The sequence below is a fragment of the Archocentrus centrarchus genome, chromosome 22, assembly GCF_007364275.1.
Source record: "Archocentrus centrarchus isolate MPI-CPG fArcCen1 chromosome 22, fArcCen1, whole genome shotgun sequence".
In the NCBI taxonomy this organism is placed as follows: domain Eukaryota; kingdom Metazoa; phylum Chordata; class Actinopteri; order Cichliformes; family Cichlidae; genus Archocentrus; species Archocentrus centrarchus.
Window position 1 is genome coordinate 15,514,610 of NC_044367.1, and position 106,373 is coordinate 15,620,982.

The window sequence follows — 106,373 nt, forward strand, 5'->3', positions numbered from 1 at the left end:
GGCAAACTGGTCCTGGGTGAGGGTCCAGACAAAGGGTCCAGACAAAGACCCCTATGTCTGTAACAACAAGGGAACAGTTTACCCTGCCTGGGATAGGGTTACCAGGGCCCCACCCTGGAGCCAGGCCTGAGGAGGGAGCTCGAGAGAGCGTCTGGTGGCCGGGCATCAGCCCGTGGTGCCCGGCCGGGCACAGCCCGAAGAGGTTACATGGGCCCACCCTTCTGTATGCTCACCACCCGCAGGAGGCGTCGTAGGGGTCGGGTGCAGTGTGTGTCGGGCGGTGGCCGAGGGTGGCCCGGGCGGACTGATCCCCGGCTATCGAGACAGTTCATCATTTACTTAAATGTCACAAAGATTGATTAAAATGCAAAATTTGTGACTTTCCACACCGTGCTTGCTGAGGCAAGAATTTGTTTCAGCTTCATCTTTTCTCCACTTGAATCACTTGGTTTTGTTCTCAGTGAAGCCAGTGCACTGGCAGCCATCAGCATTTGCTGCTTTGAGGTGAGATTGATTCTAAGCTCAAAGGACGGCAATCTGTCATTTTGACACAAGCACCACTTTTTTAGATACTGTATCACCTGTATTTTGTTCTCTGTAGTATTCGGCTACTTTAACTCACTTTGTCTTCATACTTGTTTTGCTAAACAAACAGGAAACAGGAACAAACCTTTGACCTGGTCGAGGCGCTAGAGGCACCTTCAGGGTCCCAGGAAGTAATTCCACGGCAATCTATAAGGTTTTATGTATCAGGACACACACACACACACACACACACACACACACACACACACACACACACACACACACACACACACACACACACACACACACAATGTGTTCATTTGGTCCTTACCAGGTTATAGAATTAGGTCAATTTAACCTCAGATGAAAGACAGACACATCAACCCCCCCAGAGGACCTCATGGTTGACTCAGTGACTACAAGTTGCCCAGGTTTTGTGACTGCAAAATAAGTACAAATCATCACCCCTCCACCATTGTGTTTGACAGTTGGTTTGTGCTGATATGCTGTGTTTGGTTTTTGCCAGATGTGGTGCTGCTTATTATGACCAAACATCTCCAGTTTGGTCTCGTCTGTCCAAAGGACACTGTGCCAGAAGTCTCGTGATTTGTTCAAACACAACTTTGCAAACCTAAGCTGTGCTGTTAGGTTCTTTTTAGAGAGAACAGGCTGTCTCTTGGCAAACCTTCTGAAGACGTCATACTTGTTCAGTCTTTTTCCTACTTGTACTGTCCTGAACTTCAACATTTAACATGCTAACTGAGGTCTGTAGAGTCTGAGATATAGAGTGAATTTGCTGGGACGTCCACTTCTGGTAACTGTCTTGAATGTTTTCTACTTGAATAATCTTTCTCACTGCAGACTGATGGACTTCAAATTGTTCGCAAATGGCCTTATATCCCTTTTCAGGTTGATGGGAGCAACAATTGCTTCCCTGCCAGAACCTCTGCTTTTATAGAGGTCATATTCATATTGCTGATACTCAGTTAATCAAATGCAATTGATTAGCAGTACCTGGCTGCTACTTTGCATCTTAATTCCTGGAAGAAGTAAGGGTGTACTTAGTTTCAGACGTCTTCTGCATTTTGGCTTAGTGTTCATTAAATAATGACACAGTGTAATATGTCATATGATGTTGTTCATTTGAGGTTGTATTTTAGAACCTAGTCAGGACCAGAAGATTTTTTTTATTATGTCCTGATGACTGAGAATACCTTATTTCCACAAATTTGAGACAAAATCTCATTCATAAAATCACATTCATAATTCCATGTAACTGCACTGATCAACCTTTATGCTGTCGTGCAAAATGAGTAAGTCCTTTCCAATTGAAAAGACAGCTCGACTTGATAGTACATGGATCAGCTCCTTTCAGATTTGCCATGGGCCTTTCTGATCCCCCTCCAGCAAATGAGATACAGATGGAAGTGAAGCTGAATGCACATGATCTTCGAACAACCTTCACATTCCTTCCACAGCATCATGCCTTATCTGATCAAAAGACTAAGTTGGTAGGAAAAAAAACCCCAAAACCCTAGGGTCTCACAACAGCCGCTGACTCCTAGAGGGAAGTCAGGTCAGTTTTATTTATAAAGCCCCAAATCCCAAATATGCCTCAGAAGACTTTTCACAACATCCAACATCCTCCATTGTTAAAACCATCAAAGAAAATGAAGAACCATTGACCTTGCCTGAGATGATTTATGCTAATATGGGGTAATCATTACACTTTTAGGTGATGGCTTTGTGAAACACACAATAGTTAAGACTTCAGCTCTCATACAGAGAAAGTCAAATGACGCTGACTTTGCCTGTGAAGAATAAATATTTATTTCAACCCAGCTGGAAAGGAAATAGTGTGAAAGAGTGTGTGAGGAGAGGATGTCTTGTTTCTCCCCTGTTGGCCCATAGTCTCACAGGATGTAACACTTCAGCTTGAATCCTATCCAGCTGAGACTGAAAGGCTGGTGACAAGGTGCTGGATATGCTAATATATGCCAAGCTGCTTAGACACATCTTATCAAACTGTTACGTTAGAGACACATGGGGACATACAATACACTGTAGAAAATTTTTAATAAAATAAAAATAAATAAATAAAAATCCAGCAACTTTCTGCCAGTATGTTTTTTTTTTTCTTTTTAAGCAGAAATCTATGTGCATTTCTGTAAATGGTAATATTCAATGCATAGTTAAAAACATCTGTAAAAAATCAAGTAAATTTCATTGCACTACAGTTTTGCTTTTTTTCCCTTGTGTGTATGTCACTTAACATTTCACAGACTTTAACAAAGAGTATACATCATCATCTATGGAATGGGCCTCAGAAAAGCTCATAACAGCAAATGGTTATTTATTAAGCATTGCAACTCCAAGAGAAGAGGTAGGACACGATATCTGGCAGAGCACACTTGTGTCTGTGTGTATGTGGGTGTGTGAAGGCGATCTAAAAACACCAGAATCAGTGAATACCACACAATAACTTCTTTCCCACACTGTTTATGGTTGGTTAGATTTAATTACCATACAAATATACTGTACCTATCAGGTTTGTCACAGGCAAATAAATAAGTCTTAGTGTGCCAGGCAATACAGCTGTGATTAAAGAAGATGCTAAATAAATTAAATATTGCATAGCAATGATATGGATGCTGTGTAACCAAATTAAAGGTTTGACCCGATTTCTGTTCATCTAGGTGAGGTTGTAATTATACTCCGTTCGTATGCTGTTTTTTTTTTTTTTTAAAGAAAAACTACAAATGATTTTGTACTGATTGACTAGTTTATGCCAGGTCTACACTGGTATGTACTGCCAGTATAACAAACTCGCTCAACTACTGTGCGACAAAGTTAGTTAGCTACTGACTGAGTCGTGTTTTTCCCTCAGGGCTTATGTAGTTAAGTGTGCTCACTGCTGAGTCCTGCCAGCAACATTTAGCACTACAAACCTGAACGGTCCAGTCACCAACCCCAGTGTTCTCATACATGCCTAACTGTAACACACACGCTGAAGAATCCTGACGAGAAAACCTGGGAGCTTCAAGGCTCAAAACATTCATTCATCTACAGTCTCAAATAGTAAATGGTGCTTGTTAGCCTGTTAGCATCATGTAGCCTAATACTCTTCATTGTTGCCTGTATTTGGTAAGAAAACCTTGAATGCATTTTCATTTTTTTGGTTTGATTAGTTTTTATTATTTACAGTTATGTTATCAGCACTATGTCTTGAGTATGTGTCATGTCGTATGTAACCTCCTACTCCTGCGACAGCATGGGCTCAGCTGTGCAGCAGGGAGTTCAAGTGAATGAATTTGTTGCAGCACACCACAGTAGAAGGAGCCTAATGGAGACGCATTGGTTTGCTGTAGGTTAATGTTAATGGGTTTTCTGACTGGAGATTAGGCTGTTACTGGAATCGATACTGGGATGTTGCTCACAGGTTTCAGCTTGCACTGACTTTCAAAAAAAAAAAGGGGGAAAAACGTGCTTCTTTTTATCAGATCACCAGTCTGCTTTCACTCCATATCACACTGGATTCGTTTAGCTCCCATGAAAAGAGACACTGATATGGTGCAAGTATTAGAGCATGACATGAGTTGTGCTGTTTTTGCATCGTTTAATTGACTCTAGCATGGGAATGATTTACTACTTGATTAGGACATTTAGGATAAGGTTTTATTCCTTAGTTGAATGACCAAGCAAGTAAATGAATGGCAGCTGTCATCCATTACAGATATTATAGACATCTAATTTACTGGCATTGTGCAATTTCACCATGACATCATACAGAAGGGAAGAAAAGCTGGTAAGAAAAAGACTGAGGTGGGTTGCTGCCATAGCAGTAAGCTGGCTAGATGATATTTATATCACCATACACACACATTCTTGCTAATTAGTGCTTGTCAAGGTTCAGCCGGAGAGAGGACCCAAGTGCAGGAAACGGGCAGGTCAAGCAACAAAAGGTGAGTCTTTTGAGGCTGATTAAAAAGGTCCAAAAAAATAACAAGTCCACAAAATAAAGACCGCTCAAACAACCACAAGAATGAAAACTGCTACGATTACACAGGCAGAACAAACCGGGGAAACACAGGACTATTTATACACACATAACACTAATTAGGGAACAAGATACAGGTGAGGGCAGAACACAGGAAGAAACAATTAACAGCCGATGAAACCAATCAGAGGAAAACAAATGAAGTAAAAGCACAAGAGACACACAAAGAAAAGTAGTTACCAAAATAGCTGAAGGCACAAACACACAGACGAGACAAAGGGAACACAGAGAAGAAAACACTGGGAAAACAAAAATATTAAAAATTGGAAGCCAAAGCTCAAAAGCATAACTAATCTCTGAGACTGTCACATTGCTAAGTACTAGATTATTTTAATACAAGACTTTCAGTCACCAAAACAGGAGCACACAGTGGATGAGTTGAGAGTAAGCCTTCTCATTTCTGAGATGTTTGTTTTGTTTTCAGTGTTCTCCATCTCTGTCGTCATGTTTAGTGTTAGTTTTCATGTCTCAGTGTTAGTTAATTGTCTTTTGATTTGTGAGCTTGGTTCAAAGATGCAAGATGAAGAGGTTGTGAATCCAAAAGGAGTTTTAAAAATGTGAAACATTCATTTTCAACCACACAACACAAGATCAAGTTCTGGCCAAAACCTTCTCATACACAGATTAGGACTGTGCCTTCCTCTATAGATACTCTATGGTCTATACCATTATTGGAATCATTAAGGGTCTCAACACACACAGAAATAAACAATAATCACAAAAGATTTTAACGAGTCACTTTTACTTAACAAATGCTTAGCTAACATTGATACATTGATGTGTTTTGATAATTTACTGGTCAGGTGGAACAACCCTATCTCAAGCCTGTTAACATGTAACTCGCTTAACATGTAACTCGCCCAACAAACAGTTATATATCTTTATCAATGTCTGTGTATTAAAATGATCCTATTTATCAGTAACAATATTTAAGAGATGGTAATGTCAGCTTGTCCTTATATGATTATTTCTGATTTTAATTTTAAGGTTATTTTTCTCTTCTTTCCCACCTGTCCCTAATCACCCCTGTGTGTGTGTGTGTGTGTGTGTGTGTGTGTGTGTGTGTGTGTGTGTGTGTGTGTGTGTGTGTGTGTGTACAAAGCTGATCTAAAGTGAGCCACAAAAACCCCAAGAACAACAAAAACCTACAGAATGGACAGATGTGTGTGTGTGTGTGTCTGTGTGAGTGTCTTATCCAGGTAACTTCAGGGTTAACCCTAGGTTTTCTCTAGTAGGAAGGTGGTTCACTTCTTACTGGGATAAATTGCCATGGTAACATATAGTGTGAATATCATCTGCTCCCATATTAGTATGAACTAACTATTCCTGGAAGCTCCATCAAACCTCTGTGTGCTGATAGTGGGAAGGTCTGAAGTTTTTCAAAGGTGTCAGTAATAAACATAGACTTTATAAATATAAAAATAGACTTTATTCCTTGGCTCTTTCCTGTCGGCTGCAAACAGGTTTACAACAATTAAATTTTTTTAAACAGTAAGCTAAGCTTTAATACATGATCCTAAAACAGGGCACTCAGTTGCACTTCTAGACTTTATAGCAAATTTGCAGGTAGTCTAATCCTACATTTGAATTCTGTTTTTATATTTATTCTTTACTTGCTGTCAGATACATAAGAGCCTGCTCGTGTCATTACTCAACTGGTCAGCCAATATTACTAATAATCTGAACTGTGACACCCCCACATTTAGCCAGGTTAAATGTTTATTTGTGTTGTAATGTGTGTCCTTTTAGCACGGGAATCTGTGGGGATTAACTTTGGAGCCGCCATCAAGTGTCTATTTAAGGAACTGCACTTCCTTGGCTTTATTATTCAGCCCTGAAGGTTGCCACTTGTTTCTCACACACAAATACTCCCACAAACATGCACTCTAATGATGCTGTTCATTACGGATGGTTATCAATCCAGCTAATATCCTCTGATGAGGAGCGCACAGTGCAGCTTGATTAAACAAGATGATAATAAAATTCCTTTTGATAATTTTACGTTCAAATTATAGTCAAAATTGAAAGCTGTCTCACTGATTAATTTAGCCTTCCTGCTGTTTGTTAGAACACAGATGCAGAAAAACAAAAAAATCATTTCTGCATTAAGCTCTCCTTTCCACCTCCAGTCACATGGGATGCTAAATAGTGTTCCAAGTGTGACAGGGAACAGAAAGTCTTAGTGCAATCCTGGGAGCTCCACCACCCCCTGATGCTGCTGCAGCCTCAGTGAAAATGCTTCATTACTGTTACTCCATGATGGAAGCTCAGCAATACCAGTCATCCAAAAGGCATAAGCCCTATTCTTTTGATTTAGCATTGCTGTTGAGTGGATAGCTGGGTCTCTGCCTCTCTCACCCACAGTTCTATGACGCACGAGGGCAAATACAGAGAAATATCTGTCACTGCCTGTCATCTGTCTCATAGAAAACATCCTTCGAAAGAGAAGGGGATTTATGAGAAAGCTGCCCTTTGAGCAAGATGGATGTGGGCCTGCCCACCTGTGCTCTGTGTCAAATCTCTCTGACATATTAAGCTTATTACTGTTAGTAAGTTTTAGCATTACTTTCATTTTTATGAGGGAAGTTGACAGAAAACAGACTCATGCAGTATTAACCCTGCCTACAAAACCCTTTGTAGTTCCTAGTGGTAGAAAATATAGTGAGGCTGTACTGAAATACAGTAGTGTCACAAAGCTAATGTTGCTTACAATAAACCTCCTATAATACAGATCTTGAACAATTATATTGCCCATATTTAAACAAAACTTTGTTACCCAAGATGAAAATGGCATCAAGAAAAAAATGTGCAAGAACAATATGTGGTAAGAATCATTTATAATCATTTTCTCAGAAGAACATATCTTATCCCAAAGTGCAACTGAGTACTAACCTCAGCCATGTTAGAGCTTCCATCATGGAGTAACAGTAATGAAGCATTTTCACTGAGGCTGCAGCAGCATCAGGGGGTGGTGCAGCTCCCAGGATTACACTAAGGAAAAATCATGACGTGCTTTAGGCCGTTGTTGAACAACACAGGTCCCAATAAGGTCACATTAATTCAGTTCAATTCAATTTTATTTATACAGCGCCAAATCACAATGAACAGTCACCTCAAGGCGCTTCATATTGTAAGGTAAAGACCCTACAATAATTACACAGAAAACCCAACAATCAAAACGACTCCCTATGAGCAAGCACTTGACGAAAGTGGGAAGGAAAAACTTCCTTTTACCAGGAAGAAACCTCCGGCAGAACCAGGCTCAGGGAGGGGCAGTCATCTGCCGCGACCGGTTGGAGCTGAGGGGAGAGAGAGAGGACAAAAGACATGCTGTGGAAGAGATCCAGAGATTAATATTAATAACTAATGATTAAATGCAGAGTGGAGTATAAACAGAGTAAAAAGAGGTGAATAAGAAGAAACGGATGTTTCAGGGTCACCTGATCCAGCTATAAGCTTGATCAAAAAGGAAAGTTTTAAGCCTAATCTTAAAAATAGAGACGGTGTCTGTCTCCCAAATCCAAATTGGGAGCTCGTTCCACAGAACAGGGACCTGAAAGCCGAAGGCTCTGCCTCCCATTCTGCTCTTAAGTATCCTTGGAACCACAAGTAAGCCAGCAGTCTAAGAGCAAAGTGCTCTATTGGGGTGATGTGGTACTATGAGGTCTTTAAGATAAGATGGGGCCTGATTATTCAAGACCTTGTATTTGTGAAGAATCTTAAATTCTATTCTAGATTTAACAGGGAGCCAATGAAGAGAAGCCAATATGGGAGAAATATGCTCTGTTATTCTAGTCCCTGTCAGTATTCTAGCTGCAACAAAATGAGCCATTATGCAATCGCCTGTTGCTGCAAGGTGTTGTAAAGCTCCCACTCCATTATGCCTTCTTACCTATGCTTAATAATGGAAACACACATGCAGACACCAAGCATTTCCTTTAGTGTTTCACAAAAACTCTGCTACTTAATCTGAGGTACCATCGATTGCCATTGTCTGAGGCCGATAACTCTAATGAACTTATCCTCCACAGCAGACATAATCCTTGCTGTTCCTTTTCTCCTCCCCATGAGAGCCAGTTTAATCACAGTCTTTGATAGTTTTAGCAGGTGCATGTGAAGTGTCCTGTCCTTTATGTCTTAAAGTAATGAGTGACGCCTATTTTGCGGGAAGCTTAAAGTGGTTTTCACCATGTTATAGATTAGCCAAACGCTCTGTTTGCTGTGTACCAAAATTACCTCAAGACATAACCTATTGTCTCAAATTAAGAAGTTAAGAAAATCTACCCAGAAACATTTGGCAGGGGATTTCTGTGAATTGTAAACCATTCCAGGTTAATCAAATTTCTAAGCTACATACAAGTGGTCAACAATCCATGCCTGTAAAACCAAGCCACTGGTTCCCCTTAATGTATGAGTCAAGCGTTTAGGCTTTTCCTTTCAGGCTTAAAGTGTCGCATACATTATTATATGCTATGAAACTTGCAGTTAATCACATCAAAGTACACCTTGCTAGTACTGGGTTGGACCCCCTTTTGCTTTTTGGGTCCATTTTGACATGATAGCATCACAGAGTTGCTGCAGATTTGTTGGCTGCACATCCATGATGTGAATCCACGTTCCACCACATCCCAAAGGTGCTCTATTGGACTGAGATCTGGTGGAGGAGATTTGAGTACAGTAAATTTATGGTCATGCTGAGATTATTTGAGCTTTGTGACATGGTATGGTTATCCTGCTGGAAGCAGTCATCCGAAAATGGGCACACTGTGGTAAAATGTAGGGTTGGACATGGTCACCAACCTTAGGTATTCATACAAGGCAGGATGGATCCATGCTTTCATGTTGCTCTAGCCATCCACATGTTGCAGTAGAAATTGAGACTAACGGGACCAGGTAATGTTTTCTCAGTCTCCTATTGTCCAAATTGTACCCTCAGGTTCCTGTTCTTAGCTGGCAGAAGTGGTCCCTGGTGCAGTTGTGCGCTGTTGTAGCCCATTTGCTTCTAGGTTTGATGAGTTGTGCATTTAGAGATACTCTTCTGCATACCTTGGTTATATGGAGTGGTTATTTGAGTTACTGTTGCTTTCCTTTCAGCGCAAAGCATTCTGGCCATTCTTCTCTGACCTCTGGCATCAATGAAGTGTTTTTGCCCAGAGAACTGCTGCTCACTGGATATTTTCCCTTTTTCAGACCTTTCTCTGTAAACCCTAGAGATGATTGTGTGGGAAAATCTCAGCAGATCAGCAATTTCTGAAATACTCAGACCAGCCTGTCTGGCACCAACAGCCATGTCAAGTTCAAAGTCATTTAAATCCCCTTTATTCCCCATTCTGATACTCAGTTTGAACTTCGGCAAGTTTTGACCATGTCCACATGTCTAAATGCATTGATGTGTTGCCATATTTTTTGGCTATTTAGATATTTACATTAATGAGAAGCTGAACAGGTATACCTAATCAAGTGTCTGGTGAGTATATACACCCCACGGGCTGACTGCAAAACAAGACACAGGAACAAGGCATATGGAGAGACAATCAAACACAGGTGAGACTTACAAGGATCAGGCAGACACTTACTTTAATGGGGGGAAGAGACAAAAATAATTAATCCTGAAACATGAAAACTGAAACTAAACACAAAGACAGGTGAAAACAAAGCAAATGGACAAACTGGAAACAAAGTGGCACAACAAACGAAAAGAATAGAGAAGAGTCTTATATAGCTTAAATGGGAGTAAATGTAAGTGTCAGATTTCTGTGCTGGCCTGCAGCTGCTCTGTCACTACACCGAATGTGAGTGGATATCAGCATGCAGAACATACAGCCTGTCACCATGGAGACTGACATGTTTCACTCCCATCGTGTGATGCATCCATTGGCAGACACAGTTGAGTCTCACTGACATGGTTGCTGGCCAAAATAAAAGCGGAAACCACTCCAGGGGCTAATGGAGGATCCATTAAAAGGAGAGTAAGATACATAGAGAGACAAATGTGCAGGCTGACCAAAAATGACAAGATGACTGAAATGAAAAAGAAAAAAAAAAAAAAAGCCAGAGAATAGGAAGGAAAAGGATTAACACTGGATGTCCAGCTCTCTGTGCTGTGATGAATTTCTGACAGGTGTTTAGAGATTGATCGATGCTGATCTATGTCATCTCGAGCTCACTCTGAAAGTGACAAGTGTGCCAGGGACACTGTTTTCTCTGAGGAGCAATTCCTGTATTTATCATCACACTTATGATTCATGACATCTGTAAGGTCGTTTCAGTGAATGTGGTTTAATGGTAAGCTCTTTGTAATTCAAACTAGCAATTAGTGGAAAGTGTTTACAAATAAAGTTCCTGCATTTAAAATAAGTGTTATCAGCATTATTGTATATTATACTTTACTCAAGTACACTGAGATATCTGTGCTTGTCCCTCCGTACTTGTACTCATTCACTTTTCTTAATCAAATTTTGTATCTTTCTTTAAATTTAACTTGTTGCTTTCTGTCACATTAATAATTCAAAACACAATAAACAATTAACAAATAGAAAACCAATTAGATAAGATACACAAAATTCAAAAGATAAACAGCAAGTCTCTTTAGAAATTCCCCAATACTTAAGTGATACACTCACTAATTCACTGATGATTGTTATCTAATATACGGTATTGTCATCTTAGTCATCTATTGAACACTTTTATCTTTAACGCTAAGTATAAAAATCTAAGTTTTTTGTGTAAAATGTTTAATGGACAGTCTTTATTTACAAAGTATTTTATTGTTATAATTTTTACTTTTACCTAACAAAAATAAAGTAAGTCTTCTTTCTGTATCTGGTCAGGGAGGAGTAAATGTTACATTCGATGGCAGTCACCGTGTGTAGATAATTTATTTATTTTTCTATTATTTTCATACAAGTGCACCAAATTTGTTTTACTTTAAAGAGTTTATTCATCAATTTTTCCAAGGAACTGTACACTACATACTTTGTCCAGTAGATGGATCCCTATTCATTTTTTTCTAATGGTGTTCCAGGAAAATGAGGGTTTGCTGTACACACATTACGTCCTGTGTATTATAGAATCAGAATAACGAGTGTTTCAAATAAATTTAATTTTGATTTTATGCAATTCAAATATAAATATGATGCAAAGAACAATTTTACAAGTACAATGAGCATAAGAATGACACATAAACAAGATCATAAGAGGGTAAGTAGAATACATGTACATTATAACTATATATTAAGACTTACGTTTGACATGAAATCAATATTATATACATGGAACTGTATACTTTGTAGATTAATATAGGTATATTTAGTATACTAGACATATTACAAAAAATATTTTATTACACAAACTTTGCTCATTAAACATAGAAGTCTGAAATGTTTTGATATTTAGCACCCTGTAGTGCCTGCTAGAATCAGCAGCTGGATCAGTGGGGTACAAGGATTTTTTCCTGTGTGTCTTAGTCTATAGAGAACAATACAGATTAGGAATATTTTGCAAAAATATGTAATTCTAATCCTTTATTTTAATGTTTATCCATTGTTTAATTGAAAATAAGCAATGTGTTGTGATTAATTATACCATTAATCTCTTCCTCTCTTCCAGGGCATGTCTTTTGTCTTGTCTCCCTCCCCTCACACCCAGCTGGTCGCAGCAGATGACTGCCCCTCCTGGTGAGCCTGGTTCTGCTGGAGGTTTCTTCCTGTTAAAAGGGAATTTTCCTCCCCACTGTCACCAAGTGCTTGCTCATAGGGACTGTCTGATTGTTGGGTTTTCTCTGTATTATTGCAGGGTCTTTAGCTTACAATATAAAGCACCTTGAGGCGACTGTTTGTTGTGATTTGGTGCTATGTATCTAAAATTGAATTGAACTGAAGTGAATTTGTTTTTTTTAGTTAAAAAATAAACTAAATTGCTTAAGGCCAAGCTCAGATTTGCTGTGATAAATTGGAAAGTATGTTTTATCTATATAAAGTATATAATTTTTTGCTTAAACTGAGAATACCCCTGTTTACAGTCTGTATCATTTGTTGTGAGGGCCACACTGCAGAAACCAGGGTCACACCCATATAACAGAGGAAGACTGGGGAGCAGCCAAGAGAGGATTACATCACAGAGCCCTCTCATACTTGAAGAATCTTTTCCTTTGGAATGATAATGACTAACAAACTGCCTTTTTTTTCTTAAAACATAATTTCATTGCTGAAGTCTCGCTGAAAGTTCTTTTTTGTTTCCAGTCATGCATTTAGAGGAAAAGACACACGTTAGTGATAAGTAGCTGCAGTTTCCTTTAAAAATATCACTGTGATTTTGTTGGCCTAAGGTTAATATTGGCCTTGAAGTCCTTTCAGACTGTGCAGAAATAACAAACACTCCCATATCCTGTGCTACAAGGACCTTGTTATGACTAACATTTCAGCTAATGTGCCAAAAAAACACGTTTTTAATTTAAGTGAGTCCTGTTGCAGTTGTGCAACAGGTGACATCCAAGAGGCGCAAAGGAAGCAAGAGTGGAGAGCCTGCAGGGTCGAGCTGACAGAACAGAATTTTAACAAGTGAGACCAGTGTTTGTTTGTTTGTTTGTTTGTTTTTATTTCAAAATATGGCTAAATGTATGTGTCTTTTAATGTTTGAGCTGACATGACAAGACAACCCTGTTTGTGTTATTGCATTTTAGTTTTCAGACTTTTTTTTTACAGGTAAATTGAAGAAAATTAAAAAGAAAAAAAAAAGCAGACTGTGTGTCTGTATAATGTGTATATAGAAAACTTGTTTTTTCTCTCACATTTTCTTCTGTGGTCTTTAAAAAAAAAAAAAAAAAAAAAAGTCAAAAATAACGGTTCCAAAGTGTGAGACTAAATAATCTGGGTCAGACAAAGTGGTCAGACAAAAACATAACCAGTGTTAAGTATAGCACAGATTAGAGCACCAAAATTCTCTGTTTGCTCAACAGTGCTTGTATTACATTGATGAAAGATTGGTCTTTGAAATTATTTATTTCAATGATATCTTAACCAGGAGTCACAATTACAATTACGTGCTCTGCGAGTCACAGAAAGATCAAATATTATTCCCTAATAAAGTGAGTTTTCTACCGCAGTTTACTTTTCGCTCTGTTTTTCTCTAAACTATAAACGCCCACAGCCAAATATGCAAACTTCAGCTTAGTCAGTTGGCATAAACACATTTGGAGGCCCATAAATGGCAGATTTCCTGATGTACTTTTCTACTGGCTTTAAATGTTTTATTTTATTTTTTTCTAACATCCAAACCATGGCGTGAAAACAAAAGTAAAATTCAGACGCCAGACATTTGGACTGTGGCTGCCTGCTTACTGCTGACTCAAAGTCTTTCATAATAATTGTGATGGGTGGTTTGTCCCTGATTGTCTGTCTGTTGATTTCAACATTTTCCAATGCCTTTTATTAAATTAAATGATATAAAATGTAATAGAGGGCATCTATGAGCAACTTGTTTCACAATTTGTGGATTTCCAACAGTATAAACAGCAGTGTTGTGGTCTGTGTATTATCTGCCAGGAACATTTGAGCAGCACTGGTCAAATCTTTGATACTGGAAGAAATGACTTTGTTTTCCAAGGTTTAGTGCTCATCAAAGTTGCATTAGTGGTTTCAGACAGCGCAGGCCCACGGCCACTCCTTTCACTTCTTAGAAGTGCTTACTCACTCTGCTTGTACACTATCCCTGAGTGTACAAGGCAGCTGTGAAAATTATACATACCAGGAGCTGCGCCCTCTTGTCTCAAATCTGCCAGGAGTTGTGGGAGAGGGGGGTGGGATTGACACTGAGTAATGGAGCCTGGAAAAAACGTTTTCAGACAGGCGCAAGGAGACAGGAAATGAGCTGGGTATTTCTGAAAAGTAACACAAGCCTTACCTCCTCGTCACCCACACATTTGTTATGTAGCTCATTGCACACTACGGAGACATAACTAACAGCAGCATACAGATATGTAGTCTGTTGTCATGACTACTCAAGGACATTTAAGTTTGCAAGTCTATAGCATTTCAGGTAATAAACTGTGGGACCGAATTCATTAGGTTTGTCTCTACATAGGGTTGGGCCAGAAGTTTTTCTGAAAGGTCAAGCTAAGGTTGAGTTTTTGTCATATATAAAACATATGTATATATTTTTTTCTACATGTTTATATAATTAATAAAACTGCTTGTAACAGTTCTTGTATGACACATTTTTGACTGCAGTGTTTATTTCAATCCCAGTATAGTGCCTCTAGTGGACCACACTATGTTATGCTGTGTGAAACACATCTTAAACTAGTTACCTTTGAAAAAACAAAGTTTAATCAAAGAGCAGGGATTAGGGTTACATCTCACTATTGGTCAAGTTGTTTCTTGTGCTCTTGTCATTGGAAATTATATGTGGAAAACCACACACCAGCTTCTACTTATACAGCTTCTATTGTTTTTATAGTGGTTTAAAATCTAAGGAATCTGAAAGACATGAGATGCAAACTCAGCAAATTTCCTTTAAGTTTAGCCTGCCACCATCCAATAATTTACTGTGGCAAGAAACCACAACACCATTCTTTATTTAAGATAATAAGCATTCTTATCAGTGTTTTCACTGGCAGCAATTTACTATTGTTATGGAGTTGTTGGGATAACCACTGAAAGCATGGCGCTAGCTATTTCTGGACTGAAACAGAAGCAGTGCATTTCATCCTCTTAAAAACAACTCTATAAATAACTCTTTAGACAGTTTTCAGGAAGCAAGATAACATTTATAACTGGAGAGTATGTGCAGATGATTTTACCCCACTAAAAATAATGGGAAGTCTTTCTAACTTTACAGTAAGTGGCACAAAAGTTGTAGCAGTATTTTCAACCTCTTAATTTTTGTTCTACTTTTTATGTTAAAGCTGTCACATACAGCAGGAGACGTCACTCTACTCATGTTTGTTTCAATAATAATAATAATAATAATAATAATAATAACAATAAATCATACCCTCTTCTTTCAGAGGCATGGAGCAAATTTTAGATATACATCAAATGCCAAAGAGGCTGTTTTCCATGTTCATTTTAGGGATGTGAAGTGTGTCAACATTTTAGAATTTGAGATTTAAGAAAAACTTTGTTTACTGTATTCAAACATGGGGAAAACATGCAAAGTCTGCTCATAAGGGCCCAGACTCTAACCCATGATCCGGCCATGGACATGGCCAGTTGATGCAGATTCCAGCTTCCTTGTATTATTCAAGATGAGGAAACTAGACTTTGGAGCTATTGTTCTTCTAGTAGGAAATGATGTGCTCAATTTTCCCATCTTAAAGCAATGCATTACAGTGGATTTAAAGAGATGTAAAGAGGCAAACTTTTGAATTTTGATATTAATTTAAGAAATGGGAAAGTGGTGATTGAGGAAAGGAGGAAGCAACCTATTTGTTGCAAAAAGAATTTTCCTGGAGGAAAGCTAGAGGCACCAGCCAGGCATCTGCCTACAAATGAATGCTAACTGCATTACTCTGCCTGCAGGGATTCCACCTGCTGGGGATCAATCCGAGGTCACTCTTCACGAAGCCGATTATACGCTAACAGTTATATTTTCTCAAAACAAAATCAACTAGTGCGACAGTTTGCCAGTATCTGAGCTATGGCGATCACAAAGTATGGAAGGGAAATGCATCATTGCAGTATTATTTTCCAGAAGATTCAAATATTATTGTAGTATAGTGTGTCAGTCTGTTCACCAACTTCCTTGTGGTCATGCGTCTATTGCACAATCAGAATATGACTGTGACACATCAGCTCAGTTTCCACACAGCTCTTAAACCCTTCGTCTCTTCAAATCAGTGATAACTTGGAAATGGTCGTTTGCTCTATTATTCTCCATGTGTAGCTGAAATCTTATTATATGTCTCTAATTGTCCTGTAGTGCATCCACATATTGCCTGCAAGTCTAATGAAAATCTCAGTTCTCAGATAAGTGCTGGCTTAATGATAGAGCCATTTAGTCCATTTTGGTGCCTTTTAGTGATTTGTCACACAGACACAAGCCTTTTTGTTTACAGAAAATCTGATTAGCGGGAAAGATAAGCAAGACTGTTTAGAGATTAGAAGATAAGTATGGACTTCACCCTGAGGGGAAGCATCTGGTATCTGGTAGTAACACATCATGATGACTGTGTTAGATTTGTTGTTTTGGATTGGATTGGCTTCACTGCTGTTTGTTTAAAACACACGGAACAGAAGCCCAAAGAATCCTACATAGTGTTGAACAGTTGATAAAAAGATCAGTCTAGTAATTTTATGTTGGTCAAATCCGAGAAAGAAATTGAAACAGTGAATATTTAACATGCAGAAGGATCTCCATTCAATCAAAAGTGTTTTCAAATGGTTTGAAGCCTGGTATTTTATACTGAAGGAGCTTGAAACAGCTAAGATGTAGACATGTAAAAGATCCTACACCAGGAAGACCAGCTCGCATCAGTAACAACAGTGAGAACTGTAACAGAGATTTAAGGCTTATTTGATAGAAAAATACAGTGAGACAGAAAATAACAAATCTGAAATTTTTAGAATATTCATTAATTTGTCAGATTTGACCTGTTTCATTAACAAAACAACATTTTTAATTGTGACCTATGCATGACAGTATGCAAGTCTTGTAGGAGTATTAAGTAATATGACATTCAATTTGCCATTCCCATGCAAAATTGCTTTTATCCCCCAGCTGGAAGTAGGCAACACAAATAAAATTACAATTGGCATTGCACATATCTGTTCAGACAATGGCAATCAGCCTAATGATATATTGTCATAATCTCCCTATGAAAATGCACTTTTGAAGACTCAGTGTTTGAAGACAGTGTTATTAAGGGTAATAATCTTATCGCTTATTACAAAGTGCTGTAAATGGATTCATTTGTCTCTGCACTCCAGCGGTGTGTGGAAATCTCTTCTCAATAATGGGTATTGCGTCCATCTTCAATTCCTCAGAGATTTTGGTCCACATAGATATGATAGCATTACACAGATTTGTCAGTTGGACACATCACACACCACATCGATGCTCTATTGGATTGAGATCTGGTGATTGTGATGGTAATTTGAGGACAGTGAACTCATTGTCATGTCCTACAGTAAGTGTGTAGATTTCTAGACCCAAATGCAGACTAGTCAGATGGAGTAGGTAAACAAAAAACAAACATTTAGGTGATGTTGAAGACCAACAGGCAGAAAAACAAAAATCCCCAAAACAGTTGCGCAATGAAGGAAAACTCACAGGCAGCTGAACACCACAGTCTGTATGACATGACAACAAAATGAAGGGAGACAAAGGCCATAAATATGAGGGTGGGCTGAAAAGTTCATAGGCTGACCACAATGCAATGGTCGAACTTGACCAAATGTGTTTTATTTTTTAACATAGTCTCACCTGCAGTCCACATGCTTCTTCCATTAGTGTTGCAGCGCTTCGATTCCTGTGGTATAGACGCTCTCAAAAAAAATCCTCAACAGCAGTGACCTCATCATTGGTCCAATACTGCTTCCCAGCCAAGTGTTTTTTCATGTTGGGGAAAAGAAATTGTCAGATGGTGCCAAATCAGGAGAATATGGAGGGTGATCAACCAGCTCAAAGCCACAGTCGTGCACAGCAGCCATTGGAACCACAGACTTGTGAGGAGCATTGTCCTGGTAAAACAAAACCCCCGTCATCAGTTTTCTAGGCTGTTTTGACTTGATTGCCTTTCACAGCTGCCTCAGCAAGTTAGCATAGTGTTTTTCATTGATAGTATGGCCTTTTTTAAGGTAGTCAATGAACACAATGCCCTTTGCATCCCACAAAGCGGAGATCATCACCTTCCCTGCCGATAACGCCACCTTAACCTTCTTTGGTGAGGTGAGAAGACAGGTGTTTCCACTCCACGGACTGCCATTTGGTCTCTGGATCAAAGTGGTGAACCCAACATTCATCTGGGGTGAGGAAATGCTCAAGAAAACTGGCTGGATTTGCTTCAAAGTTCACCTGTGACATGACCAGCCTGGTACCCTTTTGATCAGGTGTCAAAAGTCGTGGCACTGGGGTGCCATTGTGGCTCAAAGGCTGAGCAGGCGACCACATACATATGCCACGTAGCGGTGCGGGCGGCGCAGTTTTGAGTCCCAAAACTGTAACTTTATTCTGGTTGTTATGAATTATCAGAGCTTCTGTTTCTATAAGTTGATCATTTGTTTTCTGTGTTACATTGTTGTCCCTTTTATCTTGATGAGGACACACACACACATACATAATTTCATCATGTGAAGTGAGTGAGGTTGCTACCTGAGCTTTGTGTAAACATACATGATTTAATCATGTGAGCGAGTGAAATAAAACAGCTGCGAAGGAGGCCGTCCTTCGGAGATCTTGTCCTCTCTGTTCCGAGTGAACTTAGAGGACAGTCCCCCTTGCTGCAAGTAAAATTAAGAGTTGTGTGCTTTGTTCCATGTTTTATAAAATGATCTGAACCTATCAAATTCAGCTGCCCACTTCTGCACAGTTGATAAAGCTGGAGCATCATCCCCTAATGTAGTCCTCAGTTCTGTATACAATGGAGTTAGCATCACTAAAGGCTGAATTTTAATTACTGTATGATAACTCCTTCTTGGTCAGCCTATGAACTTTTCAGCCCACCCTTGTAAATACAAGGTAAATAGGGAAATGGGAAACACAAGGTGAGCTGAAACTAATCATGAAAGACAAGACAAGCGAAGCAAAACTAAACACAGCGCACATGAGACTATCAAAATAAAACAGGAAGTACCAAAACACAGGAAGATCTAACACAGAAGCTCAGGAAAAATGAAACTCAGGGAATTAACTATAAACAATAACTATAATACAAATGAAAGAAAACGCAACCTAAACTCAGAATAAAATCATGGAAAAAAAAAAAAAACCCAGGAAATAAAGCTAGAATATGAAACTCGAAATGACAAGATCAAAGTACAAACTAAGCAGAAAACATAATAATAAACAAAACTAAAATATTGAACTCAAAATGCAGAGTCAAAGATTCAGGATCATGGCAGTGACAAGTTATCCTGCTGGAAGCAGCCATCAGAAGATGGGTACACTATCATAAATGGATGGATGTGATCAACGATAATACTTAGGTAGGTTGTGGTGGTTAACAGTGCCAAGAAACACCATTACACCATTACTTCGACAACAGCATGATAGAGTCATGCTTTCATGTTGTTTATGACAAATTCTGACCCTACCATCTGAATGTTGTAGCAGAAATCAAGACTCATCAGACCAGGCAATGTTTTTCCAATCCAAGTTTTGAAGGCTGTGCTTTCAGAGATGCTCTTCTGCTGTTACTTGAGTTTTTGTTGCCCTCCTATCAGTTCAAAGCAGTCTATCCATTCATATCCTTTGCCATCTGGCATCAACAAAGCATTTTTGCCCAGAGAACTGCCACTCACTGGATATTTTCTCTTTTACTGATCATTCTCTGGAAACCGTAGAGATGCCTGTGTGGGGAAAATCCCAGCAGCAAATCAGCAGTTTCTGAAATATTCAAACCAGCCTGTCTGGCACAACAACCATGCCACATTTAAAGTTACTTAAATCATGTTTTTCCCTCCAGTTCAATGCTCAGTTTGAACTTCAGCAGGTCGTCTTGACCATGTCCACATGCCTAAATGCACTGAGCTGCTGAGAAGTGGTTGGCTGATTAGATATTTGCATTGAGAACCAGTTGAACAGGTGTACCTAATCAAGTGGCTGGTGAACATATACAGTGTATCACAAAAGTGAGTACATCCCTCACATTTCTGCAGATATTTAAGTATATCTTTTCATGGGACAACACTGACTAAATGACACTTTGACACAATGAAAAGTAGTCTGTGTGCAGCTTATATAACAGTGTAAATTTATTCTTCCCTCAAAATAACTCAATATACAGCCATTAATGTCTAAACCAGCAGCAACAAAAGTGAGTACGCCCCTAAGAGACTACACCCGTAAATGTCCAAATTGAGCACTGCTTGTCATTTCCCCTCCAAAATGTCATGTGACTCGTTAATGTTACTAGGTCTCAGGTGTGCACAGGGAGCAGGTGTGTTCAATTTTGTAGTACAGCTCTCACACTCTCTCATACTGGTCACTGAAAGTTCCAACATGGCAAAGAACTCTGTGAGGATCTTAAAAGACGAATTGTTACGCTACATGAAGACTGTTTTAAAAGCTGCACACAGACTACTTTTCACTGTGTCAAAGTGTCATTTTGTCAGTGTTGTCCCATGAAAAGTTATACTTAAATATATGCAGACATGTGAGGGGGTGTACTCACTTTTGTGATGCACTGTACATCCAGTCATATAAACATTAACTATGTAAGGAGTTACACCTTGTATCAAATTATTAGACCACAACTAGAAATAATGCCTTCTTTATTAGGCCCTCCAAAAACACAGTTATACCCAAGCTAGAGAACACCACCTTTTGCTGCAGTTAGAAACTGTAACTTGGATGCAATAAATTCTATTTTGGATCTTAATTTTCTAAGTGCTGCATGATTTAAGTGTGTGGTGTCTCACACTCTTAAGCATCCATATTATGCCTCAGTTTGTTTACTGTCTTATAAAGGAGACGTCACATGTAGTTTTAGTCAAATTTTGATTTAAGCATGGCTTGTTATGTGTTATTAGTGTAACTTTAAATAATGTGCGATACAGACATGAGACAGAGAGCAGACAGACTGACTGTGAAATTAGAGAAGTGAGGTTGTGTGCCTTGCCTTTTTTTTTTGTTTTGGTGACATCACTTTAATTACAGTTTCCTTTAGGAGCGCGAGGCACAGACAGGCAGAGTAGAGTGAGGGAGTTAACTGTTAACAGTGCAGCAGGACATCTGAACATACTTTTGAAAAATGACTTTTAGATCTACAAGGTATGTATAAATGAAATATACTTTATATATTGTAAAATATTGCATGTGCTCTGTGGCAAGTACATTCTGTTAAGAATGTACTTGCCACAGAGCACGGCTTTTGCTGTGAATGTAAAATCAGTGAGATGAAAAAAAAACATGTCTTTTTGCATGTTATATAAATAGTGTTACATATCAATGACTAGAAGAAGCATGTTTTCTCCTTTTTTTGTGTTTTGTTCTTTTTTGTTGTACATTAAAAATTACTTGACTTGTAGAGTATCACATTTTCCAAAGTGTGTTCTCCTAAAGACAAACTGAATCCATGACAAATATTTGGTTGTTATAAACAGAAGCTTCTGCCTTCCGTTGTGCCTTCTGCTAACTGCTCCTTACAGCAACAGAAACAAACTTTGGAGCCACTTTGAATGTTCTGATGTAGTTTGAATGGGAAGTGAGTTCTTCAGCATTCAATCACATGCATGAAAGTGCAGGATACAGAGTTCGCATTGATGCTAAGATAATGCAAAACAGATTTCCAAATAGGTAATAGGATCTGGAATCAAGTAAAAATACCCCAAAAGCCATTAAGCTTTGCCATTAAGCTATTGGTGGAATATGGCAGTTGCTGCAAGGCTTGGACACGCATACATCTTTTTGAGTGACGTTGACAGTTGCATTGGATTGATCATTTCGTGATCATGTGTGGAGATGGACACATTTCTTTGTTGTATTTTAATTCTTATTGGGGGTTGTCATTAGTACCTAAAAACTCTGCAGCTGCAGAGGTGCAATTACTTTTGTTGTTCAACTATGTCTTTACATTTTACAGTTATCTTTCGGTTCAGTACAAAGGTCGTTGATTCAACGTACCTTGCTCCACAAGCATAAATATCTTCAACACATTTGTTACTGGCTTATAGATTTAGCTCTGCAATTGTTGAAACATTTCTGCAGTTGACAAAGGCACTGGAAAACTGAACCTGGTAGACACAGAAAGAATGACAAACAGTGCACACTGGGTATACATTTAGAACATCTGTTCACTGATATGAGAATAAGATAAGTAGACTGATATCTGTCTCATATCTGTATAGTAAATATTGTATGTAGCAGGGTAACCATTGGATGTGCAGAGACAATTGCCAGCTAAGTGCTGGCTAAAGCTACATATTTATCACAGATATGAGAATGGGCATCATCTGGTATTTTACAAAAACTTAAGGTAAGAACATAATTTATTGTTGATGTTTGACCGTGTCTTTATTTAATGTTTCCTGTGTCTTTATAGCATCCCAGACTACAGCACCACAATATCATATGGAGACAAAAACGACACCAATGACACTCAATGTCCAGATCATGAAGTCTGGGAGTGGCTCACCTCCAGCCAACCTGTGTATATTCTGCTCATCGCTGTGCTGGGAATTCTGCTTAACATGTTCGTCCTGATTGTTTTCTGCCTCCACAAGAAGGCCTGCACCATAGCTGAGATCTACTTGAGCAACCTGGCTGCTGCTGACCTCGTCCTGGTGTCCTGTTTGCCCTTCTGGGCCGTTAACATCATCAGTGATTTTCAGTGGCCTTTTGGTCATTTCATGTGCAAAGCCATCAATGTGGGGATTAAGATCAATGTCTACTGCAGCATATACTTCCTTGTTCTGGTTAGCATCGATCGCTATGTGGCACTGGTTCATGCAATGTCTCACGGAAGAATGCGTAGTCCAAAATATGCTAAACTAGGGTGTCTGCTGACGTGGGGTTTTGGCCTACTCCTGAGTATACCTACGTTCATCTTCAGGGAAGTGAGATATTTCCCTGATTATGGTACCGTGTGCTATCTGAACTACCCAGACCACAAAGTGGAAGTGCTCTGTGATGGGATGTTGATCATTTTTAGCTTCATTATTCCCATTTCAATTATCACATTTTGCACTTTTAATATTATTCAGTCTTTGAAATTGCAGGCAATTGAGAGGTTCAATGCTGAAAACACAGAACGAAAAGCCACCATTTTGGTACTGGCAGTCCTCCTGGCCTTTCTAATATGCTGGGTGCCATTCCATGTAGTTACCATAGTGGATGTGCTTTTACGAGCAGAGGTACTGGAAGGCTGTCACCTTGAAAATGCTCTTGACATCAGCATGCAGATCTGCACCTACTTAGCCTTCTTCAACAGCGTTCTTAACCCTATCCTGTACGTTATTGTAGGAAAGAACTTCAGGAAAAAAGTTCAGGAACTCTTCCAGCAGTGGGGGATTAGAAAGAAATTAACATCTGAGTCCACACGTTCAAATCTGTCCTCTACATTGAAAACTTCTGTATAAAATGCTGCACTCTTTGTGTGCAAAAGTACAGAAGAATGAGAGTAGTGTGGAGTCATTTAATAATATTATCTTAATATGATATGGTTAAAATGATATGCTAGATTCATAATTGAAAGCTATGTAATAATCTGGCCAAATCACACATTGTTGAGAGATTGCTTAACATACTCTTTCTTTACAATGTTAACGGATGCACAAGGTTTTAATGCTATCTTCAGAAAAAGTGACTGTGTTTCAGATTACTAACAAATGCAAAACACTTATGTCTTTTAGCCTGAACTGGGAAAAAACAAAAAAACAAAAACTGAAGACACATTTTGGATTTTCTGTGTGTGATATGGTTGGGTTCATATGTTATAAACATTACTAGGCATTAGAATTTAGGAAGTACAGGCAGTGTGATGTAAATCTGTGTGCAGAAAAAAATAACATAAATAAATGTTTTCTATTCTGTAGTTTATTGCTGAAGATGCAACCAGAACCACTATTTGTTTTACTCAGAACATAATATTAAATAAAACCAACAATGTGGTCTTTTGCTTTCTGAATCTTTATGATGCATTCAACTGTTGAGCATCAGAAGCTGGATGTTGGACCAAATGCTCCAAGGGTTTTCTGGTGTTTCTGACTCACAGTTTCCAGAGTTAAACAGGATTCTCCCAACGAGTTTCCAGTCGTGACGCACAGACATGCTTCTTTTGTTGGCTGCACAGACATAACTTTCTTTTATTGTATATTTGTCCCCACACCACCATTTAATGGCCAAGTGTTTACTCAAAATGGGCTGTGGGCAAGGGTACACCCAAAGGTGTCCTCAGAATGAAGGCATAGCTTGCCAAGCAGGATATCAGGTTATACCACAATTGCTAGTGCTGAAAATTGTTGTGGAATAAAAAGCATGCAGGCAGAAAACGTTACCTCAAACTGTAAAATGTCTGCCAGGAAATACACAGTTTAACCTCATTTCATGTGTTTTTGTGTGCTTTTCAAAATGTGATTTTTAGTCTCTTCTTTCAAATCTGGGATGTTTGTTATTCCCACATTCATACTCAAAGATCATTTTAATTAGTTTTTTATGGTACCATAAAAGTGAAGCTTTTATTCAAAGTTTTATGACTATTCTGTAATTGGTTGACAGTCATTTAATGGAGATGCCTAAAATTTTGTTTCATGAATGAGTCCAAATCACAAACTGTTTATAAAACATGGATGTATGGCTTCATCCTGTTAGTGAAGTCCTCTTATGATGCCTGAAAATGAGCCCCTTCAGCACAGTTTCCTTGGTGAAGTGAAACCAGACGTGATGAACACAGGCTAAAGGCTCGTGCCAGTGAGCAAAGTCTGGATCATCCTTGTTTATGACTCTACTGAGGACTTTATAAAATAAACTGCATTTTTTAAAATTCAGTTTGGACCCAAACTGAGGGGAAATATGTTTACTGAGGTCACAGAGTAATGGCACTAACTGGAAGTGTTAATCCAACTAGGGAAGTTGCCCCCTGCTGGCCATTAAAAAAAGACTTCACGTGTGTTTGGTGTAACTTTCCAAACCAGAAAGCCAGTATATTCAACTTTCATACAGACTTTGGTCCCAATGCAGTTTTATCTCTTCTGAAAAAAATAAATAAATAAATAAACAAATAAGCTGAATATTGATAAATCTTCAATTTTCATTTGACTTCAACATATATTTTATTTTGTGGCTTTCCTTTTCCAACACCAGATATGCCTTGCTGAATTGGTTGCTAAGACTGACTTCTTTGAAGCTGGCATGTGTGTGGTGTGTGTGTTCTGGCTGATAAACAACCATTAGCCACACTCCATTAAATCAATTATCCCTTCTCTCTCAGAACTGAAATCCTGATAGAAAGATAATGACACATGCATTAAACCTGTGCTGATACAGTTAAAAGGTCAGTCTACAGCATATATTTGTTGTGAACATGCCTCTTTTTTTTCTTTTTTTCCTTTGAATCACTGTTACTGTCCAGCAGCTTGAACATTCGGTTCAAACACGCCAGCTAAGCTACTTATGGAGAATAACACAACGGCTGAGCTTGTCTGCAACCACACAGATGCATGGGACTGGGTTTACGCCATGCAGCCTGCCTATATGTCAATCATCTGCCTTCTGGGAGTGATCGGCAACTCCGTTGTGCTTTGTGTCCTCTGCCTCCAGAAGCGGCGAAGCTCTGTTGCTGACATTTACCTGAGCAATCTGGCAGCGGCTGATCTCCTCATGGTTTCCTGTCTACCATTCTGGGTATCTACTATAATCAACAAGTTCCACTGGAGATTTGGGGTGTTCATGTGCCAACTTATCAACATTGTCATTGGGATGAATTATTATTGTAGTGTGTTGTTCCTTACAGTTGTGAGTGTGGACAGATACCTGGTTCTCACAAAACCGTTGTCTCAGGGAAGGCAGAGACAGGCCTTCTGGGCACATGGAATTTGCACAACCATTTGGATTGCTGGTACCTTGCTCAGTTTCCCTGCTGTTCTTTTCCGCTCCGTGCAGTTCTTCCCCCATCTGGGTATTGATGCATGCTACCTAGCGTACCCCCATGAAGGGTGGCGATTGCGGTACAACATGACTGTGAACATAGTCTGCTTCCTCATCCCTGTTCCAGTTGTATCGTTCTGTAGTTACCACATCACTAAAGTCATTCGAAAGAGACAGAATATAAGAAGAAGCAACAGCGGGAGTGTGGAGAGGAAGGCAGCGTACCTTGTGCTTATTGTTTTGGCTGTTTTCATTCTTTGCTGGATGCCTTACCAGATTCTAATCTTCTTGGACACCTTGGATTACTATGAGGTCATCTCTGGATGCACGTGGGCATATGTGCTGGACATTGGCAACCAGTTAGCTACTTACCTTGGCTATAGCAACAGCGCATTGAATCCTTTCTTGTATGTGATTGTTGGGAAGAACTTTAAAGAGAGGGCAAGGGAAGTGTTTCAACCCCTGCTATGCAGGAGGAAAAACCAGTGCGAGGCATCTGGTTATGGTGATTCCAACCTCATCTCAAGTAAACAAACAGAAAGCACAAAATTCTAAATTTATTTACACATAAAGAGTATTCAGAAAAAATGTTTGTGAAGGAATTGAACTTCATGTTATCATAATTGTTAGTAGTGTTTGACGAGATTTAGATAATAGAGACTGCCGTGGCCATTTAAGCTTAGCTTTACTTTTTTATATTTTTTTTCAAATTAGTGTTTCAGTGTCCTTAGAATAAGAGTCTTTTTTGTGTGTCTCACACCCACACAACAGACAGCAAACTTACAGTAATCATTTGCAGGGGAAAGCCAATGAGAAACCTTTATCACACCAGCTGTGAAACAGGTCTAAACATGCAGAAGAGTGATCCTTTAACATCCTTGGTATGTTTGTGCACAACCATATCACACTTCTTTCTTTGGTATGAATGTTTTTTTTGGCATGTAGCCTAACTGCACGCTTAGATTGGCAAAGCCAGAACCAAACACTTTAGAAAACTTAGCTGCAGGCAAAACTGTGTTCCCTTATGTTAGAAATGTTTATGTTAGAAATGCATTACCATATATATATATTTGTTTGTTTGTTTTGTTTGTTTTTTATATTTGTTTTCCTTTTCCTTACATATACGTTTTCATCAAGAAATGTAAATATATAGTGTTTTGCTTTTTCCTTATACATGTGTTTTCATCAAGAAATGTATATATTGTTTTGCCTTTTCCTTATACAAGCCTTTGTTCTTTTTACATTTCCTCGTCTCCTCTTTTACTTTACCGTATGCATTTCTGCCTCATTATGCAAATGAGGAGGGCTGCCTTCTTGCTCCAGCTCCTCTACTATTGGTCAATAAACAGGAAGGAGCAGGATCCATGTACAGGTCGATTGTGCATGCCTGCGCCTTTGACTTCAGTTTAGCAGGCTCAAAAAGTTTGGCAATATCCGTAACTGACACACCCGCAAGCAAAAATGATTCCAAGGCATCAGCGGGCAGAAAATATCCAGGTCTCCCAACAGTTCTTGTGTGGTACACAGACTTGTGCAAGCAACATGCCACCTCCTCCAAAATCTTTAGAACTTATGGATCAGCTTCATTATCTGTGTCTGCAGCAGAGATGTATAGTAACGAAGTAGAACTACTTAAGTACTGTACTTAAGTACTAAAATGCAGTATCTGTACTTTATTGGAGTACATATTTTTTCCCCTACTTTCACTTTTACTCCACTATATATTTTTGATTAATTTAATACTTTTACTCCGATACATTTTTCACGTGCTGAATCGTTACTCGTTACTATTATGAAAACGTTATTAATCATCCCCAAGTCATAGTATCAATGCCAGAGCGGTAGATGGCGCTGTCACGGTTTATGAAGCTGGCTCATCATTGGGCGATTTGAGCGATCAAGCCTATAAAAAAAACGCAGGCTTCGTCTCCGCCTTTTGCGCTGTTGCTTGCAAGTATTGAGGACAGAACGCGTCAGCTTACTGTCCGATATCGAGATGGATGACGTCCCAGGAACACCTTGTCCAGGTTTGTCTTTTAGCTGCTCTGTGGACTGCCCCTCTGGCCTTTTGAGATGTTTTATTTGTGTTTGTTTTTTTGTAAACACTTGTATGGCCTTTTATCATTGTACTCCAGCTTCAGCCAAATACATTGTGCCTTTCAAATGTTTGAAATAATATAAACAATGATAATCAAACTTTTGACTGCCTTTCTTTAATATACACAGTACTTGTACTTTTACTTGTACTTGTTCTTTCGGTACTTGAGTAGCAATTTTTGAAATACTTCTACTTGCAATACTTAAGTACCAAAAAAATTGAGTACTTCTGTACTTCCACTTGAGTATGGTGTTGAAAGAACACTTCAACTTTTACTCAAGTCAGTTTTTTTATATAGTACTTGTACTTCTACTCCACTCCTCTACTCCAGTACTTTATACATCTCTGGTCTGCAGCTAAATGGAGTAGCTTCTCATTCAAAATATCTACACAAAACAATAAATAGTCATCACTGACAGTTTCAGCTAAGCTAGCAAGGTGACTTAATTCTTCTGCAATTGTCTGAGACAAGACCTGGAATTGTCAGCGACCTGCCTGGAAAATTCATGGATGCTCATCATCTTTATGATATAGCCAAAGGTAAGGTTAACAATAACATTTACGTGTTAGTTAGCCGTGGTAACGTTATCCATCATTGTCATTTTACCGTTCTGTATCTGTGTATAAAAGAAACAGTCTCCGATTGGAAAGTAAGCTAACTAGCAGCAACTTTAGCCACAGGTAGCTAAAATATATACTGCTGCCTGTCAGTGCTATAACATTAAAAGGTTTACTTTTTATATTAATGTCAAATCACTAACATCTTCCAACACTGTTGTTTAGAATAGTGTTTTAAATACTGACTTAAAAGCTATATGCCAAACCATTTCCACGTTCTGATGTGATTCATAATTTTCTTTTTGCTTTCTTCTTGTGTCCATCTTTCTCAGCAGCAGCCCACCTAACAAGCATGGCACAGTCATCAAGATGTTGCTGCAGTGTGCCACGCTGTTCCAATAATAAACAAGAAACTCTGCATTTGAGTTTCCATGATTTTGCAGTGGATGCAGAAATACGTGTCTGTTGAGGGAGAGCAATCAGGAGAGATGAGGGGCCAAGTTTTTAAATCTTTTGTGGAGGAGGACAGTGTGTGACAGTGTCTAAAAGGAGACAAACCAGTTCAGAGCCTCCCTGCCCCTTCAACTCACACCTCTTGGATGAACATTCATTACTGCAAGCAGCTGTACATCTAACCTCTTTTTTTTAATAGCTATTAATGAATGAATTGATGCTGTGATGAATTCTGTAAAATGTTTTGTAAATAGCTTGTCTTGAGTCATATGCATATGTACATCTTTTACATTTAAATTGCATATTTTTGTACACTCTACACATCTGGCAATGGAGCACGTGAAGGAGAAAAAATGCTCAAATTAAAGCTTCCCTTGTGTAACAAAGAAACAAGGTTTTTGGCAGTTTCTTGCAAACATTTAATAATTATATTAAACATTGTACATGGAGCAGTGATGGTAAAAAAAATATATATTTATTTATATTCAACTTAAGAAAGAATAGAAATGATCAATGATAGAAATGATCAAGTCTCTGTCTCATTGAGAGGATAAGGTCCTCATCCTCCTTAAGTCAATGCAGCAACTTGCATATCTCTGGTTGTGGCTGTGTGTCTTTCAGTTTCTCCCTGCTGGCCATGATGTGAGGATCTGGAAGAGGACCTGCAAAGTGAGATATGACAATTTTAACATAGATTTCATTATGTCACGTGACCTTGAAAACTATGACAGTCACACTAATCACCTCCCTGTACATGTTTGTAATACAAAAATAACTCCTTTAATAGTTTAAGTTGCTGCAAATTTTAATAGTAAAATTTTGTTATAAAGATAATAGAGAGGGCATATATGAAAAGCAAAGCAATACGTTCTATTCACTTCTATGGTAAATGGACTAGTTCTTATATAGAGCTTTTCTACTCAGTCTGAGCACTCAAAGCGCTTATACAACACATTTACCCATTTATACAAGCACTTCCAATGATTAACTAAGCTAAGTGCTTTAATTAGCTAACATTCACACTACAACGGTTGCGTCGGAGAGAAACTTGGGGTTAAGTATCTTGCCCAAGAATACATTGGCATGTAGCCTGGAGTAGCCAAGAATCGAACTGCTGACTTTCCGATCAGTAGGTGACCTGAGCTACAGCCACCCTTATGTTTATGTTAGAAATGTTTATGTTAGAAATGCATTTATATATATATATATATATATATATATATATATATATATATATATATATAGTTGTTTTGGCAAAATTTATTGATTTACTGTTAATTTATTCAAATAGCCATTTAGATGAATGGGGGATGAAGAAATGTGACTGATGCCTGGGTCTTCTAGGTTCTTATTTGTCTGCGGTGTTTATCTCCTGACATCATTCGGCTCACCGTGCGCCTTTCATCCTCACTGAAGCTCTTCAGCCTGGGATGAGCGTCTTCAAGGATACACATCTGTATCTTTGCAAGAGTTTAATTTCTTAGCACATGGTGCAGCGGGTGGACAGTAAAAAAGGCGCAGATTGTGGTGTCTGTCGGCAACCGAAACTGCAGGACACACAGACAGCACCGGGAAACCACATTTAACTTCCAAATAACAAACGACTGTATTTTTTGTGACGGGTGGCAACCCTAGTCTATACAATAAGGACCTAATCAAGATTAGAGCCTAAAGACATTCTATTTACAAAACAGAAAGATCACATAATGTTAACCAGCAAACAAATTGACTAATGCTATCCTAGTCTAGTAATTAGAAAAGCTAGAAAAGACAAAAACACGTACCTCCATAACGTTCAATGAAGAGTTTGTAGCCTTTGTCCAGTTGTGAACATGTTGTTAGTGAAAACTTGTCTGCATGTCACAGTATATCCTAAAACCGTATTAGACTATGTAAACTCCATGGCCAAAGGTGCGGGCATGCACAATCCACCTGCACATGGATCCTGCTGTTTATTGCCCAATAGTAGAGGAGCTGGAGCAAGAGGGCAGCCCTCCTCATTTGCATAATAAGGCAGAAATGCATACGGTAAAGTAAAAGAGGAGACGAGGAAATGTAAAAAGAACAAAGGCTTGTATAAGGAAAAGGCAAAACAATATATATATATTTCTTGATGAAAATGCATGTACTGTATAAGGAAAAGGAAAAACACTATTTTTAACGCTGGGCCACCGGCCCAGGACCATGACATATATATTTACATTTCTTGACAAACATGCTTGTGTAAGGAAAACGAAAAGAAAATTTATACATTTCTTGATGAAAACGCATGTATAAGGAAAAGGAAAACAAAATATATACAATATATATATTTTTCTGCTTTTATTTTTTAATTATGTCAGTTTTGGTCCTCCACATGGTTGAGCCATCACTCTCAGAAACTAAAAGTGACCAAAGGTTACTCTAAAGAGAAAGAGGGGAATACAGGAAAGTCTGTAAGATGGTAAGGGCATAGCTGCACTTGCGTGTATATTGTTTACAATGTGTACACCCACCTTCTGACAACTCCTCCACCAAAACCACAATATTTTACCTTTACATATGTTTTGACTTTTTGAACTGAACAAACAAGTAAAAACATGTTTAATGGAGGATCTCAGAGGCGGTGAGGAGTTTTTGTAATTGTTTCTGCAGAGGTAGACTAATTCTTTCCCAGTGTTTCTAAATAGTGGGAAAGCAAATAGAAAGGATTTCAAAAATGCTGAACTTGAGGGCTGCTCTTGACAAATGCTTCCCATTACTCCATATTGTCTAAAGAGAGACAGGCTGGCTACCTAAAAAAAAAAAAAAAAAAAGCCTAATTCTTGAAGGAGGCTGGCGTTTATCCATTTTGTCTATAAAAACACCAGGGTTTGGTTTCTTGAATGAGCCCATGTGTTGAAGTTGGCACTCACACGTACTCAAAGTCACAGATGTAAGATAAATATATAAAACTGACTTCATCGTGCTTGGGCTTTACTAAGAATATAGTATAGTTTTAAACATGTACTACAACACAGCATTTGAACAAAATGAACTTTATCCTCCCCGAAGGTTAAAGAAATAATCTTAATATTATTTTAGTTTGAACTTTGAGCATTGAAGCATGAGTTGTCATACATTCTGTGACATATCAGCCACAACATATCTGAGGCTATTAAGAGTTGGAGTATTTTTGCTTTGTTAGGAAATGAATATTTAGGATGTTTTGGTAATGAACTAGTTTGTTTTTAAAAAAAAAAAAAAAAAAGGCCTCAGTGAGTATGATGGTGATTCCAGTATGCTGTTGTCATTTTGACCATAAAAGGAAGATACAGCCTCAGTCATACTAATTTTTCGATCATCGTTTACATTCCTTTCCTACAAATAAAAAAATTTATATTATCTCCAGTGTGATTGTAATTTGGCTTAACATTTGCCATTGTTGCCAATATCGTGAGTTTGAATAAAACGCATTATCAGAACTGGATGAAATACAAGCTGAAGATAAATTGGAATAATGATAAATTATATAAATCATGCTAGAGTTTTTTTTTTTTAGTTAAACATTTGAAAGACATTAATTGTATAAACTGTGAAATGTTTATAGATGAAAAATTAAAGGCTTTGTTAATGACATCACAACAGCATAGCAGACAGAAAGAGGTCATAGACATGGATAAATGCTCTAATTTGCTAAATCAGATGGCTGATTCATACAGTACTGTGCAAAAGTCTAGAGCTGCCCCTCATTTCCTCATATTTTGCTTCCAATGAGCCAGACAAAATTTTTTTTAATTCTTTCCACCATAAAGACGGCATTTGTCCTCCCCCTGTACCTTTAATGCAAGTTTTGACACCTCCGTATTTATCAGTAAAAACTTGGTTTGATGAACATTAGAAACAGTTCCGACTTTTTTTTAAAGTGTAGTCCTAGTAAGCCCCCAATAACTTCTGATACATTGATTTTGATCACCATTCGATAACATCTGGAGAATCTGTTTGGCTGCTGCTTCATCTTTCAGCATGAGAATGATCCCTAATACACTGTCAATGCAGTAAATGCACACCTGGATAGAAAAATACAAATTCGGGTCATGGACTTGCCTCCCCAGCAACATTATTGATGCACTGTGGGATCATTTTGACAGAGATTAAACAAAAGGCAGCCAACATCCAAAGAAGAGCTTTAAATCTTCTTCAAGAAGCCTGGAGAACTTTTCCCGAACACTACTTAAAGAAATTACAAGAAAGTTCAGGATGTGTTAAAGAATAAAGGTGGTCACACCAAATAAAACACGTTCCCATTAGAAGTTGCTCAAGACTTTTGAACACTATTGTACATGAAATGTACTTACACATTGAGTACATTTTTTCACAGACAATACATTTTTCCTTTGAGAAAAAATCTTATAGGTGCATAAAGGTACTGTGTATCGTGACAGTTTCAGTAACATAACACTTTAGAACTTGTCATTAGTTTTTCAAAATCTGTGATGATAATGAAAATAGTAGTAATATTTTCCTAACAGCCTCTGTACTGGAATGCTCACAGTCTGCACTTTGTCTCCAACACGTACTCCACTGCATTTTCAGCTGCTCTTATCAATGTACGCTGTCCAAATTTTGACTCCTTCATAAACAACTTGATAAATTCAACTCCTTGACTGTTGGTGTGGAAGAATGCACCTCTATATACAAAACGCCCATAGAAGCCTCACTGTGTACTCTGACCAGGAGCTCGCTGTGCACAGTTAAGCCCCGTTTCAGACACGTTTTCTTTCATTTCCACTTAGACCACAGGAGGAACATTATCATGAAGCATATGGTAAGAAGTTCTCTTGTCTTTTCAAAATACTCATCCAGTTATTAAATTGCAAGAAAGGAGACGATAGACAACAAAGAAGGTGTAACTGATATTTTTAGGCTACAGAGTGTTTTCTTTTAACGGGAAAATAATCATCTTGTTAATGTGGAGGTGTCTGCTTCCTCCCCGGACCTGAGCTTTCCTAAGTGGATAAAAGAAAGTCATAAAATTAGCAACCTGTCCATTATTTATATTACCTGCTTTGTGTTCAGTTACAGACGTTTAGTTAAAAATTTGAATTCCTACTTAATTTAAAATGTTCAGCTTTAATCTAACAAACTAACATTGTACTGAAGTGTTATGAATAATTATTTTATTTCCTAGTCAGTGGAGTCAATGGAGCTCACAACTGTGGCAACGGCATGGATTGAAAATAGCAGCTTGTCTCTGCCATCAGAGTCTCCACTCACTGCAGAATGGAACTTTATCCACACCATCATCCCCCCATACATCTTCACCTTATCCCTCACAGGTCTTCTCTTTAACGGCTTTGTACTGGGGGTGTTTGTTGCCCACAAAGATCGACTGACTGTAGCGGAGATCTATCTGAGCAACATGGCACTGGCTGACTTTATTCTTCTGTGTAGCCTTCCTTTCTGGGCAATGTCCATTCTCGACGAGTTTAATTGGCCATACGGAGATGCCTTATGCAAAATCATCAGCGCCATGATCATCATTAATTTTTACACCAGCATCTTCACTCTGGTTATGATAAGCGTTGATCGCTACTTAGCATTTGTGAAGCCCATGAAGGCCAGGTGGCTGAGACGGACGCTCTACGCCAAGGTGATCTGCGTCATCCTGTGGATATTAGGGCTCTTACTGAGCACGCCAACAATGGCTCACAGAAAGGTCAAGTTCTTTAAGGAGTATGAGACTACAGCCTGTATTCTGGATTACACCCATGACAGCTCTTGGAACCTGGCCCGTCAGATTGTGATGAATGTGGTGGGCTTTGCTCTTCCTGTTCTGGTCATTGTTTTTAGCAGTGGAAATATAATCAAGGTTTTATCTCAGAGGAGGGAAAGTGTTGGCTTTCATCATACCAGTGATAAAAAGGCTATGGTGCTGGTGTATGCTGTTACACTGGTATTTTTGCTATGTTGGAGTCCTTTCCAGTTATTCACCTTTCTTGATATACTTTGTGATGTCAAAGTGCTGGATGAGAAGTTGTGGTCTGGCACTCTGGATATAGGAAGACAGCTCTCAGTATATCTTGCCTTTCTCAACAGTGCCTTAAACCCCTTGTTGTATGTCTTCACAGGGCAGTCCTTTAGAAAGAAGGTTAGCGCCATCTACAGAAGGACTAGATATCTACGTAGAGGATCAGACATGACCACATATCAACGCTCTGCTGTGTCCACTTACATCAACAAAATAGAGCAAATTAAAGCTGTGGTCATTTTTAATGGCAAAGAATGACTCATGCATTTCTTTTGCTGTTTATGTGTAAAATGACACAATAAGAAGAACATGACTCCAAAACTATTATTTCATTAGACTTAGCATGATATAATGCTGTCATATGGTTAATCAGAAGTATCAGAGGATATTTAACTTTGTGCTTTCAGGAAATAATGTGCGCAAATATAAATAACGGACAGAAGCTGGAAAATGGAATTAAATGTATTAATGTGTCTAATGACACTTTCGTCTTGTGTTGTGGACACAATAAGAAGAACATGACTCCAAAACTATTATTTCATTAGACTTAACATGATATAATGCTGTCATATGGTTAATCAGAACTATCAGAGGATATTTAATGGACAGAAGCTGGAAAATGGAATTAAATGTATTAATGTGTCTAATGACACTTTCGTCTTGTGTTGTGGACACAAAACATTTATTTCTTTGACCTGTTTTATTGCTTTGTAGTGACAGATTTATGTTTGACATGGGCTGTCTTTTTTTCTTTGTTCGGTCTCAGATTACAGGCTGCTGTGGCACTCATGTTTGTACAATTTTAAATACATAATTCTACCTGTGTATTTTTGACATTTTAGCCGAGGTTTTTCTGTTATCAACATTTGATCATTTCCATGTCCACTTTATCTAAATCAAATAACAATCTGTGTAATGATTGCACATCTTTATTTAGACAATGCATTGCTACAGTCATCCAGTTTCCATTTCCTGCTACGCCTTCCTGGAATATTCTTGGAAAAAACTCAAGTGTACTGAGTGGAGGAAAGATCTAAGCTTTGTTCTCCATTCATGTTCTTGAACAATATGACGATAATGCTGATATAATTTGTATAAATGTGTCGCCGTAAGAACTGAATTTTAGCAGACTCCAAACAACCTACCTCACTGTTTCCATTTCACATGTGCATAATGCTATTTGCTTCTGGATGTTAATTCTGTCAGCTCATTAAACCTTTGTACTGAGAGGAAATGCTGTGGGTGGGAGTACATGTTGCTGTAGCTGTCTTTCCTCCACCTAATATTAGACCATCCCAAATTAACATCCACCACCGTGCAAAACTGCCCCATGGCTTTTTTTCAGTGCAGTTAATACTCAGGTCACCTCATTTTTGTCTTTTAAAACTGTACTATTTGAAAATAATGTATGGTATTGTAAATAATTTGTTATGTAATGTAATGTGCAGTATGTAATCTCACAGAATTGAACATAACCAAGCCAGAAACCTAATACCTAACAATGGATTATGAAAGGCAATTCATGGATGCAATGTATGCATGTATTTTGGGTGCATAGCCATTTTCACGCTCCGTCATCTAGAACTGATATTAAATAAGCTCTTATCAGCATAATCATGTTTACTTCAGTCACATAATTATGTTATGAACATCAAATTTTCATAATATCAAAATATGCACACATCTTTTTCTGTCATGAAACAGCTGTGTGGCGGGCAGGATTAGGACCCAGATGCAGGACTCGGAAGACAGGGAATGAACTTAAACTCAGCTTTACTACTGGAACTCACAAAATAAAACAAAATTAATGCAGAGCAGGAGCCAGGAATATACAACCTGAATCAACAGGGAAACACACAGCAGAGAGGGAGAACACCACAAGGGACACGCGAAGATGAACACATTAAATATGCACCAAGTAATGAGGGAAGAAAACAAGTGGGAGTACAGCTGACACTAATTACATAGGATGAGACAAGGGAAGTGCAAAGCATGAAAGACAAGAGACTGTCGGAACAAAATTAGAAATAACTAACACTGTGAATAAATCCCTGTTTTCTTTTCTGTCTTCTAAAATATTCTTCAAGCATACAGTGAAACAAAAAGGGCATCAGTCAGTGCTTACTAATACAAAAATGTGAATCCCACACTCTTAAAAAGTCTTGACATTTCTGAGATTTTATATTAGCCAGAATTAACACAGCAACACCTATGAGCTGGTATCTGCTCAGTACATGTTTTTCCAGGATAACCTGTAATAACTGATTTTTAAGATAACAGGACTCAACCTGTATTTATCGACTGTTTGCTCCTGTGTTTGTGAAGTGTCTATCACTAAAAAATGTTGCTTTGCTAGAAACCACTAAAACAATGATGAAGTGCAATCAAAACATGCCTGAACTCCTCATTTTAAAAAAGAAAGAAAACAATACCTGGTACTTTACATCATCACATGCTCTTTCTTTCTGATGTTACTGTCAGCTGTAACTGCCCCATCTGTCAAACCGCCCTCTTCTGTTCATTGTCAGGACCTGTATTTGTGCAGCATGATCAGAGTCTCTGTGCTCTTATTCAGTTCATAGAGAGAGAGAGAGAGAGAGAGAGAGAAAACACACAGGGTGGCCCCACAAAACAATATTTAGTGAACTGTAAATAGCACGTGACATGATGGTATGATGTTTACAACTGTATTTAGAAATGTCCATACAAATTCAAGTAAATTTACATAGTGATCTCTGAGAAAATACCATAAGAAATTAACAGTGCAAAGCTACTTAATGAGGAAAAGTGGAGGATGGACTGAGTGAAAAGAGGAGGGGGTAGTAACTGAACGAGTCATCTGATATCTTCAAAGACATCTGACACCACTTTAATATTAGTTTGCATTCTCCTTTAAGCAAACAAGTCAGAGAGAGACAGAAGACAGTAAAAGGTGGTACCGGGAGAGTGTAGCTGGCTGTTTTGATGTTTTCTTTTTCCATCTAGGAGGACAGACTCATTTCCATAAAAGGTAAGCATGAGCTAAATATGCTGGCGCATTATGAAGAACAAAAAGTCTTCAGTTAAGTTATCAGCAGCGCAGGTTTTGAAACATGATGTCTGTTAGTGTAATGTTTCATAACCTAAACTGCAGATGACGTACTGGATTTGTCTTCATGTTTAGTGTTAGACAGCGATCTTTAACTCCATGCAGTAAGAAGATTTATGCTAAAATAAATACCAAACACGCATATGATGAAGAGTTAAAAAAAAAAAAAACTTCCTGCATTTAGATTAAAGTTATTTTTGGATGAAAGTGGCTGCAACTGATGGTGAGGATATGCAGAAAATGCGGTTGCCATAAATATCAATGATCCAGTAGGCTCAAATCCTTAAAACACAGTGTACAAGAAAAGTATTAGACAAATTAACTTACAGTGAAGGCAACATGCAGGTGTAACGCTGTTGGGTTGGTACTGATAAACAGCGATCTTTTGCATTATGCAGCTGGCTTTTAGTAATGCATAATGGAAAGGGCTCTGCACAGAAACATGTTTTGCCATTACATAACTACAGTAGGTTCCAAGTTTGAATACTTTTGGGTTGTTTATGTGCAAAGAAAAAGAAACACAAATAAGTACTTAACAGCAGTGGATCACTATTATCAATTGGTATAATAGCTGGTAATTCATATTATAGTTGGTTAATTTTCTTTTAAGAAAAAAAATGTTTTTACATGCAACATATCTCAACAGCCACCTGCACCAGCGGGGTATTCCAGTTAATGTTGTCTTTAATCAATGATGGTCAATCCAGTGCCATCTCCTGTTACTCAGATATCCTTTATCATACATATCTTAACACACCATAATATTTCCAAAGATAAGATTTTAAGGATTGTCTCTGGATTTTTCCACTGTTTACATTGTCTGAGCAAGTAAAAAATGACAGGATTTCATTTGCAGAAGCAGATATGTCTTTTTGGATGTGTAGTGTCATGTTGTGATACTTTAAATTTAACAAACTAACTCATCGGAATACTAGTAACATGCAAGAACTTTTTTTTAAATTTAAAACAATTATTTTTGTATTGTTTGGACATACATGTTAGGTTAATTTGTGATTTTAAATAGGCTGTAGGTGTAAATATGAGTGTGAAAGGTTATCCGGCTCTCTGTTAGCCATGCAATAAACCAGTGACCTGTGCAGGCTGTACCTTGGCTTCAGCCACAATTTTGCCAAAGTTTTTGTGTTCAGTCAAACTATTTGGGAACTAACTGAAAGTACAGCTAGAGTATGTTGCATTATTCATCAGTGTTACTCAGAATTAGGTATATCTTTATATTGAAGGCTGTCATTATAACAATGTGTTGGGAAAAAAATAGCTTTAAACTGCTTTAAGAATAATATTCTATCTGTGTTGCTGTCCTCTATTTCTCTGCAGAATTCCTGCCAACTTCGACCCTGTAAAGATGTCTGGAAACCAAAACAACACAAATTGTTCTGTTGAAAGCAATAGTTTGATTTTAATTCTGGTTCCAGCCTACATCCTGGTCATCAGTGTGCTTGGAATTGTCTTTAATGTGTTTGTGCTGATGGTTTTCTGCCTCCACAAGAAGGCCTGCACTGTGGCTGAGATCTATTTGAGCAACCTGGCTGGTGCTGACCTTGTTCTGGTGTGTTGTTTGCCCTTCTGGGCTGAATATGTACGAAATAACTATAACTGGCTTTTCAGTGAAAGCCTGTGCAAGCTTGTACCAGCTGTTATCAGCATGAATGCATTCTGCAGCATCTACTTCCTTGTTCTGGTTAGCATAGACCGCTACGTAGCACTGGTGCACCCGCTTTCCCATGAAAGAATACGTAGGCCATTTTACGCCAAACTGGGATGCCTGGTTGTGTGGGGTCTTGGCTTGGTCTTCGCTCTCCCTGCATTCATCTACAGAAAGTTAAGATTTGAGCCTTGGTCAAATGGTACTCTGTTATGTGATGTTGACTACACAGGCAATCAGTACCTGGTGTCTGAGGTGATGACCATTATGTTCAGCTTCATCATCCCTGTTTCAATTGTTTCCTTCTGCACTGTTAGCATTATTCAAGCACTGAGAAACCGGGTAATGGGAGGTTTAAACAGTCAGAGAATGGAGCAGAAGGCCAACACTCTCATCTTGCTAGTTCTCCTCGCATTCCTGATCTGCTGGGTGCCATTCCACGTGAGCAAGATAATGGATGTGCTCGAAAACGTTGGCATTCTGAGTTGTCAGATCATACTGATCATCTTCCAACAGGTCTCCACATACTTAGCCTTCTTCAACAGTGTCCTTAACCCCATTCTCTATGTCATTGCTGGGGAAAACTTCAGAAGAAGAGCAAAGGAACTTGTCAAGCAATGGAACAATAAGACAACAGAAACATTCAGCCTCATGTCAACACGCACACGTCTGACAACTGTGAAGCTGGGAAAGCCTCGAGCTGATCTGTGATTTTTTTGAGTTTTGATGTGTGTTTTGATGAGTTTCTGTAACAAATTGAGCAGTTATTCACCCAAACATAATAATTTTTTCTTGTTATGTAATCTGAATATATAGGGTTTTTTAACATTATTTATGTAACACACTTGCTCCAGTAAGTGATATGCAGACATAATATGTATTTATTTCACAGATGTGACTACTTGATGTAGTACTGTTTGAGCACACTAAGTGTTTCTCCAGCTGGAACATAATTTATGGATTTAGTTAAGAGAAGTAAGGGTACTTGGTGACTCAGAAGTGGCATGTTTTTATTCTACTTTTCCTACAGAGGCCCTATTATGCTTTTTCTTATTTTCAGTCATATACAGTATGTACCAGTATAGTAGTGGATACTCATATTAAATCTCACCAAAGTTTCAAATACTGAAGTGAACATATTTGAAAGTAACACTGGAGCATTTAGAGTTTTGAGTGTACATAATGTCAGTGAGAGTGATTTCCTTGATGTTGTTCATACACAGGATGTAACCGGGGACTTTACCAAGGCCAGCGTAAGATAAATAAGAATTCCTTTGGACTGTGACAAAACTGCTTCAGTTAAAGTCCAAGAATAAAAATGAAGCTGGACAGAAACCAAAAACATGCCTTTTACCATCTTGGGCTTTGTTTCAAGTTTCTTGAGAATCTGATATAAAATAACTATAAAATAAAAGGAAGATATGTACTCATACTTGTTTGAGCAAGTTTTTTCAATCAACACATGCAGACACATGTAAATATTATAGGCCACATTTGAGCATCCTTTTGTGTTTAACATGTTTTTCATCGAACGTTCAATAAAAAAATAAGGGTGTGGCTGTCTTTAAAGTCAGTGGTCCAGTATGTCTTTTGTTTGACATCCTGTTGACATTTGTAACATGACAGGATATAAGACTCAAATTTCTGAACCTGCCATTCTATTGCTCATGCTCTAATTGTTGTTTATTAGACAGGATTTCAGATTTAATGCAGTAATAACACTGCTGTGCATAATTGAATAGCATTACCACATTTATTTCATATTGCAGAAGTAATGGACACAAGATAAGATAATGGAAGAAATATGTACAAAATAGATGGAAGCAGGTCAAGTGTTTACACTATTAACACAACATGTTAATAGTTAGATGTTCCACACTGGATTTATATATGATGTGGTTTTATTGTTAGAGACTTGGAATATTTTAGTGATGATTGAAAAAAAAACTGTCATATTTTAAAACCACTTAATATTTCTTAATTTTGTGTATTACATTGTAAAATATTCTTTCCCATTTTTGTGATATGAAAATGACGATTTTAACCTGCCAACACAGAAGGACTTCCTGCACACTGTGTAAATATTTGCATGCACATCACAGTATATGAATAACAGTGAATTTATGTCTCTTTGTACACAAACTTCACTTTTGCTGACTGCATCTGTGTATTCATTGTGAAACTTTTATATTATGAAATTAATGTAACACTGAGGTCAATGTAAATACAAAATCGCAATCACACATACACTAAGCATTACTTTTAATGCTTTGCTTAAGGTTGTCCATCATGAGTCTTACAATGTTAAATCTTCTGCATTTCCAGGTTAAGTGGGACCCCTCTGGTGGGACACAGAGTGGGGGTGTGGACAAAATAAGTTGAACCAATATAATTTAAACAGGGAAAACTCAACTTTGTGTAGCTTTTGAAGGGAGTGCATGCCAGAAAAAGACTTATTATTTCAATCAGCAACAATAATACTTTAAATAAAATGCACATCCTAATTTAAGTTAATTTAACTTTCTTACAGTGTTACACTATATGTAATAGATATTTTACAGATTGGATTCATTTTTTTTTTTAATTGGCAGTTGTGGTGAATGTGAGCAGCAATGTTTGTCTGTATGTGTTGCCTCTGTCCAGGGTGGACTCGCACTGTGACAGCTGGGATAGGCTCCAGCCAGCATATGATCCTGAATTGGATAAACAGTTAAGAGAATGGATGGGTCACTGTGGTTCTCAGCTCATCCAAAAAGACTTTATTTGGTAAACTGTGATTAGATTACAAAGAATTAAAGAACTCCCGGCCTACTTGTCCACTCCATGGTAGGTTTTGAACTGTCAACAGGCAGTTGTTAAAATGTAAACACCCAGGTCTCTACATCATTTCTGTCATTAGCGGTCTACTTATATCAGATTTGTTTCATGTCATGAACTGACAGATTCCAAGTGATCTAAATTGAATCCATTGATCCACACTGGCACTGGTATAAATATTCCTTTCAGTTCCTTTCAGTCCTGTCAATGCAAATTGTACCTTGTTGGCCACTGAATGTGGCCTGTTTCACATTGGCCCAATAAAGTAAATCTTAAACTGAAGCATTTGACTCTCATAGAACATAGACCACACAGAAAATATAATCATGTACTACAATAACAATAGCATTGTTTAGCATTAATGATCAGACACAGGGAAGGAACAAGGAACGGATTCTCTGTTTAATTCCAATATTCTCTGAAATAAAATGTACACAAAGAAAGCACAGGATCCTTTTTGATTTTTGAGGGCAATCAAGCAGTTCAATTATGACCATTTTCAGATGTTATGTTCACAGTAAGGTCAAATCTATAAAAGTCTACAAAACAATACCTGAATAAGTACAGTGATAAATACAGTAAATAGTGCAAAGAGACACACAATCCTACTTGAAAAGGGAGAAAAAAGAGGAGGGATTAACTGATAAACAGAGGAGGTGGCAATACAGTGAGTCATCCCACATATTCATAGTCTTTGTCTGACATCAGTTTAAAATCATCTCACGTTCTCGTTTAAGTAAGCAAGTCAGAGAGGGACCCCTGTTTAGTAGATGCCTGTTGTGACCTTTTTCCTCCCATCTGGATAACAGAGTCATTTACTTGCAAGGTAAGCTTACTTTGTGTTGTTTTTTTTACTTTCTGGGTTTCTACCTTTTTAATTTTTGCTGGAGTATTTGCTAGGTTCATTAACAATTCAACATTGTTGACATTGTTGAAATGACATGAACAGTGTTCATGCCATTTACCATTACTTGTGAATAACATTGTGTAGAAGCACTATAAAAAAAGACGCTTCAGCTAACACACCAGCTATGCAGGTTTTGAGACCTGATATTTTTGGGGCGTAACATGTCAGCATCTAGGCTGGAATTGTCTCAACATGTTTGTGTTTTGATCAGCTTTCTCAAGCAGTAAGAACATTTTTGGGAATCCAAACACGCACACACAATGAAGAGCAATGAACTCGAGACAGTGAGCATGTGAGGAAGTAAACGTGAATGCAATACACCAATACCAATAACTACCAAAATAAAACAGGAAGTATGTAACTACAACTGAAACAGATGGGAACAAACTCAACACAGAGGGAATACTGAGGGAATTATAAATACAAAGAGTTAGTAAAATGAAAATAAAGAACTGCAGGCAAAGAATATCATTAGATGAATAGAAATCCAACCTAAACAATAAAACTAAGAACCAGGAAATCATAACACAACTGAACAACAGCTGAACTTCAGAAAACTCAAAAACCTTGAGAACAGGTCAGGGAACACCTGATCTAGGTCCACCTAGAAATGTTTTCTAAAAGGAAAAAATTAAGTGTGATCTTAAAAGTCAAAAGTCACTGCCAAATTTCACGTGTCCTTTATTTAAATTAACACCTGATGTTCCTTCAAGGTTACTGAGATCTGCTTACCACCTACTTTTCCGTGTTCCAAAAATAATAGTTAAACACTAACTGTGTCAAGTGCGTAAATGCGCCCATCGCCATTTTTGTCTGTATTCCAGGTAATACTTGCTATTTTTTGACAGGCAGTGTTATATAATGTAAGATTCAGACTTTAATCTATAATAATAATAATAATAAATCACACTTATATAGCGCTTTCCAAGGTACTCAAAGACGCTTTACAGTTTCATGCACTATTCATTCACACCTCAATCATACTTGATCTAAGATACTTCTGAGTCCCATTAATTGTTGCATTTTGACAGACATTTCAGACATTATAGATCTGAGAGAAAAACAAACTACACAAAACTCTGGATTTCTATAGCTTGACTAGAAATCTCAAACGTTGCAAATCCATCGGTTCACTTTGAAAAAAAAAAATCTCCATTTCCTTCTTCCTTCTTGTATTGTGTTTCTGAAAAGGAAACTCCTACGAATACATATTTAATGATGTTAACTTGCAATAAAACTGTGTCTGTGGGCGACACTTACTAATGCCCTGCACCGCAGCATACTCCTCTGAAAATCTACTGTCCGGATTTAATGAAGAGGCATCAGTTTTGCGACTGTGGACACAGCAGGTATTTTGGTGGCTGACCTTATTGGATACGTTTTTGTAGGAGTTTTTCTTTCACAGCACAAAATTTTGGGGAGGAGGATATTTAAATTAATTTTATAAAAGGGGGTTGCTAAGGTTTGCAGCACGCATCTTAACGCTAAATGTAACGCTGATAAAAAAACCGTCTTATTTACGTTGTTGGATTTCCGATCGTTAGAGAGCTCATTTGTTTGAAATGAGAGGGGGAAATGTTATGACAGTGCCTAACTGTGACGGGTGGATTAGTCAAAGCTATGAGCGCAGTGCCAAAACTTTAACTCTGTGCCGTAACTCTTCACTGACTCCTCAGTCCGCATGTTTGGAGGTGAGTCGCTTTGTGCACTAAAGGAATAATATAAGTATTTTAGCGAAACCGAGCAGAACTGAACTGAGCTTAAATAAATTCAAATGTTTCTGCATGTCTTCTCTGAGCAGTGCGCACTCAGCGTTTTACATTTAGTTTTTTCTTTTCTTCTCTCTATCTGAGCCATGTATCCCATACTTAAATGTCGGTGAAAATATAGCCGTTAATGTGACTGTGTTAGCGTGTCACGTTAATGTCCCAAATCTTAATATATGTAATATCAACTACAATATGTTCCTGAAGCCTCACAAATGAGCAATGGGCGCACTGACACAGAAATGCTCTGATGGTAAATAACATTTGGTGTTCTTACATCATACACGTCAGATGTTACACAGATTCCAGGTTTATACGGTGGAATAGTTTGTAATAATGTGGCTCACCTCTGGATAAATCCTGCGCTGCACCTGACTGTCAGACCTCACACAGTCCTAGCAGTTTCTATCAGAGGGGGGCACCTGTATCTCAAAATCATATCGACTCTCCTTCGACCTCCTCTCATTGATCTTAACTGTCACATTGTCTTTATAGAGAGACACGTTTGAAACCTGCGCTTACACTGTATAATTTTTATTAGGACTTCACTCTCCCTCATCGGGTGTGCTCGTTTTTGAGCTGCTAATTTGCGCTGCTTTGGCAGGTAATTACTGAAATGAACTGACTGCAGTTTTGTATATAAATGTAGGCACTATTAGATCACCCAAACAAATTTCGACTCCCATGGGCGCATTTTTCCAAATGCATCATCATTCTAATTTCCCCTGCAGCTTTCAGTCTGTAAACCGTCACTGTGCCTATTTGATACCCCCACCCCACAGTAGCTTTTTTGACACCAAAACAAGGTTTTATGCTGGTGCAGACCGTTAGTAAACTTGGCCCTAAATATAATGGTGACAGCTTTAACCACTCATTTCGTCTTTATTAACGTTACTGCATGAAAACTCTAAAGGTGACAACTGAATTTCAGCCGATTAAGCTAACCGAATATTTTCTTTCCTCTCTTGAAAAAATTTTTGAAAAAGAAATGAAAAAAATTGTCAAAGTTAGCTTCCAATAATGTTTTATTTGTGTTGCTGTCCTCTCTTCTCTGCAGCGTCCCTGCCAACTTTGGCCCTCTAAAGATGTCTGGAAACCAAAACAACACAAATGGAAGTCAGTGTTCACCTGAACCAGGGAGTTTGATCTTCACTTTGGGTTCACATTACATCCTGGTCATCAGTGTGTTTGGAATTATCTTTAATGTGTTTGTGCTGATGGTTTTCTGCCTCCACAAGAAGGCCTGCACTGTGGCTGAGATCTACTTGAGCAACCTGTCTGGAGCTGACCTTATTCTGGTGTGCTGTTTGCCCTTCTGGGCTGAATATGTACGAAAGGGAAATAACTGGTCCTTCACTGAGAGCCTGTGCAAAGTGGTAACTGCCGCAATCAAAATGAATGCATCCTGCAGCATCTACTTCCTTGTTCTGGTTAGCATAGATCGTTATGTGGCACTGGTGTACCCTCTTTCCAATGAGAAGATACGTAGGCCATTTTATGCCAAACTGGGATGTCTGTTTGTGTGGGGTCTTGGCTTGGTCTTTGCTCTCCCTGCATTAATTGATAGGAAGTTAGTTACACTTCCATCAAATGTTACTATATGTACATTTGACTACACAGAGAATCAATATCTGGTGTCTGAGGGGATGAACATAATGTTCAGCTTCATCATCCCTGTTTCTATTATTTCCTTCTGCACTCTCAAGATTATTAGAGCACTGAGAAACAGACTAATGGAAAGTTTAAACACTCAAAGAACGGAGCAGAAGACCAACACTCTCATCCTGGCAGTTCTCCTGGCATTCCTGATCTGCTGGGGTCCATTCCACCTGAGCAGGATACTTGACGTGTTCGAAAAAGTTGACATTCTGAGTTGTCACATCATAATGACCATCTACAAATACATCTCTCTATACTTAGCCTTCTTCAACAGTGTCCTTAACCCCATTCTCTATGTCATCATTGGAAAAACATTCCAGAAAAGAGCAACGGAACTCTTCAAGCAGTGGGAATATAAGAGAACAAGCAGAGCCAGCCTCATGTCCATACGCACACGTGTCACAAGTTTTAAATTATCTGAGAATGGTTCAAGGTGAACAGCAGGATTGTGATCTTTTGAGCTTTGATGATTTTATATAATGATAATTATTTACCCAGGCATAAGAGAAAATATTATTGTTTATGTAATCTGAATACATGGGGTTTATTTAACATTATTTATGTAACACTGTTTCTTCAGAAACCAATATCCAGACATATATGCTGATTATTAGGTCCGATGTTGAAGGGGCGTCAGTCTGATTCTGCTTGATGTAATAATGTTTGAGCACTCTGAGTGTTTTTCCAGCTGGAACATAATTTATGCATTTAGTTAAGAGAAGGAAGGGTGCTAGTTCTGTTGACTCTGATGTTCCATGTTTTTATTCTACTTTTCCTAGAGAGGTCCTATTATGCTTTTTCTTATTTTCAGTCATATGCAGTATGTGCCAGTACAGTAGTGGATACTCATGTTAATTCTCACAAAACTTTCAAATACTGAAGTGAACATATTTGAAAGTAACACTGGAGCATTTAGAGTCTTGACTGTGCATAATGTCAGTGAGAGTGATTTGTCATCTCAGGCACACAGCTCTGGCTGTGAACACAGCAGCCACAACCAACTACTGTTCAAGTCTTTTTTTTTTTTTTCTTTTTTTTTGTGAGGAGCAGCCAACCAGAATCAATTTGGTTTGGAAAGAAGGAGCTACAACAGCTTGTTTCATACACAGGATGAAACCGAGGACTTCACCAAGGCCAGTATAAGATAAATGAGGATTCCTTTGGACTGTGAATCAGACAAAGCTACTCTAGTTAAGTCCTAGAATAAAAACGTAGCTGGAAACAAACTGAAAAAAATCCCTTTTACTGTCTTGGGCTTTGTTTCAAGTTTCTAGAGAATCTAAACTAAGATAATGGAGATGATCTTGTTACACCCCTCTGCAATCCCTACTCTGTTTGTAGTGGCAGTGAGGGAGTTTCAGGCGCTGCCTGTGCTAATTGCTGATTATCTGCACCTGATGAGGTGTGGCTAAAGGCATGTATAGGTCAGATTTGCAGGGCTCACCACTTTTCCCTCTTGTGCTCTCTCGGTTGCAATGGTTTTAATAATGCTTACCAAGCAACAAAATAAAACCCATTTTTTTCTTAAAACTCTGGTGTCAGTCTCCACTTTATGTTGAAGCTTTTGAGCCGGGCCACATTATGTTCACAGTAAGGTCAAATCTATAAAAGTCTACAAAACAATACCTGAATAAGTACAGTGATAAATACAGTAAATAGTGCAAAGAGACACACAATCCTACTTGAAAAGGGAAAAAAGAGGAGGGATTAACTGATAAATAGAGGAGGTGGCAATACAGTGAGTCATCCCGCATATTCATAGTCTTTGTCTGACATCAGTTTAAAATCATCTCACTTTCTCATTTAAGCAAGTCAGAGAGGGACCCCTGTTTAGTAGATGTCTGTTGTGACACCCCCCCCCCCCCCCCCCCCCCCCCCCCAATCTGGATAACAGATTCATTTACTTGCAAGGTAAGCTTACCACTGTAAAGCCTGAATTATGAACTAATTGCCAAAACATTCAAATTTTTTGGAAACCAGAGTGATCATTGAACCTTCTAACAAATTTCTAAAAAGGAACAAATTTGCAAATTAAATATGAATTTGAATTTGCAAATTTGAGTTTTATTTTGTATCATTTTTGCCATATCAAGCATTTTTGTGCAATTTCTTAAGGTTTTTCAGGGGATTGGGGGTGGGGTGGGGTCGCATTAATGATGTAGATGTCTCAGAAACTCATAAGAAGTCGTATCAAATATGATACATCTGGTTTTACAGGCTTAATTTGTGTTGGTTTTTCCTTTTCTGGGTTTCTACTTTTTTCATTGTTGCTGTAGTATTTGCTAGGTTCATTAACAATTTAGTATTGTTCAGCATGAACAGTGTTCATGCCATTTACCATTACTTGTGAATAACATTGCACAGAAGCACAATAAAAAAGACTCCAGCTAACTTACCAGCTATGCAGGTTTTGAGACCTGATATTTTTGGGGCGTAACATGTCAGCATCTAGGCTGGAATTGTCTCAACATGTTTTGTGTTTTGATCAGCTTTCTCATGCAGTAAGAACATTTTTTGGGAATCCAAACACGCACACACATAATGAAGACATTAAAATATTCTTCTGAATGTGAGGAACTGCAGAAAATGTGGGTGCTATAAAACAGCAAGGTATTCAAATTTCAAGTGCCATCTACTAATGTTACTCCGATAATTATCATCTTATGTTTCATTAACACACCACATGATTTCTGTAGAAAGATTAGAGACTGTGCCTTTCACTTGTTTCATTGTTTGGGCAAAGCAGAACATTCACTTCAACTTTTTTTTTTTATAGCACCACTTCACAAGGTGCATTATATTACAATGTAAAGACTCTACAGTAGTAGAGTGTCATGAGTCGTGATGTGACAGGACCCAAATAAAAGGCGTAGAGAGGCAGAGTTCAAGAAAACAAAAGGAGATCTGTGTATTTAGGCTGTTAAGTCCACAAAGCAAAACAAAGAAAGTTCACAGGAGGACACGGACAGAACCCATAAAGAACACAACAGTCGAAAACTCAACAAAGGAGAAGGGGAGACAGGACTATTTATACACATGAAGAACATCAGGGAAGCGTAAGCACAAGGGAGCACTCCAAAGAGTTTTTTAAAATTTATTTTAAAAAGTTGTTTCAAGTGGTTCCATACAACTGTATCAAGTAACTCCTAAAAAGTGACTGCATTTTACTGTAAAATGTTGAACTGATTGAACAAAGAACCATTGGGTTAACCTGCCAAAACAGACTCATAAATAAATAATCAAACTATGGATGGATTTACAAATTAGGCTTTAAGTTTACTTGAGTAATTTGTGTTATTTCAATTAAATACTGTGTTTTTGCAGGTTAACAATGTTTTTTGTTTTTTTTGTTGAGGCAGTTCAGTATTTTAGTAAAACATTCAGTTTCTTAGGAGGTACCCTGCAGCTGGGTGGAACCAATTCACATAACTTTTAAGTAAATCCAAAAAATCTTTTTTTCCAGTGCACATTATTTTGTTGAAATAACACAAATGATTCATGTAAACTTTAAAGAAACTCATTTGTTTAGTAAATCCAACTAAAGTGGATTCTTTAGAACCAACTTACAGTGAGATTTTATTGTTGTAGTCTAATGAGACAGCTACACTTAGCTCGAGACAGTGAGCGATGTGAGGAAGTAAAAGTGAACTCAATGCACGAGACCAATAACTACCAAAATAAAAGAGGAAGTCTGTAACAACAACTGAAACGGGAATAAACTCAGCACAGAGGGAATACTGAGGAAACTATAAACACAAAGAGTTAGCAAAATGAAAGGAAAAAAAAGAACTGCAGACAAAGAATATTGTTAGATGACTAGAAACCCAACCTAAACGATAAAACTAAGAACCAGGAAACTATAACAAACGAGAGCCTCTAAGCTTCACAAAAAAAAAAGTCCCATTAATTGTTGCATTTTGACAGACATTTCAATATTGTACATTACAAATCTGAGAGAAAAACTAAAACAAACTACACGAAACTGCGGGTTTCTATAACTTGATTAAAAATTTCTTTCTTCCTTCTTGTATTGTCGTTCTGAAAGGGAAACTCCTACGAATACATATTTAATGACGTTAACTTCAAATATAACTGTGTCTGTGGGCGACATTTACTAATGCCCTGCACCGCAGCATACTCCTCTTTCAGTGCTGAAAATCTACTGTCGGGATTTAATGAAGAGGCGCAGCATCAATTTTGCGACTGTGGACACAGCAGGTATTTTGGTGGCTGACCTTCTTGGATACGTGTTTGTAGGAGTTTTTCATTCACAGCACAAAATTTTGGGGAGGAGGATATTTAAATTAATTTTATAAAAAGGGGTTGCTAAGATTTGCAGCACGCATGTTAAACGCTAACTGTAATGCTGATAAAAACATGTCTTATTTTCGTTGTTGGATTTGTGATAGTTGGAGGGTTCATTTGTTTGAACTGAAAGGGGGAAATGTTATGACAGTGCCTAACTATGACGAGTGTATTAGAGCGCAGTGCCAAAACTTTAACTCTGTGCCGTAACTCTTCACTGACTCCTCAGTCAGCATGTTTGGAGGTGAGTCGCTTTGTGCTCTTCAGGGATAATACAAGTACATGTATTTTATTGAAACTGAACTGAACTGAGGTTAAATAAATTCAAATGTTTCTGCATGTCTTTTCTGAGCAGTGCGCACTCAGCGTTTTTCATTTAGTTTTTTTTTTTTTTCTTCTCTGTGTCTGAGCCATGTATCCCATACTTAAATGTCGGTGAAAATATCGCCGTTAATGTGACTGTGTTGGCGTGTCAGATTAATGTCCGAATCTTAATATATGTAATATCAACTACAATAAGTTCCTGAAGCCTCACAAATGAGCAATGGGCGCACTGACACAGAAATGCTCTGATGGTAAATAACATTTGGTGTTCTTACATCATACACGTCAGATGTTACACAGATTCCAGGTTTATACGGTGGAATAGTTTGTAGTAATGTGGCTCACCTCTGGATAAATCCTGTGCTGCACCTGACTCTCAGACCTCACACAGTCCTAGCAGTTTCTATCAGAGGGGGGCACCTGTATCTCAAAATCACACTGCTTACACTGTATTATTTTTATTAGGACTTCACTCTCACTCAACAGGCGTCCTCGTTTTTTTAGCTGCTTTTGCAGGTAACTATTGCAATGAACTGACTGCAGTTTTGTATATAAATGTAGGCACTATTAGATCACCCAAACAAATTTCGACTCCCATGGGTGCATTTTTCCAAATGCATCATCATTCTAATTTCCCCTGCAGCTTTCAGTCTGTAAACCGTCACTGTGCCTATTTGATACCCCCACCCCACAGTAGCTTTTTTGACACCAAAACAAGGTTTTATGCTGGTGCAGACCGTTAGTAAACTTGGCCCTAAATATAATGGTGACAGCTTTAACCACTCATTTCGTCTTTATTAACGTTACTGCATCAAAAACTCTAAAGATGACAACTGAATTTCAGCAGATTAAGCTACCTGAATATCTCCTTTCCTCTCCTGAAATAAAAAGAAATGAAAAAAAATTGTCAAAGTTAGCTTCCAATAATGTTTTATTTGTGTTGCTGTCCTCTCTTCTCTGCAGCGTCCCTGCCAACTTTGGCCCTGTAAAGATGTCTGGAAACCAAAACAACACAAATGGAAGTCAGTGTTCACCTGAACCAGGGAGTTTGATCTTCACTTTGGGTTCACATTACATCCTGGTCATCAGTGTGTTTGGAATTGCCTTTAATGTGTTTGTGCTGATGGTTTTCTGCCTCCACAAGAAGGCCTGCACTGTGGCTGAGATCTACTTGAGCAACCTGGCTGGAGCTGACCTTATTCTGGTGTGCTGTTTGCCCTTCTGGGCTGAATATGTACGAAAGGGAAATAATTGGTCCTTCACTGAGAGCCTGTGCAAAGTGGTAACTGCCGCAATCAAAATGAATGCATCCTGCAGCATCTACTTCCTTGTTCTGGTTAGCATAGATCGTTATGTGGCGCTGGTGTACCCGCTTTCCAATGAGAAGATACGTAGGCCATTTTATGCCAAACTGGGATGTCTGTTTGTGTGGGGTCTTGGCTTGGTCTTTGCTCTCCCTGCATTAATTGATAGGAAGTTAGTTACACTTCCATCAAATGTTACTATATGTACATTTGACTACACAGAGAATCAATATCTGGTGTCTGAGGGGATGAACATAATGTTCAGCTTCATCATCCCTGTTTCTATTATTTCCTTCTGCACTCTCAAGATTATTAGAGCACTGAGAAACAGACTAATGGAAAGTTTAAACACTCAAAGAACGGAGCAGAAGACCAACACTCTCATCCTGGCAGTTCTCCTGGCATTCCTGATCTGCTGGGGTCCATTCCACCTGAGCAGGATACTTGACGTGTTCGAAAAAGTTGACATTCTGAGTTGTCACATCATAATGACCATCTACAAATACATCTCTCTATACTTAGCCTTCTTCAACAGTGTCCTTAACCCCATTCTCTATGTCATCATTGGAAAAACATTCCAGAAAAGAGCAACGGAACTCTTCAAGCAGTGGGAATATAAGAGAACAAGCAGAGCCAGCCTCATGTCCATACGCACACGTGTCACAAGTTTTAAATTATCTGAGAATGGTTCAAGGTGAACAGCAGGATTGTGATCTTTTGAGCTTTGATGATTTTATATAATGATAATTATTTACCCAGGCATAAGAGAAAATATTATTGTTTATGTAATCTGAATACATGGGGTTTATTTAACATTATTTATGTAACACTGTTTCTTCAGAAACCAATATCCAGACATATATGCTGATTATTAGGTCCGATGTTGAAGGGGCGTCAGTCTGATTCTGCTTGATGTAATAATGTTTGAGCACTCTGAGTGTTTTTCCAGCTGGAACATAATTTATGCATTTAGTTAAGAGAAGGAAGGGTGCTAGTTTTGTTGACTCTGATGTTCCATGTTTTTATTCTACTTTTCCTAGAGAGGTCCTATTATGCTTTTTCTTATTTTCAGTCATATGCAGTATGTGCCAGTACAGTAGTGGATACTCATGTTAATTCTCACAAAACTTTCAAATACTGAAGTGAACATATTTGAAAGTAACACTGGAGCATTTAGAGTCTTGACTGTGCATAATGTCAGTGAGAGTGATTTCCTTGATGTTGTCATCTCAGGAACACAGCAGCCACAACCAACTACTGTTCAAGTCTTTTTTTGTGAGGAGCAGCCAACCAGAATCAATTTGGTTTGGAAAGAAGGAGCAGCTTGTTTTATACACAGCATGAAACCAGGGACTTCACCAAGGCCAGTAAAAGATAAATGAGGATTCCTTTGGACTGTGAATCAGTCCAAGAATAAGTCCAAGTCCAAGAATAAAACCATGTAGCTGGAAAGAAACTGCAAACATCCCTTTTACTGTCTTGGGCTTTGTTTCAAGTTTCTAGAGAATCTAAGCCAAGATAATGGAAGAAACATACAAAATAGATGGAAGAAGGTCAAGTGTTTACACTATTGACACAGTTTAATAGATGTTCCACATTGGATTTGTATATGACGTGGTTTTATTGTTAGAGACTTGGAATATTTTATTGATGAACTTAAAAAAAACAAACAAACCTGTCATATTTTTAAGCCACAGAATATTTCCTAATTTTGTAAATTATACTGTAAAATATTCCTTTCCTATTCTTGTGATATGAAAATGACAGTTTTAACCTGCCAACACAGAAGAACTAGCTGCACACTGTGTAAATATTTGCATGCACATCACAGTATATGAATAACAGTGAATTGTATGTCTCTTTATACACAAACTTCACTGTTGCTGACTGCTTCTGTGTATTCATTGTGAAACTTTTATATAATGAAATTAATGTAACACTGAGGTCAATGTAAATACAAAATCTCAATCACACTCATTTATTGACATTAATAAATAAACCAAGACTTTTCCGACTTCTGTAGTCCCCTGTGATGAATGTCATGGGGACTCACAAATACACTAAGTATTACTTTTAATGCTTTTCTTAAGGTTGTCCATCATGAGTTTTACAGTGTTAAATCTTCTGCACTTCCACATTAAGTGGAACCCCTCTGGTGGGACACAGAGTGGGGGTGTGGACAAACTAAGTTGAATCAATATGATTAAAGCAGGAAAAACTTTGTGTAGCTTTTGAATGAGTGCATGCCAGAAAAAGGCTTATTTGAAACCAGCAAAAATAACAGTTTAAATAAAATGCACATCCTAATTTAAGTTAACTTTCTCACAGTGTTATACCGTACGTGACATGTAATAAATATTATTTTAATTGTCAGTTGTGGTGAATGTGAGCATCAGTGTTCATCTCTATGTGTTGGACTCGCACTGTGACAGCTGGGATAGGCTCCAGCAGCATACGATCCTGGATTGGATAAACAGTTAAGAGAATGGATGGGTCACTGTGGCTCTCAGCTCTTCCAAAAAGCCTTTATTTGGTAAACTGTGATTAGATTACAAAGAATTAAAGAACTCCAGGCCTACTTGTCCACTCCATGGAAGGCTCTGAACTGTCAACACGCAGTTGTTAAAATGTAAACACCCAGGTCCCTACATCATTTCTGTTGTTAGCGGTCTGCATGTATCAGATTTGTTTCATGAGCATATTGACAGATTCCAAGAGATCTAAACAGAATCCATTGAATCCAGAAACAGAATCTAAACTGAATTATTGTTTATGTGCAAAGATAAACACGCATTAAGAAATACTTCACAGCTATGGATCATTATCTAAATTGTTGCAATGTACTGTATTGAAATTTCCAGTGTCATCTACTAATTTTACTAAGCTATCCATCATCTTATATTTCATTAACACACCACAAGATTTCTGTAGAAAGATTGTGTCTTGTCACCTATTTCAGTTCAGTTCAACTTTATTTATAGCGCCATTTTCCAAGGCACATTATATTACAAGGTAAAAACTCTACAGTATTAAAGTGTCATGAGTTGTGATGCGACAGGACCCAAATTCAAGACGTACACTACAAAAATAAAATTTCACTGTAAGTTGGTTTTAAAGAATCCTCTTTTGTTGGATTTACTGAATGAGTTAGTTTCTTTAAAGTTTATATGAATCATTTGTGTTATTTCAACAGTATTTCATTCAAATAACAAATGACTCAAGTAAACTTAAAGCCTAATTTGCAAATCCAACAATAGTCTGATTTCATTGTTCTTTTATCGTTTGTTTCTTTAGTGTGTTTTGACATGTTAACGCAGTGGTTCTTCATTGAGTCAGTTCAACATTTTAGAGTAAAATACAGCAAAACGCTCATTTTCTTAGTTGTATGAACCACTTGATATAGCTTTTTCAAATAAATTATTAAAAAAAAGTTTTTTTTGAGTGCTCCTTCGTGCTTACACTTCCCTGTTTTTCTTTGTGTGTATAAATAGTCCTGGCTCCTCTTCTCCTTTGTCGAGTTGTCAGCTGTTGTGCTCTTTATGGTTTCTGTCTATGTCCTCCTGTGAACTTCGTTTACTTTGCTCTGTGGACTTAACAGCCTAAATACACAGATCACCTTTTGTTTTTTGGACCTCTGCCTCTACTTTTCCGTGTTCTAAAAATAATAATTAAACAGTAACCATGTCACATCCGTAAATGTGCAATTCACCATTTTTGTTTGTATTCCAGGTAATAAGATTCAGACTTTAATCTAAGATACTTCTGATCTTTCTGAGTCACATTAATTGTTGCATTTTAACAGACATTTCATTATTGTACAGTACAGATCTGAGATCTGAAAAACAAACTACACAAAACTATGGTTTTCTATCCACAGTATTCCTGACTTCGCGCCATTACCCCTAATTCATAGCGGAAGCCAGTATTTTACTTCCGTTTGCAATGTTTACGTTGCGCGGTTGCTGTTCATTTAAACATTTTGACACTGCAGTTTCTTTTACCTGGCGTAAATGGTACCACAGCGGATACATTGCAAGGATGTTTTAAAAAGCAGCGAGGACAATTCAGTAACAGTGCCTCACCCATCACTTCTCACTGACTGGGTAAATGACATGAAATTATGGCCCGAAGTCAGCTACATTGGCATTATTAAATACCTTGTTTTTTTCAAAAGGTGTTGATGGCGAGGAATCATGTAATTATAAGAGCACCGAGGCTATAATTACCTTCACTGCAATAAAATCAATAAAGTAATGCTGAACAAACAAGGCAACATTATTTCCCTTAAAGCAGCTGTAGAGCCGAGCCAGAGCGTTGGCCAAGCTAAGGACTTGGCATGGGTCATGCTAAGGGAAAGTGGAGTGGTGGAGACAGTCAGCTGTTCCGATTAGGGAAATCACGTAGTCACGTGGCAGCTATTCTGTTGAAGGTACATCACTTATCTGGATATCAGAATGTTCAGATCACTGAAACAGAAACACTGGACTGGTCGAAGGCTGTGATCGGGGAGATACACAGCTGTCATTTTGCTAACTGCTACATGTTTACATGTGGAAGCCACGCATTGTTAAAGCTTTGTATAGACTGTATGCTGTAGTGTCACACTATAAATAAAATAATGTAAAAAAATAAGAGGCTGTACTTTAAAGGAAAACTTAAAACAAGAAAAAATACAGTAATAGGATGTGCAACTGGGTAGTATAATTTTGGGGGAAAAGAACAAATTTACAGAATAAAATAATTTGGAAAAAATGTACAGACTTATGTAGTGACAACCGACAACAGCACAAGTTGAACCCAAGCTCATGTTCCAACTAATAAAGTCGCCCGTTACAGAACAAAGTAACCGAATTTTGCCATTAACTCTGGCTCTGAGTTTGGCTAACCGGAAGTATGAAACCGTACAGCGGCAGTAGCAGTCTGTCATGGCAGCCTACGTACACTCTAACAGAAACCTGTGGATAACTTGACTAAAAATCTCAAACCCTACAAATCCATCGGTTCACCTTCAAAAATATTACAAAAATATTACAAATACTTTTTGTATTGTGAGTCTGAAAGATGAAACATAATAACATTAACTGCAAATGTAACTGTGTTCATGAGCCACAGTTACGAATGCCCTGCACCACAGCATACTCCTCTTTCACTGCTGAAAACTCATTCATTCATTCAATTTTAAAAGCTAATGATTGGATTTAATGAAGAGGTCCAATGCTGGTGGCTGACCTTAATTGATATGTATTTGTAGGAGGTTTATTTTCACAGCTCAAAATATGGGAAGGAGGATATTTAAATGATTTATATAAACAGAAATTATATGTCAGAATGTTGTTTAATTAAAGAACCAGTTCTATTGCCAGTCAACCTACATAAATGCATTTTTGACCAGTATTACATATTTTCAACCAATAAAACATATCAAACTTTGCACTTGCATGTGCTACTAAATTATTTTTGTGCTACTGAAATATTTAGCCTACTAGTACCAGTGCGGCCACCTGATATAGTACACGTACAGCCCTGGAATGACATGGTCATTATGCTTGATAAAAGACTCAAGCCATTTTGTTTGGTGGTTTACCCACGTCTTACGATTATAAAACATACACATGTAAATTATACATGCAATATTATAGGTGTACATGACACTATTTTTCAAGAAACATTAGAAAAAGAAGAAAGTAAAAGATCAAATAGCATTTTTTTATGCTTTGCTCAGCATATTTACGGATCAGTCAGGTTTCTGATTTGTGTCCCTCCAATAGTAAACTCATTCCTACACCCTTGCCTGTTAATGAATGATTTAAAAATTGATCAACACAATGATCACTTGTGCCTTACAGAAACCTGGTTACAGCAGGATGAATATGTTAGTTTGCTCATAGGGGGTCGTTTTGTCTGTTGGGTTTTGTCTGTAATTGTTGTAAGCTCTTTTCCTTACAATATAATACACCTTGAGGGGACTGTTTGTTGTGATTTGGCACTATATAAATTAAACTGAGTTGAACTGAATTGAATTCCTGATCTGCAGGGTGCTAGATGTATTTGAAAGAGCACGTGAAGCATTGAAAGACATTCTGAGCTGTCACATCATACTGATCATCTGCAAACACATCATTGTATATTCAGACACCAATATCCAGACGTACAAGTTGATTATTCATGTATAGTAGGTACCAGTACCGCGGTGGATACTGATATTAAATCTCACCAAAGTTTCAAATACTGAAGTAAACATATTTGAAAGGAACACTCAGATTCTGGAGTATTTAGAGTGTTGGGTGTGTATAATGTCAGTGAGAGTGATATCCTTGACGTCACCTCAGGCACACAGCTCTGCTCTTGGCTGTGAGCACAGTAGCCACTGTTCTTTTTTTGTGTCTGTGTCTGTGTCTGTGTGTGTGTGTGTGTGTGTGTGAGGGGCAGCCAGTCAGAATAAAGTTGGCTTAGAGCAATGTTTCAATGAGTTCCTCTGTGTCAACCACACTACTTTAGTTTACTGACCACTGACCATCTGATAACAAGTGCCCCCCTCAGGGTCTGGGGGTTGTTTTGGAAAAGGGTTGACTCCTTCTAATTAGGTCTGGAGGTGACTCAAAGGTGTGTGATTCCAGTTTAATGACATCCTTAAGAACTGAGGAAAAGTCTCTATTGTCATACAATTCAATACATAGTTCAGCATTGTTCCCGTCCTGATTGGCCTTGCATTGCTGCCAGCTGAATGCTGATTGTATCATGGTTTGTTTGCATTGCTTAAATAATTTGTATGAAGCTTTCAGATGGTGGTGATGATAATGATGTTGTTATGTTGTTTTCCCAGCTGTCATAGGGTGAGAGGCAGGGTACACCCTGTACAGGTCGAAGCCTGTCGCAGAGCCAACACAGAGACACAGACAACCATTCACAGTCACACCTATGGGCAATTAACCTAACCCCTGTAACTGCATGTCTTTGAACTGTGGGAGGAAACCAGAGAAAACCCACACAAAGCGGAAGAGGATGGAAGGATGTTATTGTTTTATCAATGCATTTTTCCTTCTCCTTCTTTCCTGAGCTCTATGTGAACTAAATTAAACACACAGATGCAGCAATCCTCTCAAGTACTACACGACACATGTCCTGATTCCATCAGTGTCACTGGCTATGTCACTATCTTTGACCCCTTCTCTGCTTTCTCTGAAGCTCTTCTCATCCTGCTAAGTCTTTGCCTCCTTCGTCATAAGCCTTGGGTTCTCATGGCTGTCCTCACAAGCCTCTGGAGCGGTCCTGACCCCTCTGTTGATGCTGGCCACCTGCCAAGCTTCCAGAGAGGTCCCATCTGCTTCATTGACACCAGCCCCCAGTCAAGCCCCCAGAGGGTCTCCACTTCCACCATAGCTGGCCATCTGCTAAGCCACTGAAGGATCTTCTCTATCTCTGCAGCTGGCCACTTTTCCAGCCCCCCGAGATATCCTGTCACCTTTGTCGCCGGCTGACTCCTGAACCACCTGAAAGGTGCCACCCCAGCTGTGGGTCTCCTGCCCTGCTTCATCATTGCCGGTCACCGGAGGGGCCACAGTTTGTCTCCACATGTTTGCATTTAGGTGCTCTATCATGCAGTCCTGTGACAGTGTTTGCAGTCTCTCTCTCTCTGTTTCTATTTTTACTGATCGTTTTTGAGATTGTTTTATAACACACTTGATATTAATGTGGTCAGGAAATGCACATAACTGAGCTGATTTATGTAAAAGAAACAGAAAATACTCAATGTAATAAATGTTTATTTTTCTTCATGTCCTTTGCCTGATTTTTAAACTTTACTTGGCTCCATTTTTCTCACGCAGCAAAATTTATGTTTTTATTTATGAAAGTTTAAGAATCATGCAAAGTAAAAACCATATATCACACCCAGTTGATAAATAAAAGTCAAAATGCTTCTCTTTGGAAACACTTAAGTAAGTTAATAAATCATGTAGCTTAAAAGGGAATTAATGCCCTGATGATAAATGGTACACACTTCAGTTGGGCTCGAGTTCAGGCAACTCGGGACCTTCGGGCTCAGGCTCAGGCAGGGCTGCAAAGGGCTCTCACTCCGCTGACTCATGAGGTGCAGGTAGCTCAGGTGACAGGGCTACTAAGAACACTAAGGTGGCACAGAAGACTCGAGTGCATCAAAAGACTTGGGTGGCTCAGAAGACTCGGGCTGCTCCTCGGGGCACTCAACACAACTATGGAAAACAAGGAGCAGGTGATTAATGAGACGGGGGAAGTAAAACTAAATACAAACACAGGAGACAAATCACTAACAAAATAAAACAGAAAATAACAATAACCAATAGTCCCACAGAAGGGACATTGTGGGAACAAATAAACACTAATTACTAAGAAGCACTCTGAGAGCATAAGCCTCCACGAAGGCAGCTCACTCTGTGGGCAAAATTTACTTTTAAGCAAATAGTTTTGTATTTTTCATTTTGTTTTCTTTGTTCTTTTTAAACATACTTTAAGAGGCTTGTAGTGCAGTAAAAATCAGATAAGGGGTAGGATTATAAGTGTTTACTTTGATTACACAGACATTAGGCAGGGGTAGATGATGAATAATAGGCACTGAGTTATAAATAACTGGACACAAATAACTTGAGCTGCAGTTACTTTCTATGTATGCAGCTGATAGGTTATCTACTAGATGGCAGAAAGTTTTGAGGGCTCAACACAAAAACAAATAGTTTAAGTTTTGCTCTTACGTAACTATAGTAAGTTCAAATTTCAAATTCTTTGTGGTGTAAATTTTTATTTTTATGTGCAAGGAAAGACGCATGAATAAGTACATCATACCATGCAATCATTGCAAATTATTATACAATATATGATATTATATGATATATTATGTATACATATATGTAACAAATATTTTCACTTACAACAAAACTCAACGGCCACTTAGAAAAGCATGTTTTCCAGCTATTCTTACCTTTGATAACTCAACGTAAGTCTAATGAGAGCAAAGGGCAAAACAGATACAGTATGCAGCACTGACTTTAAAGCCCATGACGAGTAAAAAGCAGTGAGTGGAGACTTGATGCCGAGTGCATTGTGGGAAGTCCCCCAGCAGTATAACTAAGGGATGGTTCAGGGTCAGCTATATATAACAGTAAAAAGGTGGATGGTCATATTAAACATGGCAGAATTTTCAAATATCAGCATCAGAATATATATGAGTGATCCTTAAATGCTGAAAGGTCAGGCCACACATTCTGGTAAACACACTTGGCAGTTTTTTCTACTTTTGGTTTTGCATAATGTCAGTGAGAGCAATATCTTGCCATACTCATCTCAGGCGCTCAGTTCTATAAGCACACCAGCCTCAATCAGCTGCTGTTCAAATCTCATGTCTGTGAGGAGCAGCCAATCAGACACAAGTTGTTTTAGAGGGAGGGTGGCCAAAAGAGAAGATGCCATTACAGCTTGTTTTAATGCACAGGATGAAATGAGGCTGCACCAAGGCCCAGCTTCTAATCCTTACATTTTCACAATAGGCTCATTACTTTAGGTTTAATGTATGAGTAAAGAAGTTGAATCACTCCTTCAACTTCTACCACAGTATTTTTTTAATGCAAGTATCTGTACTTCTCCTTAAGTAAAGAATTTCTATATTTTTGCCACCTCTGGTGGCCTTTACTGTCTTGGATTCTGTACCAAGTTTCTTGAGAATCTCAAATAGATGTAATCAATGGATCATATGGCTCACGCTAATTGTTGCTTTCTGAGAAATGCTTTCAGAATTAATGCAACAATAAAACTGCTACATAACTGAATAGCATTAACATAAAGAAAAATCTTCATTTGAAAGGAAAATTGCATGCCTCATACCATTAGTTACACATAAATGTGACCTCTTTCACATGGAGCCAATTTAATAAAATTCAGTTTTAAAGTGAGGCATTAAACTCTCACAGGACATATACCATCTATTTACTTCTGCTTCCTTCTGCCATTTCCAGCTGTTATGCAAGAGGCAGGGTACACCCTTGACAGGTCGCCAGTCTGTTGGAGGACTAACATAAAGAGGCAGCCAATTCTACAGGCAATTTAGAATCACCAATTAAGCTAACCCCATGCATGCCTTTGGATTGTGGGACAAAGCCAGAGTACCTGGAGAGAATCCACGTAGACACAGGCAGATCAAATTCCACACAGAAAGGCCCAGTTTATAACTGTTTATATTTTTTCCCTGCGCAACAAATATAAACTTTTACTACAGTTTACTATTTGCTATTATTTATTTACTATTTAAATTGTAGAACACAAGAAAAACTTTCATTTGACAAACTGACATATACTGTGCAGTCTACATGCAGGCCAAGTGTGTTGGGTTGGTAGTGATAATCAATTATCAGCCTATTGTGCAACTGCTTTTTATATTATGAAGCTGGCAAAATATAATATTTATAATATAATTTAGAGCTCTGTGCAATAACAAATATGTTTATGTTTTGCTGATGCATAACTACAGTAAGTTCAATGTTTGAATATTTTTAGGTAAAATTTTAATTGTTATTTCTGTGCAAAGAAACCACACTTAAGTATGTAACAATACTGGATCCTTATGTAAAATAATTGTTAGATTTTAAAGAAAAACATGTTTTCATTCTTTGGGCAAGCAAGAAATTCACAACACCATTTCACAACAGCAGTCACCTCAATCTGTTTTATATTGGCAGATAATGATGCTACAATATCAGAGAGAAAATTCAATTAATTTCATTTATTACTTTGTTTATTACGGATGGGATAGGTTCTGGCCAGAAGGGAAAACTCCCTTTAACAGGAAGAACCACTTGCAGAACCCGGCTCAGAGAGGGGCGGCCATGTTGGGGTGAGGGGAGAGAGACAGGACAATAGCCTAGCTGTGGAAAATAGCCAAAGCTTAATAATAACTAACAATTAAATTCAGAGTGGTGCAGAGTAAAAAAAGTTGAATGAATTGCATCATAACTAAGGGAGGTTTTATCAAAAAAGAAAGTTTTAAGCTTAATCTTAAAAATAGAGAGGGTGTCTGTCTCCCAAATCCAAACTGGGAGCTGGTTCCACAGAAGAGGGGCCTGAAAGCTGAAAACTCTGCCTCACATTTTACTTTTAAATATCCCAGTAGCAACAAGTAAGCCAGCAGTGTGAGAGCAAAGTGCTCTACTGGAGTGAGATGGTACTATTAGGTCTTTAAGATAAGTTGGGGCCTGACTTATAGCATCACTCTCAGACAAGACGTTTCTAATTTTAGAAATATTGCACAAATGCAAGAAAGTATATGCATACACTGAAAGACATGTTCTTTTTTTGTTTATCCAATTCAGGGTCTGGAGTCTATCCCAGCTGTCACAGAGGTTTGATAGTCACAAAGTCAAGTTCTTGGCAAAACTGAGCCTAAATTTTGCCTTCATTTGGTGCTCAGCCAACCTCTTTGGGAACTAACTGGAACAACGGCTAGAGCATTTTGCAGTACATATCAATGCTGCTCAGAATTAAGTACATCTCTGTATTTCATATCATCATAGTAAATATGTTAGTAAAAATAAAAAAGTTAGCATCAAGCTGTTTTTAAAATAATATTTTATTTGGTTTGCTGTCATCTATCTGCAGCGTCCCTGCCAGCTTTGGATCTGTAAAGATGTCTGGAAACCACAACAATGAAAATGAAAGTCAGTGTTTTCCTGAACCAGGAGGTTTGACCTTCACTCTGCCTCCACCCTACATCCTGGTCATCAGTGTGCTTGGAATTGTTTTCAATGTGTTTGTGCTGATGGTTTTTTGCCTCCACAAGAAGGTCTGCACTGTTGCTGAGATCTACTTGAGCATCCTGGCTGCTGCTGATATTGCTCTGGTGTGCTGTTTGCCCTTCTGGGCTCATTATATAGGAACGGGCTATGACTGGCCTTTCACCTGTGCAAAATGGTACCTGCTATTATTAACATGAATGGGTTCAGCAGCATCTACTTCCTTTTCCTTAATCCCATTCTCTATGTCATTGCTGGGAAAACCTTCAGGAAAAGAGCAAAAGATTTCTTGAAGCAGCGTTACACATTTTCACACAAACAGGCCTGACCAGTGTTTATTTTATTAGAAGTGACACTGAGGGATGTCCCCACTTTATAAAACTGTTTTTCAGCAAGATTATTCTTCTTGGTCATCCTTCACAAACTGCTCGCTCCTGTGATGATCCGACTCAAACTTATTAACTGCCTGTTTAGTACAACTAAATGTACAAAATTTAGACAAGCGTATGTCACTGCTGACAATTTGAAAATTTGAAAAACTACTGCTTTTTCCAAATACACTAAACAATATTTTGTGAAATATCAGTAACATCTAACATATTGTCATGATGTTTATATACAGACAACTTTACTTAGACATGTCCGCAAGGGGTGAAGTATATTTATAAAATGATCTCTGAGAAAATACCTTGAGAAATAAATATAGGAAAGAGGCACAAAGTTCAGGGTCAGTCAAATATTACTCTATGCAGCCTTGACCACACAAGCAATGAGGTGATTACCATAATGTTCAGTTTCATCATCCCTGTTTCCATTCTCTCCTTCTGCACTCTCAAGATTCTTAGAGCACTGAGAAACAGACTAAGGGAACGTTTAAACACCCAGCCACCACTCCTATCTTGGCAATTCTCCTTGCATTCCTGATGTGCTAGGCGCCATTCCATGTGAGCAAGATACTGCATGTGCTCGAAATAGTTGGCATTATGAGTTGTCACATCATACTGATCATCTTCCAACAGGTCTCCACACACTTAGCCTTCTTCAACAGTGTCCTTAACCCAATTCTCAACATCATTGCTGGGAAAAGCTTCCAGAATAGAGCAAAGGTACTCTTCAAGCAATGGAAGAGTACCTTTGCTTGAATGGAAAGATCCAGCTTCGCACACACATGCTGACAAGTTCGAAAGCTGGGAAAGCCTGGAGTTGATTTGAAGAATTGTGATGTTTGGATTTAGGAATTGTACTTTGATGATTTTATATAATGAAATGGCAATTATTCATCCAAGCATAAAAGAGAAAGATTACATTACTGTTTTTCAAATCTTACTGTATAGGGTTTAATTTAAATTCTGTATTTAACATGTTTCTCAAAATATATTACATATTTATTTCATAGAAGTGATATGGAGGAGCTGCCAATCTGACTCTGCTTAATATAGTGAGCTTTGAGCACTCTGAGTGTTTCTCCTGTTGGAAGATAGCCCATTTCTTTCATTAAGAGAAGGTGGCGTTCAGTGACTCAAATGTTACATGTTTTTATGAAAAAGTTCTTACAGGATCCTCTTATGCTTTCATAGGCACAGCCAGATTTAAAATACTGCATGCTCCCCTGCTTTGAAAACTGTTGTAACACAGAACATTTAGACTAATATGACACACTCTTCACACTGTTATTTCCTGGCAAAACAATGACCTATATTCACATATTCACAGACAAAACAAAGGTGTCAGCTAGCACTTAATAACAGGACAGCGACTAATTGTGTTGTCTGTATGGTGCCATAGCATGAAAAACTGATCTTAATTATTACGGATGCTCCAAAAAAGTATGTATTCAGGATCCACCCTGAAACTTCTCATCATGCCACCAGTGTCTAATTATACCTTATGAAACATTCTGCTCTCTTGACAGCAAAGAAATAGCTTGGGCTGTCATGAGTATTGCAGGAGCAGGTTGTTGATACTGATAGTCTGCTGGGTTTTACTGTTTTTCAAAGATTCATTAAGAAATCCAAAATTAACTTTTACATAACCATTTTCATGGGTTGTTGTGCTCCTGTTTACAAGCAAAAAAGAAACTGAAAGTAAATGAAGGTTTGTATTTATTTTTTAATAGTTGATGGATATGCACCAAGGGGTGCTGCAACACCCTACTTCCCTCAACACAGTAATAATAACTAGAAGTGAATATTAAAAGTTGTATTTCACAAACCAACCTGAAAGACGCCAGGAGTATGTACACAAAAGGCCGGTTGGTACTGATAAACAATGAACAGTCTTTTGTGTAATAGCTTTTATATTATGCAGCTGGTAGATATTGGGAAGCCTTTAGAGCTCAATAATTGAAAAAAATCTTTTCAAGTTATTGTATGTTTTATCAATCACTTTTCATTGTCTGGGCCAGAAAAAAATTTCAGCCATGGTGAAGTCCTGTTTGTATCATTTCAGGCGACTGGCAACAGTAAAATCTTTTCTTTCTAGGCAGCACTTTGAAACAGTGATCCCTGCTTTTATTTTGTCTCGTCTGGATTACTGTAACTCACTTCATGTGGAAGTCAGTCAGTCACTACTCTCAACGCTGCAGTAGGTTCAGTTTGGTTTCTCCAATGTAGAGGTTCTGCTTGTCATTCTCTTTCTTTCTTGTTGGTATCTGACCTTCTTTCTTATCTTTGCTAATTTGCTGAAACCCAATTGGGATAACTACACATTTTAAGAGCTTTCTTTACATGTGTGCATTCCTTTTCTTTCCCTTCTACCTTAGAGGGAGTGTTTTCTGTCTGGTGTTACAGGCTCAAGTAAATCATAAAATGAGGCGTTTAACTCTTAAAGGACATATACACAGAAAAAAAAAAAATTACTAATGGAGTCTTTTCTTTTTTTTATGATTTCATATATACTCAGCTGATTATGTACTCTGTGAATACAGCATGAGCAATAAAAACCTTTGATATTATCTGATCATTACCAAAGAATACCTGAACAGCTCAGCTCAGGGTTGACTAAGGCAAGGAAGTGGTAAAAGTGAGAGTCGTTATCTGGCATCAATTTAAAATCAGATTACTTTTTCATTCAAGTTAACCCTATACCTCCTAAGCCTTATATGTCCGTCCTTGGACTTGTCTGCTTAAGAGAGTCAGACAGAGTCAGAAGACCATAGCAGAAGGTACTGAGAGAGTGCAGACGGGGTTTTTTTCCCCCCCACATTTTGTTTTTCCATCTTGAGAACAGACTATTTGCCTACAAGGTATGCGCATACATTTCATTTGGTTTGGTTTTTTACTGTCCTGTGGCTTTTGTTTTATGTAGCTGGAATATTTGCAAGGTACATTAACTTATCTGTTGAATCATTGTTCTTCACGAACAGTGTTTTCTTTTTAGCCCCATGTAATAAGAACATTGTATTAATACAAAGGCACATATAATGCCATCAACCCTGTAACGTGAAGTGTATCAGATTTGATGCATGAGGTTTTGAGACATTTACAGAATCAGTGTGATTTCTTTTCCCAATAAAACCTAAATAAAAGCATTTTTAATAACTGAACTGCACAGAAATGCTGGCTATAGCAAGTATGTTACAAATTAAACTCATATATACAAATTTATATTTAATTTCTTTTTAAAACTTACTTTACTGAAAAACCTCTTAAAGATAGTTAAACTTTGTATGTATTTACTTTTAAATAGTTGATGGACAAGAAGATCCTTTACAACTTGTAAAGTTGTAAGGTCTACAAATAAGTCATAATACACGAGATAGTTGCATTTCACAAATACAGCATGTGGCTAACATGCAGGCAAAAAGCTGTTGGGTTGGTACTGATAAACAATGATCAGTCTTTTGTGCATACAGTGGGCCTTTAACTAACAGTTTTTTCCAAAAACTTGTTGGAAAAAATGTCTACAAGTCAATAATGTTATCTGTTATGCTGTCCTTTGTTTCTCTGCAGTATCCTGAGTTTTGGCACTGTAAAGATGTCTGGGAACCAAAGCAACACAAATGAAAGTCATTGTATCATTGATGACACTAGCTTAATCTTCACTCTGGTTCCAGCCTACATATTGGTCATCAGTGTGCTTGCACTCATCTTTAATATATCTGTACTGATGGTTTTCTGCTTCCACAAGAAGGCCTGCACTGTGGCTGAGATCTACTTGAGCAACCTGGCTGGTGTTGGTCTTCTTCCGGTGTACAGTTTGCCTTTCTGGGCTGATTATGTAACAAATAAGTACAGCTGGCCTTTTGCTGAAGTCTTCTGTAAGCTGGTACCAGCTGTTATCAACATGAATGCATTCTGCAGCATCTACTTCATTGTTCTGGTTTGCATAGATCATTATTTGGCACTGGTGCACCCGCTGGCCCTTGAAAGGATGAGTAGACCACTTAATGCCAAACTGGGATGCCTGGTTGTGTGGAGTCTTGGCTTGGCCTTTGCTCTCCCTACATTCATCTACAGAAAGTTAAGATTTGAGCCTTGGTCAAATGGTACAGTGTCATGTGACCTTGACTACACAGACAATGAATTTCTGATGTCTGAGATGAGGACCATAATGTTCAGCTTTATCATTCCTATTTCCATTATCTTCTTCTGCACTGTCAGGATCATTCAGGCTATGAATAAGAGGCTACCAGTAGGTTTAAACACTTGGAGAACAGAGCAGAAGACCACCACTCTCATCCTGGTAGTTCTCCTGGCATTCCTGATCTGCTGGGTGCCATTCCGTGTGAGCAGGATACTGGTTGTGCTGGAACATGTTGGTATGCTGAGTTGTCACATCATACTGATACTGTACCAAGAGGTCTCCGCATACTTAGCTTTCTTCAACAGTGTCCTTAACCCCATTCTCTACATCATTTTTGGGAAAAGATTCCGGAAAAGAGCAAAGGAATTCTTCAAGCATTGAAGTAATGCAAACACAGCAACATCTGGCTTCACACAAACACGCCTGACATGTTTGAAATTTAATAATTCCTCAAACTTATCTGCAGAGTTGTGATGTTTTGAGTTAGAATGTGTGCTTTGATGATTTTATATGATGAAATGGGCATTCATTTATCCAAGCATCAGAGGAAGTGTACTGGATTTCAGTCACTCAGACATTACATGTTTGAATGCTACTTTTCTTACGGAAGTCATATTATCTGTGTTCCTTGTTCATCCTTGGTGTGTGTAATTATATTTTGTGTGTTGTCCTCCCCCCCCTTTAGAGTTTGGGTCTCCCTGTGTTTTGTTCCTTAGTGTTCCTCCCTGCTTTTTTGTGACTTTTTTTCAGTGTGTCTGTCTCCCCATGTGGTGACAAGTCTGTGTTTCTGTATCCCTGTTTATTCACTTCCAGTCTCCTGTTCCGCGTGTGTTGTGTTTAGTTTTGCTTATTAGTGAAACTCTGTCCACCTGCTCTCCTCAGATGTTTCCTCTCTCCTCTCATTACTTTGTGTGTATATATTGTCTGCATTTTTCCTTTGTCGTTTGTCATGTTGTTGGCTTTGGCTCCCTGCCTGCTTTGTGCACTTATGTCTGTTTGATTTGTTTTCCTAGTCTGTGCATCTGGTCCTGTCCAGCTTTGTAAACCAGTTTGTTTGGCATTAAAACTTGAATTAAGTTTAACCTTGTTTTTGAATCCTGCATTTTGCGTCCATATTGTACCTGCCACACAGCTGACCATGACACAAACTTGATGAGCTCATTATGTGCTGAATTTCAATACTGAGTGAATACTACATTAGCAAGAAAAGATTATTATCCGAATTCTGAGCATAGTCAAACAGCTTAGTTCTGTGCATTTCCAGACCACATCAGTGTCAGATATGCTATAAAACAACCTCTGAATCAATATAAAGACACCCGAAAGAGAGCAAATGTCATCCCTTATCCCACAGGATGCATAAAAATACATAAATATTTTGTGAATTGTCAATTACATCTAACATATTGCCATTGTCTTTATAGGTGGATCATTTTCTTTAGAAGTGTCCACAACAAGCTCAAATGTATTTATAAAATAACCTCAGAGGAAATACCTTAAGAAAAATAAATATAATGAATATAATGAACACAGGAGAGTAAAAACAGAGGCAGGGTCAACTAAGGAGCAGATGAAGTGGCAATAGAATGAGTCATCTGGTATATTTGTTATCTGGCATTTAATATCAGTTTACTTTCTCGTTTAAGTTAAGCAAGTCAGAGTCAGAAGACCATATGAGAAGGTTATGGGAGAGCGTAGATCTTTTTTTTCCTCACATTTTCTTTTTCCATCTTGAGAACAGACTCTTGCCTACAAGGTATGCATACATTTAATTTGGTGTGGTTTTTACTGTTCTGTGTCTTTTGTTTTAGGTAGCTGGAATATTAGGAGAAATATGGGGGAGAAATCTGCTCTCTCTTTCTAGTCCCTGTCAGTACTCTAGCTGCAGCATTTTGGATCAGCTGAAGGCTTTTCAGGGAGCTTTTAGGACAGCCTGATAGTGACGAATTACAATAGTCCACCCTAGAAGTAATAAATGCATGAATTAGCTTTTCAGCATCACTCTAAGAAAGGATGTTTCTAATTTTAGAAATATTGCGCAAATGCAAAAAAGCAGTCCTACATATTTGTTTAATATGTGCATTGAAGGACATATCCTGGTCAAAAATGACTCCAAGATTTCTCACAGTGTTACTGGAGGCCAAAGTAATGCCATCCAGAGTAAGTATCTGGTTTGACACCATGTTTCTAAGGCTTGTGGGGCCGAGAACAAGAATTTCAGTTTTATCTTCATTTAGAAGCAGGAAATTAGAGGTCATCCAGGCCTTAATGTCTTTAAGACATTCCTGCAGTTTAACTAATTGATGTGCGTCATCTGGCTTCATTGATAGGTAAAGCTGAGTATCATCTGCATAACAATGAAAATTGATGCAATGCTTTCTAATAATACTGCCTAAGGGAAGCATGTATAATATTAATAGAATTGGTCCTAGCACAGAACCCTGTGGAACTCCATAATTAACCTTAGTGTGTGAAGAAGACTCCCCATTTACATGAACAAATTGGAGTCTATGAGATAAATATGATTCAAACCACTGCAGTGCAGTACCTTTAATACCTATAGTATGCTCTAATCTCTGTAATAAAATGTTATGGTCAACAGTATCAAAAGCTGCACTGAGGTCCAACAGGACAAGAACAGAGATGAGTCCACTGTCAGAGGCTGTAAGAAGATCATTTGTAACCTTCACTAATGCTGTTTCTGTACTGTGATGAATTCTGAAACCTGACTGAAACTCTTCAAATAAACCGTTCCTCTGCAGATGATCAGTTAGCTGTTTTACAACTACTCTGTCAAGAATCTTTGAGAGAAAAGGAAGGTTGGAGATTGGCCTATAATTAGCTAAGACAGCTGGGTCAAGTGATGGCTTTTTAAGTAGAGGTTTAATTACAGCCACCTTGAAGGCCTGTGGTACATAGCCAACTAATAAAGACAGATTGATCATTTTTAAGACTGAAGCATCAATAATTGGAAAGACTTCTTTGAACAGTCTAGTAGGAATGGGATCTAACAAACATGTTGCTGGTTTGGAGGAAGTAACTATTGAAGTTAACTCTGAAAGATCAACTGGAGCGAAAGAGTCTAAACAAATACCAGCAGTGCTGAAAGCAGCCGAACATGAAGAATAATCTTTGAGATGGTTATGAATAATTTTTTCTCTAATGTCTAAAATTTTATTTGTAAAGAAATCCATGAAGTCACTACTAGTTAACGTGAAAGGAATACTCGGCTCTACAGAGCTCTGACTCTTTGTCAGCCTGGCTACAGTGCTGAAAAGAAACCTGGGGTTGTTCTTATTTTCTTCAATTAACGATGAATAATACGATATCCTAGCTTTACGGAGGGCTTTTTTATAGAGCAACAAACTCTTTTTCCAGGCTAAATGAGCATCTTCTAATTTAGTGAGACGCCATTCCCTCTCCAGCTTACGGGTTATCTGCTTTAAGCTGTGCATTTGTGAATTATACCACGGAGTCAGGCACTTCTGATTTGAAGCTTTCCTTTTCAGAGGAGCCACAGTATCCAAAGTCGTACGCAGTGAGGATGTAAAACTATTGACGAGATGATCGACCTCACTGGGAGCAGAGTTTAGGTAGCTGCTCTGCACTGTGTTGGCACATGGCACTGAAGAGCATAATAATGAAGGAATTAGATCCTTAAACCTAGTTACAGCTTTTTCAGAAAGACTTCTACTGTAATAAAACTTATTCCCTACTGCCGTGTAATCCATTAAAGTAAATGAGAGAAGAACTGAATCTAACAATAGATTAAATGCAGTGTTGAGGCTGTCATTTTCAGCATCTACATGGATGTTAAAATCACCCACTATAATTATTTTATCTGAACTGAGCACTAAATCAGATAAAAAGTCTGAGAAATCAGACAGAAACTCTGAGTAAGGACCAGGTGGACGATAGATAATAACAAATAAAACAGGTTTTTGATTTTCCCAGTCAGGGTGGACAAGACTAAGAGTCAGGCTTTCAACAGAATTAAAACTTTGTCTGGGTCTTTGATTAATTAATAAGCTGGAATTGAAGATTGCAGCTACTCCTCCTCCTTGACCTGTACTTCGAGCATTCTGACTAAAACTAACATATTCATCCTGCTGTAACCAGGTTTCTGTAAGGCAGAATAAATCAATATGTTGATCAATTATTAAATCATTTACTAATAGGGACTTGGAAGAGAGAGACCTAATGTTTATTAATCCACATTTAATTTTTTTATTCTTTGCTGCAGTTGATGAAGCTGTATTATTTATTGTTTTTGAATTTTTATGCTTAAATAGTTTTTTGCTGATTTTAGCTTTGTTTTTTGGTGGTCTGGGAGCAGGCACCGACTCTATGGGGATGGGGTTTTGGGGGGATGGCAGGAGGAGAGAAGCTGCAGAGAGGCGTGTAAGACTGCAACTCTGCTTCCTGGTCTCAACCCTGGGTAGTCAGGTTTTAGGGTTAATAAATTTGGCCAGATTTCTAGAAATGAGAGCTGCTCCATCCAAAGTGGGATGGATTCCGTCTCTCCTAACAAGACCAGGTTTTCCCCAGAAACTTTGCCAATTATCTATGAAGCCCACGTCGTTTTTTTGGACACCACTCAGACAGACAGCGATTCAAGAAGAACATGCAGCTAAACATGTGGCTCCTGGTCTGATTGGGGAGGGGCCCAGAGAAAACTACAGGAACATTTATACTAATGCATTAATACAAAGACATACATAATGACTTACAAGAAATTAATCAGACATTTAAATTAAAATAGTTTTAATGTGACTGCAAATATGCTGATACACATATGCATGGGAACATCTTTCAGGTAGGAGTGGCTATGGGGATGGCACTATGAGTTGGAAAGTGCATTCAGCACCAAAATATGCTGTAAAATGTACATTAGTTATGCATGTTATCTAATAAGATGATGGTCTTTAAAATTATGTCAGTTATTTGATTAAAAAATAAATGACACTAAAATATTTAACCACTTCAGTCAAACATGAATGGCCAGAATACAATCATCTAAGCTAGACTCTCACCCTTCAACTCAAAGGATAATCAGAATTACACAGTAAATGTCAATGATAAAACTGCAACTATCAGAGCTAGTTGTCTTACCTACTGCTGATACTTCGAAAAGACTATTTTTAGGTCTCACCCTGAAACTTCTCACCATGCCATTATTATCCAGTTTTGACCTTAATGAATATCTGGCTCTCTTGCCTACAAAGAAATATCCAACAGACTTGGACTGTCACTATGAATACTGTAGAATGAACTTGTTGATACTGATAATCTCCTGGTTTTATTTTTTCAAGGATTTATTAAAAATTTGAAATTAAAATATAAAAGTGACAACTGAATTTCAGGCTAAATGAATATTTGATTTTCTTTCTTGAAAAAGTAGAAAAGAAAAAAAAGTCAAAGTTAGCTTACAATAATGTTTTCTCTGTGTTGCTGTCCTCTATTTTTCTGTAGCATCCCTACCAACTTTGACCCCATAAAGATGTCTGGAAACAACTTTACTCTCTCTCCTGCCTACATCCTGGTCATCGGTGTGTTAGGAATTGCCTTTAATGTGTTTGTGCTGATGGTTTTCTGCTTCCAAGAAAGAACACCTTAAAATCAGAGTATAGCATCAAGTCAGTTAAGTAGCAGAAGGGGTTGTTAATCAGTTTCAGCTGCTTTGGTGTTAATGAAATTCACAGGTGTACTAGAAGGGCAACAATGAGACAACTCCCAAAACAGGAGTGGTCTTACAGGCTAATGATATATTTTGCCTTCTCACTGACTGTTTTTTCACTAGTTTTGCATTTGGCTAGGGTCATTGTCACGACTGGTAGCATGAGGCCATACCTGAACCCTACAAAGGTTGCACAGGTAGTCCAACTCCTTCAGGATGGCACAAACTGACAGAAGGTTTGTTCCTCCCAAGTGTCTCCTTTTTTCTGCCCCTTCCCACCTTTGGCTCTGGTGTTGGACCAGACCATTAAAACATGTAAATTTAAAAAGCAACCCTGAACAGGATAAGAGGAAGTGAATGGATGGGGGGAAATGATGAGCAGACAGTAAAGCTGCAAAGGTGTTTGGCACGACAGAGCATGCAGACAATATTGCTTGCTGAAGCAGCTGGACAAAACAGGTTAAAAAAATAAATAAATAAATAAAAGGTATGACCAAAACAGAAAGGCAAAACACCCTTTTTAGATTGTTAGATGCTGCCAACTCCACCCCTTTCATGTGACCACACAAGGGAAAACCTGGTTCATCTGACATTAAATTGTCTGGCATCACTTTATTATCAGTTTACTTTTGCCTTTAAGTTGAGCAAGTCAGACAACTGTAGCAGAAGGTATTTCCTGTCTTCTTTACCTTTTTGTTCTGCACAGTTAGAATATTTGCGAGATTCATTAGCAGCTTAACACTTTAAATTATTGTTCATTGTGAGTGGTTTTATCTACTTTATAGCATCTTTATGAAAAAAAGTCTTGAATTACCTTACTAGTTGCACATGTCAGCATTTAGACTGCAGATTGTTGACTAGATTTGTCCCAGCATGACTGGTGTTTTGATAAACTCCAGCTCCATGCAGTAAAAACATTTATACTTGTGTATTAATGCAAACACACAAAGACCACAATTTAAGTTAAATTTGCTTTAAAATGGCTGCAAATGTGAAGATACAAATATTTATGTAAATATTTGTCAGGTAGGGGGTGCTGTTAGAATGGCACACTCAGCAATATACTATAATATGTACATTGGTTATGCATGTTGGTCACTGAAAGCTCTACCCATCCAAGATGAATGGCAAAAATACAACCAGTTTACCATTTACACAGTAAATGTCAGTGATAAAACTGCAACTATCAACGCTACCATCAGAGCTGGCTGCACGGCACTGAGGCTGCACCTCACTTTTTATCAGAACATCCTCAAACCTTGTTATTTCCTGGCAAAACTACTGATGCTCTGATTAAAAAAAAAAAAAAAAGAAAGAAAGAAAAGAAAAAAAGCGTGCCCCAGTTTAAAGACTGAGAAACTTGTCTTACCTATTGCTGATGGTCCAAAAGTATGTTTTCAGGATTCTAAAATATAACTAGAAATAAGCAGTGATACACAAGATTTCGCAAATTAACCCATATCTAATTGTTACCTTAAAAAATATTAGCTGTCTGCTTGCTGGCCAGCAAAAAACCAACAGACTTGAGCTGTCAGCATGATTACTGTAGGAGCAGTTTGTTGTTACTGATAATAATCTGCTCGAGTTTGCAGCACAAATTCATTTTTGCGTGACTGTTTTCATGTGCAGTTGTGCCCCTGTTTACAAGGGTGGTAACCACTCTGTGGGCAGGGGCACAGCTAAACCCAAGTAACCCCGGTACCTACTGTTAAAAACATACTTCAATGAAAAAAGTCACCAAATTAAACTTTGTATTTATTTACATATTGTTTTAATTTTTACGATATGCCAGGACCCCTGCTTCCCACAGCCTTGGTGCCATAAATATAACTAGAAATAAGCAGTGATATACAAGATTTCACTAATTAACCCATAGCATCCTGGGAACATGCAGGCAAAAAAGCTGCTGGGTTGGTACAGATAAAAAATATGATCAGCCTTTTGTGCCATTGATTAAAGCTTTCAATGATTCAAGTCATAGTATAATGGAAAGTTTAGTAAGGCTTGTGTTATGGTCCTGGGTCCTGGACCTAGCTTTATGTTTGTCAGACTCTTAGGTTCTCTTTATGATAATTATATTCAGTTTGATTCTTAGTTTGCTTACTGTTTAGCTTTTCAGCTTTGTGTTTCCTTTGTATTTATCCCCAGATACAGGTGTTGTTTTTCTACTCTTAATTTAGTCTTTAGGTTTTATAGTTATATCTCTCTGCCTCCATCATGTTTCCTTGTATCTTCTCTAGCCTTCATTTCTGTGTTAGGCGTTCCCTTAATGTTATTACATTTTATTTTGGTAGCCTTTGTCTGGTGAGTCTAGTATTAAGTTTTTCTTTCCCAGTCTCAGTTCCCCAACATTATGCACCTGTGTGTTCCCCGCAGCTGTGTTCACCTTCCATGAGTGTCCATCACTTTGTTTCTGTTTGTTGCTGTGTCATACTGTTTACTGTGGATTTTTGTTTCCCTCCTGTGGTTCCTGAGTTCCAGCTTAGCATTTCCTCCACTTATTCATGGACTTTATTTTTCTTGGCATTTCACTAACTCCTCTTAATTGGAGGGGAACACAAAATGTCAAAAAAGTAACTTAAAGGGCCAAACTGTCTTATATTTTTGACATCAAATCGCGGACCAAAAGTAGGGGGCGGGGCTGGATGCGGCCTGTGGCCGCGAGTTTGAGACACCTGCGCTACACCTTTAATAAAGTTTTGTCTTTACTTTGATCCTTACCTATTTGCAGTGTGCTTTTGGGATCCTCATTCACCATTAATGCACTGTTTCTTTTGATTCACATTATTTACTCTGTTTATACTTCACTCTGTATTTAATCATTAGTTATTATTAATCTCTGTCTCTCTTCCACAGCATGGCTTTAGTCCTGTCTCCCTCCCCTCAGCTCCAACCGGTCATGGCAGATGACTGCCCCTCCCTGAGCCTGGTCCTGCCAGAGGTTTCTTCCTGTTAAAGGGGAGTTTTTTCTTCCCACTGTCGCCAAGTGCTTGCTCATAGTGGGTTGTTTTGATTGTTGGGTTTTGAATGAGAATTAATTTTCTTGTTTCAAGAGACATTTGTGGATTTTGGTCCAGAATATTCTGATGCGGTTAAGAGGATTTGGAGAACGGCCACAGAGAACTCCAGCCTAATAAACATTTTACCTGGCTGGCTCAAAGATTTGTTGTCGACAATCCACCTCAGTACTCTACACCCCAGTGTCTGGCCCTACCTGTCGTCTCCAAATCTACACCCTCAGAGGCAGACTAGGTGGGACTGACCAGCAGCCTGAGCCTAGAGCAGCATAAATAAAGGTATGGTTCTGGGTAGCCTGATACAGCCCTATAAGCTTTATCAAAAACATAGGTTTTAAGTCTAACCAACAAGACAGTTTTTCTGCATAACTGAGCTTAGATTTTTCACACAACTAACTGGAACTACAACTAGAGTATTTTGTATTGTATATCAGTGTTACTCAGAATGAGGTATAGCTCTATTTCATATCACAATAAATAAATTACACCTTGAGGCGACTGTTTGTTATGATTGGGCGCTATATAAACAAAACTGACTTGAATAAATTTTTAAAGTAAGCTTTAAATCTTTTTAGAATAATTCTGTTTTTCTGTCCTCTTTATCTGCAGCACCCCTTCCAACTTTGGCCCTATGAAGATGTCTGAAAAAACAAAACAAATGAAAATCATTGTAGTATTCATCTACATAGCCCAACGTTCACTGTGTATTCGACCTATATCCTGGTCATTAGTGTGCTTGGAATTATTATTAATGTGTTTATGCTCATCGTTTTCTGCCAAAAGAAGGTCTGTACTATGGCTGATATCTACTTGAGCAACTTGAGTGGAGTTGACCTTGCTCTGGCATGTTGTTTGCCTTTCTGGGCTGATTATATAACAGCCTTTCATTGAAATCCTATGCAAAGTGTCATCAGCTGTTATCAACATAAATGCATTTGGTAACATCTACTTCCTTGTTCTGGTTAGCATAAATTGTTATGAGGCACAGGTGCACTCTTTTTCTCATAAGAGGATGAGTAAGCCATTTTGTGCCAAACTGGAATGAGTTTCAGTAACATTTGACACTCAGTCAAATGTTACTGAATGCACAATTAACTGGACAAAACAACAATATCTGATGATGGAGGGGATGAAGATTGTGTTCAGTTTCATCATCCCTGCTGTCATTTCCTTCTGCACTATCAGAATTACTCAGGCTCTGAGAAACAAGCTAACAGAAGAGGGTTTAAATACATTACATTGCCAATAGTATTCAGTCACCAATCCAAGTCATCGAATCTAGGTGTTCCAATCACTTCCATGGACACAGGTATATAAACAAAATGCCTAGGCATGCAGACTGCTTCTACAAACATTTGTGAAAAAATGGGTTACTCTCAGGAGCTCAGTGAATTCCAGCGTGTTACTGTGATAGGAGTACATGTCATGTGTGCAACAAGTCCAGTCATGAAATTTCCTCAGTACTGAATATTCCACAGTCAACTGTTAGTGGTTTAATAACAAAGTGAATTGGAAATGGCAGCGACTCATTCTCAAAGTGATAGGCCACGTAAAACAGAGTGGGGTCAGCAGATCCTGAGCACAAAGGTCCCCAACTTTCTGCAGAGTCAGTCACTACAGGCCTCCAAACTTCATGTGGCCTGTTTTGTACACAGTGGTGTAAAGCATGCTGCCACTAGACTCTAGAGCAGTGGAGACATGTTCTCTGGAGTGATGAATCTGTCAGGACTGAGAAGATCTGGTGAACTCAAAATGCAGACTCGTAAATCACAGTTCAATCCATTTATTTACAGTGAAAGATAAGCAATAAATCATAACTGGAGCCTCAAAGGTTAGTGGCCACTGATGCTCACAGTAGTCCAATTCGAAGTGTTCAAAGTCACAATCCAACAGAGCCACCAGAATAACAGATCCTCTGTTTCTTCACTCCACAAACTCACTCACTCTCAGGAACACACTCAGGGTCCAGATTTCCTGTGCAGAAGGAAATTACAAAAGTCTTCTGGAGCCAACAAGAAATAATGCACAACCACTGGCACAGCAATTCCACTAAACAGGTGTAGGTAACAACCCAGCGTAACCCTTTGAGAATTTAGTAGTCCAGAATGCTTAAGTATTTATTGGTCTGATTTGTTGGAACAGCCAATCTAAGTCTACATGGCACTGAGGCTGCACCTCACTTTTTATCAGAGCATCTTCAAACCCTGTAATTTCCTGGCATAACTACTGATGCTCTGATAAAAAAAAAAAAAAAGTGAAAAAAAAAGCGTGACCCAGTTTAGAGACTGAAAAACTTACCTATTGCTGATGCAATACCTATTATTTTGCAAAACTATTCTGATAACAAGCATGTCACATTTTAGAGACTGAAAGCTAGTCTTACCTATTGCTGACACTCCAAAAGTATGTTTTGAGTCACACTAAAGCTTTTCATCATCCCATTAATATCCAATTGTTACCTTAATAAATGTCAGCATTCTGCTGGCTTGCCAACAAAGGCATATGAAATCAGAGCAATGGATTATTATGTAACATTATTAAAAATTATTGAATTTCAATAGAAAAAATTAATTTTATCAACCATAGTTAATATAGTGCCTTCTTCTGATGGTATTCAGATATTGGACCATCATATATTTTGCTAACAAACCTTAAGGCTTCGGAAGAGTTAGAGGTTAGATTCCATATTTTTTCTCCTTTTTCATTGTCTGGGCAAGCAAAAGTATTCTAAGTTCTTGCTGTGGTTGAACAGGGACCTAGTGGCTTGTAACAAGCCAGACACACCATAATTCCAAAGCACCTCCCAAAGGATACCCCAAGGGACATGGTTGATTGCCTTCTCCAAATTCACGAAACACACGTAGACTGGATGGGCAAACTCTGAGTGCTGTGACCTCCCTATAGTTGGAGCTCACCCTCAGGTCCCCCTTCTTAAAGATGGGAATCACCACCACAGTCTGCCAATCCAGAGGCATTAATCCAGAGATCTCCACCTGTTAAATCCAGAATTGAATTTAAAATTCTTCTTCTCACATTCAAGGTCTTGAATAATCAGGCCCCATCTTATCTCAAAGACCTTATGGTACCATATCACCCCAATAGAGCACTTCACTCTCAGACTGCTGGCTTACTTGTGGTTCCCAGGATACTTAAGAGTGGAATGGGAGGCAGAGCCTTCAGCTTTCAGGCCCCTCTTCTGTGGAACCAGCTTCCAGCTTGGATTCGGGAGACAGACACACTCTCTGTTTTTAAGATTAGGCTTAAAACTTTCCTTTTTGATAAGGTTTATAGTTAGGGCTGCATCAGGTGACCCTGAACCATCCCTTATTTATGCTGCAATAGGGCTTGGCTGCTGGGGGTTCCTATGATGCACTGAGTGTTTCTTTTCATTCACCTCTTTTTACTCTGGTTATACATCACTCTCCATATAATCATTAATTATTATTAATCTCTGTCTTCCACAGCATGCCTTTTGTCCTGTCTCTTTCCCCTCAACCTCAACCGATCATGGCAGATGACTGCCCCTACCTGAGCCTGGTTCGCTGGAGGTTTCTTCCTGTTTAAAGGGAGTTTTTCCTTCTCACTGTCGCCAAGCGCTTGCTCATAGTGGGTTGTTTTGACTGTTGGGTTTTCTCCTGAGTCAGTTGACAGTTTGCCAGAATTGCTTCAAAGGCCATCCCCTCACCAAACTCCTCCCACACCTGAGGTTTTGCCTCTCCGGAGTCCCATAAGCTAACCAAGAAGGACTCCTTCTTCAGCTTGATGGCTCCCTTCACTTCCAGTGTCCACCATCTAGTTCAGGCATTATCACCATGAGAGACACCAACCACCTTGCAGCCACAGCTGAATATGATTGATTCAGACTCAGTGTCCCCAGACCTTCCGCAGAATGCTGTTGAGGCTTTGCTGGAGGTTGGACTTGAAGATCTCATGGAAGCAGGCTTCTGTTAGAGACTCCCATTGCACCCTCACTATATATTTGGGTGTGCTAGGCCTGTCCATCATCATGCATTGAGGTGAGCCTGACTATATCTAGTTGGTTTCTCTCAACCCCACACACCAACTCAGGCTCCTTCCCCACCAGAAAGGTGATGTTCCATATCCCAGTAGCCAGCCTCAGCAACCAGGGATCAGATCACCAGGGCCTCTGCCCCTGACTGCCACCTGAAAAACACTGCATCCGACCCCTACGATGTCTCCTGCAGCTGGTAATAAAGATATAAATATACTAATGTCAATGTCAATTTTATTTCTATAGCACATTGAAAAACAACAAGGTTGACCAAAGTGCTTTACAAATTAGTTACAAAATAAGCAAGATAGATCCATAAATCAATAAAATAAATACAGTAAAACATAAAACAAGAAAATGCAATACAATAAATATGACTAATAACAATCTAAAGCAAAAAACACCACAACATAAACACACAACACTACATACTGTAACTTTTAGTTATTATGAATCCATCATTTATTTACAAATTTTACCTTAAAAGGTAAAAAGGTGAGTTTTAGGATGGAATTTTAATTACTGTATAGACCAGGGGTCTCAAACTCCAGGGCTCAAGGGCCGGTGTCCTGCAGGTTTTAGATGTGTCTGTGCTTCAACACACCTGAGTCAAATATAGAAGTCATTTTTTTTTCCCTGCCTGTCATGTTTGGCAATTTTTGCAATCAGAATGACGATATGAATGCACTGTTGTACCAAACATATTTGCTTTTACAAGGAGAGCTCTATTTGTTTTCTAAAGGCAATTCTTGTTAATGTTTGTATTTTTTATTCTTATTTTATTTATTCATACCAGGTCTGACAGGCAGGTAGGGAGGGGCAAGAAGAGAGCGATGGAGAGAATGGGGGGGAAAAAATTAATTAAAAAAATTAAAAAAGGGACAGAACCAAAAAAAAAAAAAAATACAGGTATGTCAGAGTGGTAGATAAACACACATACACATTCAAACACACACACACACAGTCATGCTGTAGTTTGTAGCAATGTGTGTGTGCCTCTCTCATTGAACAAGCTGCAACCACCAGAGGAGGAAGGAGAGGGGACCCAGACGGAGCTGCCACAGTCAATGGGCAAAAGCCCAGAGAGCCAGAGGCAATGAGCAACAAAAAAAAAAAATAGAAGTCATTAGCAGGACTCTGGAGAACTTGACTGCATACTGAGGAGGTAATTCAGCCATTTGATTCAGGTGTGTTGAATCAGGGATACATCTAAAACCTGCAGGACACTGGCCCTCAAGGCCTGGAGTTTGAGACCCCTGGTATAGACTCTGCAATACAAATATCAAGTGGCAGATTATTCCAGAGTCTAAGGACTGCAAAAACCCAATCCTCTTCATGCTTAAATCAAGGCCTCAGCTGCTCTAAGAGCATCTGGGTAGATGATCTCAGTACTCTTTTGGGGTTATACAACTTGAGCAGCGTGGTTAATTAGCTGGGCAGCATTCCATTTAAAACTTTAAAAGTAAGTAAAAGAATTTTAAAATCAATATAAATCGGACAGAGAGCCAATGTAAACCTGCTGAAACTGGAGTGATGTGATCATGCTTTCCAATACGTGTTAAAAGACATGCAGCAGCATTTTGAACTAACTGCAAATGGTGGAGAGATGACTGTTCAAGACCCAAACACAGAGAATTGCAGTAGTCAACACAAAGGTGATGAAGGCGTGAATAGGTTTTCCGAGGTCCTTTGGAGGAAGATAGGATTTTGCTTTGGCAATTAGATGTAACTAATAAACAGTGGTCTTCACTTGCTTCTCAAATTTAAAGAAACTATCAAAAAACACTCCAAGATTTCTGACAGTCGGGGAACAATGAGAAGCAAGGGGGCATCAGTTAACTTGTCCAAATCGATACAACTTCCAAATACAAGAGTTTCGGTCTCATTTTCATTTAAAGTGAGAAAATTCTGTTTTAACCAGTTTTTGACATTGTGTAGACAGTTAAACAGAGGCTGCAGTGGGACAGAAGCATAGGAAAATCCAGTTTAATAGAAAAATACATTTGGATGTCATCACCATGACAGTGAAAGAGGATGCGAAGTATTCCCCCACGGCTACAGAAAAGACATCTCTGACAAATATAAACCACAACAAAACTGTGCCTTTAAGACCAATAGCATGCTCAAGTCTTGACAAAAGAATGTTGTGATCAACTGAGTCAAAGGCAACAGTCAGGTCTAAAAGAACCAAAACAGTAGAACAACCTGAGTCAATAGTTAAAAGAAGATCAATAAAAACTCTTGAAAGTGCTGTTTCAGTCCTGTGGTGGGCTCTAAAACTGAACTGAAACTCTTCACCAACATCATGAGTATCAAAAAAAGTTTGAAGTTGATTAAAAACAAGCAAAATACTAGGCCCAATAATGTGAAGAGTTTTCCTTGAGAAGACAAGTGGGGAGGATGTCTTGAAGGGAATTAGAAGGTCATAAATGATGGGTTATGTCCTCTAAAACAGAAAAAAAAAAAAAAGTATCAAACTGCTGATAACACCAGAGCATTTAGGAGCTGGACCTTGATCTAAAACAGCCTTAAGAGGCAATTTTATCAACGAAGTATCTAAAAAAATTCTCACAAAGTGTAAAAGAAGCCTCCATAGGAACAATGTCACAGGCGATAACAACAGAGTTAAAAATGTTAAAAGAGAGCTAGGGGCTTGTGACTAACGCTAGAAATTACGTTAGATGGAAATGCAGATTTTGCAGCTTTAACAGTCCTCTGATGTTCTGATAAACAGTCACACAGGATTCCTAAAGTCACCTAGAGTTTGTCCTACTTTCACTATTTCTCGCCGCGCCGACATTCGCGTCTAAGAGCGCGGGTGGTTTTATTCAGTCAGGGCTAATTTGGTGCGTTTAGTCCTGAATGGAGCAACAGAATCCAGGATACCAGAGCACGTTGAGTTAAAAAGACAAACTAGCTCTTCAATTTGTAGATCAGCACAGGGGTTGGCATCACAAAGGACAGCGTTAGTAAAAGTGGATGAAAAGTGAACAGCGGTTGAGGGATTTATCAGGACAGCATAAAAGGAGAAGACTAACGAATAGCAGAAGAGCCCAGGCAGATGGAGATGGCTCACTGTGCACATCGGCACCATCTGGTGAACTGTGAAATGCTAAGAATTGAGCAGGCATAAAGGTGGAGGTTATCAACACTGGTGTAAAAAAAAAAAATGTCAGAAAAATTTCAAAGTTAGCTTTAAACAGTTTTTAGAATGATATATATTTGTCCTATATTTCTCTGCAGCATCCCTTCCAATATTGGCCTGATGAAGATGTCTGGAAAACAAAACAACACGGTCATTGTACTTTGTGTGTCTAAATAGCTTGATTTTCACTCTGTTTCTGGCCTATATCCTGGTAATTATTGTACATAGAATTGGTCTTAATGTGTTTTTGCTAGTGGTTTTCTGCCTCCATAAGAAGGGCTGGGCTGATCATGACAGATAACCTTTCAGTAAAATCCTATGCAAAGTGTAATCAGCTGTTATCAACATGAATGCATACTGCAGCATGCACACTCAGTCAAAAGTTACTGAAGGCCACCACTCTAATCCTGACTGGTCCCTGGTATTGCTGATCTGTTGGGTGCCATTCCACCTGATACAAGATGCTAGATTTCCTCCAACTTCAAATTAAGCCTCATACTTGGATGCATGATAATTCCTTGTGGAATCCTTGTGGAATCCTCAAATAGAGCCAGACAGACATAGATAGTGTGAGAGAGTTCAACACTATCCCTTCCCATGTCCCACAGTGGATTTATAAATTCAGTAAATATTTTGTGAATTATTGGTAGATACTGATATATTGGCACAATGCTTAAAGACAAATTTGTTTTAAACTGTAAATGGGGTCAAGTATATTTATGAAATGAGCTCCAAGAAAATACATTAAAAATAAATAGTGCAAACTGGTAACCTATTCAGGCGCCAAAGTGACAAAATTAAGTGAATACAATGAATAATGAATAAATGTGTCATTAATTAATTACAACTTTAAAAAGATCATGGTTATGTGTGATTAATTCAATTAAAATACTAACTGGGTTAATGTAAAAACACATTAAATTTTTTTCACTATTTAATTAATCATTTCATGATTCTTGTGCTGCAGTGCATCATGAGACAATTTAAACTGTCACTGTGGCTCATCAGCAGACCCTAATGTCAGATTGGTAGACCTGCACAGTCAATCGAGATACATCGGCTTTTGACAGTTTCTTCAGATTTAAGATTGAATCATGGAGAGTGGCTGGCAACTGGACTGTGAATGGACCGGAGATGGCAATAGGGAGTGGTGGATCTGTTAGTGAGCCTATAGAGATGGAGGTAATTAGCAGGAAAAATGATGACTCGAGTACTGTAAATCTTGCTTACTGCTTTTTAAGCAGTGGCAGGAAGCACAGATGACATAAGCTACAAAAAGCTTTCTTAGAATGCAGATGAAAGTGACAATGACCAAAGCATTGCTGCGTCAGGGAAGCAGAATGAGGAGTGTAAAGCGATCATTAAACTGAGTCAGGAAGGTGCTTGGAGCCCAATTCTGCTTACCAAAGCAACAGATAATTGTTTGTTGGGACAAAACACAATAAGGCAAAACTATTAGATTTGAGGCAAATTTGAAGGCAAAAACTGACCTATTTCTGGAGTGGCTACAGGTGTTACACTTGAGCAAATCAAAGAAAATGTAGTAGGGGCCAAGGTGAGTGAGGCACAACTCTTCAAGACAGGAAGAAACAGAGAGAAATGTGACAGCTTGGCTGTAACACCAGCTAAAGTTTTCATTGGGTATAATGTTTTTTTTGTTTTTGTTTCTTGCATTTCATTAATGAATTAATTGAATAATTGAATGATTAATTCATTAAATGTAAGAATATCAACAATTCTTTGTGCTGTTTATCAGGTTGGGCTTGTGAAGGCAACTAGGCAGGCACTGCAGAACATTTACTGGGCCTTAATGAGATCAACACTTGACTATGGTTCTGCAGCTTACATACAGTATCAGTCAAAACCTTGGACACATTCATCCATTCAAATGAATGGGTGTGTCCACAATTAGCAGCTATGTAAGTAAAAATGGGACAAATACTACTCTGAACTGGAAGAGTTAAACTTTAGCTTACATATTGGGTCAAAGTCCATGGGCACAATGAGACGCAAAGGCAATACCACATTACTGCTGGGAGCATAATAAAACAAACTTTATGAAATTTGGATGGGTTTTAAAAATAAATCATGCTCTTTTTCAGCACACAGCACAGAGTTGTTGGGAAAGCAGTGAAAGTATTCACAGCTGGATCAAAGGTCTGGATGCAGTGTTCATTCGTCAGCTTGAAATAACTATTAAAATGATTTATATGTTTACAGATGAAAAAAAAAAAGAATAAGTCACAAATAAATAAAACAATAATAAAAATGCATACAAATAAGTAAACAATACGACCCTAGTGCAGCATTTTGAAAAATAGCAGCACAGCAGCATACTAAAATTCAGTGGAAGGGAATTTGCTGCACATGATCCTCTGGGTGCCTCCCATCACTCTCTCCAACAACGTCCTGTCAGCATCAGAGCAGTTCTCGTGCCAAGTGGTGATGGACAGAGTAAGTGCACGCTCCGCCACACACCTGTAAAAAGCTGCCAGCACTGAGCTGCTGGCCAGCCTCAGCTTCCTGAGGAAATCAAAGTGTTCATGGACCTTCTTAGTGATGCTGGAGGTGTTAATGGTCTACATCAAGTCTTTGAAAATGTGAACTCTGAGGTATTTGAAGCTGTGGACTATTTCCACAGCTGCTCCTCTGATAAACAGGGGAGAGAAGTGTGTGGCTCCTCCTCCTAGAGTTATTGTTTCTCATACCAGTCCATCAGATCTTCCACCTCCTACAGATACAGTGACTGATCATTGTGGAATATTCAATTCAAATCAGTTCAATTTTATTTATATAGCGCCAAATCACAACAAACAGTCGCCTCAAGGCGCTTTGTATTGCAGGTAAAGACCCTACAATAATACAGAGAAAACCCAACAGTCAAAATGACCCCCTATGAGCAAGCACTTGGCAACAGTGGGAAGGAAAAACTAACTTTTAACAGGAACAAACCTCCAGCAGAACCAGGCTCAGGGAGGGGCAGTCATCTGCCATGATTGGTTGGGGCTGAGGGGAGAGAGACGGGACGAAAGACATGCTGTGGAAGAGAGACAGAGATTAACAATAATTAATGATTAAATAAAGAGTGTAGTATAAACAAAATAAATAAGGTGAATGAAAAGAAACTGCGCATTATGGGAACCCCCCAGCAGCCTAGGTCTATAGCAGCATAACTAAGGGATGGTTCAGGGTTGCTTGATCCAGCCCTAACTATGAGCTTGATCATAAAGGAAAGTTTTAAGCCTAATCTTAAAAATAGAGAGGGTGTCTGTCTCTCGAATCCAAGCTGGGAGCTGGTTCCACAGAAGAGGCGCCTGAAAGCTGAAGGCTCTGCCTCCCATTCTACTCTTACGTATCCTAGGAACCACAAGTAAGCCAGCAGTCTGACAGTGAAGTGCTTTGTTGGGGTGACAATAAGTTCTCTGAGATAAGATGGGGCCTGATTATTCAAGACCTTGTATGTGAGGAGAAGTATTTTAAATTCTATTCTGGATTTAACAGAGAGCCAATGAAAAGAAGCCAATATGGGAGAAATCTGCTCTCTCTTTCTAGTCCCTGTCAGTACTCTAGCTGCAGGATTTTGAATCAGCTGAACGCTTTTCAGGGAGCTTTTAGGACAGCCTGATAATAATGAATTACAATAGTCCAGCCTAGAAGTAATAAATGCATGAATTAGCTTTTTTCAACATCAGTCTGAGAAAGGATGTTTCTAATTTTAGAAATATTGCGCAAATGCAAAAAAGCAGTCCTATATATTTGTTTAATATGTGCATTGAACGACATATCCTGGTCAAAAATGACTCCAAAATTCTCAGTGTTACTGGAGGCCAAAGTAATGCCATCCAGAGTGAGTATCTGGTTTGACATCATGTTTCTAAGATTTGTGGGGCCGAGAACAAGAATTTCAGTTTTATCTAAATTTAGGAGCAGGAAACTAGAGGTCATCCAGGCCTTAAGACATTACAGCAGTTTAACTAATTCATGTGCGTCATCTGGCTTCATTGATAGATAAAGCTGAAGTGAAAAGTGTCATAAATTGTCAGATCCAGAAAATATGGCAGGAGCCATCTCAGAATAGGATGCACAGGTCTTAATAAAACTGCAGTTAATAATTAATTACCCAACCTAACTATGCATGCTGTAGTCAAACTGAAACTGCCCAGCATGTATTGCTGGGGTGTCAGGCTTATGATCAGGATTAGTAGTGAAGATCTGACGAGTTTTTCATGGGTGCAGCTGTTCAACTCACAAATGCATTTTCCTTACAAATGTGGCACCATTTAAGTGGAAATAAACAGAACAAAACTACATTTATTTCCAGTTTTAATTTATGACACACTGGATTGTTCTCTGACCTATTTAGTTAGTTAGTTGGTTAATCAATTCAAATTTGGCACTTTTGGCCCTCCATACACCTCAACGGTACTTAAAAGGAAAAAAAAAAAAAAAAAAAAAAAACCAGAGCAGGAGGGACCGACTGGAGGGGGTGGATGCACTGTAAGACATACGACAGTGGCAGGAGGTACTGGGACACTGTTCAAACACTTTCTTTTTCCCCTGGAGGACGGACTCTTCAGTCTGCAAGGTATGCATAAACTTTTCTGTGTTTTTACTTTATTTTCTCCGTTGTTGTAATATTTGAAAGATTGATTAACATCTTAGCAGTGATAAATCTGCACTCTGATTTTTACCATTACCTGTGACTGAAAACGAAAACTCTATAAAGTTTATTTTCCAGTTATGCAGGTTATGAAACCTTCCATATTCTGCGGTGTAACGCTCCAGACAGCAGATTAACTGGGTTTGTCTCAACATGTTTTAGCGTTTTGATAAACTTCAGCCAAAAGCAGTTAGGCTAATAAAAACGCACAAGTATAATGAAGAGTTTTTAAAAAGTTTACATGCATTTAAATGAAAATTGTGTTCAAGTGTTTAACAGTGTGGATATGCAAAAACTTTGTGGGCCCCTGCAGCTACAGTGCAGGCAGGATACAGGTTTTCAAAATATAAATAAACGGAAAGTGTGCAGGAACCAAATAGAAGCAATAAAACCCAGAGAGCGCGCTGCCTTGGTGGAGGTTTGCACTTTTGTGCAGTTGTTTTCATATTATGCAGCGGCCACTTTAAGTAATATTAATCGGAAAGCTCCGCATAGAAACACGCAGAAATTAGTTCATGTTTTGCTAAACTACTGTAAGTTCAGAGTTTGAATACTTTGGGTCTAAATTGCGTTATTATTGCCCCTGCCAAGAGGCAGTGGTAGCGGTGAGGATTTTTTCCCCGAGTCCATTTTTTCCTCCGTAGTATCATGTGTCTCTTCTGAAGCCTATTTTCATGAGTACAACATTTCTAAGGCAAAGAAAAGGCTAAATAAGGTAAAGAAGATGCCTTAAAAACGATGTTGTTTTGAAATAAAACAATGAAAGAAACGCAGGTGTCTAATGAATTATATTATTAAGAGCGCCATAACTCATTACTGGCAAGCAGCAAATATTCCTCCTTGTCAACATTTCACAACTCTACAACACTAGGCATAATTGCCATTGTATTATTTTCATCTTCTCGTGAAAATAATACAGTCAAACACTGATATAAATACCGAATTCTATTTATAGCAGAAATTTAGCTATAATAACACAACATCCAGCACCAGTCTAATTGTACTGTGTTGTGTTGGTTAAAATAAACAGAAAAACTTTAGTCCCCAGAAAGCTGCTATAACATTTTCTCTCCTATATTCTATGAAAGCCTGGGTGCTGGCACCTTGAATATGGCAACCTCTCTTGATGAATTTTACAGTACTGTTGTGACTGATTATCTCACATCTATGAAAAGGGTTGAATTGACTGACTAGAAAAAAATCCCTGGATCAGGAGCAAATGGTAGTGCTACAACATGACTAGTAAGACCAAAGAATCATCAGTAAATGGCGATAAAAAATCCCATCACAGATAGACTGAGAGATTCAACAGCTGGACAGATGCCAAGCATTTGTGTGCGTGAGTCATTCTGTCTGTAAACATGACAGCCAGTGGCGGATCTAGGATTTTTCTGAATAAGGGGCCATCAAGGGGCCACAATATTCATAGAGGGGCCAAGTATTTGTGGTTAATGTAGTGATATACGGACCAATAAAAATTAAAGCCATTACATTAAAGTTATGGTAAATCTTATCACCATGAGTTGTAAGAATTCAGTGAACTTATGTGCCATTTCACTAAATAACAATATCAGACATTTCATACATTACAGCATTAACTGTTGTTGCTCTCCCTAAATCAGGGGTGCCCAATACGTCGATCGCGATCAACTGGTCGATCGCGAGAGGAGTGCAGGTAGATCGCACGGAACTCCCAGTGAAGTTGGGGAAAAAATGTAGATCGCACGGCATTAAAAGAAGTACTGTAGAAGATGGATGATAAACTATCATCCATCTCTTTCGTTACCACCCTACGCATGCGCCTTTAACCACGCTAGCTTTGCTTTAACCACTTTAGCAAGCTACCGTGTCGCAAAGCCAGCCTCCAGTTTGTTTTAAACAAAACTGAAGAAAGGAAAGGATAAAAGAATGAGTGCCGTAGCCGGTCCAAATAAGAAACCCAAAACTTACCACTTCCATACGCAATGGGAGGATTTTTTTTTTTCACGAGGTCATATTCGAAGTGCGTTTGCCTCATCTGTCAGTGCGCCATTGCTATTCCAAAGAAGGGAAACGTAGAGCGGCATTTTCGGACTGTCCACAAAAACTATGACATTGACTTTCCTCTGAAAAGCGAGCTGAGAAAGGTGAAGGAACTAAAATCCCAGTTGTCTGGACAGCATTCGTTTTTCTCACAACTGACCACAAAAGCGAAGGCAGCCACCAAAGCATCATTCTGGGGGAGCCACTTAATTGTTAAGCATAAGAAGTCCTTCCAAGATGGAGAAATGACCACAGAGGCATTTGTTGAAGCAGCTGATTCGTTGTTGCGAGATTTAAAAAACACCAGAAATATTATCTTCAAGACAAACTAATACAAACTATGTGTTATAGATAAAATTTTAATTCAATTAAAATATACTTTATCCTAAAAGCACAAAATATGCAATAATAATTATTTAAATAATATAAAATAAATATGCATTTTGCATTTTTATTTTGGGTAGATCCTTTTGGCTTGGTCATCTTTTAAGTAGCTCGCAAGCTGAAAAAGTGTGGGCACCCCTGCCCTAAATGATTTCTGACCTGATGAAAAGGGACTGGAGGTGCCCTGCTCTTGACCAGCCTCTGGTCTATTGTGTTCTGCTGCTCTCTCCCTCCTCTCACCCTGCTCATTTTCAGCTGGCAGACTCACTCTTTTGCTCAAAAACTGCTGAATTCCCGCCTGAGACTGACCCTTTCTTTTCATATTCTTCTCTATCACTGCCAGACATTATAGTTAATGTTAACACACAAATGCAAATTACAGAGAAGTACATGAATTAGTATTACATGAATTAGTGAAATGCTAACATTCATGTCCAAACACAAGTAGGGCCTCAGTTAACATTACTATTAAATAACTTTGCTTCTTAATTTAATGTTTGTCAGACTTACGCTGTGTGACAGCTCTGAGTAAAAAGGAATTTATGACTTATCATTACCAACAAACTCCTCAAAATATACACTGGTATTGGTTGTCCGTTAAAAAACTTTCTCCACGAGATCATTCAGATCTTTTTCTTCTGTAAGCTTTATTCATGCTGAACATTCCTATTTGGCTCATTAGCGCTACTGGTGTTTCGGCATGGAATTGCATCCACCTATAATTTGATCCTCGCTCTTGGACAAAGGACAGATGAGTGACAGGACAGGGGCACTTCAGGGGGCCAATCAGATTTCAGATGGGGCCAATGCCCCTGTGGCCCCGCCCCTGGAACCGCCCCTGATGATAGCGCGAAAAAGTTTTGCATGAATTCTGATAAAACTTGGAATCATGTTAACAATCCATTTTAATGGGATAGATTGATCTGACCTCTCCTTAAAGATGAATAGGTCAAAGGTTATCGTCTGAGGTCAAAGGGATAATAATGCTATATAGAGCTACTTCTGTTTCTTATGGCCATTGTTTGTATTGACAGCATATAGGCATAAAAGCAATGACATATGTGGAGCTTAAATATCACATTATAGTTTGCATCCAAATATTATATCACATTTGACCTCTGACCTGTTTTACATTTCACACCTGCCTTTCTTTCAAGTTGACTGCAAAATGTGTTCTATCTTGAAAGAAATTATTGTCAAGAGAAAGAGAATGAGCTGCCTAGTTAGTTAGAAATATACTGTAGCATAATATTATGGTTCAGTTTATTGTTGTGTTTACTTACAGATCATTACCTATTATCCATTACCTACTCCTACATAATATTTGTGTAATCAAAGTAAACATCTGTCATGCTTCCCTTATCTGATTTTTACTGCACAACAAATGTCTTAAAGTAAGTAAATACTGCTCAGATAGTGCGCTGCCTTGGTGGAGGTTTGCACTCTAAGTGCTTCTTGTTGTTTATATGCAAAGAAAAATCACAGATACGTACTTCACAGCAGTGGGTCATTGTGTAAAATTGTTATAATTACTTCCTTTTTTAATAGATTGCATGTGTTTTCACATGCAGCAAAGCTCAACAACCTCTTAAGACCAGTGGGTGTTTAAATTATTGTTAACTTTTATAAGCCATTTTCAATTTAGTCCCTTCTACTGATGTTACTCTGATATCCATTATCTTAAATTTCATTAAGACACCATAAAGTTTTCATAGAAATATTTATTTCATTTTTTCTTCTTCTTCTTTTTCTTTTTCTTCCCCTTTTCCTTGTCTGGGTAATTAAAAACTTATATAGCACCAGTCTGCAAAAATAGTTCCCTCTAGGAGCTTTATATTGAAAGATGAAGACCCCATAATATTAGAGAGAAAATCCCACCACTCAAACAGTCCCCTGTGAGGAAACATTTGGCCGCCACGAGAAGGAAGGAATTGCTTTTACCAGGAAGAGGCCTTTGGCAGAACCAGGTTCAGGAAGGGCCTAAAGTGACTGGGTGGGAGGTGAGTGGAAAGAGAAGAGCAACAAAGAGAGCACCTCACAGCAAGGTGATCCTGGGTTCAAATCAAGTCTGGGGGCTGTTTGTGCATTTTATACTCTGGCTTCATCCTACAGTCCCTGAATTTCATAAGTGGAGGGGAAAAAAAATTGATGCATGATTTGGAGTCACCTGATGCAGCCCTAATTATAACCTTTATAAGAAAGAAAGTTTTTAAGCCTGATTGCAAAGTAGAGAAAATGAACTCTCTTTCTTTTATTGACTCTCGATTCCAGCTGGGATTGACGCATCAATGATAAGAGTTCATTTTCCAAAACAGATATCTCCTTTTGGATGTATCAGTCAGCTCTAACTGGAAATACAGCTGGAGTATTTTGCATTATCAGTGTTACTGAGAAGTATGTCTCCGTATTCCATATACATGTTTCCATGACACATGATTTTATCATTTTTTTAATCTGTGTTGTCCTTTGTTTCTCTGCAGCATCCCTATGGGTTTTGGCACTGTAAAGATGTCTGGGAACCAAAGCAACACAAATGAAAGCCATTGTATCATTGATCACACTAGCTTGATCTTCACTCTGTTTCCAGTCTACATCCTGATCATCAGTGTGCTTGGAATTGTCTTTAATGTGTTTGTGCTGATGGTTTTCTGTCTCCACAAGAAGGCCTGCACGGTGGCTGAGATCTACTTGAGCAGCCTGGCTGGTGCTGACCTTGCTCTGGTGTGCTTTTTGCCCTTCTGGGCTGAATATGTAAGAAATGGCTATGACTGGCTTTTCAGTGAAAGTCTGTGCAAGCTTGTAGCAGCTGTTATCAGTATGAATGCATTCTGCAGCATCTACTTCCTTGTTCTGATTAGCATCGACCGTTATGTGGCACTGGTGCACCCGCTTTCCCATGAGAGGATGCGCAGTCCATTTTATGCCAAACTGGGATGTCTGTTGGTGTGGAGTCTTGGCTTGGTCTTTGCTCTCCCTGCATTAATCTACAGGAAGTTAAAATTTGAGCCTCAGTCAAATGTTACTGTATGTGACACTGACTACTCATACAGTCAACATCTGGTGTCTGAGGTGATGACCATAATACTCAGCTTCATTGTCCCTGTTTCCATTATTTCCTTCTGCACTGTTAGAATTATCCATGCACTGAGAAACAGGCTAACAAGAGGTTCAAACACTGAGAGAAAGGAGCAGAAGGCCACCAATCTTATCCTGGCAGTTCTCCTGGCATTCCTGATCTGCTGGGTGCCATTCCACGTGACCAAGATACTGGATGTGCTCGAATACGTTCACATTCTGAGATGTCACATCATAATGCTCATAAACCAGCAGGTCTCTGTATATTTAGCGTTCTTCAACAGCGTCCTTAATCCCATTCTCTACATCATTGTTGGGAAAAACTTCCAGAAAAGAGCAAAGGAACTCTGTACGCAATGGGGCAATAAGAGATCGGCATCTTTCACCCGGCTATCCACACACACACGACTGACAAGTATCAAATTTGAGAATAGCTCAAAGTGAAGTGCAGGATTGCAATCTTTTGACTTCAGATGTGAGCTGTGATGATTTTATACAGTGAAATGGGCACTTATTTACTCAGGCATGTATAACAAATATTGTTGGTGTAATCTGAATGTATATTTGTGTTTAATGTGGTGTATGTATCACTGTTTCTACAAAAAGCATAGAAACCGGTGGAAAGAAAGCCCAACAGGAAATGGAAGTTATTTTTATTGTCTTGCATTTTGCTCCAAGAGAAACTAACATAGAAGTCACGAGCAGGAGAACTCATGCTGTCAAACTTGTTTGTCTTTTTCAGCAGAGCATGCTCTCATATTTGCTTAGATGTTATGTTAACATCTAACACTTTATATAAGGCCATATTTTAGCATTCTTTCTTTTTAATGTCAGATAATGTCAATGGAAAGCAAGGGTGTGGTTGTTTTTAAAGCCACTGATACAGTATGTGTCTTTCTCTTGACATCCTGTTCACATTTGTAACATGACGGGATGTGAGACTCAGATTTCCGACTTGGCCTTTCTGCTGCTCATGCCCTAATTGTTGTTTATTAGACATTATTTCACTGTTAATGCAATAATAACACTGCTGCATAATTGAATAGCATTACCACATTTATTTCATGTATGATGGACACAAGCTAAGATAACAGAAGGAATATACAAAAGAGATCAAGCAGTTTAACAGTGTTTACACTATTAACACAACATTTTAATGGTTAGATGTTCCACGCTGGATGTGTACATGTGTGGCCATGCACTTGAATTTCGACTGTGGTTTTACTGCTACCAACTTTGAATATTTTGTGAAGATCGTTAAAAAAAAAAACCCTCTGTTGTAAATTGATGCTTTTTTTTTAACTTGTTTTTTGTTACATTGTAAAATGTCCTTTATCTATTCCCGTGACCCCATGAAGACATAACTTTAACTTGACAACATGGAAGAAAGACTGTAGATATTTGCAAGGCTGTAAAAATTTGATGCTTTAAATAGATATATATGTCACTGTTACTAACAGTCTCTTTGTGTTAAGTGTGAAACTTTTTATAATGATCTTAATCTAACAGTCACCGTAAATACAAATTTCAATGTTATTCATTTGTTGGCATTAATAAATAAACCAAGACATTCCAGTCCGCTGTTGTCCCCTGTAGTGTGTTTCTGCTTCATTACTTTTAATGCTTCTTTAAGCTGTCCATCACGAGCCTTACACTTTTAAAAACAATTGCACTTCTGTAATGTCTTTACTGTCAGCGTCAGCAGTTGTACTCAAACTGTGCCATGAGCCCCCTCTGGTGGGACAGAGAACCACTACAAGTCGGGATGTGGACCAAAAGTATGAAGCCAAACTAAGATAGATGAATATGATTTAAATAGGAAAAATGACCTTTTTCTTTCAGATTTGGAAGGAAGTGAATGCCAGAGAAAGAAATATAGTAGCTCCATAGCTACTATATTTTATATCTGTGCAATACTCAACTTTATGTTCTATTATTAGAAACCAGCAAAAGTAATAGTTTAAATATAATGCACATCCTAATTTAAGTTTTGCAACATTTAGGCTTTCTTACAGTGACCCACAACATGGGACATTTAATAGAGCGCAATGTAGTTTGTTGCACAAATCAAAGATGATTTATGTTTCATAGGCAAGTTCAGCAGATCCAACAAGCCTTTATTTGGTAAGGTATGAATATAAGCAACCAGATCTCTATGCAAGGTCTGTGGTTAGTGGGTTGCCTGTGCTTCGTTTGTCTCGTGATCACATTGCCACATCCCAATTTAATCCTTCATTAAACTATACTGGCACTGGTGGAACGCCATCATATGCAAATACATGCTGTTCCTGGAAAGTCACACAAAGATTGTATAGTTTTAGTTTGACTGAAGACATACTCCTTTACTTAAATGGAAATCCTAGATGTATGCATGAGTTTTACCTTGTTGGACCTTAAAAGGTTATTGACTGCTACAATGCGATCCGATAAGAAAAACATCAGTATAAGTATTCACTTTGTACTGTTTTCACGTAAATGTGAATCCATTTAAGTTGTTCTCACATGAATGGGAACATTTTAATAAACGTAAATGTAGGCACATACAGGACATACAGTACAGAAAAACATAAATATTTCCTTACAGAATATTCTCTATTTCTGTTGCATCTAGGATTTTATATGCATCTCTACTGAGACACAGAATAAAGAAACTTTATCATCTGACTCTTCCCTGTAAGTCAGTACCATGGAAAAACAACAGCTTCCGCAATTAAATCAGCAAAGGCTAAGAGCTCAACTGCCCCATTATTTGCATTTTCACATTTTTTCACCGTGGGAGTGAACTTCCCATTCAGGCTTTAAACGCCACTGTGCTAGGATGGAGTCAGCAACCACCAGCTACACAAACTCTTGCATCATTAACTCCTCAGTGGATCAGCAAATGTATCCAGCTGTGTATTCTCTTTTTTTTATTGTGAGCTTTCCAGGCAACTGCCTGTCTCTGTATGTAGCCTGGATGCTGATGAAGAAAGGGAACAACATTGCAGTCTACCTTGTCAATTTGTCCATATCTGATCTACTGTACACAGTCACTCTGCCTATTTGGATTGTACAGGCCTGTGGGACACATATAGGTGATGGTCTTTGCAACCTCATGGCTGTAATCATGTACAACAGCTTTTTCGTTGGCTCAGGTCTTCTTTGCTGCATCTCTGTTGATCGCTATCTGGCAGTGGTCTACCCGCTCCACTTTGACTGGATCAGACAGGTAAAGACAGCAGCACTTGTGAGTATTGCTGTCTGGATTTTGGAGATTGTCATTCATATCATCTTACTTGACCACATGGGAGCACTGCAAGCTTCAAAATACTTGTGTAATCAGCAAATACCCATGACACAAGAAGATGCCACCGTTGCCCTTACAAGGGTCACCTTGAGTTTCTTGGTCCCTGTCTTCATCATGACATTTTGCTATCATCAGATCATGCGCTCACTCCTACAGAGCACCTCCATCCAGGCAGAAGAGCGCAGGAAAGTGGAGCGTCTATTGTTGCTCCTCCTTTTGGCCTACGTAGTGTCATTTTTGCCCTACCAGTTGGTCATGCTGCTCAGGGCTATCCTGGAACCCGAGGCCTGCGACTGGACTATGAGGCTTAGAAGTCCATTCCTGGTAACAGTTGCCACCACAACTCTAAACAGTATGTTGGATCCTATAATATACTGTTTAATCAATGAGAGTGCTAAAGCAGAGATTCAGAAGACTACAATGAAAATAAAGAGACATTTTATGAAAAGGAAGAGCTGTGAGAACTCTGAGTTTCCTAACAAGTGAATTATTAATTTTTTTCCTTGTCTTTAACCTAAAATGTGATGTGGAAAACTAATTATTATTTAGGACTATGCAATCTGAGTACACTAAGGAAAGTAAGTGACCTACATTTATCATGACATACAATTTTATAATTGCAATTTACATCTTTTGAAATGTCTGACTGAAGTGTCAATGGCTTAATTTTGATTTGGTGTTCAGGTTTATTGTGTATTACTGCACCTGATTTTTATTTATTTTTTGACAGGAAAGGGACTGTGGAATTGTCCAACCACTTGTTGGTAGGAGTTAATTAAAAAAAAACTCTTTATTACAGCTATCTCTGTTTCCATGACACACTAATAAATAAAAGCACCTGTCCTTTGAGACCATGCACACAGCCATAAATTGATATCTGTGCTGTTCAAACAATTAGTTGATACGATGTATATCACTTTATGAAACGACTGTTGCCATCGCCTCTGCGTCAGTTCATGTCTGTTGACACACCAAACAGAGACTTAAATTTAAACTGCCTTGTGCTCCTCGAGCTTGTTTTGTCATGGCCTGTCACCCAGTAAATTACACAGCAGTCAGAGAAAAAGTGGAGTGGCTGCTGCTTCCTCCTCTTTCGAGCACACCAACTGAGCGGTGCAGAGCACTGAAAACATCGGCCCTTCACCCTTTTGATTGTTTTTATTTTATGAATTTATGGAAATTTGAGCAGGAAATACGACTTGATACAGAGTGAGTAGAACTTTGTTAATCTGAGTTTACAGTTTAAAGGACCATTACAAAGTTATAGCCTTATTAGTTGTGTTCAGCCTTAAATTTTTAGCTAGCCCCTGTTTGATAATCCTATTGCCATGAATTTCTTATTATGCTACAACTTCAACAAAATGCAACAGAAAGATTTTAGAGAAGAGTAAGTTGCGATTGTAACTTTTTGCATTTTTTTTTGTGGTAGACAATAAATGTAACTGTGAGATAAATTAAACACTTTGTAGCAAGCTTGTTCATTTTCATAATACCCTGAGATAACACACAACCAAAATCTAAACAAATCTAGTAAAACAGACAGGAAATTGTTTTACAGTTATGTACTTGGTTCTTTAAGAGACCGCTGCAGCAATTTTATTACACTTGCATAAGTTTGGCTATATATCAAAATCAATGCAGCACAACTGAGATATTCTCCCATTTGATCTTAAGCAACCAAAGAAAAAAAGGGTCTACACTCAGCAGCCACACCCAGAGTTTGTCATTTCTACTTCTAACTGACAATTCCAATGCAAAGTGAGCTGAAGTAACTCTGATTGGCATCTTCTGACAAACTCCATCAAGACAGGTTTCACAAGTTGAGATCAACTCCACCTTGAGAGGTGTGCGAACTTGTTAGAGACTCTTGCTATATAGGCTAAATGACTCATATGCATTATTCTATTCCTTTCTTATATTTCTAGAAAGTGTAAACATACGAACGTGACATCTGCAATGGAAAACTCAACCTTGACCACCAATCATTCCGAATGTAATTTGGTTGACAACCCAGCCAGGAGAAGGTCATTTCTGTTTTTCTATGTGGCTGTCATCGTCACCGCCATCCCTACCAACACCTTCTTCCTCTATGTGTCCTGGCAGCACATCAGGAAGAAGAATGAGCTTGGTGTGTATCTGTTCAGCCTGGCTCTGAGTGACCTAACCTTCACTGGTGGTTTTAGTCTCTGGTTGGACTTCCTGTGGCGAGGAGTTTGGATCCATGGACACTATGTTTGTGTGCTGTCCATATACTTTCTCTTCAACAACTTCTACACTAGCGAGGCTCTCCTATGCTGCATTGCGGTTGGCCGCTACCTGGCAGTGGTTCACCCATTAAAGTACAGATCCTGCAGGAAAATTAGCACCGCAGCAGCAGTTACTGTTATCATTTGGGTGTTGGTGGTCTGCTTCAATGCCAGCACCATCACCTGGGAGGACTCATACCATGAGAACAAGAAGGTTTCAGTGTGTTTTGACATTTTCAGTCCGCTGTCAGCGAATCTCATTGGAGCTAATGTAATGCGCTTCTTCATGGGGTTTATGATTCCGCTTTTCCTAGTGTTTTTTTCCACATGGGGGATCTGCATGGCTGTAAAATCCAACCAGGCTACTGACAAGCAGGAACGCAACCGGATTTTAAAGCTATTAACTGTAGTTCTACTCAGCGTTTTGTTCTGCTTTGGACCTATCCATGTCATGATGCTGCTCCGTACACTGGTTGATGACTGCAGGAATATTGCATTACTCCTCTATCCCTACAAGATCAGTGTTGCTATTTCAAGCCTTAACTGCCTTGCAGACCCACTTCTTTACTGCTTCATTACTAGAACAGGACAGGCAAGTGTCAGTCGGGTTGTGCTGTTATTTCACGAAAAGAAGAAAGACAATGTTTCATATTTTTAACCACAGGGAAGGCAAGAGCAACAGTTTGCCAGGAAGATTTTGCAAAAAAAAAACAAAAAAAAAAAAAAACAACTAAAATTTCACTGAACTTTGTGGATTGGTGTAGCATGGTCAAATGAATCATGGTGAAACTCCAGATCACTTTCCTAAAAATTACAAGTTATAAGACAACCCCGCGACCCTGCACAGGATAAGCGGAAGAAAAAGAATGGATGGATGGATGGATGGAGAAAAAAAGATAAAAACGTATAAAGTGATCATAGAGTTGTCCAAATTAATACAGATGTGGTCCACAGCTGCTGGATGTGTAAAGTTGTCATTATGTCAGTGTTATGTCTACAAATTGGTATCAAAGCAGGAAAATTAAAAAAAAAAAAAAAAATCAGTTAAACCGGTTTAACATGAAGGCCATTCAGAGAGCATCATCATCTGCAAAGTCCAAAACAAATTTGCAGTTTTAAAGGAAGTGATATGGAGCTGCATTTAAATTTACATACTATGCTAATATCTTTGTTTTCCACCAGGTGCAATAGAAAATATCTATGTAGCGATTTTAGTTTTGTTTTTTGCATCATTCTGACAAACAGAAATGACAAACTACACCAAGCTTGCCCACGTCACAGGTTGTGTACAGTAGTTTTCGACAGGGCTGTGCTCTAGTTTCAAGAAAATGTCACTGAAAAATCAGAATAACTATGGTGTTAGAGGCAGTACTTGATAGAGGTGTCAAGTACTGCCTCTATCAAGAAGGTTTTGGTCCTATCGCAAAACTTAACATAGGTAAAATACAGAATATCACCAGCTTTGTTTGCTGTAGTGCATTACAGGTCAACGTCTTGTATAGTATGAAGAAAAATATTCCAGCAATCAGTGTTTTCACATCATGCCATAGCATTAAAAATCAAAATTTCTGCTCTTTCTTTTGAGATACACTCACTGGCCACTTTGTTAGGTAGGTTATGTCAGAGCTCTCTCACTTTCCTGAATATTGTCCAGCACTGCATTAGTATTTTCAACCAAATTACTTCAAATATTTTTCAAACTTGTATGAAAGAGCCTGTCACACACTGTCAGTGAAACTGCTCTTCAATTGAAAGCAAATATAAATGCACATTCTCAGAAGAGGTTTAGTTGAAACAAATAGAAATAATACTATTGTGTCACAGGTACATGTAATGGCACTGCTAATTACACACAAGCATAGACTATACATATGCGGTCATAAACCTTTTTATTAGGTACACCTACATGGTCCCCTCCCCTCCAATATAGTGGCCACTGAGTGTATGTATCCATAGAACAAAAATATTCTGGGAGGTCTTGAACCATCAGTGATTCTTGAGTCACTGGTAAGTCTGCAGCAACATTCTGGCAGGGAAAGTGTTAATACTGAGTTTTATTTGTTTTTATTATGTCTACTGTATGTTTACTGTGCATTTTATATCTTCCTGAAGGTACTTCACTAAAATCATTAGCAGTGAGTTATGAACAATACAGACTATTTGTTCCCTTGTTGTAAACTTTCAAGCAGGTCTAAAGAGCACACTGTGAGTAGACAGTATAACTGGAAAGGAGATACATGAATGCCTGTGCTCATTTGCAATCATTTATCTTTATCACTTATCACTGCATCCTACCAGTGAGTTGCACTTTTGACTGGTTTCACTTCAGCTTTTTTGGTCATGCTATTTGTATTTTCTGTCTGGGTCAGGCGCCGTGTGGCCATTTGCATTCAAAATACACACACACACACACACACACACACACACACACACACACACACACACACACACACACACACACACACACACACACACACACACACACACACACACACACACACACACACAACAAAAACAAAACTGTGTACATACATTTTGGAACATTGAAAGAAAAGTTCTCTACTGAATTGAAAAAAAAAAATCCATCCATTCTCTTCTGCTTATCCTGTTCGTGGGCGGGTGGGGAGGGTGTGTGTGTGTCCAGTACTGAATTCACTTCATTGGCTGTCAGTTCATAGTTTTTTTTATGTTTTAACTTCTGTGTTAAGCACATTGTCATATGGTGTCTTTGTGATGACTTAATGCAGTACTTAAATTAGGAGACAATGTACCAACACTAACATGGACACCTGAAGCCCTCTAGCGGGCATTTGAGTAAATGCAGCCAGTTGTCTTCACTGTTTAAATCGTTTAACCTGACGAGCTTTATTATAGCTTTTACATCTATAGAAATGCATGGACGCCATAAAGGTTACATAAATTTGATTTTAACTGCATGAAATTATTTTTAAAAGACAACAAACGTCAGGGTTTCTTGTCTTTCACCAAATTAGAGCAGCTCCAAGATACAAGAACAAACAAACAAACAAATAAACAGGCCCCCATCAGCCAGATGCTTAAAAAAAAGTTGAATCTAGTTGGTATCCAGATGGGAGCTGAGTCCTCTTAATGTGAGTATGAAAGCACAGAAAGAAAAAAACAGAAGCTTAACTACAGTTCCTCACATGACCCCTTGTCTCCACCAGTGAGTCGGTAATGTGGGCTCCTGTGATAAAAAGATAAGCATGGCAGCAATGTGCCTTTCGGAGGGTTTTTAATGCAATTATCTCGTAAATAATATGGCGTGATGTGCAGTTAATTGTAATGACAGCTCATTCGGGGAGTCTGTGCTCGTGTTTTGGTGAGTGAAATCTTCCTATTTACTAATCAACATTTATCTGTGTCTGTGCATTGCACTCGGTCCATAGATAAGTACCAAATGTAGAACTCTGCCATCTGGTCCAAGTGAGTGCTGGCTTTAGAAAAAAACAAGATTGTGATGTTCATAATCGACATGTTCGCAAACAAATCTTTTATAAACAGATGGTGAGCAAAAACACCTCAAAACAACAATGTGATCTTTATTTTGAGGTGCAAAAGTTTGCCCTTTTATTCACAAGTATTTAGAGTGTGACACACTTCTCATGTTGCTGTTTGGCCCTTATAACAACAAAGTCTGGAAAGGGCATGTGCTCCTCCATCTGAGTGTGCTTTTTTGCCTCGATTTTCCATCCAAAATATCAGATAAGCTTAACCTATTACTGAATAACCTTCACCTTCAGTTTCCTGTGACTGTGTAACAGACTGGCTTCTTTATGAATAAAGTGCAAGCACATCAAAAAAGAGAAGTACCTCAGGATCAATAGGTTTTGTTTGTAAAGCCTCGCCTCTACCTGGATGTTGGCAGCCTTTCAGCAATGGCACATGTCAGGCTGCCTGTTCTCTCTCACGCATGATGGATGACTGAGGCTAAATTGCACTGGTGCACAAAAATGTAAGAGCATGACTCTTCTTGGAAAAAAACAAAAAAAGAGGTGCAAACTGAGCCATTGGAGCTACAGTGAAGATAACTGACAGCTTGACTTGACTGCTCACATTATCTGAGGGTCCACCTCATTTGGAAAGCAAGCATTGAATCAGTGTGTCAGGGTGCATAACTACAATTTGACCAATCCCAGCCCAGACAGCTGTGGCTTATAGATGGACTATTAGAATAGTCAGTACTGTAGTATGCCCACGTGCTGCAGAGAATACCAAATGCATATATAGTATGTGCTTAAAAAATTGATTTAATTTTACTGTAATTACTAAAAAAAAATTTTAAAAATTAAAAAAAACTCATTATGGTTTTAGTCACAGCCAGCAATTTGCTCCAATTATAAACTAAGATTTGCTTCAGTACAAATAATGTTTCCTTTCTCATTAACATGAAATACTTCTCCTTTCTTTTTCTACAGTCACTCATTTTTCTTGGTACTTGATTAAATTATTAATTAGTAAATTCAAATACCCCTAATTAATCTGCTTCTCTCAGTTGCATTTTCCCCCGGCTACAGTTTCTCCTAATTCAGTCAGTGTGTCACTTTTTTCTTTTCCACTGTCCAGTCCAACAAAACTATAATAAGCCATAATACAGTAGTTCCCTTTAGTCATTAGAAAAAGTAGAGAGCATCAAAAGTGTCAGCGCTCCAAATTCCAACACAAGAATCTGATTTTGTGACAGATTATGAAACAGACTATGCAACAAAATTATGCTACGAACTAAAATAAAAGGATCCAATTATTGTTATCTGGAGAATTCTTAGGCCATGGTTAAATTGAAATTCATTAGGTGCACCTGTTCAACTACTTGTTAATGCAATTATCTAAACAGCCATTCACATGGCACCAACTCAGTACATTCAGGCATTTAGACATGGCCAAGACAATTTGCTGAAGTTCAAACTGAGCATCAAGACAGTAGATCGTGTCAGTGAATTTGAACGTGGCATTGTTGTTGGTTGCTGATGGGCTGGTCTGAGCAATTCAGAAACTGCTGATCTACTTGGATTTTCCAGACAACCAAGAGAAAATATCCAGTGAGAAGCAGTTCTCTGGATGAAAATGCCTTGTTGATGCTAGAGCTCAGAGCCGAACGGACAGACTGATTCGAGTTGATAGTAAGGCAACAGTATCACAAAATAACCACTCATTACAATCAAGTTAGGCATCTTTAAATGCACAGCATGTTGAACCTTGAAGCAGCTGTGCTACATAAGCAGAAAACTACACCAGGTGCCTCTTCTCTCAACTAAGAAAAGTGAGGCTTTCCAAAATTGGACAACAGAAAACTGGAAAAA

General features: G+C 38.4%; 10 protein-coding genes and 2 pseudogenes across 12 annotated transcripts; all 12 read left to right on the forward strand.

Moving 5' to 3' along the window:
* Positions 1 to 21,440: 21,440 nt before the first annotated feature.
* On the forward strand, positions 21,441 to 24,520 carry LOC115772885 (B2 bradykinin receptor-like). The gene is made up of 2 exons (XM_030719315.1): positions 21,441 to 21,511; positions 22,782 to 24,520. The coding sequence occupies exons 1-2, from the start codon at positions 21,492 to 21,494 to the stop codon at positions 23,815 to 23,817; spliced, it is 1,056 nt and encodes a 351-aa protein (XP_030575175.1). The 5' UTR covers positions 21,441 to 21,491; the 3' UTR covers positions 23,818 to 24,520.
* Positions 24,521 to 25,849: 1,329 nt separating this feature from the next.
* Positions 25,850 to 26,878, forward strand: LOC115772715 (B2 bradykinin receptor-like). The gene has a single exon (XM_030719109.1). The coding sequence runs from the start codon at positions 25,850 to 25,852 to the stop codon at positions 26,876 to 26,878; it is 1,029 nt and encodes a 342-aa protein (XP_030574969.1).
* Positions 26,879 to 34,136: 7,258 nt separating this feature from the next.
* bdkrb1 (bradykinin receptor B1) lies at positions 34,137 to 35,679 on the forward strand. The gene is made up of 2 exons (XM_030719606.1): positions 34,137 to 34,218; positions 34,582 to 35,679. The coding sequence occupies exons 1-2, from the start codon at positions 34,207 to 34,209 to the stop codon at positions 35,677 to 35,679; spliced, it is 1,110 nt and encodes a 369-aa protein (XP_030575466.1). The 5' UTR covers positions 34,137 to 34,206.
* A 2,623-nt stretch (positions 35,680 to 38,302) lies between these two features.
* On the forward strand, positions 38,303 to 41,585 carry LOC115772871 (B2 bradykinin receptor-like). The gene is made up of 2 exons (XM_030719292.1): positions 38,303 to 38,431; positions 39,845 to 41,585. The coding sequence occupies exon 2, from the start codon at positions 39,873 to 39,875 to the stop codon at positions 40,881 to 40,883; it is 1,011 nt and encodes a 336-aa protein (XP_030575152.1). The 5' UTR covers positions 38,303 to 38,431; positions 39,845 to 39,872; the 3' UTR covers positions 40,884 to 41,585.
* Positions 41,586 to 43,693: 2,108 nt separating this feature from the next.
* LOC115772894 (B2 bradykinin receptor-like) lies at positions 43,694 to 48,832 on the forward strand. 3 transcript variants are annotated; one of them, XM_030719329.1, is made up of 2 exons: positions 43,694 to 43,815; positions 46,720 to 48,832. In XM_030719329.1, exon 2 carries the CDS (start codon positions 46,748 to 46,750, stop codon positions 47,756 to 47,758), a length of 1,011 nt encoding a protein of 336 aa, XP_030575189.1. In that variant the 5' UTR covers positions 43,694 to 43,815; positions 46,720 to 46,747; the 3' UTR covers positions 47,759 to 48,832. The 3 variants fall into 3 exon arrangements, with proteins under 3 accessions (XP_030575189.1, XP_030575190.1, XP_030575191.1); XM_030719330.1 differs by lacking the exon at positions 43,694 to 43,815 and adding an exon at positions 45,234 to 45,245; XM_030719331.1 differs by lacking the exon at positions 43,694 to 43,815 and adding an exon at positions 45,467 to 45,587.
* A 4,094-nt stretch (positions 48,833 to 52,926) lies between these two features.
* LOC115772936 (B2 bradykinin receptor-like) lies at positions 52,927 to 54,901 on the forward strand. Its single transcript, XM_030719392.1, has one exon. The coding sequence runs from the start codon at positions 52,942 to 52,944 to the stop codon at positions 53,950 to 53,952; it is 1,011 nt and encodes a 336-aa protein (XP_030575252.1). The 5' UTR covers positions 52,927 to 52,941; the 3' UTR covers positions 53,953 to 54,901.
* Positions 54,902 to 64,901: 10,000 nt separating this feature from the next.
* LOC115772717 (B2 bradykinin receptor-like) lies at positions 64,902 to 66,149 on the forward strand (annotated as a pseudogene).
* Positions 66,150 to 68,982: 2,833 nt separating this feature from the next.
* Positions 68,983 to 69,912, forward strand: LOC115772718 (B2 bradykinin receptor-like). Its single transcript, XM_030719111.1, has one exon. It carries the CDS (start codon positions 68,983 to 68,985, stop codon positions 69,910 to 69,912), a length of 930 nt encoding a protein of 309 aa, XP_030574971.1.
* Positions 69,913 to 78,670: 8,758 nt separating this feature from the next.
* Positions 78,671 to 79,474, forward strand: LOC115772719 (B2 bradykinin receptor-like; annotated as a pseudogene).
* A 10,391-nt stretch (positions 79,475 to 89,865) lies between these two features.
* Positions 89,866 to 97,083, forward strand: LOC115772684 (B2 bradykinin receptor-like). The gene is made up of 2 exons (XM_030719075.1): positions 89,866 to 89,967; positions 94,929 to 97,083. Exons 1-2 carry the CDS (start codon positions 89,873 to 89,875, stop codon positions 95,965 to 95,967), a joined length of 1,134 nt encoding a protein of 377 aa, XP_030574935.1. The 5' UTR covers positions 89,866 to 89,872; the 3' UTR covers positions 95,968 to 97,083.
* A 1,258-nt stretch (positions 97,084 to 98,341) lies between these two features.
* Positions 98,342 to 99,295, forward strand: LOC115772722 (G-protein coupled receptor 4-like). The gene has a single exon (XM_030719115.1). The coding sequence runs from the start codon at positions 98,342 to 98,344 to the stop codon at positions 99,293 to 99,295; it is 954 nt and encodes a 317-aa protein (XP_030574975.1).
* A 1,470-nt stretch (positions 99,296 to 100,765) lies between these two features.
* On the forward strand, positions 100,766 to 101,713 carry gpr65 (G protein-coupled receptor 65). The gene has a single exon (XM_030719116.1). It carries the CDS (start codon positions 100,766 to 100,768, stop codon positions 101,711 to 101,713), a length of 948 nt encoding a protein of 315 aa, XP_030574976.1.
* The last annotated feature ends 4,660 nt before the right edge of the window (positions 101,714 to 106,373 follow it).

Excerpts from the sequence above, each read along its gene's own strand:
- LOC115772885 (XM_030719315.1), top strand. The coding sequence starts at position 21,492 with ATGACTTTTAGATCTACAAG. Across the intron at positions 21,512-22,781 it reads ATGACTTTTAGATCTACAAG|CATCCCAGACTACAGCACCA; the intron begins GTATGTATAAAT and ends GTGTCTTTATAG.
- LOC115772715 (XM_030719109.1), top strand. The coding sequence starts at position 25,850 with ATGGAGAATAACACAACGGCTGAGCTTGTCTGCAACCACACAGATGCA.
- LOC115772871 (XM_030719292.1), top strand. The coding sequence starts at position 39,873 with ATGTCTGGAAACCAAAACAACACAAATTGTTCTGTTGAAAGCAATAGT.
- LOC115772894 (XM_030719329.1), top strand. The coding sequence starts at position 46,748 with ATGTCTGGAAACCAAAACAACACAAATGGAAGTCAGTGTTCACCTGAA.
- LOC115772936 (XM_030719392.1), top strand. The coding sequence starts at position 52,942 with ATGTCTGGAAACCAAAACAACACAAATGGAAGTCAGTGTTCACCTGAA.
- LOC115772718 (XM_030719111.1), top strand. The coding sequence starts at position 68,983 with ATGTCTGGGAACCAAAGCAACACAAATGAAAGTCATTGTATCATTGAT.
- LOC115772684 (XM_030719075.1), top strand. The coding sequence starts at position 89,873 with ATGCACTGTAAGACATACGACAGTGGCAGGAGGTACTGGGACACTGTT. Across the intron at positions 89,968-94,928 it reads CGGACTCTTCAGTCTGCAAG|CATCCCTATGGGTTTTGGCA; the intron begins GTATGCATAAAC and ends GTTTCTCTGCAG.
- LOC115772722 (XM_030719115.1), top strand. The coding sequence starts at position 98,342 with ATGGAGTCAGCAACCACCAGCTACACAAACTCTTGCATCATTAACTCC.
- gpr65 (XM_030719116.1), top strand. The coding sequence starts at position 100,766 with ATGGAAAACTCAACCTTGACCACCAATCATTCCGAATGTAATTTGGTT.